Source organism: Arvicola amphibius, chromosome 7, assembly GCF_903992535.2.
Source record: "Arvicola amphibius chromosome 7, mArvAmp1.2, whole genome shotgun sequence".
NCBI classification, from domain to species: domain Eukaryota; kingdom Metazoa; phylum Chordata; class Mammalia; order Rodentia; family Cricetidae; genus Arvicola; species Arvicola amphibius.
Genome location: NC_052053.1, coordinates 15039914 through 15157959, shown reverse-complemented (window position 1 = coordinate 15157959; position 118046 = coordinate 15039914). Strand labels below are relative to the sequence as shown.

At 42.1% G+C, this 118046-nt stretch overlaps 2 protein-coding genes, 1 non-coding gene and 1 pseudogene across 3 annotated transcripts in view; 2 read left to right on the top strand and 2 right to left on the bottom strand.

Moving 5' to 3' along the window:
* Nucleotides 1–2276: 2276 nt before the first annotated feature.
* Abcb11 (ATP binding cassette subfamily B member 11) lies at nt 2277–83141 on the bottom strand. Its single transcript, XM_038335866.1, has 28 exons — nt 82893–83141; nt 72493–72595; nt 71122–71143; nt 68687–68738; nt 67756–67994; nt 60451–60538; nt 59178–59311; nt 56666–56837; nt 53404–53528; nt 50280–50454; nt 45590–45703; nt 43444–43554; nt 42037–42162; nt 41252–41455; nt 38638–38808; nt 38030–38231; nt 37091–37160; nt 33669–33768; nt 28648–28800; nt 23058–23162; nt 22793–22954; nt 18939–19142; nt 17005–17246; nt 15085–15241; nt 9126–9323; nt 5876–6082; nt 4559–4705; nt 2277–3334 (listed from the first exon to the last, which is right to left on the bottom strand). The coding sequence occupies exons 2-28, from the start codon at nt 72566–72568 to the stop codon at nt 3134–3136; spliced, it is 3957 nt and encodes a 1318-aa protein (XP_038191794.1). The 5' UTR covers nt 72569–72595; nt 82893–83141; the 3' UTR covers nt 2277–3133.
* LOC121677246 lies at nt 73044–74918 on the top strand (annotated as a pseudogene).
* Nucleotides 77532–77636, bottom strand: LOC119820068. Its single transcript, XR_005286344.1, has one exon. It is a non-coding gene; the product is annotated as a U6 spliceosomal RNA (small nuclear RNA).
* A 28619-nt stretch (nt 83142–111760) lies between the features above and the next one.
* Nucleotides 111761–118046, top strand: part of Dhrs9 (dehydrogenase/reductase 9) — a 21608-nt gene continuing 15322 nt past the window's right edge. The window contains exon 1 of the mRNA XM_038337467.1: nt 111761–111883. The gene's annotated coding sequence lies outside the window, so the exon portion shown is untranslated. The remainder of the gene's footprint in view (nt 111884–118046) is intronic.

Genomic DNA, 118046 nt, shown 5'->3' with positions numbered 1-118046 from the left:
TGACATCTTTCTGTAGCCTGATTACAGGGAGATTTGCATGTATAAGAAATATATAATCAACCAAGCCCTTAGGAAAACAGATGAGATTAGATCCAAAGCCAGCCAGTCCTGTGAGAATGTTCTGATCACGTCTTTTTTAAAAAGGCAGATAGCTTTAAAAATTATGTTTTTCTTTTTTAGTTTGGTGTGTGTGTGTGTGTGTGTGTGTGTGTGTTTCTTTCCCTCTGGGTGTGTGTGCGTGCACATGCACATACATGTGTGTCCTTTGTGTGTCAAAGGACAACTTGTAGGAATTGATTATTGTTCTCCTCTTCCACTATGTGGGACCTGAAGATCAAATTCAGGTCATCAGTTTGGCAGCAAGTGTCTTCACCCGCTGAGCCATCTCACAAATCCACCGATATTTCTTAAGATAGGAAACTTAAATTTAACGCTTGACTAATACATGCAAAATACTCTTAATTGGGATCCCATACATTTTTCTTCCCCAGGACACAATATCAGATATTCAGGCTCCCCACTTCTGAATGAGCACCCCATTGCTGAAAGTTGCGTGTTTGCATACAGCTCTGAACTCATGGTCCTCTTTTGCTGGGATGCTTTAGCCCATGTGCACGCAGAGCAGACGCAGAGCCATAGGAGTTGAAAGAGCTTTGGATGAAAGAATTAGGAGGCCAGTCACCAATTAGGCTTCTATTGCTGCGATAAACAACACAGCCAGAAGCAACTTGTCTGGTCAGTCCTTTCCCTCCCGTCTATTACTTAGAATTGCTTTATTTAAAAGGATAACATTTACTCATTCCTCTTGCACACATTCCACAGATGTCTTCCTAGGAAACAGGCGACCTCGCAGAACACAGCCCCTCCTCACCCTCTGCAAACCTAACCAAGTGACTTGTAGTCTTCCTGATTCAAGAGTTGAGGACGAGCAAGTTTTACGGCAGGCCTTAGCTCCTTTTTAGCAGCCATTTGTTCTGAAACTTACTCGCCCCTGTTCTTTTCCATAATTAGAGGCATTCCTCTGCCCTCTGCCTCCCCAGCTTGGCACTTTCAGCAAGTCTGACCTTTCAGGTTAACCTGCTAGCCCACCTTGGCAGTTATTTACCAGGCAACACCAGATGACACATAACAATGGCAGCAATAACTGTCCATTTTGAAATATCACAGCTCGGTCTTCCTCTGTAAGTGCTAGTCATTTGATGGGCATGGGAAGAGGCTGTAGGCAGACAGTCATTTGATGGGCATGGGATGATGAAGTTATAAGCAGGATGCACTCAGGAGGAAGATGGAAGAGGGGGAGGTGCTGCAATCACAGTATGGCCCATGAGCTGTTCTGTTATTTAATTTTTCATTGCTTTAATCACGAGCTATTTTCTGTATATTTAGTGTGTGTATGCATAATGTGTGTGTGTGAGAGAGAGAGGGGGGGAGAGAGAGAGGGGAGAGAAAGAGAGAGAGAGAGAGGAGTGTGCCAGCGTGCACATGTTTCTGTGTGGTCATTTTCATAGAACCCTATTTTTATTAGAATGGCCGGAATTATTTTGTCTCTCTCAGTGTTTCCCTAATCTCTGCTTTGTCTGTTAGCTGTCATTTCCTATCTCCTGTTGTGGTTGCTTTACTTGTTAAAGTGTGTTCTACTAATCTCAGCCTGTCTGTCTCCTCCTGAGAGAGACACCAAACAGCCAGAGAACAGCACACTCAGTGGATGCATGATGCTGGACTTCATGGTAGGACTGTATGTGGACGGGAAACTTTCCTTGGGAATTTTCCTAGCATCAGACCATAGATCTTCTGCTTTTATACTGACCAATTGCTCCAGCCAGAGAGTAATTCTTTGATTCCCCTGCCAGGCAGGGCAGCCGCAAGATTTTCTGTTCATCTGTAATCTTATACCCAGGCCCTCAGCTCTTGTATAGGACTCATCCCTTCAGTCAAACCTTCTGTCCCTACTCTCAAGCCTGCCTGTGGGCAAGGGAAGCAGTAGCTAGTGTCCTTCAGGACCTGAACCAGGGCTACCAGCCTGCTGCAAGAGTGGGCTGTGCACCCACAAAACTTACACAGGTTTTCAGCCCATTCTTCTAACTTTGGGCTCATTTGTCCCTCTGACTCCTCCTTCCAAAAGGACCCCAAGACTTTTGTATCTTAGCCTTTCCAGGGGTCTGTGGGAGGAAATGTGTCTACAAGCTCTTCCTGGTGAACAGACCGCATGCCAGTTTCCTCTTGTCTTTGAAATCCATTGTCACAAATTTAGCTCACACTTTTTTTTTTTCCTGTCATCATTTTGAAATTTTCTTTATTCCTAAGGCTTCATGCCTCCTTTGATACGGTAAGAAATGGTATTTAGTGGTATTCTGAAGAAAGTGATAACCATGGTGTTTTTCTACGACGTTTAACTAGATTGTTATGGAACAGCTTTGGAAGCTGCTGCATTTCCATTCTGTTACCAGGATTTCACAGGAATAACGGACATCAGGCAACACCGGGCAGGGAAGGGCTAGCAGAAGTCCTGGGAGAGAGAGAGTCCCCGCTCCACACTGGCAGATCCGACTGTAGGGCACGGCCGAGTCTTCAGTCTAAGTCAGTACACCTGACTGGTAACCTCTGCTACCCCGTAGCTCACTTTCGCCCTTCCCAAGCCTGAGAGACTCCCGATGTGAAAGGGCTCCTTTCGCGGGATTAGAAGTAAATGGATCTGCTTCCGTACAGAAAACAAACAAAACTTTATCAAGAAATACCAGTAGCTTTGTGTCCTTTGGCCTTGACCTTGATCTGACTCCAACAACAGCTGAGCGCTGATTCCACAGCAGGCTCGGAGCCTTCACAAGTGCAAGAGGAAGACTCCAGGCCCTCCCAGCGATCCTGCCTGGGCGATCCCGCCTCGGCGATCAGCTCCCACCCAGGGCAGCCCTGGGCGGTAAGCAAGCAGCTGCCCGACCTGGGCTTTTCACTCATTCTTACACTGGGTTCTCTCTTTTCTACACAGACATTTCAAACTGAATTATTACACTGAAGGTCACTCAAAATTAGCTTGGGTCCCAGCGAATGACGATATCTGTAAAACGTTAGCGATGCTCTGTATCGGTACAACAACCTGCAGCCTTCCTGGTCTTGCCGGTGAAGGTCTTGAGAAAGGTCAACTGAGGGGGGCTCCTGTGCTGACCAGCTTGTAGTATGCTCCCTTCTGGGCCATCAGTTCTTCATGGGTCCCCTTTTCAATCACCACCCCCTGGGACATGACAGCAATGATATCTGAGTTCTGGATGGTAGACAAGCGGTGGGCAATGACGATACAGGTCCGACCCTCTCTGGCTTTGTCCAGGGCGATCTGCACAGTCTACAGAAAGATGGAGGATCAATGGAAAGACACAGGATTGTTCCCAGCCTCACTCCTGTGAGGGTCCATTTCAAGCACCGCCTGAGCAACGGCTCTGTGCTCAGGGGTCACCCCAAAGCCTGAGCACTAAAGGAGATTAAGCAAATGGCTGCACATACAACGCCTCTATGCTTTATTTAAATTGCAGCCCACGCGCTAGAGAAAGTTCAGGGAAGCAAAAATGAGGTAAATACTGTCACCACGCAATTTCACAGTACCGGATTGTCCAATTTACAAGGATAAAACCAAAGAGGAGAGCAGGGGAGTAGTTAATGGTTTCTGATACTCCCTTCACTGCTCCAAAGTGGAATCTCGATTTTAAAGACGGCGATCATAAACTCTGAACTTCACAGTTGATCTTCTCTCGGCTACACGCTCTGCTATGGAAACCGGCTATGGCTGCCACCTCCTTTTAGGTGCTGTGTGTTGGCTACTTGATCTGCCACGTAATTTAAAAACTATAAAACATGTTAAGTTTCACAAATGACCGAAGTTGTTTTAATATATGTAAGAAAACTCTTGGCCTTTGAAAAATGTCATTTAACCTAAAGTGCCTACTATAAGAACAATTATTCCAAAGTGAACTTCTTTTTAGTGGCAGTAGCCCTGTTAGATTGCTGTTTGTAGATTACTATCTTTTGCGTCCAAAGAAAAATATTGTCAGTTTCTACTACAAACGAATAAGGCAACTGAAAATGTTATTTTATATGCACAAATCTTACAGCAAAGACACCTCTAGCAACCTAAGAGCTTAGAAACTTAACACAAGGAGGGATTATATGAACAAGGGAGGTCAAGCTCATGACAGGGAAACCCACAGAGACAGCTGACCTGAGCTCCCAGGAGCTCACAAACTCCAGAGCGACAGCTGAGGAGCCTGCATGGGCCCAACTAGGCTCTCTGCACCCGGGCTACAGTTGTGTAGCTTGGTCTGTGTGAGGGGCTCCTGGCAGTGGGACCAGGATCCATCCTGATGTATGAGCTGACTTTTTGGACCCCATTCCCTGTGGTGAGATGCCTTGCTCAGCCTTGATGCAGGGAGGCGGGGCTTATTGACTCCCCATGGGAGATGGATTGGGGAGAGGGGAAGTAGGAGAAGGGGAAGGATGGGGAACTGTGGTTGGTATGTAAAATGAATAAAAAATTTAAAATAAAAATATTTTTTAAAAGAAAACTAACACATACCTTCTCACTTTCTGTGTCTAGGGCAGATGTGGCTTCATCTAGTAGCAAGATTTTAGGATCTCGTACAATGGCCCGAGCAATAGCAATGCGTTGTTTCTCCCCTCGAGAGAGTTGAGAGCCCTGGCTTCCAACATTAGTTTCATATTTCTAGGGGAAAAAACATAGCAGGTTTGAAAACTAGAGAAAACATTCATTGCTCCTGTGCTGTTTGGAGCCCACAGCAATGGCTCTTCTGTGAGTTTAAATTTTTTTTTCCTTCTTGAACTTAGAAATAGTAATTAAAAGCAATAAAATATATCAAATCTAGTTAGAAATATTAATTATATGAAGCTTGGGCTGGAAAATGAGGGCTGTAATTCCAGTTTTCTGCATTTCTTTATTCTACTTTTGTTCTCTCCCTATGTCCAGCTAAGATTCCACATAAGAGATCATCCTTGGTTTGAGATTCTCTGGTTTTTAGACTTTCGTCCAAAGAGCTTTGCAAGATAGGCTAATCCCAAGGGTAGAGATGCCTTTAAAGGCTTTCGGTTTGACTCCTTCCCTGGAGAGAACATGCAGGGACACAAGCCCTGGTTTGAAGTTATACTCTGTTGCTTACTAGCCTCAGGAACATCAACAACTTCTTTAAATGTCTTTGAGCCTGCAAAACTCACCTGCAAAATACAGTGTTAGTATCTAGCACGCATATTTGCTGTGCCTTTTTTTTATGAAATTAGGAAAGAAAATGTCTAGCTAGATGCCCAGAGGGCTAAGATAAAAATAGTTAACACTCATACAGGTATTCAGTTTGCATTGGGGATTGTTGGTACTATAGCTTCTCCTCCTCCTCCTCCTCCTCTTCCTCCTCTTCTACATGTTGGCAAGGTCTCACTGTGTAATCCTGGCTATGAGCTTCACCAGTAAGTTATCTCCCTACCCTTTGACCTCTATGCCCTCATTTTCATATTCTGGGCCTTCTTTGCATTTTGCAGCTGAGATTGGATAGGTGGGCATCCCAAATTCACGCGTTCAGATAGTAAATGAGAAGGCTTGCCTTCAAACCTGGGTTAAACCTTTGTATTTCTTTCTACAAGGCCACATTGTTTTACATGCAACAGACTGTACAGCATGCATTTTGTTTGACAGTGTAATACTTCCTAACATGTGGTTAGGAGGTGGAGGCTATTTGCTTTGCTTAAAAGACGAAGACAATATAAGACACTGGGAAATAAGCTGTGTTGCCTTTGAACCTCGACTCGATCCACAATCCTGCTACTTCCTGGGTGTCCTGCCTCCCCATAGCACTGCGTTCCTGTGTGGAGCGGACTCGGTGCCTACCTCCGGGAGTGACATGACAAAGTCATGCAGCTGAGCCTGCTTCGCCGCAGCTATGACTTTTTCCATGGAGATATCTTTGGTGTTGTCCCCATACTTGATGTTTTCCAGGATGCTACAGTCGAACAACACTGGCTCCTGGGAAACAATTCCAATGTTGGAACGAAGGAATTGGATGTTCACTTTTTTGCTGTCGTGACCATCTATCATCTGCCAAAAGAAATGACAATGAAGGACAGGAAGTTTTAGCGTGCAGGCAGCGAGGGACATTCCTATGGTGGAGTTAGGTCCTGGGCAGTGCATTTGTTCCGCTTCAGTGTGAGCATCCCTAGTGACCTGGGGGAATAAATCTCATTGCCTGTGGCCTCTGGAACCTGTTTCTGATGGAAAGGCCTTCAAAGTTGACACTGACTAATCTGTTGTTTTGATGTTGTTTTTTTACTAAATTCTACCTCCACAGGTAGTATATAAATGAGAAAGGATCTTAGGAAAGCATTTAGTTAAGAAAAAAATTCTCCTTACAGTTTGGCATAGCCTAGTCTGTTCAGATATGCCTATTTCTTTCTATTCTGAGGCTCTGTGAGTCTCCTGTAGGGGAGATGGGTCAGGAAGAGGGATAGACAGATGTTATTAGATGACGTGAAGACCAAGCCCGTGTCCTTGGCTTTATTGACATTTTTCCCTGGACAGATGAGATACTAAGCCTGGGGGAAAATGTAATTGCTCACTGAGTCACAATCACATAAGGAATCATCCCCCAGGAGGTGCCACATGAACAGCCTCTGGGTGCTGTGTGAGGACACAGCGTCTGTCTCCTAGGCACCCACAGCCCAGAAGTCAGGGAAGTTCAGCCACAAAACACATGCTGTTCAAGTTGGTTCATGTTAGATTCCAAAGATTGCATCACAAAGGTGTAGGAAATCTAACATGAATTGTAAAGCATTTGACTGTATGATTTCAGGCAATAAAGAGATTATTTCAAATAATGTGAGCAGGATATAATTTAGATCATTTCTAAGCGATGGAAAAGGCAAACACTATTTAAAAAGAAAAAGCTGAGTGCAGCAGCCCTCAGTATGAGTTAGTCTTTACTCAGCCTGAGGAATTTTCCATTGTACCAATTTCTGAAAAGCACAACTTGATATTTAGTCAGAAATGAGCTTTTTGCTAGCTGCTGTATATGTGCTATGAAGCACAAGATACAGTCCATGTTCCTGAAGAATCTCCCATAAACAGTACGGGACATAGCGTAGATGCCTAATTAAATATTGAACATATGGTACCTGTGTTTGGTGGCTTGTCTAAAAGATTTTTTTAAAAATTGATTAAAGCAGTATTTTCCTGTCTACAGTGTTCATAGATGCATTTTACAATGAACTTACAAAATGTACTATGCCTCTTAAATGCAAGAAATCATAAAAGGATTGCTTCCTTCCAGTGAGCAGAAAATTCAATGTATGCAAAAGAGAAACATTGATGTGGGATTCCCCCCTGTATGCTGTGAATATAATTGGTTAATAAAGGAACTGCTTTGGGCCTATAGCAGAGCTATAGGGGAACAGAGCTAGGTGGGGTGGGGGGGACTAAACAGAATGCTGGGAGGAAGGAGGCAGAGTCAGAGAGAAGCCATGGAGCTGCCACCAGAGACAGATGCACTGAAACTTTGCTGGTAGGCCACGACCTTGTGGTGATGCACAGATTAATGGAGATGGGTTAAATTAAGATGTAAGAGTTAGCCAATAAGAAACTAGAGCTAATGAGCTAAGCAGTGATTTAATTAATACAGTTTCTGTGTGATTATTTCAGGGCTAACTGGCCGGGAACAAACAAGAAGCCTCTCATTCAACAAATTCTCCTCCTGCAACAAAACATACTTAGTATACATGCTAAGTTGGAAAGATCAAACATGGCGAAGTCAAGCTACAACAGTTCACATCTACCTGGACAACAGACATGGCAGAACTGACATTTTGGAGCCCTTTCCCTTGCAGAGATCAGATCTCTAGAGCAATGCGCTTCCCGAGTTCATTAGCCACCAAATACTTGCAAATAAATTAAAATCTTTCATCTAAAATCAATAACAGCAAGGGTCCTGAGCCACAAGGAATCAATTCCTACTCCTTATTTTCATCCCTTCCTGGATTCTGCTAATGTCTACTGGTTTCTTTGCTCTATGTGAGAGAACTTCACCTTTCTCTCGGTATTTCTCTTCGAAATGTTACCTGCTCCCGTTGCAATGAAGATTACACTATCTAGGAAGATCAGAAGGAGCATTTTTTGAAATACTGGGGTATGTTTGAGAAGATTAAAAAAAAAATCAGCAGAAAGTCTAAGTTAGTTAAGTCATGAAAACAGAAATCGGAGCATTTAGAGACACAGGAGCAATAATTACTAGGAGAACTCAAAACATGAAACCATGAAGAAAGTTGTCTCTGAGCAAACAAAGAGGAATGTGGGGCTGGAGAGATGGCTCAGAGGTTAAGAGCACTGCTTGCTCTTCCAAAGGTCCTGAGTTCAATTCCCAGCAACCACATGGTGGCTCACAACCATCTGTAATGGGGTCTGGTGCCCTCTTCTGGCCTGAAGGCATACATACAGACAGAATATTGTATACATAATAAATAAATAAATATTTAAAAAAAAAACAAAGAGGAATGTGACTTTTTGTGAAAAATCTTTTTATTTGGTTGTAAAGTCTGGTGAATATATTACCTGAGAAGAAAGGGAGAGGAAAAGAGAGAAAGAAATACTCAGAATACGGAATAAAGCTGCTCGCCGATGTTTCAACTGTCTCTGCCAGGGCTTTGTCAATGTGAGTTTATCTGTAAGTTAGGCTTAAGCTTTTTGGGCCAGGATTGTATCAAGTTTTTCATGCTTGCTCCCTTGTCTTGCTTACTGATCACTGTGTTCCTTGTTACCCCATTTTTTTTCCATCCCCAGCCATTAGTTTCCTGATTAGCCTGCTCTTCCTGCTCCATTTACAGGTAAATAGAGGCCTCTCAAATATGCTCATCTCTAGTTTTGCAGTGTGTCCCGTTTTCTTTCCTAACTGGTCGGCAGACCATCTGGAACTGGGAAGAATATGCCGTTAGACGCTGTGGAACAGAATCAGGTCAACCAGCCAAGGAAGGAAATGAAAACATCCACAGGGCTAAGGGGAAAGACAAACTAATCTGGCAAGGCACAGCCTTGGAGACCACCTGGGGGCAGATCTTACTGAGAAAGCAAAATTGTTCAGAGCATTTGCACTTACCACCTTCCCCTGATCAGGGTCATAGAACCGTTCCAATAGCTGAATGCTGGTGCTTTTGCCACAACCACTGCTTCCAACAAAAGCCAGTGTCTGTCCTGGATCCACAGACACCGAGAGACCATTCAGAACTTGGGTATCTGGTCGAGAAGGATATGTAAATTTGCAGTCAATAAAATCAATCTTCCCTTGGAAGTTGTCCTGTGAACGAGAGGACCGGAATTACATGTGCTCCTGCTGGAGCCGAGAACACAGAGGATGTATCTAAATGTGCACAATGGTATGAAATTCTGCATATGAGACAGCAACTCAGTGGGTGACATGCTAGTCCGGATCGTAGGGCACAGCAGTAATCCCAAAACTCAGGAAGTTGAGGCAGGAAGATAGTGAGTTCGCTGGAGGCCAGCCTGGGTTACATAGGGAGGTTCTGCTTCAAAACAAGCAAGCAGGTGAATTCCACTACAAAATGGCATTTTCTTCCCAATGCTGGCAGGTGTAGCATAAAGAGAGACAGGGAAATTAAAGACATTTGACCTCTTAACCTCATTCTGAAGTAAGAGCAGTTCCTTACCACCTATTCCTTTATAGGAAAAAGTGGAAAAGTGGAAGAGAATAGCAAAGTTAATCCATTAAGGAAGCCAGCAAGTCTTTGAATTATTATTATTTTTTTTTTTTTTTGGTTTTTCGAGACAGGGTTTCTCTGCAGCTTTTTTAGAGCCTGTCCTGGAACTAGCTCTTGTAGACCAGGCTGGCCTCGAACTCACAGAGATCCGCCTGCCTCTGCCTCCCGAGTGCTGGGATTAAAGGCATGCGCCACCACTGCCCAGCAAGTCTTTGAATTGTTATGACCCTGTTCTTTCAAATAATGAATTAAAAACAAAGTTGTTTGGAATCTGGATGACAAAGATGAATATTTCAGTGTATTTCAAAATTATCTGGTGGACAGTTAAGATGGTCCCATTTCCTGGCTGTTGTGACTAGTCTCACAATTAACATGGATGTGAAAGTGTCACTCTAGTATGTTGACTTCAAATACAGACCCTGGAACGGTATAGCTGAGTCATATGGTAGGTCTATTGTGGGGGAATAGTCCTTTACACTGTGTGAAGATGTGTCACTGTGATTGGTTTTAAACAGAGCTGAATGACCAATAGCTAGGTAGGAAGAGGTTAGGCAGGACTTCTGGGGACAGAGAGGTCTCAGAGAAGGAGAAAGGTGGAGTCTCCAGCCTGACACAGAGAAAGCAGGACATGCAGAAGGAGATGTAAAAACCACACGTCACATGGCAGCACGAAGATGAATAGAAATGTGTTAACTTAAGTTATAAGAGCTAGTTATGAATAAGGCTAAGCTATAGGCTGAGCTTTCATAATTAGTAATGAGTCTCTGTGTCTTGACTTAGGGCTGGTGGTCCAAAAAAGTCTGCTACAGTCTATTTTCATTTTTTAAAAAAAGGAAACTTGCCGGGCCGTGGTGGCACACGCCTTTAATCCCAGCACTTGGGAGGCAGAGGCAGATGGATCTCCGTGAGTTCGAAGGCCAGCCTGGTCTACAAGAGCTAGTTCCAGGATAGGCTCCAAAGCTACAGAGAAACACTGTCTTAAAAAACTGAAAACAACAACAACAACAAAGGAAACTCCAGGCTGATTTCCACAGTGGATGCACAAATACACATTCTTATCAGCAGTGAACTAGAGTTGCTCTTGCCCTAGAGCCTCAGCGGCGTTTGTTGTCCTGGTGACGGCCATTCTGACTGGGGTTATATAGTCTCTCAACGCAACTTTGGCTTGCATTTCTCTGATGGCTAGAGATGCCAAATATTTTTTCAACTTTGTTTTGCCATTTGTATTTCTTCTTTTGGGGACTGTTCATTCAATTCCTTAGCCCGTTTATTGCTTGGATAATTTGGTATGGGCAGTTTAAGTTTTACAGTTCTTTTCGGATCCTAAACATTAATCCTTTATCTGATGCATATTTGGGGATTTTTCTTTTCTGACCACTCTATAGTTCCTTCATTCTGGAATTGTTTCCTTTCATGCAAAAGGTTTTTAATTTCATGAAATTTTATTTTTCAGTTCTTGGATTAATTTGCCAGCCTAGATATCCATCAACAAATAACTTCATAAAGAATATAGACATTAAAATATATATACATTAAGATAAACAATATATATTTTAGATAGCCCTAAAAATGAAATCATGACATACTCAGGAAATTGGAGGGAACTATAAGTCATTACATTGAACAAAATAAGTCTGATTCAGAGAGGTAAACACTAAGTTTTTTTCTTATATGCAAAACCTATATGGGGGCTGGAGAGATGGCTCAGAGTATAAGAGCATGAACTACTCTTCCAGAAGACCTGAATTCAATTTCAGCACTCGTTGGGTACCTCACTGATTGTAATTCCTGCTCCAGGAGTTCCAATGCCCTCTTCTGGCCTCTGTAGGTACTGCACTCACATACACAAACCCACATACAATACTCACATATATACATAATTGTAAAATAAAATAAAATCATAACTGGGTAGTGGTGGCACACGTCTTTAATCCCAGCACTTGGAAGGCAGAGGCAGGTGGAGCTCTGTGAGTTTGAGGTCAGCCTGGTCTACAGAGCAAGTTCCAGGACAGTCAGGGCTATTAGCCAGAGAAACATTGTCTCAAAAAAACCAAAAATAAAATAAAATAAAATCATATAAGTATGTATACATAGGTATGAACTTGTATGCATCTGTGTGTAGCTCATGAAACTACTAAGGAGAAGTGAGGAAGAGATCTGAAGGCAGAGTATGGGGAGAGAGCAAGATCATTCATGTACTCAGAAAGCAGAAAGGGGCAGTTAGGTAGAGGAAGGGACTCAACTAGAGGGGGGTTCTGGAAGCAGGGAGGGGTGAAAGAGGGTAACAAATGATCATAAAGAATAATGATGTACATGTATGTAACTACCATGACAAACCCTATTACATACGATAATAATGTTTTATGCCATAAAATATTAATTTAAAACACTGAATTATGAACTCTAAAATGGGTAAACATTTACAGAGAACAATCCTACCAGGCTGAAGGAGAAACAGGTCACTTGACCAAAAATTTCATAATTTACTTTAATTTTACTGGTGTTTTGCTTTCTTGAACATATAGAGATTTTTTTTAATGGACAGAGAAGATTAAAAGTCCCCTGATATTAAAAAAATTAAAAGCGAAGGATATTTTGCTGAATATCAACTGATTTTCTGTAATTCACATGAACTAAAATTTGAATCGAGATACACATGAATCAAATCAATTTTATTGGACAGAAAGACCTAGCCTTTCTCTTTCATACCAAAATATCAATGGAAAGCATGACCAGACAGGTCTGAGAAGACACGTGTCTTCATTCATTCTGTCACTGTGTGTTTCATATTATAAAAAAATTCATCATCCACCAAGGCTATGGTTTATGTGTGGTATGTGTGGACCCTGGTGTGGTGATGTTTAGAATACAATGACTTGGGATAGTTGGATAGTTCCTGAAAGGAGGTGAGATGCTGGAGAAACCAACCACAGAAGCCAGAATAGAAGAGAAAGACCATTGAGGGTGTGGGAAGGAGCTCTAGAGAAGAGAATACCGGGACCAAGAGAGGATAATAGCAGGACATAGTTCTATAGATAGAAAGGGGAAAATTGGAAGTGGGTATTAAATTGGAGATGGAAGAGAGAGGGTGATAGAGAGCGGGGTAGGAGATAAATAACACCAAGGAAATTTGGAAAGCTGTAGAGAAGCCTATTATTTTATAAGCTTACTTTAAAATACATATAGTATACGTTTATATTTATAGTATTAATGTAGTTACCTCATACAGTAGGATAATGCTTCCTCTAGAAGCCACAGACTGTCTATCTATCTATCTATCTATCTATCTATCTATCTATCTATCTATCTATCTATCTAACACAAACTTCTAGAACTAGGCAGAGGATACCTCCCTATGAATTGCTGGGCAGGGGGTTGGAAGAGACTCCCTAGACAATACAGGCTATTGCCCCTGCTGTTCATTACCTGCCAGAACATGAAGACAAAACTCTATTGCTGAAGATACCACATACTTCAGTTGCAAGACTAGAGGAAATCAAGCCAGTACTGACCTGGAAGCCTCCTCTCTGAGGGCTAACTCTCATGTTGTTGGAAGAAACTATTCAAGTTACCAAGGAAGAAGTTATCAATAGCCCTGCCCAGCTGTAAAGCCTGAGAACCACAACAGTGTCAGAACCAGCAAGATTCCCCACTAGGTGCAATAGGAGCACTTGTGTCTTGGGGGAAATCCACAGCGATCTAACTGTACCTAAAGCCTGCTCAACTGGAAGGAAATCATACCTGGTATTGTAAACGTAGCAAAAAAAAAAATCTCATGCTCAAGAGCCCATGGACCCTCAGGGAGGGCCTGCTGGCCATATTGCTAAAGTATTGTAGCTTTCCTCCTGCCTTCTACCTACTCATCTTATATCCTCACACTTCATCAAAACCATAAAAAAACCATTTATCCTTTTGCAGCAGATAGAGACTAATAGAAAGGTCCACAATTGGTCAAAATGCAGAAATTAAGTGACCATGAGGTGTCCAGTCCCAACTGTGACATCTATAACATGACTCCTACACCTAAGACTCAGGAAACATCTTGGAAGAGGGGCTGGAACGATAATAAGAGTCTGAGGACCAGGATGACTGCTTTGTGACAGCTTGTTATGGACAGTGTGGCATCTTCAGCCACACTGCTGCCTGCACAAAACCAGCAAAGACCACGCCAGATGACGAACCAGCTCACATGAAGGAAATCCCACACGGCCTCACTCATCAATGAAGACTTACAGGGAGTCCATGGTTACTAAGGAAGGGAGAACCAACGTGCCTCGCTTTCCTAAACACTGCAAGTAAGGACAATACTACTTGAACTTTGTAGGTGGGGTGTGTGTGTGTGTGTGTGTGTGTGTGTGTGTGTGTATAATACAGAAGAAGAGATCATGAGTTTAAGTGTGTGTGTGTGTGTGTGTGTGTGTGACTAAAACAGAAGCGATCATGAGTTCCAGTGTATGTGTGTGTGTGACTAATACAGAAGAGATCATGAGTTTTAGCGTGTGTGTGTGTGTGTGTGTGTGTGTGTGTGAGAGAGAGAGAGAGAGAGAGAGAGAGAGACTAATAGAAAGAAGAGACCATGAGTTCAAGAGGGAATGGTTAGGGAACATGGGGGAGTTGGAGAGGACGTAGAAAAGATGCAAATACAATGTGATTTGAGAATAGAATTCTCAAATCAAAACAAGAGGGTGGTCATAGAAATGAGACTGTCCTCCCCACCCCTTGCAACTCTCTGGCTTTCTGCCTCACCGAGCGATCTTTTCCTCCTAAAGCCTTTCTATCAGGATACCACTCACCAGGATACATTGTAGTCTGGGGTTCTGAAAAGACTGAATGATGAAACCACCAGATCGTGTACTCTCAGCCTCCGAGGTGTGCACTAAATAAACCTCTTTTCTGCTCGGAAGGCCAGGTTGGCCTCAAACTTGCAATCCTCGCACCTCAGCCTCCTGAGCTCAGGAGTATACCAGCACGCCCAGCGAACTCTGTACAAATCACACACCCTTGTGTTGTGGCGATGGAAAACGACTGGCATAATTGCACACTGTTGTCTTATTCAAACGCCAGGGTAACACTTGATTTTCCATGCCAATTATTTCCTCTTTTCACATTCATAAATCCCTTGTTTGCCCATTCTGGGTGCGTATGGATGAACACAGGCTGCTAAAATTTAGAATCTAAAATGTCCTCATCTGACCATCTTCAGAGGCTTTTTCTGTATACAAACACATGCACACTCATGAACATGCATGTACATACATGTGCACGCGCGCCACACACACACACACACACACACACACACACACACACACACACACGTACCTCTCCCAGTCCAGTACTTACCCACTTTTCACCTGCTCCGCTGTAGACATTAATTGGAGGTTTTCGGTCTAGCAGCTGAAAAAAGCGTGCGGCCGATATTTTAGCTTTGGCAAAACTTGGGGTGTAAGAGAAGGTTCTTCCAACAGCTGTTGCACTCATCATCACTGAAGAGGCCGTCCTGCAACCAAACACCCAGGAACTGAGAAGTGGGGTGCGGGTAGTATGAAGGCCTAAGAGGCAAAAGTTTTGGGTGCTAGCCCCAAACGGCTTAAGCAAGTCACTTTAGACATGTCTGATCTTGTGGGAGTTAGAAAGATTCATAGTTTTCAAACCGTGCTCTCTGAAAAAGGGTCCAGGGTCAGACTGAATGGGGTAGGGTTCAGAACTCCAAATCCTAGATCCACCACATTAAAACATTTTTGGTGGTGGGGGTAGTGGAGGAGACATTTGAAAAATATTGTTTTAGAGAGAAATTTGATGACCAGATTAAGTTGGCTTTTCTTCCCACTGTAACATTCCAGGAAGGTAAAAGATAGAGGCAGTGCGGGCAATGGGAGGAGCTGTTCCATGCTGAGCACCCATAGAAGGCATGCTTCACACGGGATAAGGAAAATGCAGTTGTCGGTATCCTTCTGTTTATCCCAGCTGCTGCTAACTATATCAACACAGACTTCAGGAATGAATGAGCAGATGACTAAATTAGTTTTGAGAGACAACCATGCTGCTGCCTGGCCCTTGATGTGCATAGCAACCCATATGGTTGCCCATCAGTGCCATCTTCCAGAGGGTGGAAATGGGGTGGAATGAGAGGTAGAGCGTGTGCAAGCGTGTATCTTACTGCTCGGCTTGTAACCAGTGATTGTTTTCAACTGGGTTAGAAACCCACATTCTCCAGGAGCCCAGGAGAAGGCTGAAGAGGATGAAAGCTTTGGGGATACGATAGGAAATGCTTAAGGATGTCTGTCTAGTTCTTAAAGCAAAACCAGCAGCTGGAAGTTTTCTCTAGGCTCTTGATTCTCACATACTGGCCAAGAATTTGTTCCATACCTCGTATGCACTGGCAGAAAGAACTCAAGGATTGCTGTTTCCTGGTCTGGGTTAACATCTTTAAATATGCAAGGGCTTAGAGAAGAGACATTCCTAGTTGATGTGGGTATAGTGGGCTAGCAGGAAAGTTGTGGAAGGAAGGGATCAGGTGAGAGGATCATGTCCTCCAAACCTAAGATTGCCTCTGCCCTCACTACCTCCTACTACCACCCTCATGTAAGGATGAGGCCTCATTCTTAGGCCCTCCCCTCTGGAAGCAAGCAGACTCTGCCTTGAAGAATGGAAGTCCCCTTCTCTGTCCTACCCTGTCTCTTTTCAGAGGAAGTGCCTAGAAACCAGTTGTCTTTGCAAGCGAGGAACAGAGTTCAACTACACAACTTTCCTTGGGCCCATCTTGTTCCAGGTTTTGAGGACCTCAGTTTTAATAAGCGTAAATTTAATTACAATGATTCATCTGTCTGTGATCATCTCTTTTTCACTCCTCAGTCCAAACATGGACTTCATGTCTCCCAAATCCTTAAACCTAGGCTTCATTGTGTGAGTTTCCTTTGCCAAAGAGCCCTCGGTAAATGAAATATGAAGAGGCTTGACCATGCTTACAACGTAGGACATGCTGCTTCTGTTGAATATGAGCCCCTAAAATAATTCATGAAGGAAGCAAGCTCAGCTGCTACCAAGGCCTTCTGGAGACAAACACACACAGAGAGAAGTCTGTGAGGCAGCCAAGTCCAGAGGAAGTGTCTCACACCCCGTAGAACTTTGAAAAAAAAAAAAAAACAAACCCAGCTGCCTTTAGAGGAAAATGGTTTGCTGGGCAGCAAGGAAGTTAAGGGACAGACCCAGGCGTTCCCCCTGGAGTGTCCGTCTCGTGTGGTCATTTTGGATGCGGCTCACCTGAAAACATAGCTGAAGTGCAGCCCTTCCTCGGCAATCAGGTAACCTCCGTATCTGTAGGCAGAAGAGCTGGCGAAATACGACACAGCCTGGGAAAAGGCGAAGCAGAGCCCGTAGACATTCGCCTTCTTCACGGCCGTCCTGTATGACGTCTCCAGCTCAGCTTCAAATGCTTTAATAAATCTCCTCTCCACGCCAATCCCCGCAACGGTACGGATGTTGCCAAGGGCTTCGCTGGTGATCTGAAAAGGGAAGGGTCCGAGGAATCAAAAAGAAGGACCGTCTCTTTCCATGACATTTCAGCCATTGCACAGATTAGATTGCTCACAAATGGCAGAAAGTAACACAGAGAAGTTGCTGGGGTCAACTCACCTGGACCATGGGGCCATCTGCCACTTACACTCGGTCTCTGCCTGGTTCTAGCGGGGCTTCACTGCCTCTACTTACGGAGAGCGGGGGGTGGGGAGGGAGATGGCATGAGCCAAGGTCTCCCATGCTTGTCCTGGACATGCTTTAATATTTCTCTGCTAATTCATTTGAAATGTCTAAAACACTGTCTTTGAATGTCTTCTGGAACAAAACAGGCACTTGATAAAATTTAACTTACTAGAGACTATTTTCTAAAAAGTTGCTGTCCGGCAAACCGTTCTCTCTAAAACCAGCTAACTGAATATTGTTAAAGTTAAATATAAGTTAATCTTCAGTCTACATGGTGAGCATGTGTGTAAATACACAGTTTAAGGCCCCACTCTGCATGAACTGGGGTACACCTTATTAGAGATGCTATTTTCTACACTGGCATCTAAAATGTCTTGTTGACTTGGACAGCATCATATTCTCTTGTCTCAACTAGAACGTAGTAATGAGTGAGTTTATGAAGCATGAGTGTGTGACTCAGGCCTGGTAGTAAAAGCCCAGAATGCTAATGATTGGGGGGGGGCTAAGGTAGGAAGATCCTATGTTCAAGATCTACTTGGTCTCCAATGTGAATTCAAGGCCATCTGGGCAACCTGGTTAGATAGATAGATAGATAGATAGATAGATAGATAGATAGATAGATAGACAGACAATAGAAATAAAACAAAAAATAAAAAGACAGTAAATAAAAGGAAGAATTGGGGTATGCCTCAGTTCTAATGTGCTTACTTTGCATAGTAAGTTCTAGTCCCTATGTTCAGGCTCTAAAATCAAGAAGAAGAAAAACAAAAGAAATGTGTGTTATATGTGATCGATTGGTCTCTTGGTCCCTATCTCCTTCCCTTCCTCTCTCCAGTGTGTTATTGTTGTTTGAGACAGCATCTCTAGTACCCAGGTTGGACCCTAACTTACTATGTAGCTGAGGATAGCCTTGAATGGAATTCCGATCCTTTGATCTCCACCCCCAAGTTCTGGGATCACTGCTTGCTGTGTCACTATGGCCAGCAGGTGTGTTTCATTTTTCAATTGACGAATGCCTATGCCATCATCCTCTCACTTATTCTTATGTTCAGATATTAATTAGAATATAAAAATTAGAATACCTAAAACCTGAAGGTACTTGAATTCTACTCTGTAGTTCTTGATTGTATTTGAGAAAGACATTTGCCACTAGTCTATCAAATGCTAACGTGTGAAAGTTGAAAGCATGTGTTCTGTGTGGACAACAAAACCTTGGGTAATCCGTCAATATAAGAGAACAGCAGCAGCAACTTTAATAGAACTTCTCACCTCTGCAAGTGAGAACATAGAAATGTAGGATGGATAACGGAGGAAGCCAAACATAGAAGCTTCTATGTTTACCACACTTTCTCCTTGCCTGATCAAGTGTATGCACCGAAGCCTTATTGTCATAGCCTTCAGGCAGAGGCATGTGTGTTTCTCGGTACTTATCATTTTAAATGGTTTACTTGACAACTACTTAGCCACAAGTAGGCAAATTAAGTCTATAAGATTACCTGGCCAGCCTTCTCCAGAGCCTGCTTGTCTTGAGATGCGAATCCTGTCAGCATTTTTGTTTGGAGGGCTCCCGAAAAAGCCAAGAAGGGGAAGAAGCATAGCACAAGCAGACTGAGCTTCCAGCTGAAGATGAAGGCGATGATTATGGCCGTTGCGATGTTAGTGAAGGAGTTGACCATCATCCCAACTTGAGAGCCAGCAGCCTGCAAATCAAAGGCAATCAGGCCGTCTCAGACATTTTCTCTTTCACTAGACACTATTATGTGAAAGGCTATTTTGTATCAAAAGGTAAATTCTTTTTATTGTGATAAAATATATGTGAAGATATTTAGTTTTTGAGACATTCAAAGTACATAACACAGGGACATGAAGATAAAACGAACAAATAACTCTCCAACAAAAACGAACGAAGAACACTGAGAGTGGTGTGTGGCCATCACATCCACACTCAACCTTTCCATCCTCTCCATCTTTACCTGTCAAATGATCGCTTCACCTTCCTCCCCTGAGCCACTGGTAATTGTTATTCTACTCTCTGTATGAATTGTCTATTTTTAGGTACCTCATATAATGGGGTTATATAATATTTAGCCAAAACTCATCTACATTGTGGTACATCTTACAATTTCATTCTCATTGAAAATACAAACATTTGGTTGCATGTATAGACAACATTTTGTTTATCTATTCATCCACTAAATAATAATTTTGAAAAATGATCACCAAAAATTCTGAAAATGAGGAGCCAACAAGTGGTATTAGAATGTAATTGGAAATTTACTAACAGACTACACCAAAGAGAAGAAAGAATATCAAAGATTGAGCAAAGGTTCTCTTAAAATATCATTGTTCAAACTAAAAGAAGAAAAAGAAAGAAAATAGAGAGAGAATACAAGAGCTTTGGGATGCCATTCAAAGATCAAATGTCAAGCTGGGCAGTGGTGGTGCATGCCTTTAATTCCAGCACTCGAGAGGCAGAGGCAGGTGGATCTCTGTGAGTTTGAGGCCAGTATGGTCTACAGAGTAAGTTCAAGGACAGGCTCCAAAGCTACACAGAGTATACAGAGAAACCCTGTCTTGGAATAAATAAATAAATAAATGTCTGCATCATTGATTGATATAAAAATGTATTCAATAAAACAAAAACAGAGAACTTCCTTAACCTTGGGGAAGGCATGGACATCCCACAGTAGAATGCCTATAGAGGTCCAGAGAAATACAACCAGAAAAGATTCTCACCCCAACATAGACTGGCAGAAAAACATCAGGACAAAGATAGAATTTTAAACTCTCCAAAAGAAAATCACCAGATTCTAATTAAAGACAATGATATTAGACTCACAGCAGAGGCTGCAAGGGCATGGGATGGTGTATTCTCAGTCCTGTAAGAAAATTACTGCCAATAGGAATTACCACACCCAAGAAGGCAATAATAATAAGCAAAATAAAGACCTTCTACCTTAGTCAAGAACTAAGGGTTTTCTGGGATGGCAAGATGGCTCAGCTGGTAAAAGTCCTTGCTGCCATACATGTCAACTTGAGTTCAATCCCCAGTACTAACATGGTGGAAGGAGAGAAACCAATTCCTGAAAGTTGTCCATTGACTCCCACATATGCATACACAGATGCATAAACACATGAATAAATAAAGAAAAATATTTGTGAATAAAAGGAAAAAACCAACAACAAAGGGACTTTATGGCTACCAGACCAGTTTAATTAAAGATGTTTAATGGAGTTTTATATCCAGAAGTGGAGGAAAGAAAATTAACAAGATGGCATGTAAAAGTATAAGTCCTGTTTGAAGAGAGGTATCTCTTTAATCCCAGCATTTGGGAGGCAGAGACAGGCAGATTTCTATGTGTTCAAGACCAGCCTGGTGAGTTCCAGGACAGCCAGAACTATATATTGTAAACACACACACACACACGAAAGAATGAAAAGATCTATTATGGAAACAACTATTAGGGAAATAATTATGGAAAACAGCTGGAAGTTCCTTTAAAGAAAAACTAAAAATGGCAGCCTCATAGGATCCAGTCATCTCACGCTTGGATATCTATCTAAATCTGCATGTCTATGTCTATTGTAGAGTTATTCACAAGAGTTAAAATGTGGGATTAGATTAGTTACTCATCAGTAGACTTCCAGATAAATAAAATATGGTATATAATTGAAATGGAATATCATTCACACACAAAGAAGGACATAATCCTGTCATCTGCAGCAACACGGATGGAGCTAGAGCATGAGTGAAGTAAGTCACATGTACTTGCATGTTCTTTCTCATACGTGGAAGCTAAGGGCTGTGTGTGTGTGTGTGTGTGTGTGTGTGTGTGTATGCATGCAAAGGAGTTGGGAAATCGTTGAGGGCTGTGGGTTATGGGAGATGAAAGGTGGAGGGACACAATCAATGCAGGACACATGCCTAAGAATCCCACCAATTTGTACAATTAATTGGTGTTCACAAATAATAAAAGTGGTAATTCATTAAAATTATGTACTGCATTGCTTTAAAACTCCCTTGTTGAAGAATATGTAACAATGAAAATATGCTCCTATTAGAAATTTTTTGGGAGAATAAAGGCAGAAATGATCTATCTAGAGTGCTTCTAAGTCTATGGAAAACATGTTTGTATATTAAAGATAAGAGAATCAAAGTGATTTGTTTCTAGGGACCTTCCTTTAACATAATCCCAGGGTTGATGAAACATGTAATATTTTGTATTTTGGTTGAACTGGCTAGAAGTTGAGGCATACCACACACAACACTCCTAATACGAGGAGGGTTGTTTCCTTTCCTTTCCTTTCCTTTCCTTTCCTTTCCTTTCCTTTCCTTTCCTTTCCTATTTTCTCCCAAGCTTCACCAATCATGCTCGCTTTCTTCTCACTTAGAAAGTTGGTAGATATTTGGAAGGTAAATTTGCCTCTCATCACCTTAGTCCCAACACCTGGCTTTGCGAAGGACCAGGCTGATCACCCTCAGGTGTGTTATATCTCTTAACAAGGTTGTGGGATCTAGAAACTACAGCTTTGTCTCCGTGGGTCCCTGGGCCAGAAATATCGTCCTTTGAAGTCTTTGAGAGAGTCTCGACAGCAACCGCCTCTTCTTTTCCCCACTTCCCAAGGGGGATTGTTCACAGACTGTTCCAGACATCACTCTGGATAGCAGGTGAAGACATTGCTATGTACCGTTTCCTTCCTCTTCCACCTCTAGGGGGCGCACTTGACTCTGGTAACATTCAAGCCTCTGGGTCTTAGAACCGTCTGAGAAAACAGCTGTTGCTAGACTCAGAAGACGAAATCCCAAATCCCAGCGTATTGATGTGTGTCACAACACTGGGTCTAGGCGCTGCCTATGGGATACTCTACAGTAGCTGTTGTCGCAAGGCTCCGGCTTATCTCAGCCCTACCAGGTTCATCCCAGAGGAAACATGGGGAATTCTCAGAACATTCTATGGTGAGAACATCTGTGTAATACATACAATCTTACTGTTCTACATCTGAATGGGTTTCTCCAAAATTCATGTCGGAATCTAATTCCCACTGGAGGGTGTTACTGTCGGAACCTGTGGGCACGATTGGATTGAAAAATCTGTGTTTTTTCAAGAATAAAGGAAAGTAATGACAGAATTCCAGCCTCTTTAACCTTCTACCACAGGAAGATGGAGCGAGAAGATGCTATCTTCAAATGAGAGAGAATATACCTTTACCAGATGTAACCTGCCCTGCCTTGATCTTAAACTTCCCAACCTACAGAACTATGAGGAAAACGTGTCTATAATTTGCAAATTGCCTCATCTAAGATATTCTGTTATAACATCCAAAATGGACAGACACTCCCAAGACTTACCCCTTGAACTTGGGAGGCATCCGTAGCAAGCCTAGTTGTTAGCACTCCAGGGTTATTTCTGAGGTCATCAAACCAGCCAATGTCTTGTCCTAGCATTGCTTTGAAACCAAATTTACGCAGCCTCTTTGTAAGGAGTTCCCCAGATTTGGCAAAAGTGTAACCCTAAAACATAAAGGAGTCTTTGATGAGATTTTTCACATGAGCAAAAAAAAAAAAAAAAGGGGGGGGGGGAATAGGGAAGCCCCTTGATGAAAAATAAAATTACCTGCAGAAACTGCGTGAAAATGGATACACAGCCCAGGATGACAAAAAACAGGCACATGTTGTAAATCTCTGACCTTTGTTCTTCTTTATCGGTGAGTGAGAAAATCTTTGGAAGATAATAAGTGGGGAAGAAAGTTTGTTATTATAAACAATAACAAAATAAATACATCTTGTATGTTCGATTGAGTTTTCACGGTTGTCCAATCCCATAGAACGTCCAGCAAGAGTGAGCTTCACTCTCAACCTGTACTAGAGATGAGAGGCTATTGACGGTGCACAGCACGGCGGTGCTGAATGACCACTGTGGCCTAGGAGGTGGGTGATGGAGGAAGGCAAGGGGTGTAGAATCTCTGGAACATCCTCTTAATTTTGCTGTGAAACTTTTTTTTAAAAAAAATGGCTTCACTTTAAACACACTAGTTTTTAAACCAAAGTCAGTAATGAACATTATGGGTGTATTATTTTTAATTCCCTAAAGGACAGGGTTCCTGAAACATTTAAAACAATGGCAGCAGTTACAGAAGTCCTCCCCAGCTTCCGGCTGTGTTGATTTAAGCAGTGGTGTTAGCTTTTTTTTCCCTGATGTTGATGAAAAAAAGGAAAGGAAAGAGAGCCAGATAAGAGTATCCTTTAAGAAATAAGGGAGAAAAAGAGGGAAGAAGGGGAAGAGGACAAGGGGAAAAAAAAGAAAAGGGAAGCAGAAGGACATTGTGCAGAATTTGAGAATGTCAGTCTGTGGGGGAAAATGGTTTTATTTCACCTATTATTTTGCTTGAATAATGAACATAAGATGATTTTTAGACACAGGTATCCTTTATTTTACTGCTCTTACACATATAAACTAGTTTATAAGTATAAAAATATATATTATACATAAGTATAAAATTATACTGCACTATTATATAATTATACATGATATACTTATATAATTATATACCTATATATAATTATTTGTATAAGTATAGAATATATATATATATATGTTAATTTCTACAGCAGCCAGCTGTTGCACAACTGGCTGTTAGCCTAGGAAAGGAAAGACGGTGAAATCTGAGCCTGATAGTGTTGTCCTACAGGAGACTGGAACTATTCTCTCCTCAAAGGCCATGGAAATTGTGACTAGAGTCTTTTTTTGTTTTTTGTTTTTCAAGACAAGGTTTCTCTGTGTAACCCTACCTGTCCTGGAACTAGCTCTTGTAGACCATGCTGACCTTGAATTCACAGAGATTTGCCTGCCTCTGCCCGGAGTGATAGGGTCTTTAAGGTCTATTTTGATCAGTAAATGATACTCTTAAATCTGTGATGAATTTGCTGATAGTTACTTAAGCACCAGGCTAAAAAGCAAGCTGTTGCCATAAGTAAACAGTGTCTTGTGGTAGGAAAGCTCTCTGGGAAAAGTGTTTTAGTCACAACAAATCTTTGCGATTCAGACTAAAAGAAGTAACTGGGAGAAGCCAGGAAAAGTGTGGACTGGAGAATATATAAGTCCCTCTCTCTCTCTCTCTCTCTCTCTCTCTCTCTCTCTCTCTCACTCTCTCTCTCTCTCTCTCTCTCTCTCTCTCTCTCCCCCTCTCCTCTCCCCTTTCTCTCTCCAGGCTCTCTGGAACTAGTCAGTTCAGCCAGTGAGTCCCAGAAAGGATCCTCTGGTCTCCCCACTGCTGGGATTACGCGTGTGTCACCAGGTCTAGCTTTCTGTGTGGATTCTGGGAATTGAACTCAGGTCCTCGGGATTGCATGGCAAGCTGTTTATTGGCTCCAGTCCAACAGTTCTGAACTACTTTGAGTAGCTAGAACAATGCCAGTTCTCTCAAAGGAAACAATTTATCCAACACACATTTGCTGAGTACCTACAGCGTAGCAGATAAATCTCCTTAAAAAGGATGTGTCCAAGATCTTTCCTGTGAAGCAAAAATAATCTGTTTCCCTTTTGTGTTTGTCTGTCTGGCCTCTGATTCAAGTGATACAGAGAAACAGAAAATACAGGTTTCAGGACAATACTGCATTCAAGGATTAATACCAGGACCAGATGTGCTGAAAACAGGAAGCAACCCATCTCCCTTTGTCCATCATCAAAGCAAGGTTCCCAAGTCGGATACATTCTCCCTTTATTTTGCGTCAGCACGCGCCTTATTTAAAACCTATAGTGCTTTGGCAATAATGGTTCAGTAGAGGCCATTATTTCGACCTGATGTTTGTGTGCTCAAAGAGTTGGATTTCTATTTGCTTGCTTTGTTTTAATTCCAGGTTTTACAGAGCAGCTAAGGGAACTATAATGACATTTTGAAAAATATATTTTAAATGAGAAAAGGTTAAAAAAAGGAATGCTGTTCCAGGATTGAACACAAACTGCAAAGGAGAGAGAGAGAGAGAGAGAGAGAGAGAGAGAGAGAGAGAGAGAGAGAGAGAGAGAGAGAGAGAGAGAGAGAGAGAGAGAACTAGACCTAGGACAGTTGATAGGTTCTGCAACTTCTAGAAAACAGGCTCTAAGACACCACATTAGTTCCTGCCAGACTTGTGTAACTAACCAGTTCAAGGAATTTACAATTTGAGTTTGAGTTTTTTTTTTTTTAAATAGCTATACAGATATTCTTGGAACCTCAAACTGCTATGTGCCAATGACTTCTCCCCACAAAAATCACATACTGTCCATGTGGATTACAGATGAATCTACTTAACTCATAGACAGCTAGGGCCACAAAGACCAAGGCATCGGCCTGAGTCCATTCATCTGGGAGTTGTTCATAAATAAGGAAACTCCCAGTTGCCAGCTTCAGGAACAGTGACTTTCTCCTGGGTGTGCCTCGGTTTATGGTGTTGTCTGTGTTCTCAGAGTCCAGATTGAGCAGCTGTGTTAAAATCCACATGACTGTTTAGCTCGGTAGTAAGCCTCCCATCTTGCCCATAATCATTCTGCCACCAAATCCTGTTCCGTGGGTTCTTTGTACATTCTTAGTTTTGAATATGCACCACTAGAACTCTCTGTCTTTAGACTGGCTGTGGTTCAGAAACACATCTTTCTGTTTTTGTCATGGCGACATGTCTAAGGCGAAAAGGAGTCATTAACTTCTTGCTCTGTGTGCATGGCTTAACCAATGTTAAATTAGTATTTCTTTAGATCCTAATTTAATTTAGGTTTCTCACAGCAACCCAGGAGGTAGGCTTCTTGTTTCATATTAATGAAGTACACAAAATAACACAGAGACAGAAAACCGTTCAGGATTGACTGATTCTGTGTCTATGTGTTACCAGCGTACTGCACCCAGCTTGCAGTGGCTTCAACACTTGGCAGCAGGGAAAGTGAAACATATATTATAGTTTAGCTGTATATAGAGGCTTAGATACGGTAGCAGCCAGGTTTCTATTTGTGCACAATCATTTAATGGAAACATGTCTCTCAGGGTGGCCTAATAAACAATGAATATGATATTCTTGAAGTATGTCAAGATAAAAACAGGCTGACTAGAAACAGACTCAAGACCTCTGCGTGTAATGAGTGTAACAGTGAGTGTGTGGTAATTGTGCTAAGACGAGTTAGAAATCATCTACAGCAGAGAGGAGAGGGGGATGGGGAGGACATGACCAAAGTATACTATATGTGTGTATGAAACTGTCAACAAAATATTTAGACAACAACAAATTGTCTAAATATTTTTAGAAAGAGAAAAATCAGTAAAGAAATTAATATTCTGGCTTTTCTTTATACAAGCCAACATCAAAGTGTCGGCTTCTGGATTTCAGACTGATCCACACTTTCTACTAACATATGTTCCTCTTGCTCAGAGGTCCACCCAGATCCACCCAGGGCCACTCCCTTCTGGAATGGTAGCTGGAGAAGCTAGGCAAGGCTTCCTCTTGCCATCTAGCCCAGGCCAACACCAGCAACAGTGGCCAGTAAACAAGCCAGGGGTAAATATTGGTTGGATGGTGGGTGCTCTTTATTTTCCTTTCTGTTTAGTGATTGCCTTCCTCATTGCCTGGAAATTCCACTCGTAAATTTCTCAAGTCGCTAGCATGATGCCTAAGGGAGACTATCCACAAATGCTTCTTGGGTGAATAAAAGAACGTGTGTTTATATTTGGATACTTTACCTACCAGGAAATTAAGAAATATACATCAATTATTTTAAAAAATTTTCAGCCTGAAAGATTGTGGCACCATGTAGCCAGAAACTCAATTAACTCTAGCTGTGTTACCAACTGCCTGACTTCCTGAAAGTAATGTGATCAAAAATGGCCAGGGACATTTCTGCCCAGATGATTCTATTAGTGGATTATTGAGGTCTTTTTATACAAGTCACACCCATTTATTTTTTGTGGTCCTAATTTCTGTCAGAGAGGGATGTAGAAAGGGGAACAAAAATGGGAGTTTTTCAAAGTATTACTCTGACAACATGGTGTGCTGGCAAGTCCTTGAGAAAGCTGACAATGTTCTTAAGGGTATAGTTTTCCTTTTTTGAACTCTCTGTCTCTGTCTCTGTGTGTGTGTGTGTGTGTGTGTGTGTGTGTGTGTGTGTGAGAGAGAGAGAGAGAGAGAGAGAGAGAGAGAGAGAGAGAGAGAGAGAGAGAACCATGAAAATACGTCAGCCTTTTAATGACTAATTTTGTGGTACCAAGGAGTAAACAGACCCTGGCTCTATATCACCCTGTCTGGATGTGAACCCCAACTCCACCATGGGCTCCATCCCCTAAATTCTCTGAGCTTTAGTTTGCTCCTCCTCTATAAATAGCAATAAGAAGCATCAGGGCATCCAGTGGTTATTAGGAAACATAATGAACACAAAGCGTTTGGATGATGCCTAGTAAGTGTTCGTCACTGTTGCTATAGCAATAGTCAAATGGAGAATAGCAAAACTCCAAGGAAGTGAAGAATTAAAATAAGTTTATTCTTTCTCCCTGCTGTAGCTTTACTTCTTTATTGACCTCCCTTCCCCACTTCCTCCTACGTCCCCATTTTAATGCACTCAGTAGCAGAGCAGAGACTCGCACAGGACAAACTGTGACTTGCTCTTTAGGTCAAACTTTGAACCTCCGTGGACAGCAAGATCAAAAACTGCCTGAGAATCCCTTTGTGTTCTTATTCAACAAACACGCTTTCCATACAGGAAAGCTGCCCGCTTTCAAGCCTCAATCTGTAGCTATATTTATGTATTTTCTCATAGGTTTAATGGCTGAGAGCCCTTGCTGGCCCAAACTAAATGAGAATGTCACCTTCAGATCTTCTGTATGGTGGAGACTATAAATATTTATTTATTTATTTTTGTTTGTTTGTTTTTTCAAGATAGTGTTTCTTTGTGTCGCCTTGGCTGTCCTAGAACTAGCTCTGTAGACCAGGCTGGCCTCAAACTCACAGAGATCTGCCTGCCTCTGCCTCCTGAGTGCTGGGATTAAAAGTATGTGCTACCACCACCCAGCGAGACTATGAATTTTTCATCCTTTAGAGCTGGGGATGGGAAGGAGAGCTAGCAAAAAATAAAAAAAAAAAAAGAGCTAAGTGTGTTAAAGCAAAGAGGTATTGGGTCAGATACGGCATTAGCCAGTGATTTGAAAACAGAAGATGTGAAGAGAATCAACTGAGCCCAGGGGCTTGCTTACCCCAAGGATCTGGCTGAATATGAAGCAGTAGATGGGTGTGACCGCCCCGTTCACAGATGCGCTCACGGCTCCCACCAGCATGTAATGCCATTCTGGAGCATTGAATTTCAGAATCCTTCTCACTGGGGCAGGTTCAACCTCTTCGTCCTTGTCCTTAGGGAAAGAGAGGGTTACATCAGTTACCCAAACACATTCATACCCTTTGGCGCACACAGGGTTAAGAGTAGCAGGCTGACTCATTATGAGTGACTCTAGAGACCCTTGAGATGTGGTGACTTGTCCCTGGTATTGGTTGGGACTGTGGCCTGGCTGGGATGGGGCTGTACACTAAGTAGTGAGTTGATAGCACTCACAATTGCACGCCGGCTAACTCTCAAGCGGGAAGGAGTGTGTTGTATCTCTGAAAACAACTTTGCTAAGTGTGCTTACACATTAAGAACTTTGGGAAGCTTCGAGTTTAGTTCCCATGCATATCAAACACGGTTCTTTAAGCTAGTTGCTGGCCGAAGCTCTGGGACAGAACAGCGTATCTGAGTTGAGATGCGTTTGGTCCACAGCAACCGTGCACTCACGTTCATGACGTTTTCCTTAAGGAGCGCTCACAAGACAGCAGGCCTGAATCTGGATGCGCATTTTCCCCCACAGAGAGTGAAAATTAATCAGGATTTCCCCCGACTCTGGTCCTTTCCAGTTGGTATTAAAATATCACAGCTCGTAACTTTCATCCCCTTGTAGGCAAGAACTATGTATAGAACCTTGTTTTACTTTTCATCTTTTTGCTTGTTTATTCAATGAATTGTTGATCCACTCCAAGAAAGGATTCTAGGTGACTTACACAGCTTTATATTGATTTTTAAACTTTTTATGTTAAAATACCTATACAAAATTGGCTACAAAAATAATTCCACAAAATAATTAGTGGATGTCCTTCTTCACTAGTACAAGTTAATATAGCTAAATATCAGGAACAGAAAGTGGTACAAAGCTTCGGAAAACTTTCCCTTTTCTACAAAGTCCAAGGCCACAGGACCAGTTCAGCTCAAATGAAGGGCTGAAGCGATGGCTGTTTCATTACCGCTGTAGCTGGAGCTGGTAATGAATTTGTCATCGCCTCCCTGTTGAATTCTCCCTTGGTCGCCTTCAACACTTGCTCATTGTCGCTGCTGCTCGCTCGTGCAGCAGATCCTCCTGCTCGGTTGTTTCATCATCTCAGCCTACTAACTCAGCCATCAATGCCGCAGAGGAGGGTGCCTGAGAAAGGACCCGTGCAGCAGCCAGAGGAAGAATGGAGTTCTTGGGAGAACCCTGTCTGGTCACCCACAGAATGTACAGCCAAGCACTCCACTCTCTGGCCTTGGGTATCTCATTAAAATGGGGAGGTTGGATATATCCTATTTCTGCACACAGACAATAACTGCCTTTATCCAGACAGTTTTTTTTTTTAAGGATATTTGACTGGCCAACTATCTTGGAAGGCAGAGCTATTCCCTTTACCCCAAGCATTCATTGCAGTTGCTCACTAGAGAGAAGACAAGCCCGTTAGTTCTCTCCTCTAACAATTTACTTCAAGGTGCTATTGCCTGGCCCCCTTTGCGTCTCTTTTTGGGAACTGGGAGTTGGCCTTGGGAGCCAGCCAGTGCAGAAAGGCCAAGCTGCAGAGACTTTATTGCCCCGAGTAGTTCAGTATTCACTTTGACTGTAGTGGATTCTGCCCGCACCCTTGGGATCGTGTCGGACTAACTGGATGACTTTCAATATGGCAAAAGTGACCTTTGCAGGTTTTGATAGTCCAGATCTGAATGCTCGCAGACTCATAAATGTCATGTTAACATTCTCTGAATTCCACCTGTTCCCTAATGGCAGGATGGTTACGTCATTTCCAGTCTAAGAAAATGGAACTGTTCCTGGTTTTCTTGCAGCAAAGTGTCCCTAGCCTTAAGCAATGAGATAGTTAAGGGCAAAATGGAATATTTTTTGCTCTGTAGTTTTCATTTCAACATAAACTAATAAATTAAACTAGTTAACTTGAATAATTTTTGTTACTGGCTACAAAAAAAAATTGATCTTAAAGAGAGTTATATCTGCAGGGCGTCATTGCAAACACCTTTAAGCCCAGTACTGGGGAGGCAGAGGGAGGTGGATCTCTGTGAGTTCAAGGCCAGCCTGGTCTATGAGAGAGAGAGAGAGAGAGAGAGAGAGAGAGAGAGAGAGAGAGAGAGAGAGAGAGAGAGATCCAGGAAAGCCAGGGATACAACCCTGTCTCAAAAAAGCAAAACAAAATAAAAATAACTCCTCCAAAAAAAAAAGAAAGAAAAGAAAAGAAAAAGAAAGTTTTACCCTACTATACTAAAGCAACTTGAGCAGTAGAGAAACTAGAAAGCCAGTCCCCAGACAATGGCTTCTTTTATTGAATTTTATTTGTTACATCTAAATGAACAACAGAAGAATAAAAAGTAATATAAAATCTTTTATACTTTATAAATAATAACTGAAGTCTTTCCAGAAGATACAGTGGTCTCCTACCTGCTGTATAGATAGTTCCATGCTCAACGGGATTTTCCTAGTTTTCTTTCTTAACTCTCTTGTGTGGGCCACGGTAAAATAAAACTTCCTACTGGAATATAATGTCATTCTTTCTATGCTTATTTATACTGGTTTCCGTATTCTAACAATAGGAGTCTTCTATCTGGATAATGACTGTTAGACTTAATGATGAAATGGTACATGTAACAAAGAGGCCAAGATTTTCTAGATGAACAAGCATGGACAGCCTTTTTTTTTGAGACAAGGTTTCTCTGAAGCTTTGGTGCCTGTCCTGGAACTAGCTCTTGTAGACCAGGCTGGCCTTGAACTCACATCACAGAGATCCACCTGCCTCTGCCTCCCAAGTGCTGGTATTAAAGGCATGCGCCACCACCACCCAGTTGCACAGACAGCCATTTTTATGAGTCCTGTCTCTGTCCTATGTCTTAAACTAGGACTAAACCCAGGAAGTCAGCAATGATGAAGCTACAAGCATCTAATAAACTCATCTTGACTTCATTCATTTATATTCCACTTTTCTCATGTATGTATGTATGTATGTATGTATGTATGCATGCATGCATGTCAATTTTACTGAAAAAGTTCATAAATATTAGAGACTGAAAAAAATCTCTGATCTGTAGATGTTCCCTAATCCTAAACTTAACCTGATCAGGGTATCTACCATCTGATACCATTTATGGGAGCTAAAGATACTGCTTGGAGAAAGGGAACTGGCTTAGCTGTCACTAGCTGACTCTTTGGGTTTATTTCAGCTTAAACCTTAGCCCTTCTCTGTGTTCTGTAAATACCCTGAGAGACCACAAGGTGGAGGTAATTGCTTTGTGGAAGTGGAATCTTTAGCAACACAGCAGATGGTTTCCCACTCCACAGAAGGTGAAACCCGCCTTCTCCAGCAGAATGAGAAAGAACGAGAATCCTGCTCGGCCTTGTAGACTTTAGTTAAGTGTTAGAATACTTTGAAATACTAAAACAAAGTCATACCTTCTCACACAGTGACTCCTTAGGACTAAAAATTGATTAGTTAAAAAAATAAATGGAAATCCCATTTATGTTAAATTATGTTATAGTCTTTGCTTTAAATTTCCTTCAAGTCAAAGGACTCTGATACAGTTACTGTGTACACAAGAAGTATCAGGGAGACAAGAGATCATTTCCTTTTGGAGTTTGAACGTCATAATATCAGCTTCTCAACATCTTTTTCGCTGTTTTTGTTTTCATCTCCTTTGCAAGAGAAAACATCAAATGTCGTCTTTTCAAAGTTGTACTAGCACCATCCAAATGATTTCAGTTGTTTTACTCCTAACACCATGAACATAAATGAAATAATTAATTCCAGCACCAAAAGAAGAGCTTCACCTTTATGGTCAGAAATTACCATTATACATGTGGGCTCCCTCACCATGACTCATCCTGCCAACTCCTGAGAAAGAAGGTTCTATGGAATTTATTCAACATCGAGATCGCCATTCAGTGTTAGTAGAGCAAGACAGGAGAGAGCCTTAATAACCCATTCTCATAAGATCTTAAAGGGTATCATTCAAAAAATTGTCCCACATTTCTCCTCTGTGAGCCAGTGTTTGTAATAATGTCTTAATAGGTTCACAAGTTGGGATTTTATTGAGGGCATCTTGAGATTACATCATGAATAATGGATGTACTTATAATTAAAATATTCCCTGGCTTATTTGATTCAATACATAGAAGAGTTTGGGCTTCATTTTCATCACAGAAACTCAATTTTTCATTCTAGTTAAAAACAAAAACAAAAAAATAAGCAAAAGCCTTGCTACAAGGTGCTGGGCAAAGTGCCTGTAAAGATTCAACATGGATGCAATGGGTCAGGAGGTCTAAGGTCTAAAATTTAGTAAGAGAAAAGAGAAGTCCTAAGGAAGGGCATATAGGGGACCAAGAGTGAGTACGTCCAAAGTGGGAAAGACTTGGGGCTTGACACATGGTCCCTTATCAGAAGGACAATGTCTGCAACAGCACAATACTTACATTCTCATGAGCGTGCCTTTATACTTAAAACCTGTGACAATTTGTATTAGGTCTAGTTTTATCAAATACCTTCACCAATTAGAGGAAATTTTAAATTTTAAGAAATAAAATGATTCAAGGTATTATTTTAAAACTTTAAAAAGTTACCTCCATAAAAACAAATAATTTGCTATAAATGGTTAAGAAATATTTTCTGTGTTTTTTTATAATTATTCGTCTAAAAATTGGCAGCAATCCCTTAACTATTCAGTTTAACTTAATATAAGTTCTTCAAAGAAATTAGTGAATCTCTGTTCTTTGTGTGGGGTGTGTGTAAAATACTGAGTTTTGACTAAGTCCTGATAACCTCCCATTTGATCTGACTTAGTGAGTCATTACTATACACCCAGGAAGCACAGTTACTTAAAGATCGATTGGGCACCTGGGAAAGACTCCTCCCACGCCCCAACCCCCTCCCCAGACAATGGGTGTCTGACCTTGCTGTCTTCATAAGTAGATTTGTGATCAGTAACAGCCAAGGGAGGGTCGTGGGTCAGATGAGAAAGTTGAGACTTGGAACGTTGCCGGATGGAAGCTCTGGAAAACAAAACAAAACAAAACAAAAAACCCGGTAACACAAGATAGGCTATAGATGGCAAGCAGGTTGTAACTGGACTCAGCGGGTGTCCCAGTTCACATCACACATCGCATCAATAGGGCAAGGAGCGTCCAAGTAAGGTTTGATGAAGTTTATCTTCGATCAGAGTAAAGTGGGTAGATTCCTCTCAACCCAAGCTCTGTCACTACTCGATCCAGATTCAGGGTATACCAGGGAGGGAAAGGGTGAAGGGAGAAAAGCTTCCCATCGACCTACTGAAAACTGCCCAAGACTCAAATGTATTCGGAGTCCAGATGATTCTTTTGGCTGTTACCATGGCAACGGTGATGGTTTAGCACTTGTATTTCTTTCTGGTTTGGGGTTTCATTTCTATTGTCCTTCTACAGTCTCTGCCTGTCTCTGTCTCTATGTCTCCCTGTGTCTCTATTTCTCTTCCTATTCTCCCTCTCCCACCTCTTCCTCATTCTCACCCTCTTCCTGTCCTTCTCCCCTTCAGGATGAGGCCACCTGGATACATGTGAGATAAATACAGGGCCCTCAGTGAGACTATCTCTAGGTTTTCTAGGTCACACAGCAACCAGGCCAAAGAGCTTCCAAGTTAGGTTTGAAGTGTATTTCGATTGCCCATAGAAAGGAATCAACAAAAACTTATTGAAATATAATTTAGCTTAGTGCATTTGTTCATTCGTTTGTTCGTTCATCTGCAATCTATTGGGTCCCTACAGTCTGTAAAAAATCCAAGGGAACACAAAGACTAGCCAGACCACAGACATCTTTCTCAAGGAGTTCAAATCCCAGAGAATAACACATGTAATCAATGCTAGTGTAAGCAAAAAGCGGGTGGGCGCTGTGCAGAAATTTTGAATAGTTACATTTGTGTTTTTGAAGACTTAATTTGAAGTAACACAGTGTAAGGAGAGAGATGATCGAGGTGAGGGGACCGTGTCTCTTGTTCCGACTCTAGATGGAATAATTTATATGTCCTCTATTATTTGTATTCATGGGAAACTAGACTAAAATAAAATGCCAAGGTGGTGCCTGCCACTATCTGCTTATCCAGGCTTCCCAAGAAATCAGTAACATGCCAGCTTCATTACGCTAATCTCTTCCCACCCTGTGTGAATGGCCTCCCTCTTAGTCACTCAGGTTCAACGCTACCCATTTCCCAGACGTCTCCTCTTCTTTAATCCTGCACGTTCAAACTCTGGCCAGGGCTCATTATGATCAAGAAGAAAATCACTCCCGAAACCTGACTCACTGTCCCCACTCTAATCTCTGGGATGTTGAACTTTTACTCTGACTCGGAGTGATATGGAGAGGATGCATACAGAGTTATTTCTCTGGATTCAGTAACTCATGCTGGGACATCTCCAGACTATGAAGAAGGCTGTGTCACCTGGAGATCACAGGGTGAGCGTAGGGGCATCATGGGACGTACGATACGAGTGAAACTCATAGCCATGGATCTAATCAAACTCACAGCAGTTGACAATGTCAATATTTAATTGAGTGTTTAGTACCCAGTTCCAGTACAAGTCTGCCTGTGAGTTCTTCAACCTCCCTCTCTCCTATTCCTCAGACCGTTCCATCTCTCTAGCATAGACTGTGATGAGACCACGAGCAGAAAAAGTGCAGGGCAAGGGCTCTGCCAGCCAGCTGGTGCTCCATGTGCTTCATCAGAAACAAGGCGGTTAAGACTCCACCAAGCCCCTTTTCAGAAATGGTGCAACGCTCCTCCTTAAGAAACTCCCACTTTGTCACAAGTTGCATGCCACTTTTCACTGCAAATAAAAACAGCTAATTTGGGGAGATAAATGCTCTTTCTCTCTTTCTCAACATTGTTATTTAGGAAATTATTTTCTGTTGCCAATTAACTTGTTTTTGAACCTAAAATATATTGCTGAAGAAAGGCTCAGCTCTCAGACAGACCGCAGCCCAAGAAACAAGATACAAATTAACATTTCATCTAGTCATCTTCTAGAAGAAAATCTTGTCACCCCTTACAATGAGATATTTTTAATAGAACTCCTTATTCAAAGTTATAAATCTTTCTCTGCAGGAGGTTAATAGCTACTTTTTGTATGTAGTTTGTCTTTCTGGATTTTTTAGTCCTAGTCATTAAAATGTAGAATTTGTGGGCGATGTAGCGAAATAAGAGACACTTATGTGAAATGGTTATCTGTTTTTCATCATAAACTTCTTTGAATGGACAGAATTTTGTTCTTAAAAATAAACAATACATCATCTTTCCTGTTGGCAGGACCAGAAGATACATGCCATTTTAACCCAATGGTTGAGAGAGGTGCCCGGTCATTGTTTGTGTTCAAGAAAGTAGTTGCTCTCTTCAAGTTGTGATTCTCGTATTTTACTTACAATTGAACATACTGGCATGATCAAACATAGTGCCACATGTCTATAATATGTACCTAACAATTCTGGTAATATCTACATCTTCTGCTATATAGAATTCAAAGATAGTGCTTTGTTTTCCAGCTCAATAAAGCTAGCACTTCTTTAAAATTTCTTTCTTTTTCTTCAGTAGATTTCTAAAGAAGAAGAAAAAACAAGTCAAGAATTTAGATCTATAAAGGAAAGATACATTAGTATTAAAAAAAATCTATCCATATTTGAAAGAGGTACAAATACTTTTTAGTAAATTATTCCTTTAAAACTAACAATAAATAAAAATCATTTTTGACTATATGAAGCTCTTCTCAGAATGCTCCATTTGAAGCAAATTTCAGTAAACAAGGAGCCATCTTGAATGAGCAAGTCCTATCCTGAGTCTGAGCACAGTCTTTCATTTAATATCTTGGAAATGTCGAGTTTTAAAAATCCCTATTCTAGGGGTCAGAGAGAGGTAGCTCAATGAGTAAGAGCACTCACTGCTCTCCAGCTTTAGATTCCCAGCATCCACATGATTGGTGGCTTACAATCATCTCTAACTCCAGACCCAGGGAGTCCAATTCCCTCTCCTGACCTCTGTAGGCATCAGGCGCATACATGATGGACAAAAATACATACAGGCAAAAGACTCATACACATAAAACTAAAATTAAAACAAATAATAAAGTACCTATTCTAAGCGCAATAAACATTTTAACCAGACAGTCCTCTATCACGGCGCTCCTCTCAACAGATGGAATGACAGAGTTAAATAAACTGACACACTCTTACATCACAAGACCTGGAGTCTGCAAAGGGTTTCCTTCTTAAACCTGAGATATTGCCTAAGGACCACAGCTGTAAAAAGCTCCTAAAAATATCAGAAAATTTCAAAATCCCATGGCTTGGGCTTACCTTAAGCTCTCCCGGTAGCTCCCTCTGATGAACGTCCTCTCGAGTGTACCACCTTCAGTTGCATCTTTTTCTGTTTAACACAACACGAGCCGTTCCTTAGCGCACACGATAAGCAGGGCTGTATTTTACATAGATTACTCTACTCTTAGCAGGGCTGTATGTACATAGATTACTCTACTGTTTGCCTAGAAGGCAACTACTGCATGGAATATCCAAACATCCTATTAACCTATTGCAATAAATAAATCTTGAAAGATCCAACACACACATGCAAAAAAATTCAAAGTACTCAGTAAGATTGACTTGTGTGAAATATGTGCTGGCTGGTTGTTCTCTCTATGGACATGAGTATCTTCTAGAATGAATTTTTAAAAAATTAGTGAAAACTCACTAAAGTTGGCAAAACAAACAAAAAAACATTGATACAACCAGCAAACATTCAAAGCTTACAGATTTCATGGATGTTAAACATGTGCAATGGTTATGCCTAATGCTATTCATGAGCCCACATGGGAGACGGTAGAGAAGGTCAAGAGTGGCTGATTAATTAGCTCAGGGTAACCACTAGGTCTGAAAGTTCCAGACTGAGGAAGAGAAGGCATGGTAGGGCCTGGAGTGTCGATCTCCATTTGGAAACAAGTGTAAAATATTTAGTCATTATTTAAGTCACACAGTAATAACGAGAATATGCCTGACACCTCCAGAAAGCCTGTCCTACTGGAAAAATGGAAAATGATAGAGTTGAAAAGTGAGGACTGTGGGTTCAGCCCTGTGACTTGATAACTTAACCTTCCGTGTTTTATTTACCTCCCCTAGCAACTGTGTAATGACTGCTGGGCTTCGGGAGAATACGCAGTACATATTCACAAGTGTATGAATTCATCCAGTACCATAGATGTTAATTATTTAGTAGAAGGCCAAAGGGAAAAGGTACTTTACCCTTTACATCCTTTTCTTTGTGGGGTTCATCTCCTTGGCTTTGCAGGGTCACGAGCATGAAGTAGACACCTTTCCTTTCTAACAGCTCTTCATGGGTGCCTCTTTCCACAGCTGCTCCATGTTCCATGCCAATGATCACGTCTGCAGCTCTGACCGTTGATAGGCGATGGGCGACGGAGACGATTGTGTGCTCATGTTGAATCTGTAAGAAGACATGGCGTACCCTTAAACAGGACAGAACCGACACCAAGCTTCACACCACCCCTGAGTCCACAGGGAAGTCAGCTGTGAATCCTAGGAACATCCTGTGTGTATGTCAGATGTAGCCAACTGTTTCTTATAACCATAAGTCTCATCACAGACTGACCTGATAGCAATTAATCGATAGCTTAGTAGCTTGGGGGGGGGGGTGGTTAAATCATGTTACACTTCATTTGCGTTTTAATTTTATATTGCATCTTTGGGGAATAAATGACAAGTATGTTCTGTTCAACTCGAAATAGATGGAACCTGACCAATGTTTTATACAATTTCAGACTGGATGTGCCGACCTGTTGGTATCATCCCCTCCTTGAAGGGCTTGAGAAATGAACCTGCTCTCCACAAACCTCATTCAGTGCTCCTTGTACTCTGGCTTCGCTCTCATTGTCCAGCGCTGAGGTGGCCATGTCCAAAAGCAGGATCTTGGGATTCCGTATGAGAGCCCGAGCGATGGCCACCCTTTGTTTCTGGCCGCCACTCATATGGCCTCCTCCTTCTCCAACAAGGGTGTCAAATTGCTAGGAATCATGAGGGAGAAGAACTGATGGCTCCTGACAGCAATCCAGTACCCCTCCTAACTTTTTCCTCAAGTGTGAAGTTTTACGGATTCAACTTTTACTGAAGGAAACATCCTTTCCAAAACTGAATTAATCAAGCAGTATTTGCATGTGAGACAGTTAATGCATTGAACTATGTGAATGTTCCTTTTTAGTTCATGTTCAAATAAAAATTTTCAACCAAAATGAAAATTAATCAGCCTTGAAAATCCATCATAGGGAACTAAGTCACATTTTCACAATCCTGGCACCTTTTTTTACTGCTGAACGATACAGCAAAACACAATGCTTAAGCCGTTGTTATATTGTGAATGTAAGATCAAACTAGTTTCATACTTCTTGCTGGGACAGCAAGTCCTGACTGAGTATCCTACAGGACTAAGTCCACACTGAAACTTAGCAGTGGAGCGTTAGACGTCGGATTCTTGACTTTCTTGGTATCAGTCAATAAGAGGTTGAGTTCCCTACCACAGACAAAACATGGTGCTGAAATTGTACAGATACTGTCTCATGGCTCCTCATAAAACCTCGGGAGGCAAGTACTGCTATTTGTCTTAATGGTTGAACAAAGAAATTCTGAGCACAAAGGGTTAAACTAACTTGGCAGAAGCTCATAAAGCTAGAAGGTGGAGAATTTGAGGCAGTGTAATTCTAAAGCTTTAGTCCCATTAGCTATTAGACCATAGATAGCATTCTCATAGCAACAATGCTACTGAAAAAGGCGATTTAGAAGGTGTGGTAGTTTGAATGAAAATGGCCCCATAGGCTCATAGGGAGTGGCATTATTTGAAAGGTTTGAGATGTGTGGTCTTAATGGAGTACATGCAGCCTTTCTGAAGGAAGTGTTTTACTGGGGGGTGGGTTTTTGAGGTTTCAGAAGCTCAAGTCAGGTCCAGAGGCTCTCTCTCTTCCTTCTACCTGTGGATCCCTATGTTGAACTCTCACCTACCAGTATCATGTCTGCCAGTATGTCACCATGCTTTCTATAATGGACTAAACCTCTGAACTGTAAGCCAGCCCCAATTAAATGTTTTTCTTCATACGGGTTGCGGTAGCCACGATGTCTCTCCACAGTGATAATACCCTAGCTAACTCAGAGGGTGACGGTGGTACATCCGAGGTCAGTGACTCTGGAGCTGGACCGCCTGCTGCGACCTCACAGAACATCGCTATTCGTCTGCAGATAGACATAATAGTACTTGCTACATGGCAAGGTGTAAGAACTAGTAGATGTGACGTGTTAGAGCAAAGCTTGCGTATGCTATCAGTAATTGTCCTGTGACTTTAGCAGACCGTCCAGGCAAATATAGCAGATATAATATAGAGCCAGTTCTTGTAGACATGGTGATTGCACAGAATGGAGATGTAACAGTGAACTCTTGAATGTGTGAGATTCAGGTTTAAGAGCACAATAGTTCAGCTGTGTAAGTACAAGAAAACGGAAGCATAAGGACAGTGGTGGTGATGATTTATATCATCATTGTTTCAGCAGGTGGTCCTTGGCAACTCAGTGGGATTTGAAACCACCTAGGAGACACACCTCTGTGTAGATTTTGAGGGCATTTCCAAAAATGGTAGTCAGCAAAGAGGAGACCCAGCCTGAATATAGATGACCACTCTCCCACGGACTGGGATCAAAAAGGGAAATAGAAAGCTGGCTCAGCGCCAGCATCCATCTCTCTCAGCTCCCTGCCCACAAACACGTGTGACCAGCTGGGACATGCTCATGCTGCCACACCATCCCTGCCATGTTAGACTGTGTCCTCAAACTGTTAGAAAAATTCTTCCTTTCTGAAGCTTCTTCTTATCAAGTAGTTGGTACCACCTTGTGGCATTATTGGGAGACAGTAGAACCTTTTAGGGGTGAGGAAGTTGTTCTACTGAGCTGGAGGGTCTGTCTCCTTCTCCTCCCTTGGCTTCCTGGCTTCTGAGAGGTGAGCTGTTTGCGCTGCGTTACACACTCCCCACAGTTACGTTCTATCTTGCCACAAGCAAAGGAAACCGCTGACCTTTGACTGAAACCATATGCCCAAATAGATCTTCTTCCTTATAACTGGCTTATCTTGGGTATTTTGTCACAGTAACTGGAAGGTGACTAACAAGTAAGAAAACATTTCTCGAGCATTGCTTCATGACAAATATTGCAATATTTCCAATCCTTGCTTAGTAGGTAGACCAAGAAATTCTATCTACATCAAAGGGGTGTTTTTGAAAGAGAGATCTCCAGTTTGGAAGATGGCAGCTATATAAGTGACATATTTTTACATGAAACGGAAAACATGGTACATTTCCAGATGTCAATCTAGAGCATGCCATTAAGAATTTAAGGACTGAGGATTCAAATGAAAAAGACGTAGTCTTCCTTTGATGACGTCTGCGTTCCCCTGGACTATAAAGAGGGTACCTGTGGCAGGGCCATAATGAAGTTGTAGGCATTGGCCTCCTTGGCAGCTTGGACTATGTCGTCCATTGTTGCTTCCTCTCTGCCATAACGGATATTTTCTGCGATAGTGGTAGAGAACAGAACCGGCTCCTGTTCTACCACCCCAATCTGGTCCCTCAGCCACCGGGTGTTCAGAGAGCGAATGTCGTGGCCATCCAGAGTCACCTAGAGAGCAGAAGAGTGTAACACAGCTTGGAGTCCCTCAAGCTTCTGAATCATAATGTTAGGTGATACTTAGCCACTGGGGAGAATAATCAGAGAATACCAAGACGGTAATAGAAACAATTCCCATGGAAACGTGGCTATTTATATAAGGATATAATTGAACTAAAAAATTCATTGTCAAAACATGGGTGATGTGAAACCCACTTAATTTCTCATTGGTAGCCTCAGAAATGGCACATTTTAAATTCCTCTGAAGAGTAGCCAGTTGCTCACCATACTCTGAGTACGTTTATTGTCTTTTGGCTCGTGACCAAAAAGGGACTTCAAAAGATACAATAAAAGTAAGCAATAGCTCCTATCTTGTAGGTGTGTGCTTTATAGAAAACCTTGCTGCCTAATCTGATTCATTAAAAAAAAAAAACACTTTGCTGCTCAAAGAAGTTGAAACTGTAAATGTGAAAGACAAAAGAAGCACTATAGGTAAATGCAAAATGATGTTAAATCCAAAGAATCCATTTGACAATGTCACTATTTGCATTCGCTTGCTCCGACATGTTGAGAAGTTTCTGGAAGATACGCACCATGCCTTCGCAGGGGTCGTAGAACCTCTGAATGAGCTGTAGGGCTGTGCTCTTCCCAGACCCACTGGATCCCACCAGAGCTGTCATCTCCCCCGGTTTAATGACCATGCTGAGGTTATTTAAAATCTAGAGAAGAAAGAACATTCTGAAGTTCATAATGTCACTGGGCACTTAACTAAGCAGTTAGACCATACATAGGATGCTTTGTGAGGATTTGTATATTGTATCCATACCCACTGCATGTGTGTCAATGTGTGTGGGTCTGTCTGTGCTTACTTATGTCCCATGGTACTATCCACGTCTACCCATCAATCAACAACGAAAGAAGACCGTCTGGAAAAAAGGTTTATCATTAGCACACTGCTTAATAACTGTGGCCAACAATAAAATGATACTGTATTAACACTGGTAAATAAGCAAGGGTCACCTTTAAAATTAGGCCTCGAAATCTAATCTAAAATACATCTGACAGACCAGGATACCTCAAGGAGTCAATCTCAATTAGTTAAACAAGAAGCTCCTGTAATTCACAAGCGTAATGATAATTCATAGACCAAGAATCAGAAACAAACCAATTTGCAGATGATATGCTTGAATGGCATGAGTATATTACTTGAATAATTTTGCCTTATAGATGTGCGTGCTGTGTTTCTAGGTCTAAACCTCTCTGAAGGACAAGGACGAAAGGTGGGAATTAGGATTCGGTTCTGCGAGTATAACAGATATGTTATTAATAAGAGGAAACAAGAGATGCCATGTTCGGAATGAAAACAAAGCATCATTTCAAAGCCAGTTCATTCAAGAGGGCGGATGGTTGCTTCCTGTAGGGTGGGGTTCCCTCTAACAATCGTGATCTGGAGGTTCTGGAAAACAATCTAATTCCCTCACTATGTGCCCAGGTCAGTCCTAAGCACAAGGTTTGTGAGAGCAACAGCACCAGGTGACCTTCCTCTAAGGACTAATGCAGCCAGAGGCCTGGAGAACCTACTTCCAGCTGCTCGTTCCTCCAGCCACACTTCCTTCATCAGGCTCCACCTCCCGTGATCTCCAAGGAGGTGGTGACTAGAAAAAGCACTACTCGAATGACCGGCTCTGCCACTCCTTTCAGCAGAGGATCACGGCTGACTTAGTCTGAGTCTTGTGCTAGACCGTGTTCCAACCAGAAGGATTTGCACAATGCGGTCATCACTTAGAAATGCAGTGTGCCCCTAAGCTGGCACAATACACGGGGACACTTCCAGAGAAACACGTCTCTGTCATCTGATCCTGGAAACTGAGTCAGCCCTAAGAAAGCAGTGTGTGGCTCTGGGAATGGATTATATAATGGTAATAATAATGATGATGATGATAATAATAATAATAATAATAATAATAATAATAATAAAAAGGCAAAATGTGAACACTCACCTTCACATCTGGTCTAGAAGGATACCGGAAGGTCACATTATGGAATTCAATTTCCCCCTTGATTCGGTCCAGCTTGTATCCATCTTCTGACATGCAGTCAATGACGGGTTGCTGCAGTACAATACAAAGATGCAGTCATAATGCACACCGCATCTATTTTGTGTCTGTCTTAGTAAATTCGTGAACCCACAAAGTAACACTGGGACTGGAGACAGTGCTTAAGAGCTCTTGTTGGCAAAGGGCCCTGATTCAGTTGCCGGCACTCTCACCGTAAGTAGCTCACAACGACCTAGAACTCCTTTTCCAGAGGATCTGATGTTCTCTTTGGATTTCCACAGGCACCAAGCGTGCATGTGCTGTGCATACAGACATGCAGGCAAAATAAACAGACAAATAAGATGAATAAATCTAATAATTTTTTTTTAAAAAAAGCAGAATTTTATTTGGGCAAAATATTGCAGAGATATGTTAAAGATAAGTTACTTCCATATTTTATATTTACAAAAGTGATGATTCTCATCACTGTTGAGATTGCTGGCTTATTATATTACTATATATTATTGTTGAATGTGACATTGATAGAACGGTAGAGTTTTATTTATTTATTATTACTTGATGAATTAGTACTGTAAGATTATATATTATTAATATTATATAATATGGTAAGAAATTGTTTGTTGATAGATCATATAGTTAGCATTTAATGTAATGTATTATATCACACACGTATATATTACTGAGATGATAGAAGGCAAGGCACACGGTGTTTTAATATAGCTTTTGCATTTACATTGTTATGTCCTTGTTAGACAGGGAGGAACCTCTGAAAGTATTTCTTGCTCAGGGAAATATAACTAGTCAGCTAGGCTGGGGCTAGTGGTACTCTGCATTTGGTAGCCAAGGCAGAAAATGAGTAAAATTAAGTGCCCACAGAATGTTCTCAAATATCACCAACTTCCAACTGTACCCTGAATTCACTCTTCTGCTACCAGTGAGACCAATTTGAAACAAGCATTCTGGCTAACCAGAAAAGGAAGTGGGCCCTCTCTTCCTCTTGGAACACTCCAGGTTCAATTATTTCCATCCCCCACACTAGTAATAAGAATTCATGACCAAAGCCATACTCTATTTTCTTTTAAAGAGTCTAATAAGGATAATAAAATAAATTTTAAATGCCTTAATTTTCAGCTGTTTTCATAGGGACCCTCGACAGTCATCACTCCATGTGAAACTATGGCAGCCCTAAGAAGTTAGCCTTAGAAAAGGTCAAAGGTCTGGAGAGGCAGGCGGCTCGATGGTTACAAGGCACGCTGCTCATCGGAGTACATAGGTTCAGGACCCCACTCCTGCAGAGGGAGGCTCACAGCCACTTTTAATTCCGTCCAAGGAGTCTGACACCTCTGACCTTCACAGGCAGCTGCCTTCACTCTCAGAAGCAGGCAGATAGATACACAGACGCAGACACTACCAAAAAATAACAAAATAAATCTTTCCTCCTGTTCTTGGTCAGTAGCTACCTGACATGATTTTCAATCTGCTTCCATAAATTAATCACCAAAATCCACCCAGGGCTACCAAAGTCCTTTAAAAACCTGAAGAGATTCCCTGCCAGCAGAAAATCCAGGCTCACAAACCTGATCTTCAGGCCTTTCCCACCCATCCCTCCAGCCTTTGCCCTGGATTGCTTTGCTCGTTCACACGCTTGACTTTCTTAACTCCTTCAGTTTACCAATCTCTTCCTAACCTGGAAGTTTCTCAACCAGGGATTCTTTCCTTTCTCTTACTTCCCAAGAACCTCATTTAAAGATCCCTCCCACTAGCCAGCCAAAACACTTAGTCCTAATTTATCTCTTTTTATTAGGTCTAGCACTCTCTGATGTTATCTTTAAATGTTTATTTCTTGCCCTTGCGTGCAGTGGCTCACACCTTTAATCCCAGCACACACAAGCCTGAGGCAAGTGGATATTAGGGCCCGGTGTACCTTAGCGAGCACCAGACCACAGACAGGACTACGTGGGAAGACCCTGACTCAGACAGACGTGATTTCTTTGCAGGTATCTTCCAGTATGAGTGTGAGAGCAGGAACGCAATTTGTTCTACCTTGCAGCTCATACCCCACTCCCCATTTCCTTTGGCTTTTACGCACCCTGTCTATTGTTTGGAAAATACTGGAAGCTGCTGACCGCCCAGTGGCAAAGACTTCCAAGGAAGAAGACGCATGGCCAAAGTTCATAGCCGCTACTATGACACAGAGGAAAATCTGAAATGGAAAGAAAAACGTAGTTTTCATACATCTTTGCCAGTTTGTGAACAATGCCGTTTATCATTTGGAGCATCCTCGTGAATTCTTGAGATTTCTCAGAAATATTTAAAGTAGTTTACAGGCCTTTTAGAAATATGTAGACTATGTTTTACTTTGTAAAGCGTTTCTCCATAGTTATACTTTAAAAACATTCTTTTAAAACTGAGCATCCCTTTCCTGCAGAGTAGAAAAGCTGAAGGAATAGTACAAACAGTTTGATAAGAATAGTTTTTATCTAAACTGTTTTAAGACCACCCTCTCCAGAAACCACCCACCTCAGCAAAGGAAGCCTTCTTGCATCCTAGATCCAGAGCCAGCAAACACATTCTGTAAAAGTCCCCTAGTAAATAGCTCAGGTTCTTCAGGCTATATGGGTTTAGAACCATGTACACACATACCATATAGTACAAAAGCAAGCTTAGCAATGCATAAATAAATGGCCATGGACACATCCCAATAGAGTGTATTTATAAAAAATGGATAGGGTCTGTATTTGGCACAATGGCTATTTTACTGAGTCATTGGAGTCTTCAATTGAAGACTAGAGGGCAAACCCTTACTTAGCCTGACATTATAAGCTGTTGCCTCAAACAATTTTCTTCAAGGAGGTTCCCAGAGAAGCCTATGAGTAAGAGAAGACAGATGCATGCCCAATAAGACTGGAGAGAGCACACATCCCAGGCAGAAGTTTTCATTAGAAACATCGTAGCTTTAGCCGTGTGTATAGGAAAGAAGAGAGATTATAGGGAGCAGGCAATGCATGGGGCACCCTTCCAGGGAACTGGGCTCCGTGTCCCTTTCAACATAGATATGGAGGAAGGAAAAGTGGCTTTGGGGACAGGCCCGTAGTCACTGAGACCAGAGCTCAAGTTATATTCTTTGTCACTTGGCACATATTCTTAACCTCACGGTCACCTTTCATTTCTGTAGTGGTAGAATCATGATGCCAATCACAGAATAAAGTTGTGCGCATGATTTATGATAATTACATCAAACACCTCATTCAGTGCCTGTTGCCTTTTATACACTGAGTGAATATTGTTTTCTATTACTACTATTTTCCTTTATTATTGAACCCTGAAACCTAAAAAACAAACCCTCATTCGGTTCTTCATCTTTCCCTAATAGACCAGAGAGCATGTTTTTGTCTGTACACACGTAATATTAATTACAGTAATCTATGAGAACTGCTTTTCATTTACAGCCAAGGAAGCCATAATAGTTTTATGCACCACAAAATGTGCTAAATTAATCTGATTGCTAATTAGTTTAGTGGGTTAAAACATTTAACTCAACTTAGGAGTACTCAACTTTTATTTTGCTGTGGAAAAGTATAGCCAAGAATTAACTCTGTCTTTTTCTCTCTCTCTCACACACACACACACACACACACAGAGAGAGAGAGAGAGAGAGAGAGAGAGAGAGAGAGAGAGAGAGAGAGATTAAAGGAAGTCTTTTTGGTTTTGTTTTTTGTTTTTTACAAAGAAGCACTTATTAAGGCAAGGTAAGCAGAGGAAGAAGTTGAGACTAGGAAGATAATAACTGATGGTGGAAATGTTAGCGATACACACTATCCTATGTCTATACAAAGTAAGTTTTTAAAAACTATCTGCTAAAGTGGTTGAATTGCTGGGAAACTTAAAGATGAGAATCATAAAACTAGAAATTAGCTGCTGTGGTAGTTGAATGAGAATGGCCTCAGGGGCTTTTTTTGGTATCTTTGCTCCCCAGCAGGTGGAACTGTTTGGGAAGGATTAGGAGGTTGGGAGGTGTGGCCTTGTTGGAGGAGACATATCACTGGGAGTGGGCTTTGAGGTTTCAAAAGCCCATGCTATTTCCCAGTTATCTCCCCTGCCCCATGCTTGCAGAACAAGATGTAAGCTCTCATCCAGGTGGTGGTGGCATATGCCTTGAATCCCAGCACTTGGGAAGCAGGCAGAGGTAGGTAGATCTCTGTGAGTTCGAGGCCAGCCTGGCCTACAGAGTGAGTTCCCGGACAGCCAGAGCTACACACAGAGAAACCCTCTCTCTCAGCCACCACTCTACACTCTAGTGCCACCCCTACCTGCCTGCTGCCGTGTTCCCCATCATGACAGTCATGAACTCTATTTCTGAAACTGAAATCCCCCAGCAAACTTTTTCTTCTACAAGTTGCCTTAGTCACGGTGCCTCTTCACAGAATCTGAAAAGTCACTAAGACAGTTACCATGGTGCTTCTGTTTGTTTTCCTGTGGTATAAGCACCATAGTCAAAAGCAATGTGGGCAGGAAAGGGTTTACTTGACTTTCAAGTCAGCATCTATTATTGAGGGGAGCTAAGGCAGGAATCTGAAGACAGTAATGGGAACAGAGACCACAGAGGAACTGCTCCCTGACTCGCTCCCTGCGACTTACTTAGTTTGCTTTCTTCTACAGCCCAGGACCACCTGCCTGGGGACGGCACCACCCACAGTAGGGACCCTCAGACACCAATCAACAATCAAAGACCTGAGACAAACCATGCCCTACACACATGCCCACAGGCCAACTTGATGAATACCATCTCTCCACTGAGGCAGTTTTCCAGGTTTGAAAAGTTGACGATTGAAGCTACGGCAGGAGGAATGTTTTACTCAGAGCTTTCAGCTGAACTTGTGGATATTTAATTTTCAATTTACTAATTCATTTCTCCTTTGAACGTTCATTCACGAATGCCTCTCTCCTTTCACAGATGTAGAAACAAAGAGCAGCTTTGCTCAAGGAGTGTGTTTCTGCAAAGTGAACAGCCAGCGTTGAATTTGGCTGTTGGTACCTTTGATTTGTAAATGTATAGTATACAGCTTTGAAATGATTTTAATTACATTTATTTATTTGTTCATTGGGGTCTGCATGTGTGCCACAGTGCAGGGGTGGAGGTCAGAGGATGCCTTGCCTGAGTCAAGTTTACGATCCCTTGGGGATCAAGCTCACATCTCCATGCTTAGCAGAAAGAGCCTTCACCCACTGAGCCATCCCACCAGCTCAAATGCTAAAGCTTTCAGAAGCAGGTGGATCAATAAGGGGAAGGAACTTTAGAGTCAAATTTCAGACCTACGATACTTTAAACTTTTCACTGTGCAAAAGTAGATCTAAGTTACAGGGAGAATGGGAAAATATGATAATACCACTTTTCATACCATCATTCAAAATTGATGTAACACGTGTTATCAGATTCAATATTTTTAAACAAAGTTCAAAGCTACGCCTGCTGTCCGTTCTCCAAACACAAAAACAATTTTAAAATATTCTACTGCTTAATTTATTGTTCAGAATGCCTGGCATTGGACGTTCATCCCCATGGCCGATGCAAACCGTTCCTCAGTTTCCCCTAGGGTTATTTGTAATAAACAGTATGTTTTGAATGATAAACTTTCATGTAGTTAGTGAATTCCTGGTACTTTCCATTGTTCAACTGGGGCCTGTTCCATCCAGAATCTGCAGCCAAAACACTCTAAAAATCTTCCGTGAGGCTATTTCCATCACCCCAGCAATGCAAGCCCAGCCCCTCACCATGGACCTCATAGACCTTACTCTCTGAGGACAGAAAGGGGTAAGGATAAATGCAAACAGATGCAAAAGTTTCCCAAGACACAAGTGCCGTGAAGGAGAAGAACAGAGGTTGTAAAGAGAACTCAAGAATAAACGAGTGTGCAAGCCTAGATGAGTGTGCAAGCCTAGACGAGTGTGCAAGTCTAGATGAGTGTGCAAGGCCTGGCTGGGAAAGTGCAGGCTGCCACCTTCAGAGGTGTTAAAATAAGGAAGAAAGGCATTTTGGGGAGCAACCAGAACGTTTTTTTCTGTCCTGGACATATTAGCTGACCCTCTATTTACTGTAAATGTTCCCCGTCCTCTCTGTTATAGTCTATGCCCCTGTTAGCCATCACACGCTTACACGATTGGTTAATCATCCCTTATCTTTCCCAATGAGACAAAAAGAACCGTATTCTTTTGCTGTCCACTGGGCCGTGGATGGATTGGCACACAGCAGATGCCCGGCCAATGCTTGTGGAGTTGACTAACTGAGAGGACACTATGAATGAACTCAGCTAGAGCATTCATGACGGCATGACATCCCATAAACGAGTTATGAAATATGCCTGTATAACTTACTTGGTTGAAGATGTTCCTGACGTGATGTGTTAATTACAAACATAATATTTAGGCACGTATCTTGTACTATTACTAACTTTAGTTTTATGACCTGTCCATTTTTAGCTGAGAGGTCAATGATTTTCCATTTCCATGGTACATGGTCTTTGGGGATCAGCTGGAGGGCCACTGCTGCACACCTGCAAAATCTCTACTTACGGAAACCATGACATTGTTCTTCATCACCCCACATGTTCAGCTTCTCTTCACTAAAGTGTCTTAATACTGTTAGTCCCACAGATGGCCTTTAGCAACCCCCTGAGGCTTTCCTGCCTTGGACATTAAAGCAATAATCTTTATGGCTACTATAGTGACTTTTCCAATAAACTAGCAGGAAATAACACATATAGGAAACAAGACCAAAGTACCTGGACCAGGGTCCCTGGTGTATACTCTTCTTCATCCAGGACTAGCGAGGAGCCATACCAGAAGGCCAGCGCGTAACAAAGGAAAATGAGGCACCACATGTACCCTGTAAAGAACCCCATCACCATTCCTTTCCTAATTCCCCAGCGCTGGGCGTACACGAGATTTTTCTCATACCTGTAAACAGAAAAGGTTTGAGTTAATGCCTACTGGAGCAGCTCAGGGTATAACATTTAAGGTAGGTCATGACGCAGAATTTTATGAGGTGATTATAGTCACCCCCAAACAAAGCTACTTAAGTCGGTCACAACTTGGATGAGGCACAGTGGGATAGACTTGACCCCAATGTTTTAACAAATATCTCTGCTTGGGATCTATTACTGTTTACATTTAAAGTATTTCTTTGGAATATATGTGTGTGTGTGTGTGTGTGTGTGTGTGTGTGTGTGTGTGTATATATATATATATATATATATATCTCAGATTTCTATCAGAAAATAGGCAATTATCTCCAAATCAACAGCTTAGGCTAGTCATATGGTGAGTTCCAGACCAACCAGGACTACATAGGGAGACTGTGTCTCAAAAAAACAAACAAACAAATTAAAAAGCTCAAAATATATTAACTAAATTATGAATAAATAAAATCTTTTTTCTTTTTCTTTTCTTTTTCCAAGACAGGGTTTCACGGTATAGCCCTGGCTGCCCTGGAACTTGCTGTGTAGACCATGCTGGCCTCGAACTCAGAGACATGTGTGCCTCTGTCTACTGAGAGCTGGGAATAAAGGTGTGTGCCACCACCACCCAGCTATACAATCATATTTTTGACAACTACATCTATTTTTGCAAATTAAGTTTTTTACTCTCATTAAAAATTAGTCTCTGGAATGACTTGTCATAATTCATCAGGGCTAATTTTTGTTTGGTTGAATACAAAATTATAGAAGCTATTAAATGTATTTAACAGCACAGTAGCTTCACAAAACATGTTCAATTAAAAAGAAAGGTTATGAGTCTGTCCAGATGACTCCAGCCCAAGGAACCACAATTGATCCCAGGATCCACACCGTGGATGGGGAAGTCTGACTCCTGCCCTTCGCCCACCTGACCTGAGACCACACAGCACCTTCTTCCCCATCAAATAAATAAAATATCACCTTAAGAAAATGAAAAACGTGGAACTTCAGTTTGGATCATGCTGTCATTTCCTTCTCCCTCTCCTTTCTTTCTTTCTCCCCTCCCCCAAGAGATGAACCAACTGATTTTAATAAAGGTAAACATCTTCCAGCCTGAGCTTTCTTCGTGCTGGGATAGAAGGCATGAGTCACTGCGCCAGGCTCCCGTGGTCTTTGAAAATGTCAATTAAGTTATATTCCTGACTAATACATAAAAACTCATGGATAGTGATGGGATAAAATGTGATGCTTTGATGTGTGTACACATAATGTAATGTTTAAATTGAGTGCATATGCAATAGTCTCAATCACTGAGCAACTGGGAATGGGGGCAAACTAGTTTTTCTAGGACAAAAGAGTCAGAGGTGGGAAGAGTCCAAGTTTAGGGACAGCCTTGGCTACAGAGCAAGTCAAAGTTGGCCTGGACTACATGTTGAAAAGCCAAACACAAACCCCAAAGACAAACTTTCAGGATCCTTCTTTGCTTTTGAACTGCGCAGCACCTTGCCATCCGTAGCTGTGGAACTGTGGATTAACATGTCAGAACTTCCTCCCAGCTTCAAGTCCTTCCCTCCTGCTTTCTCCACGCATCTCTCCCTGTTGCTCTGTCCAGCGTCTGGCAGCCCTCGCTCTACTCTTAACTTCTATGTTATCGAGGCTTTTAGACTTTACAGATACAAGTGCAATTGAGTAAATCTTCCTCTTGACTTTGTCCATTGTTAGAAATAACAAAATTTTGTGGTTTTTTTTAATGACCAAATTGTCTCACCATATATATATATATATATATATATATATATATATATTGCTCTTTCTTTATCTATCGATCAATAAATAGTCACCAAGGTTGTTTCTATTGTTTAGCTCTTATGAACATCACTACACTAAATATGCTTCGCAGACTTGTTACACATACTGATTTCATTTCCTTTGGGTATGTGCCAAGCAGCGGGATTGCTGAATCACACAGTTCTCAGTTGAAGGGACTGAGGAACTTCCTCTCTGTTTTACATAAGAGATCTACTAGTTTATATTTTTACCAACAGTGTGCAAGGGTTCCTTTTGCTCCATATCCTTATTGGCCTTGCTACATTTAGCCGTTTTGCCAACCGTTATTCTTAGTAGGGTGAGATAGTATTGTGGGCTGGTTATGAGTTGTGTTTCCCTGATGGCTCCTCAGGGCGATGACACTGTCTTCACAGAATTGACTGCCTGTGTGTCTTCTTGCAAACTGACCACTTTAACTCTGTTGCTCGTTTTCAAGTTGGATTAATCATTATCTTACTAGTGAGTTTTTTATAGTTCCTTACATGCCAGTCTCTCTATCCCAATCTCTCTATACCACGTTCTCTATGTCAATCCCTTGTCAGACGCAAAGTTTGTTTTACATACAGCTTCTCCCTTTCTGATGGCTGTCTTTTCTGTGAGTGGTTTCCATTGTGCCTGGGAGCTTTTCAGTGTGTCGGGTTTTGTTTTGTTTTCTCAGTTTTCCTCATCCTTTGCATTTCTGCATCATGTAGGCTTTTCTTTAAAGACAGTAAATGCTGCTGAAGGCTGAGATGAAGTATAATGCATACGCTTCTATATCACCAGAGGTGGAAACAAGTGGCCTGCCTATCTCAGCTCTCTAGAAACCATCCCCCAAAGTATACTGTACTGGGTGTGGTAGCACACACCTTTCATTCTGGTACTTAGGTGACCAAAGCAGGAGACCACGAGCTCAAGACCACCCTGGTCTATATAGCAAGATCCACAGGGGAAAATAAAAACATTGTTTTAGACTTTTTAATGCACTCTGGTTGAACTACCTTGAACAAATAGCCCCTCCTGTTGCTCCCCGTGTTGCTCTAAATGCCAGTGGGTCTGTCACTTTGTACAAGACGAAGAAAAATCAGGGAACTGTATCGATTTATGAAATTTAGGAAACCAGCAGACGTTCAAAATAACCTACCTTTCAATCTCTTTATTCTCCCCACCGAAAGCAGCCACTGTTCGCATCGATGAAATGACTTCTTCAGCAATAGATCCCGCTTTGGCGTAAGCCTTCAACTCAAACTCTGTGAATTTGGCCACGCTCTAAAATTCACCAGGGGGAAAACAGGAAGTTCACCTGTCAGTCAGTGGTTCAGTTAACAAAACGAGCAGGTGGTATGGTTTAACAAAACACTAGATTTTTGCTGTAACAAATGAAAAAAGCTAATCCAAGATTAGCTTGTGTTAAACATCATCCCTGGGTGTTCCTCGCTGTTTTACATAAGAGATCTACTAGTTTGTATTTTTTACCAACAGTGTGCAAGGGTTCCTTTTGCTCCATATCCTTATTGGCCTTGCTACATTTAGCCGTTTTGCCAACCGTTATTCTTATATCAAAATGATATTAAAAGTCTGTCTCAATGAAAATGTTCTCAGAGTTAAAGTGCCCTCAAGTCTGGGAAGACTGGTGTTTCGGTTGCTCTGGTAATGAGGTTCCTATGTCAAACTATGACATATTCGGTTGCTATTGGAGTCATTGCAGAATCTATAAACATCAGCGGCAAAGCCCGGAGGCCTACGTAGGCACATGTCCAGAGTAGAGGAGGACAGAACCACACTACACAGGGACACAGCATTGCTGCAGCAACTCCAAAGGAGAAAGTGCCAGGTAAATATTTTGACTCAAATATAAAAGGTTTACTAAATTTTTCATTTTTACAAATGGAAAAGACATCTGTGTTTAGTAGTTTTTAAAAAGCCACTTTCTAAAATTGAATTTGGACCAGGTCCTAGGGAAAAGCAGCTGGGCATGGTGGCACACGTCTGTAATTGCAGAATGTGCAAGGAGGAAGTCAGAGAATTAGGGATTCAAGGTCAACCCCCACCCACATAGTGAGTGAAGTCAGTCTGAGATACATGAGACCCTGTCAGAAGCAAAACCAAGCAGACAACAGTAAGAAACAAGGGGGAAATTAATGTTGTGGGAACTCACCTAACTCAGAAATCTAAAATATATATAGAATGTAGATGACCGAAGTGTATATTCTAACAGGGTTTTCCCCTTAGACTTTCAGGAGAGCTGTTACTAGCAAAATATTAGGCGGGGTTCTAAAATACAAGATAAATAAAAATAACTTTAACATATCGTTAGTATTTCCTCCGTCCACATTTTATAAAATCTGCAGTTGGAAACTGTTTCCCTACACTGATGCTCATACTCAAGCACGGTGGACGATGGCATTACGGCTTTAGCCCCACCTTTATCTAATGTATTCCTGAAACACACACATTTTTACACAGTAGTTAAAACATTAAAAAGTATGAGCGATATCAGCTTTTTTATGAAGCCACATTACTTAAGAATAGGACATATTGGGAGTTTAAAAAAACATATATTTTATAATATCTGACAATTGCTTGTGTTTCTCATCCTAAAGAGAAAGGTGTGATGAAGACATACAAAACCCACAGACAGCATTAGTGTGTCATACGTTGCCCATCGTGTGTGTGTGTGTGTGTGTGTGTGTGTCCTATCTTTGACTTACATGCCACCAAATTGCTGTTGTCACTTTACAGGAACAACCAGGCATAGACATGAATGCAAGGGGAGGTAGGCACAGAGCTGGAACATTCCAGAACAAGAAGCTAGAATTTTGTTGTTGTTGTTGTTTTGGTTTTTTGTTTTTCAAGACAGGGGTTCTCTGTGTAATGGCCCTAGCTGTTCTTGTAGACCAGGCTGGCCTCAAACTCACAGAGATCCACCTACCTCTGCCTCCCGAGTGCTGGGATTAAAGGTGTGCGCCACCACCGCCTGGCTGAGAAGCTAGAATTTTAGGCACTTAGGTGACACCAGAAACTGTACTGTGAAGTCTGGTTCAAAGCAAGTTCATTGATCAATCATTCCGTCTCTGGGATGCGAAAACACAGTGTGTGGCCCATGGGAATACAGATATTAATTTATCATATGCTTGGAGAAAATATTAAACAAGTACAGAAAGAAAAATAAAAGCCGATCGAAAAATTTTAAGAGCCCAGCAGGGTCTTCAGTGGAATTTGAGGTTCTCTGGAGCAAGGCAAGAAAGAGGTTTGCAGGAAAGCCCATTGTAAAGCTTATGAGGTCTTGTGGGTTTTTAAAAATAATAAAATATCCCTTTAACATTAGGTTTTTATGCCAGACACTGCTTAATGTATCACATGGATGGTATCCCGAGTTATCACACAATTTAGGCTGTATTGAAGACAATGGAACTGAGGCTTCAAAGGGTTAATGTGTTCCTCCAGTCATAAACACTAGTGAGTGGCCAGGTCACATGGCTTTATAAAGCAAGCTCTTTGCTGCTGTCACTTTCAGCCCTTTCCTGTATTGCCTGGGAAGTGTCATCGGTGACGAGTGAACACTCTACTAGACACTATCACCGTGGTGATTGGCAGCTGCTGCTCAATGATGTTTAAGTATTGCTCCTGCATTCCCTTTGAATTCTACTGATAGCGAAACCTCAGCCCATGTCTCATATCATGACCCGTGATCTAAACATTTTTAAATGTGTTCTATAGATAAAAAAAATAATAATTCCTGAAACAAGGGAAGACCTTTAACTGCAGTGACCCCAAACTCCTATTCCTACACTTGGGTCTGGATCACAGAAGTGAGGGACAGACCCTATACCAGAGATGACACAGAGCCTGGCCTTAAACGGCTCAGATGGCCTGAAGGCACAGCTGAGAAGTCAGACATCTCATTGGAACACTTATTGCTGTTCTGTATGTACCTGTGCCCTTTTTGAGCATCTGAGCATGGGGAGCAACAGGACGGCTGGAGACCGGGTGGGATTTGATATCAGGCTCTCTTGAACATGTAGCTGTGAAGTCCTAAATAATTCCCTTCTGAGCTCCATCTATTGACCCCTAAATGGTATTAACAGTTTCCTTCTGAGTAAGCATTAGAGACAGTAGGTGTGAAATCCCTTAGAAAGTACCCGACAAATCAGAAGATGCTTCATGAGCACAGAAGACCGCTGTTAGCCAAATAATAACCTTACTAAAACATCGTTAATTCATATTATGTGGAGCATCATTTAATTCTGAGGAATAATCAAACATCAGATATCAGTATAATGATAATCACATCGACCACACATGGAGAAGGAACCCAAACGTTATGTTTTGGCCTTTTGTAACTGCAAATGTCTATCTTCCTCTGAAGCAAAAAAATAAATAAGTAAATAAACAAACATTCTTACCAGCCCTATGACGGCTGCTCCGATCCCAATAAGAGGACTGACAGAAATAATAACCAAGGTCAGTTTCCAGCCTCTGTAGAACCCTATCACAAACCCAGAGACGGCTGTCGTCATGCGCTGAATGAAAAGGGCCATCTGGTCGGCAATGGCTTCATTGATTTTATTGATATCACTAGAAACAAGAGAGGGGCAGATCAATATGACTGGATTCTGTCGGCTCAAGTGTTTGTTGAAACAGTTCACTCTCTTTCTCTTACGTCTCTGCCTAATGTGGCTCTATAATGAGAAACGAGGACTACTTCTCAAACCTTTGAAGAGTTCTCCCACCTTGGAACATTGCTACTGCTCTCCTTGTGGTCCAGCTGTGTGTGTGTGTGTGTGTGTGTGTGTGTGTGTGTGTGTGTGTGTGTCTTAATTCAGCTTTCAAGCTGATGCAGATTCAGAAACTCTGGATCACCCCCAGGAAAAGCTCACATTGTCTCCCCATGTTTCCATAGCAAAATAATTAATCTCTATATGTCTGGTTGTCTATACATCTGTCTTTCTCTGTGTCTGTCTGATTATATATGTGTATGTGTATCTGTCTCTATCTGTCTATAACTGTGTCTATGTTTATTACATTCTATCTGTAGGCAGTAGAGACTAGTGGCTAAGAACACAAATTCTGGAACCACAGTCTGAAGTTGAATACAAGCACTTCCTGGGAAAATTATTCAATTTTTTGGTGCATCGGTTTCCTCATCTATAAAAAGATGATTTTAGCAGAACCCACCTTAGTGTCCAGTTATGAAAGTCAAACGAATTAATATGTGCAAGTATATAGAGCAATACTCAGTATAATGAACACCCAATATGTACTGTTTTGGATTACTTCTTTGCTTGCTCATCTTATGCCTCCTATCAGGATTCTAGTTATTCCAAGAGCTTTGGAGCAGGGCTGTAAAGTATCCCAGAATATTGGTTGACTATAACTGCATTAAACTCACAAGCCTGAGTGTGTCCGCTTAATCTCTTGTCTAGATGGAGCAAATAGGAATTGCTATTTAATAGAGGAACCCAAGACATTGCCCAGAGGTTAACCATTGTATTTTAGTGATGGTTAAGCATCTGTTGATGGTCACAGAGAGTGAAAAGTAAGTTCTGGACTCTAGACACTGGAAATTACATTCTCTCTCATCTTTGTTACTGGCAGACGGCTCTGCACCAGCTGTTTCCAGGTTCTTAGCCTCTTATCCAGAGAACTGAAGACATGGGTTCACATAGATTTGCAAAAGACACCAGATAGCTTTATTCAGACTTAAGTGACAGTAGAAAGTATAGAGAATACACTGTCAAAGTCGCCCACAGGTCACACAGTTGAGAGTACTCAGTGGCTCCATGCCACGTGACCTGGGATCTGTTTTTATGGGATCTAAAGAAAAGAGAGACTGGTTGCTAAGGGACATAGTTTGGATGGTTCTCTATTTTTATTGATAGATAAGAGCATTATTATTTTTCCTGCTATGCATATCTCTTCCTATAATGTGTCTGACTTTAATCATATGTGTGCCCAATTATACATAAGCATACGATGGGAAATAAGGATCTTCCCTAAAGTTTATCCAAGGACAGTTTGGCTTTGCTGAGTGGGTTCTCAAAAGCACTCGGGTCCTTCTGGTCTTCATACCCAGAAATACTTTCAGTGGAAACTGCCCGAGTTTGATGGTTGTTAGGGGAGAAGAAATTTACCCTGTTGTTTAGAGAGATGTGTACATGTAGTCGATACAGGTGGGGGTCCAGGGTTGCTAGGTGCATTGTTCACGTACACACACACAGGAGCTGGGCTTACATTATTGTAAGCAGGAGGGTATGTCTAACCCAAACAGAGTCCCAAGTTACCAGCATCCCTCAGGCTTGCCTGCCTCATCTGCACAGTACACTTAACTTGACCTTTGCAAGGCTTCAGAGTTCAGTTCCTCAGTGTCCCACTGCTGTAAGCTGTTTGGGGGTCTGCTTTGTTTACTTTTAGTGTTTTGCCTTGTTACTGTTATTGTTTTTAACTTTCTTCAGCTACTTTTAGAATTTATTTCTGGGTTTGTTTCTGTGCCTTTGTAGACATAGCAAAACAATTACTTCCAAGTGTATGTTTTCCATGTGTGTGTAGGGTGTCATGGCTGTCTCTCAGTTTCACCTTATGTCAAACAATGTCACGTATCTAAACTCACTCCTGTAATAATTCATGTCTAATATTTTGACCAATGATCTACAAACAAATTTGTAATAACCTGTCTTTTTTACTAACTATATCATAAGCTATTGTCTATAAAAATGTCTAATTTATTTTTATTTATTTATTTGATATTTTTTTAAACCAAGGTGTCATATAGCCCAGGCTGGCCTTGAATACCCTTGAACTTCTGATCATTCTGTCTCCAGCTTTCACCTGCTAGACTAACAAGGACTTAACTTATAACCGTGGTTGTTTGTTTAAATTAGAACAATACATCATAGCATAGGTGTACCAGCTACTTACTCAGAGAATCTTGAATTCAGCTCTCCCACTGAAGTGCAGTCAAACCATCCCATTTCCATTCTCATTATTCTCTGAAAGTAAATTTTCCTCATTTTCCTTGTTTGACGAGCCCCAGCGATGACCCAGAATTTTATCTGGAAGTGGACAGAGGTGTGTTTAACACCGCAGGGCTGAGCACATTCGTTTATTCTCTTCTATTCCTGACAGCTCACACTTCCCATGGTTATGGTTGGGAGTAGCGGAAAAGAAGAGGGAAGTCACTCACAAAGTGCCTCTCCTTAGATGCTAAGGTACGGGCTCTGACACCCCCTGTTGATGGGGAGGTGAGCTCAACATTTGTAGGAGTGCCCAGAGATCTGGCTTTGACTCCGGTTCTGGCAGGCGGACAGGTTACTGTCTTTGAATTTTGCCTGTTGGGTTCCAGTGTCTACACCAAGGGACACAGGCTACAACATCCACACTGAGACACGGATGCTCCAGACTTGCTCTTTCTGTACACCACTTCCCCTTTCTCCTTGGTATAAACCTCTAGGCATTCATGTAATCCAAGTACAGTGTTCAAAAAATGATTTGGGGACAATATAAGACAAAAGTCACACTCAAAGCAGGGAATCTCATTTGTTATAGATTCCCCTCCCCCCAAAAAAAGAGAAAGGAAAAAGAAAAAAGTGTCATGTGAAGACTCAGTAAGAAATGGATCAGTTTCTCTTTACAATTAATGTTACCTGGAATCCCTCAATAAGTGAAGTGGAGAATTCATTACTTTTGTTTCTACAGAAGGTGGCAAAACATGAAATATCTTTCTTCTTTAATAAAGCTAAGTAACCTTAAACCCTTAGATTACTTAAGACTAGAAAATCTGATTCAGAATTACAGAATTGGGCCTGGACTGCCACTTGGTTAGACCTCAGCAAAAAAGGAGAAAAAAACCAGAATATACTCTTTGCTCTCTTAATCTCTCAGTGCCCGGCTTTCTCCATGCTGCTAAGCTTCCGCCTACAGATATACCACAGCTTTCATGCCTGGCTGAGAAGAGCAGAACAGACAGGGATAGTCGGGGTAGGGAGGTCTACTCTGTTTCCCTGCGCAACGGCTTGCACCGACTGGTTCAACTGTCGGCTGGACTGTCCAGGTCTCTCACATCTTTCTTAAGTAGAAATGCGGTTCTTAGGGTTTCTGAACAGCTTAAAAGCTAAAAGCAGCATTTCCAGTTTCGTCATGGTGTCTATGAGGCCAGGTGTCGGTCTGTAAAGAAAATGGAGGTTCAACTAACTTGAATGTATCCTAGGATAAGGACAATCGCACCGATTCCTGCGTAGATGCCCGAGTACGTCATTATTTCACCTTCCATATCCAACAACCTTAAAAAGAGAAAAAAGCGCTGAGATTTACAAGTAGCATCCAGTTATCAGGGCTTACACTGGTAGGTTAAGAGGGCTTTAATATAAACTTACTACGTATTTCTCTTAAACAGGGGAAGGCGTTGTGTTTCTTTTTTTTTTTAAATATTTATTTATTTATTTATTATGTATACAATATTCTGTCTGTGTGTATGCCTGCAGGCCAGAAGAGGGCACCAGACCTCATTACAGATGGTTGTGAGCCACCATGTGGTTGTTGGGAATTGAACTCAGGACCATTTGGAAGAGCAGGCAATGCTCTTAACCACTGAGCCATCTCTCCAGCCCCCGGCATTGTGTTTCTTTAGTGTAGTGTTATAACCGATCCAGTCAAATCCCTAAGTAGAGTTTACAGCAGCAATAACACCACAAATATTTCTTACACAAAGATTGTGCGACAACACATGGCAGTTTCTAGAAAAGAGTGGACCCAGAGGGATCCAGCTTGGCCCCTTTTGCTCATTCACACACAGAGAAAGATTTTAACCAGTCAGTTGGACTGTCTGCAAAGACAATTCTAGAAAGACATGAGCTGTCAATCAAGAGCTTACTGTTTCACCTCTCTAGGGAATCAGGCAGCTTTTCACCTTCTCCACCTCAGAGGAACATTTTAAAATGTGTTTGTTGTATTCCTACAGGGAGAGACAGACCCTCCCATCAGCCCTAGCTTCCCACTGACTATAGCCCACAAGCGCCTCTCACTAGGGTTAGTTCATGAGTTGAAGAAGTAACAGAGCACATAATCCTAAGCAGCTCTCTCCACTCCCGCAGAGACGTCGGGCTGTGACATAGGACTTAGGTGGACAGAGCCTGGCAAGGGAGGAACCAACACTCTGAAGCTGTTTCCAGGAAAGAAGGGACTTGTGCAATGTGAGAATTAGCATATTTGTTGATAACAACGCTGGTCTTTAAGATCTAGTCTAATGGCGCGGATCCCGTTTATTTAGGAAAGGAAAAGATAGAAGAGGTTCTTCAGTGCCCATGTCCCCAGCCTGCAGGTTTCAGCTGTCACCGTTCCCTGGTAATCTGAGTTTGGCTCTAATAGAAAAAAAACATTTTCTCTTTTATGTGCTCTGCTTCGGATTTCAGATCTAAAAATCTCATTGCCTGGCCTAAAACATGAAAGTAATCTCAAATACAGCTATAAAAAACAATAGTTTAAAAAATATTTAAGTCCATGGGTCTCCTGAGTCCACCTTCTTATAGTTTTTACTTCAATTCCCCATGAACCCCTAGTTTCTCTGATATCATATAAGAAGTTATCTTCCCTCCATTGAATTTATTTCCATCCTTATTTAAAAAATAATAGGCATGCTTATTTTTGTGAACAGATTTCTGAATACTGTCTGTCCACCAATACCACCACTGTCTCTATTGCTGTAACTAAAATTAATATTGAAATTTGGTAGGTCCATTTTATTTTTAATGAATTTAGTTCTCGTTCTTTCACTTTTCAATACATATTTTAAGGCAGTCTTGCCTATATTGTAATGAAAGTAAGTGCCCAACAATTTCTCAGTGAAGAACATGTAGCATATACACAATAGAATACTATTTGGCCTTCAAAAAGAAGGGATGCCCTTTCAGCTGGAAGCCTTTCCATGAAGTGAAATAAGCCAAATACAGGAAGTGATGTCATGCAATCTCACTTATACAGAGAGTCTGAAAATTGGAACCCACGGGAAATAATTAAATGGTATTCAGGAACTGGGAGTGAGAAAACCACTTGCAAATGTCCAATAAGCACCCAGAAGGACGCCCAATGTCAGCAGCTGTCAGATGATGACATTGAGTGTTGTGACAACAATGAGATCTTACTTCCCACTCCCTAGAAGGGTATTGTATGAGCTGCTACTTCCCATTCCCTAGAAAGGTAATGTATGAGATCCTACTTCCCACTCATTAGAAGGGTAATGTATGAGTTCCTACTTCCCATTCCCTAGAAGGGTATTATATGAGCTCCTACTTCCCATTCCCTGGAAGGGTATTGTCTGAGTTGCTACTTCCCATTCCCTAGAAGGGTATTGTATGAGCTCCTACTTCCCACTCATTAGAAGGGTATTTATTGTATGAGTTTCCTATCACTGCCATAACGGAGTCCCACAGACCTGAAGACTCAACTCCTTCTAAAGACCAGAACTCTGAAAGCTCCTCTGGACCTACATCACCATGTAAAGAGAGCTGGACCACAAACTCTATCCAATGGCTCTAGGGCAGAATCTCACTTGCTTCTTCTGGCTTCTGGAACATGTTGACATTCATTGGACCTGGACAACCTGGTCCTAACTTCTTCCTGTCACCTTTTCTTTCTTTCCAATAGTTGGGTCTTGCTGTTTCCTTCTATTAAAAACAATGATGGTATACATCTGTGTACTGTTTCTTGCCCACCCCCGATTCTGACTCTGTGTGTGTGTGTGTGTGTGTGTGTGTGTGTGTGTGTGTGTGTGTGTATGGTAGGGGGATGTTGAGATGGAATTTTGGTTGGCCTGGTACTCCTGTGAAGATCGAATGGCTTTGAACTCACAGCAATCCTCCAACCTCAGCCTCCCAAGTGCTGGGATTGCAGGCATATGTCACCAGGCCTAACCTAGACCCTTAATTTAGTCACATCTGCTTAGACCCGTTTTCCATATAAAGTATATAAAGTAACATTTGTAGGTTACAGGGATTAGGACCAGACATCACAGGGAGTCATTAGACCTAGTATAACCACTTTCAAAATAAAGACAATAATTAGCAATTGTTAGTGAAGGTGTAGAAAAATTCTAACCTCATACACCATTAGGGAGAATGCAAATAGTACAGACACTCGGAGAATAGTCTGATAGTTCCTCAAAGCATCACACATGAGTGACCTAGCAACTCTGTTCTGAGCCACATAACTGCAAGAAATGAAGTCATACATCCACACAAAAGACTGTACACCAATGCCAAAAGCAGCATTATTTACAATAGCAAAAAAGCACAAAAAAATTACCACCAACAGATCAACAAAATGAAATAAAACATTATAACCATATAGCAAAATATTCACAAATAAAAAGAAATAAATTATGGCTACATGCTACAACATAGAAAACCCTCAAAAACATTATGCTAGGTGCTTTAAAAGCCAGTCTTTAAAAGGTCACATGATGCACGAGTCCATTTCTATGCCATCTCAAGAATAAGCTAATATACAGACACAGGAAATCAATGACTGTTGCGGAGATGGGAATAACATATGGGAAGCTGAGGAGAAATAGGTAGGATACAGGTTTTCTGTTTTTCCCTCTTGCTGTAAATGAAAATGTTCTGATGTCCAGACACTGGTTGAAGTGGTGGATAAAGAACTCTGAGAATATACATTAAACAAACAAACAAACAAAACCTGCCTACATGGTACATTTTAAATGGATGGATTTGTGGTATAGTAACTGTCTTAAGATAGAGCTGTTTTGAAGAAATTTATAGCCTCAAATATCAACCCTGAAAAAAGTTGTTCTTGTATGCATACATTAAGTGAACATTATCAAGAAAACAGGCTGGAATCGGACTGAAAATACAGCCTGAGACTGTTGGGGAATTTTATTTTAAGGTGTGTTGCTTTTGTTTATGCTGCATTTGTTTAACTCTGTGAAGCTGTGATTCTTTGCCTACCTAAAACACCTGATGGTCTAATAAAGAGCTGAGTGGCCAATAGCGAGGCAGGAGCAAGGATAGGTGTGGTTGGCAGGCAGAGAGTAAAAAGAAGGAGAACCAAGGGAGAAAAGGAACAAGAGAACAAGGAGAGGGGTCGGCCACCCTGCTACACAGCAAGCCATGAAGCAAGAAGTAAAGAAAGGTAAACAGAAATAGAGAAAAATAAAAGCTCAGAGGCAAAAGGTAGTCAGGATAACTTAAGAGCTGGCAAGAAGTTAGCCAAACTAAGGCTGGGCATTCATAACTAAGAATAAGCCTCCATGTGTGATTTATTTGGGAGCTGGGTGGTGCCCCACCCCTCCAAGCCAAAAGAGTTAAGCATCACACAGCATGAGACTTCTACTCTAGTGTGTCTGCATGTGTGCTCGGTGAGAGAACAGGTTTCCGGTAGTGATATCGTCAGCCTTCACAGGGCTGCAAAGGCTTCTATTACCCAGTATCTCATATCACTATATGCTTCCCAAACTGTACCGGGGTCTATGTGGCCAAAGGAATGCCAAAAGTTACAGAAGATCTCTGCTATGACTAAGTTAAAAAGATTTATGTGACTTCTATCGTTTTTAGACTCTAATGTGAAGAAAGAAAAAGAAAGAAAATGACACTATGATATTTTCTCATTCAGATTTCTTTCTTTTACCATTTGGTTTTACAATTCTGAGCAGAAATTCTGGTCACTGGGTGAATTCTGGTCTCTAATCCTTATCAGTGTTGCTGACTAAGAACTATTTGTAAGAGTTTAGCTTTAATATCCCACCCAATAAAGAGGAATGTACAATCCCTTTCAGGATAGCAAAAGTACAAAACCAGCTCCTGCCGCGGCCTGCACATGAACCCCGCTGAAGTTATTGCCTTGCCTTACAGATCCCTGACCAGCACATCTATTGTGCCACAATTACACAATCGTGTATCCTTAACAATGAGCTTTTCTAAGAAAGGCTTTTGAAAGAATTAGGTAACTTGAGAGGCATTTTAACCCTGACACATGAGAAAATATTCTCTCCCTTATCCTGGGATACACCCAACTCCATTTTCAAAACATTCTCACCCCACAACAGTAAAAAAAAAAAAAAAAAAAAATGGTACTCATAATGGTGGCGGCAATAACTACAGTAGAAGATTTAACTTGTCCAAGAGGTCCCGGTAAATGAATAATCTAAGAAAAGTAAGCCTGAAGCTATTCTAGCTTACCTTTATGATTATTTTAAAAGAGAAAGACAAAGGACCATTTTTTAATGCTTCATCTTTTTTTATACTTTATCAAATGATCAATTAAACACATGTATCATGGGAATTTGGCTGAGGCCAATGTTCTTCTCAAAGTTCCAGTCTGCAACATTTACTCAATTCCAGGTATAAGGCCTAGTAAGATGAACCAATGAGTGCTGGTAGCTACAGGAAATCCCTTGTTTATCAATGCCTGTGGTGTAAACATCAAAGCTAGATTCGTTCTTCAGTTCACATGTGTCCATACGCAGCTAATGCGCTGGAAATGTCTCCCATTTTGACCTAACATTTGTTTCTATGATTTAATGGCCCAGTGGTTATCAACGGCTGTGGTGATATCACTCTCAAAAAAAAAAAAAAAAAAAAAAAAAAAAAAAAAAGTAGCTCATTTCTGCCCTCCAAAGGAAATGCAGAGCTTTAGAGGACTCATTGAAATCAGTCTCTTTGTAGAAACTGCTGAGTCTTTCAGAAGAAAATATCCTTACAAGTTTAGGGAAACACACAAATTCAGATGCCAGCAAATTTATTTCCAATGAGTTGACTTGCTAATTTTTAAACTTGCCTTTTCAAATGTGTATTGCAGCATATGCAAGTATATGTGTGCATATGTGCATGTATGTGAAGGACACATACACACACACACACACACACATTTTCACCTTATTTTTGAGACAGAGCCTCCCACCGCTCCTGGAACTCACTGATTGCTAGGCTGACTGGCCAGCAAACTCTGGGGACCTTTTGTCTCTTCCTGCCCTTTTCCCTCAGCTCTGGACTTACAGATACAGACATTGCTTTTTAAAATATTATTATTATTATTATTATTATTATTATTATTATTAATTAAATCTGTTCATTTATTTGACATCCCAACTGCAGTTTCCCCTCCTTCCCTATCCTCCCATCCACTCCCCATACCTCACTCCACACAACACAATACCACATCCCACACCCCGTTACCCAAACCCACTTCTCTGTTTCTGTTCAGAAAGGGCCAGGTCTCCCTCTACCTACTGGAAGAAGCAGAGCCTGTCCCTAAAGCTCTGGCTGGCTTCCAGGAACCCATTCCTCATACTGGGTTGCCTTGCCCAGCCTTAACACAAGAGCAGAAGCGTAATCCTACCTCAACTTGATGTTATTCCTGGTTTTTATGTGGGTGCCGGGGATCTGAACACAGGTCTTCTTGTTTCCATCGAGATCACTATACCCATTAAGCGATCTCCCCAGTCTCTGCTTATTAATTTTGAAAGGATGATTCTCTGCATTGCATAGAATTTTCTGCTTTGCCTCATCTAGCACCATTAGTTTATAACTAATGTTTTGTGAATGATCATCGGATGAATGGCCATCTGGCTGACTAGACCAAAGCTCTGCAAATATAAAGATGTGACTCATAGGGTAGTGGGTCCCTGAGGCTTCTGCAAGTTCATGTTACTTAATTGACATCTCAAAGTATTTTTGATTGATGGAGTGGAAGACCCTCAGAGTAGATGACATGATGGGAGAATTTGAATGATTTAGAAAGACTCATAATTTAAATCAAGCCTGTCAACATTTTCAAAATTCAATACGAGAAACAAAAATGTATTTGAGGCAGCCATCCTAAGCATCTTTCTAGGAAGGATACGCCCTTCCTTGGACCCATGAGCCTGAGCATATGGATTCGTACATGCCAGTGAACTTGTTCTGCACCAGAGGCCGCACAAGGCAGGTGTAAGGTCCATGCCACCGCCACGTGAGTCAGCACACGCGTACTGCAGACTCACTGATTACAAAGTGGTCTGTCTGTTGGGTGTATCTCAGGCTAAGGTAGTCTGAGTTCTGGCTATTTCTTCAGGGCTATAGGACCACAGTAACTTAGTTACTGGCTGTAACTATTGATTCTTATTCCTCTAATGCAGCATGCACATGAAACACACGGAGAGGGGACAAAGCCAAGGGGCAAAAAGGGGCTAGCGGGGAAGGAGCTTTTGTCTAGGAGACCCAAGTGAAATTCAGTAATCTCCTTAGTGGCAATATGTATTGACAGTGTCCTGCTCGGGCTTATAGTAAACCAAGTCGTTAATTGTCGCTGTGGTGCTGGGTCAGCAATGTCTGTTGATGTTTTGAGACCTGAAAGGGCAGAAATAACTGCAAGGTTAACAAATTTCTATCAACATGGGTAAATTTGTTTTTCTGTTCATTTGTATTAGGTGCCATTCCAACTCAGTCAACATTGCCTTTGGATGTTTTGAATTCTAATTTAAGATACAACAAAAAGAAAAATAGCCTACCCACATGGTGTTCCATTTGTCACGTTCTGGTTGAAGGAGTTGTTGATCCATACGATGGTGTTATTTATACACGCTTTTCCTGGAATCGCGAGTTCTTGTCTTTCAATGTCATACTCAATAAAAACATCTATCATTATACCAAAAATAATAAGGATGCCTGGCTGGGCCATTCCATGGAGCACTGCACACAGACTTCCCACAAACATCAGCCAATTGTCAGTTGATGAAGAAAATCGAAACTTGAAAAACAAAGGGTTCAGAGATTATAAATGAAACACAGGGCAGATTGAAGGCCTATTTGATTCCACTTAGATTCTGATAAACAGCCTTCAACACCAGGTGCTTGTGGGAGTCATGTCTGAGCAGTGGTCTTCACACTAATTACCCATCAAGAATCTAGTCTCCTCAGGCCACAGTAGCTGACTTCACTACCTTGTAAGCCATCATCATGGGAGCCATTACCAGGTAGACATACTGTGTGAGCATTCAACAATGCAATAGGTTGGCTCTCAGCTTGGAGAACCCATGTAGAAAGTGAGCAGATTTTTCCTTTGAAATGCCTCCATCCTACACAAATCTGGGATAAATCCCTAAACTATGGAATTTCCAAAGACTTCTCATAAGAATGGCTATATACAATCTATTGTTTTGGGAGTTATTGTGATAGGGATTTTCCTTATTAAAATTATAATTGTGAGTCCACTGATTCTATTCCAAATAGTTTAGATGATATTGAAGATGATTTGTGAGTTTACTGAGCACTGAATTTCTAATCACTATTCAGCATGTTACCACACAGGTAAAGCGCATGACTGCATGGTTGATCATGGGTTAAATTCTGCCAATATGACTAAAGAATTGGCACTTTCTCCAGTATGTGAGTCATTCACAGTTGCAAAATCAACCAAATAAGTCAGCATGGTTTTATTACCAGTTCAAAGAAGCCAACTCGAAACTCTTCACCTTTCTTTTTCTCTTGTGACCTGAGGAGAAAAACGGGCATTTAAAGGTCTTTTTTTTTTTCCCAAAAAACTGATAAGAATTTCTTCCTACTCATTACTTCCTGAATCATTCTTTAGTAAGAAAAAATGTTCCCTCTGGCTAGGAAATTCTGGGCAAGCCCAGTATTTTAATGTATTTTGCACACATGAACTCTCAACATCTGTGGGTGCCTGGACAAGACCTGCACAGGGCCACACTAGTCAACATTACAGCACAGATGGGAAAAAGGCTCACAGGGCCCCATGCTGTGGGATAATCGTTTTTACCCTGTTAACATTTGTTTCTTGTACTTGTTTAATAAAATGCTGATTGACCAGTAGCCAGGCAGGAAGTAGAGACAGGGCGACCAGGCAGGATGTAGAGGCAGAGCAATGAGAACAGAAGAATTCTGGGAAGAGGATTCTACAGTCTGCAGTCATGATCCAGACACAGAGCAAGCAAGATGAGAATGCCTCGCTGAAAAAGGTACCGAGCCATGTGGTTAACATAGACAAGAATAATGGACGAATATAAGTTATAAGAGTTAATAAGAAGCCTGAGCTACTGGGACAATCAGTTTATAATTAATGTAGACCTCTGTGTGATTTCTTTGGGACTTAACGACTGTGTGAACCAGGCTGAACGACGGCTGGGTAGGACAGAAGCCTCAGTCAACAGCCCCACACTTAGCTGAGGAGTCACAGGCAGTCAATGGCATATGAAGGTGTAAGTCCATTTTCTTCAGGAATGAGACCCTCAGTGGATTGCCCATACTCCAGAGGTCAGCCATAGACTCATGTATATATAGGTAGTAGTAAGTGGAAGCAGCAGGAGATATAAAATATACATGGTCTAGTTCTTCTGAAGCCAGGCATTTGGCCTTTGCCAAATGTGCTCCCTCCCAAAATGTCCTTTCTTAGACACCCACAAAGTTAGACAGTTACTCTAACTTTGGACTTTCAGTCCGAGTCTCCTCCATCTCCTCAGCAAGGCGTTCCCTAGCCAAGATGGTTAAGATTTCAATAGCATCTGCCCTGCCACACACATCTTAAACCTTCACTTCCAATTCTTGCTTTTTATCAGAAAAAAAAGTTACACATTCTCAGTAGCTACCATGCAAAGTTTTCTAAATTTATATTGTGTATTCTCTCTCTTCGGAGCACTCGGTCCGAAATGGGATGTCTTCATCAAGGCTCAGAGATCTATGCAGAAATGAAGGGACAAAGACTCTAAGAGCCAGAGGTGATGGGGGACGCCAAGTCCTGTTGAAATAGGACTGATACACATGTGAACTCACAGAGACCATGGCCACACACACACAAGACCTACACAGCTTCAAGCCAGACAGGGTCCCACTGAGAGGAAGAAGAGGACATGGGATCTCACCCTGAACAGAGAAGCTTTTGCAATCGATACCTGTTAGCAAAGGGAAAATTGATTTTCTCCAGATGTGTGTCGCTGGGTATACATCGTGTCAATAGGTGTATAGTTCACGGCAGGCCCCATGCCCAGGAGTAGCTGACTGACAAAAAAATAAATTCCCTAATAGCTTGTCTGTTGTGGACTTTTAAAATTCCATTTTTTATTTATTTATTTATTTATTTATTTATTTATTTATTTATTTATTTATTTTAGACATTCTTTGCCTTATTGGGATTTTTTGTTTGTTTTTATTTTCATTTTTGTGAGGTTTTTTTTTGAGAGAGAGAGAGAGAGAGAGAGAGAGAGAGAGAGAGAGAACATAAAATTCTGTGGGTAGGGAGATGGGGAGGATATGTGTAGTGTGAAGCGGCGGGGCTGCGTCCCGCCGCCCAGTTCCCAGCAACCGGCTAACTTTATCCGAAATAATTACACGGAAACTGTATTCTTTTAAACACTGTCTGGCCCATTATCTGTAGCCTCTTATTAGTTAATTCTCACATCTTCCTTTAACCCATATTTAGTAATTTGGGTAGCACCACGAGTTGTGGCTTACCAGGAGAGATCTTAACCTGCATCCATCTCGGAGAGCAGCAGCATGGAGACTCACCACGCGACTGCCTGAAGCGTCTTCCTAACTCTACTTTCTTGTTTCCACAATTCTGTTCTGTCTACTCCACCTACCTAATTTTTTTTTAAAGGGCCAAGGCAGTTTTCTTTATTAATAATGAAAGTAACACATAAACACTCCTCCATCATTTTCCCTTTTTCTATTTAAACAAAAAAGAAAGGCTTTAACTTTAACATAGTAAAATTACATGTAACAAAACAGTTATCAAGCAAGTATTACAGTTACAATATTTAAATCTATTTTATCTTTTATCATAACTAAGGAAAGCTATAACTATCTATTTATTTTTTAACTCCTTCTAGAGAAGATGATGTTCTGTTGAAATGGCCACTCACCTTGGTTTCTTATCATTGTTATCTGTCAGAATGAAAACAATGTATAGAGAGGTTAATAAAAATCATGTCCAAATGCAACACAAACGTAGTCATTAGCCAATCAAAAGCATTTCTGTGCAGTACTCACAAAATATTATAAAATAATTGTTTCCTCTCTCCATCTTTTTCTCTCTCTCCCCCTCCCCCTTCCTCTTTCTCTCTCACCCTCTATCCCTCCCTCCTGCTGCTTTGACTATATATTTGGATTTTTTCTCCAGATCACAAAATGTTTATATTTTCTAAATATCAAAATGAAGTTGGTTTGTTTATTTTTACTCTTTGAGACAGGTTCTCTCATTCTGTCATGCAAGCTGGGCTGGGAGCTCTGTAGCCCAGAGTGTCCACAAACCTAGACTCCTGGCAATTCTCCAAGCACTGGGATTACAGATATGAGCCACTGTGCCTGATGGAAGTTCCCAGTTCTAAATTGGCTGAAGTGAATATGGTTATTTAAAATTATCTATGGAAATGGGATTTATTGTATTGTTTGGTTCCTTAGAAACATCAAAATCTTTGTATTTAGCAGATCACAATTTGGCTGTAAGATGTCTTTTATACTGGTGTTGAATATGGATTATTTTTATGTATTATTTTTGTCAGCACGCGTAGAGCAAATGTTGGTACGAAATGGAACTGGGTCTACAGGGACATAAAAAAGCCACAGAGAAAAGAGCCCTAAGGAGTACTGGTTATCATGGCCATCATTTGTTGGTTCCACTAGCATTCTTAACACAATTGCAGTAAGACTAAAGAGCCATTACAGTGTAGACGCAAGGCTTGAGAATCGGAAACGTGGACTAGAATCACGATTCCATGAGTCATAACTCTTGTGATTTTTACCAACTTTTAAGAAGCTAGCAAAGCCTTGATTTCTCTGTCTGGAAAATATAGAAGCATACGACTTAATCAACAAATGACAGCTTAGAGTCGGTGCTCACAACATGCCAGGGACTAATGCTGCAGGGCGCCTCCCACACAGTCTCTTCCTACCAGGAGCAGAAGAAGCCCTTAACAATGACTGTTGCTATGGTGATCAGTAATGATACCGGGATAAAGTTACCACAATGGCCAGTGCTGAACAACCCTACTCTACCTAGGAAGGACTTCTCATGGGAGATGCTTTCACTCGGTCACACGCTGTGCATACCAACACGGAGCTTCCAGATGTGGCATGATATGGATTCTAGATGCTGTATGTCAGGCGCATGCCCAACAATAGCTCCACATGTCATAGCTGACTTCTCTCTGCATCTTAAAACCTCCATGGGTTAGTCTCATTTTTGTCTTTATTTTTCTTTGCATAAGACTCAAGGAAATTCAAAGGCAACTTACACGATCCGTCTGATTCAAAAGCATGATTCTCCTCTCCAAATTTCTTCACACTACGAAGAATTACCGATTCAGACATGGTGTTTGCAATCTGCACTCACCAGCCCTGTAAAATAAAACAATTGCTGCAATTATTGTATATTTTCTCTTTAATAAAAGTAGTCAAGCCGGGCGGTGGTGGTGCACGCCTTTAATCCCAGCACTCGGGAGGCAGAGGCAGGCGGATCTCTGTGAGTTCGAGGCCAGCCTGGTCTACAAGAGCTAGTTCCAGGACAGGCTCTAGAAACTACAGGGAAACCCTGTCTCGAAAAACAAAAAAAAAAAAAAAACAAAAAACAAAAAAAAAAAAGTAGTCAAATCAGCAAGCTTCTGTAGACAATCTGAAACAAAAGCAGATCTTTTAATCCAATAACATCTCAGTGAAATAGACTAAATATTAGGAAAGATGAACTAAAAGCTGGATTAAAGTCATGATTTCATTGTTACTCAAATGACCTTTCCCAGCTTTTCAAAAAGTTAGCCCAATTGAAAATGGCTTTCTTGCTTTTCAACTTTTGGCTCAGAGGAGGCTATGGTATAACTTTCTTCAGTCATCCCGAATCCGGATCCATGGATCACCAACCTCCTCCACCATGCCTCCCAAGTTCAAACCCCAGGAGATCAAGGTTGTGTACTTGAGGTTTGCCAGAGGTGAGGGGGGGCACCACATCTGCCTTGGCCTCAGAGATCAGTTGCCTGGGTCTGTCCCCCAAAAAAAGGTTGGTGAGGACATTACCAAAGCACCCGGTAACTGTTAAGGTCTAAGGATTACAGTGAAGCTGACCATCCAGGACGGACAGGTCCAGATGAGCTGGTGCCCTCCACCTGGTCATCAGAGCCCTCAAAGAGCCACCAAGAGACAGAAACAGATAAAGATCAAACACGGTGGAAATACCATTTCTGATGAGACTGTCAACATTGCCCAGAAGATGGCAGCACTTGTCCTTTAGCCAGAGAACTTTCTGGAAATATTAAGGAGATCCTGGACCCTCATGACATCAGCATTGGAATGCTCAGCTTGTTAAAAAGCCATAAAAGAAAACTATATATGTATGTATATATATGCATATTATACAGATAAAAGAGCTGCAGGTGGATTTGTGGAAAGCTCCCAGCTTCATCATCTAGTTGGAATCACAGAGAATGGGAATGACAGACAGGAGAATTAAAGAAATAAGAGCTAGCGGTTTTCTAAGAGCAGAGAAATGATTCACAGTAGTCTTGATGTCTTGGGTGCCTTGAAGTCCTGGTCCCCAGTGCAAGCACTGTTCAGAGATGGGGCTGTGAGGAATCATTAGATAATGAAGATTCTATCTTCATAAATGCGTCAGTCCATTTCCAGACCCAGAGTTTGAATACAGCACTGGAAGCTGGCGGAACTGTGAAGGTGAACGACGGGGAGCACGACCTAGCTCCATCCTGTCTCTTTCTTTGTTTCTTGGTCATGACAAGGTGGGAGCTCATCCTTTATCACTTCTACCACCATGATTTCAACCTCGCCTCCGGCCTCAAGTAATAGAGTTTAGCCAAATCCACAAGCCAAAATTAGTCTTTCTTCTTTTTCAGTTGTTTGTGGGAGGTGTTTTGTTACAGCAGCGACAGCTGGAAACACTCCCAAGAGCTGATCAGCACAAACAAAACTCAGTCAAGAGACGATTTATTTCAAGAGAGTAGAGCATGAAGAATAGACAACCTGTCCTCAAATCTATTACTCAGTGGAAAAAGACTGAGACACTTTCTTATCCATAACCAATACTGGAAAACATCTTCAAAGTGCAAGGAAAAATAACTTTTAACCTAACGATTTATCCTGAACAAAAACAAACAAACAAAAAACCATTTTGTCTGTATTCTGACTTTGAAAACCAAGGGATTTTCCATTCACAGACCCAAGCAACTAGTACAGGGTGTACCTTATCAAAGAAGAGTTTCCAGAAAGTACCATGAAAATGAACCAGGCATGAATATAAGAACTAACAAAATACCTTGGTGCGGTCTGTCAAGTCATGGTATGGAGTTAACCTGTTATATTTCAAAGGGACAAAAAGTAAAACTGTGTAAGATGTTCAAAGAGTAGATGAAGTGTGTTAAGCTCATTCTCAGAAATATCTATGGCTGCTGTTTTAAAAACATTATTAAAATTCAGTCCAGGGTCCCCAGCCCCGCCCGACACAGTTCCGTGCCATGCCATGTGGCTGGCAGAGGGTGAGGTGGAGGGTGGGGAACAGGACTCAACCAGGAGCCATCTGATAATTCTAACCTCTGGATGCAATGGAGCAAGAGCAACAGCACCACGTCATGCCTTGAAGCTGGCCCCGGCAGGTCTCAACCAAGTATCGCCTGGCGCCCATGGCACCAGACTGTCAGACACCATTGTGGTATGCAGGTAAAAGGGTGGGGAGATGGAAGAGATAAAGAGGTGGAGAGGTTCATGGACTGGGGAAAGAGCCAGATCTGAGGAGAAAAGGGTGGCGAGGAATAGGCTAATGTGAACCACCTGAGTCCAGGGCTATTTCCAGGCCTGCCAAGGGCCAGTCTTGGTCCAAAGCCCTGGAGCAGCTGAGAGGGAATTAGATAGTGCCTGTGGCTTCTGTTGCCACTGAGGGACCACTGAGGCCCTGCGGAGGCCCGTGGTTCTGGCTGCTACCTAGGGCCAGGTTGACAACTGAGGGCTGTGCTACTGAGGGGGCCGAGAGGATCTGAGCGGCATATACAGCCACCTGGGGCCATGGTGACTTCCGGGTCCAGGCTGCTGCCGAAGACCATGTTTGGGTCCATGGTCCTACCATAGCTGGGGTCTGTGTTGATGTCTGGTGGCCCATGGTGCCACCAGAAGCCATGTGGAGGCTCAGGTCTAGGCTGCAACCTGCGATCATGTTAGTGTCTGAGGGCTGTGCCACAGCCAAGGCCATGAAACAGCGCCACCCACATTTAGTATGGGTTTTCCCATTTTGACTAACCTAGTCAAAAAAATCTTTCACAGGCAGAGGCAGAGGATATTAAATCTAGATGATTCCTTCCTCACAGATAGACTCCTAGGTGTTTCTGTATCTTGTCAAGTTAATAAGCTATCACACTAGACACAATGTGTGGTTTAGTGTGACACTGGCATGGCTATTATGGGGACAGCCAACGTCTCTCCTAGTGAACGGAAGGTCCCCTTCACAGGAGAGAGTTTGTGCTTCCTAGTCAAGAGCCCATGGCTGAGGAGGTCGTGGAAAACTATTATTATTGTTTTGCTAAATTGTCATGTTGTCAAACTCTTCTAAATACTTCAGGTTTATACCCACAGATAAGGGCAATGCCCAGCCTTAATCAGAGAAGCTTCTAGACAGTAGTTAACACAGAAGTCCATAACTGGAAAAAGGTCTAAGAATATTTGGACGGTGAAGTGTTTAGCACTGAATGGGAAAGCTCTATCATCCCCTCCAAGGCCCAAGGAACATCATGGAAGAAAGAGCAGAAAGAACGCAAGAACCAAAGGATGGGGGAATGTGTGGCCAAAAAAAGGTGTCTTCTGTGCATGACACAGCCATTGCATGTATGAACTCATTGAAGCTGTGAGTTCTCTGCAACAGACCTGCACAAGGCTGGACTTCCCAATGTCTTGTCATGGATAGAGCAGGACCCATGAGGCCCCACCCTTCCCTGAGACACTATAAGCAATTAACGGTTGTCCAGAGAAGGGGTGCCATTTTCTTCTATCAATTGCTCAAGCAGCCTTCTACCTATGCTCTGGCAAGCAAATCTAGTCAAGCAGGATGAGCCACACAGAAAAGGAAGATATACAAGTAAGACAGGGAAAGTGAGAAAAATTCCAGCAAGAGAGGGAAATAGGTGGGATGAAAGATGACTGAAATTTATTATATATGTGTAGGGGATTGTCAAATAATTAAAAAGGCAAATAAAAAATTAATTTAACTACTAGTAAAAAAAACAAAATTTTCCTATATAGCTATATTTTACATTTTATTTAAAATTTTGTATATGAAATATATTTTGATCATAGTCTTCCCTCCCCCGTAATAAACATTTTTATATATAACTTTTAGCATACATTCTGATATCAATGTAACTGAGTAAGAAATAAAAGATTAAACGCTGTTGATCTATACACATTTGTATTCAGTAAAATTGGGTGTGTTATGACGTTAGAACGTATGTATGCTAAAGACAAACTCACAATGAAAATTAGGAAATACTTGGAACCTGATACTACAGACAGAAAAGCCATGGATCCTGGTAAAAAAGGACACTGAAAGTTTGGTTGTAAACACAAATACACTTAATTCTTTAAAAGATTAATGAATGAATGCCATTCTCCTTAAGAACCTTTCAAAAACAAGACTAAGGGCCTGGGGAAGACATCCTGTGGCAGGGCACTTGCCTAATGCTTGAGGCCCTGGGTTCAAGTCCCAGCCTAACAAAGGGATAAAGGGGGATTTCAAAATTAATAAGATTTACTTAAAAAAAAAAAAGAAAAGGAAAAAATAGAGAGGCCGGGGCAATTTAAAAGCTGTTCTCTTCAGACTGCCAAAGACCAGACAGAACTCAACAAAACATACCAAGAAGACATATATAAGTCACAAATAAACAACAGAAAACAAATAGGCAGGAGATTAGGCAGAAAAAAGTTAAAATCATAATCAAATACTTTGAGAAGCTTTATGTAATAAAGTAATAAATTTGAAAACCAGGATAAGACTGATTTTCTAGAAAAGGTATGAATTACCACATTTTGCTTAGAAGGAAATTTTAAAATGTAAAAACTAATAATTATTAAGGACATTTTTTCAATATTCACAGAAACCCCCAAACCCTCCCTAAAAAATAGATTTAGATTAATGACATAGACAAGTGTATTGAAACTTCAAAGACTGAGTGATTCTAATACTGCACATAAATTAGATTTTAATTTGTAGGTTTTTGAAAGAACCTTTCTGTCTTAGTTAACTTGTGCATTACATGAAACAAAAATACAAGAAGCAAAGAACAAAGTCATCAAAAAGATGGAATGCTACACAAATTTGCATGCCATTCTTGCTCAGGGCCATTCTAACTTCTCTGTAGGGTTCCCACTTTAGTACAGGTGCTGTTGAAGGGAGCACTATTGATCCTTCTCTTAAATAGCGGAGTAGGATAGCTACTCAACTCATTTCATAAAGCAACTTTAATCATACATCGGATAGAGAACGCTATAAGGGGAAAAAAACAGACTTACCAGAAAATTGACTTTCAAAAGTTAAGCAAGATATACTATATGTTATTCAGTAGCTTACAAAATACAACGAAACAGGGTTGATTTAGAGCATATAGTGGTTAGTTAATAAGACAAATGATCATTTTAATAGACTCAAAAAATATTTGATATCATTAATATCCATTTCTTGTTTTAGAAGACCTATAAGGTTGGAAAAAAATAAAGTTTTGCAAGAGTAGCAAAGAAATGGGTCACGGTTAGGAATAGGTACTAAAGTCATTGGACAAAATCCAGGCATGGGCTGAGCTCCAATAGTGTAAAGTGCTGTAGGGACAGAGGGAGAGGTCTCTTTCATCCAGGCAATAAAAACATAAGATGATCAAATAACTTTTGAAGAGCAAATTGGAAATACAAATAAGACTAAATATATTGATAGGTTGTAGAATATCCTAGTTCATTATTTTCCCTGATAATTGTTTTTTTGAAAAAAAAACAATTAAAACTGAAAGGGCATTTAGAATGTGCCAGGAATGTTCTTTACATATGTCTTGACTTTAAATCATTTAGTAGGGGCTGGTGAAATGGCTCAGCAGCTAAAGGTGCTTGTCACCAAAACTGCCTGCCCTAGTTTAATTCCCAGAACCTAAATGCCCAAATCTTAGAACGGTAGAATGAATCCCACAAATTGTACTGTGACTTCTATATACAAATGCGCGCGCGCACACACGAGGGGGGGGGGGATGCGCAGGGTAAAATTAAACAAAAAACTGATCATTAAATCCTTGTCTCCTGAGATGGCAACTTGCTCTTTCCACATTTTCCAGACACTGGCTCTAAGACATGAAGGGATTAAGTAGGCTACGTGCTCATGAGCACATTAGTAACTGGTTAGTAACTGGTGGAGCCTAGATTCAAATTCACATTATATGAGATCCAAACTGAGACATGTATTAGCGTGTTTACTACAGCATGTCTTAGGAACCCAAAGCTTAAGGAAATATAACAAGAAAATGAGTTCACAGTGTACTGAACTTTTGTAATTCAGACTAAATGACGTAATGAGGAGAATCCAGGAAAACTATGGTTTGGAGAGATAAATAATAAGTCCTTATCCTCTCTCTCTCTCTCTCTCTCTCTCTCTCTCTCTCTCTCTCTCCCCTCTCCTATTTCCTTCCCATTCTTATTAACCTCTACTTTTCCTTTTCCAGATTCATAACTTTGTGTTGCACTGTATGACCAATTAATTCACCCAGAGCCACTCATGTGACCCCTGTACTGGAACTATCCATTGGAGCCTGGTGGGGGAGGGTCACAGTAGACATCAAAGGCAAAGATTCCCCCTCTCCCTGAAGCATCACAATAGAAAATAGTGATGGGCGGAGTCCCTGGATCCCAAGAAGAAGTATTCTTTTTTATTCAATCATCAATTATTTTTCCTAACTTACTCCTTCATTTGAGAAGTTTCTACCCGCTGCTGTGCAGCAGAATAAGAGGCCAAAGTACAGGGCCTTCCCTCAGATTCTGGATTTTCACAGGCCCTGTTGTTGTTTTTGCTGCTGTATCGTGTTTTTGGACTGAGGGCACAATGGGAGTTGACACAAGATCTTAACTACATAGCTCTCTGGCCAGGAACTCACTATGTACACCGAGGTTGGTCTTTAACTTGCCTCTCTGATTATAAGTAAGCGCCACCAAGCCAATCGTGGTTTTTTAAAACATATCTCTGAGGCCTGACTAATCCATCTTCAGCTCCATTAGCTGATCCTGGTATAACCCACAAAGGAAGAGAACGCAAGTTCCTTTTGCCCTTTACGCTTCTACACCTAACCCCCTTGCTCCTTCCCTAACTCTGCCTTCCAGGGTCCTTTGCAGTCAACCCGCTGAACTGGCTTCATCCTCTTACCCTAGCCCCTTGGCAATCCTACACATGAGGTTTCCTACAGTTTGGGTCTTTCTGGACATCCTTATAATTCATTTCTGTGGTCTTTATTTTGTTGTGAAAATGAAACATTCTCAAAGACAAAGCTTTATTCCAAGTGTGGATTTTGAAGCTCATAAAATCATCAATGTCCTTCAGCAAAGACCAGCATGAATGCATTCTGACTCAATCAACAGGTTGAGTGACAGAGGAAGGCACATTGGTGGCCATGAAGTGTCTTAGTAGAGAGTGTCAGAAAGGCCCAACTATGGGACTTGGGATTCAATTAGGTCCATTGAGGAAGGGCATGAGGAAGGGAGTGTTGGCTCTAAACGGACGCTGTCAAAAGGTTGGGAAGCTTTAAGGTGGAAAAAGAAATAGCCCTCACCCGTGCTTTGCATTTTTGACAGAACTGTGACCTGTTCTTGTGTTATTTCATCTTATTATGTGTGTTCTCAGAGCAATGTCTGAGGTTAGTGCTGTGTGTGCAATTGATCTCTGGGTACCTCAGTCAGGGCAGGGATGGTATGAAAGCCATCATGCAGAAATTTTAATGAGTTCAGGTCACAATGACACTGAAGATTTTTTTTAACACTAAGTGCGGGGAAAGTGCCCAGAAAATTAGGAAGACTGAAGAAGTTGTTGTTTGTGATCTTTCCGCAGAACGGATTGTCTCATACCGTTACAATGTAGAATAGATTGTCTCATACCGTTACAATGTAGAGACGATTGTCTCATACCGTTACAATGTAGAGAGGATTGTCTCATACAGTTACAATGTAGAATGGATTGTCTCATACCGTTACAATGCAGAATGCAACCCATCTGTTACATCCCCATGCTTTCACCCACTGGCTGATTTAGGAAAGATCTCAGGAAAGGCTTGCAGCAATCCTGGAGAACATCTCTCCTAGACTGAAACCCTAGCAATGCAGAAATACAGTTTGCAATGAAAACATACTTGTTTGGCAGGATCTTGAGGATGGGCCTCCTCCTTTGGAAGTTTATTTTGTTTTTTGTTTTGTTTTTTCCCTTACCAACAGAAGCAGTCACAACGCCACCGAATCTTACTTTCTCAGTTAATACCTTATAATGCTTAATTAGCACCTAAACCACACTATCCATTGCTGAAAGTTACAATCAGAATTTCTTAACAATTTGCAATAATAATTTTTTGACAAGCATAAGATAATTCAGAGCTGAAAACAAGATTTTGTGCTATTTGTTTTTTATTTGAATTTTAAGATATTATTTTATCTCCTCCAAATCTTTCAGGAAAAGATTGAAAATTTTCAAGGTCTTTCAAAAAAATCAGTTTTCAGAAACATCAGAGAACCTAGCAGTTTAAGGCAGAAATTAAGATTTCTATGCAGTGGTTGGCTGACACGGTTACCTACGTAGGAACCCTTCAAGAAGACTTGACTGACCACACCCCACTGTCCTTCTCTGTTCAAGGACATGCGATATTTAACCTTTGTCTACTGTGTAACCTTCTGTTCAACTTCTGCTGATAAAAGATGGACTCTTATCAACTCAGAAACAAACACTCAAGGTCAGTCCCCTGATCATATCTTAGAGCGTGGGCAGCAACCTGTGGAAGACCACGGCTGAGTAGAAGGACAGAGGCCAGAAACTGAGTGGTTGCCTGGGAGACACTGGCCTGGCAGACACTCCAGAGGAAGGAGACAGACACAGGGTCCTCAGAGCTATGCAGGGGCAGGGGCGAAGATCCTGGGAACACAAAATTTCAATGTCCACCGGTTTTTTGTGTTGTCTCATGGTGGCCAAGATGCACCAGATTATTCCAATTCAAATTCCAGATTATTATTCAAATTCCAGATTAGAGCAGCTGATGGAAGGGTTGATCTTCTCAAAGGGCCTGGTCCACACTAACAACTGATTCTTGGTGTTACAGAAGGGAAGAAAGGAGGGAGGGAATGGGGGAGGGAGGGAGGGAAAGAAGGAAGGAAGAAAGAAGGAAGGAAAGAAAGAAGGAAGGAAGGAAGAAAGAAGGAAGGAAGGAACTTTAACTGATCTTTTAAAGGAAAGAAGGAAGGAAGGAGAAACTGGTTTCAGAGTAAAGAATTTTATACTCCTATTGCAATAAGGGCAACCAGATGACTGCCTGCTCATCTTCTCTCTCTCTCTCTCTCTCTCTCTCTCTCTCTCTCTCTCTCTCTCTCTCTCTCTCTCTCTCTCTCTCGTGGTTTTATTGGAATATAGTTACTACATTCACCCTTTTTTTAGTCTTTGGTCGCATTATTATCTCCGACATAAACTGGAAGTCCTTCGCTGTATTTACTTCCTGGCTCTTTGCAGAAAACCCTCCCACTCCAGCACCACGAAGTCAGTTCAGAAGAGTGAGAAAATTCTCAAAAATGTGATTTTTTTAAAAAACTAAGCTATTGTCTAGAGCATCAACCTTCTAATTAGCTTCACTTTTATGGAGCTTCTGGAGTGAACAACAGGTGGGTGATAGACTCCTGGAAAAATTGCAGATGTGATGACCATAGATGAAGGAGATGCAAGAGCACTAGCTTGGGAATCTCTGGAATGAACACATTCGCCATGAATTTGCCCTGGAGAGAAACTCAAAGTAGACAGAGGAAGAAAGAAAGAAAGGGAAGAGCATGTGGAAGGCCCAGAACCCAGAGACAGAACAGGAGCAAGGACTGAAGAATAACAATGAGTCTTGGGGGCAGGGGAGGGGTGAGCTACCTCTGGGGCTGCTGTTGATCCTTGATTCTTTAACGCTGGGGTCTTGGGGCTTTATCCCACCAACAATGGGAGTTCATGAAAGGTTTTAGGCAAGAAGAGAATAACTGATCTTTTTAAGTCTCGGATAAGCCTTGAGATTTTGTGATTATTAGTTCAAACAGGGTCTTGTTTGTATAAATGCCAAGCTTAAAAAGCATCGCTCTGGCATTTTTACTTTGGGTGATCTTTTTTCTTCTTCTATCTATTCACCTATTTTTTTTTAACATGCACACATTTTCAAGACAACTGATGTACAAATAGCACTGCTTTACGACAGCCACCAGGTCTCCCTCATTGATTATACTAAGAACGCAGCCCCGTGTCTTCATACATCTACCCAAGGGCTACACCCCTGGCATATGACAACACTGGGCTTTCGGTAAATCTGAAACACAACCCCATAAACTGAGATTTAAAAAAAAGAAAAAGATAAGAACAGACTTGGAAAGCAGAGACTTAAAATGCTACTGGCAAATGCAAGTCACTTACCTATGGATGTGAATTTGAAGAAGCCAGAAGAAGCCAGAGATTCCACTGAGGAAAGTCAGGATTGTACACCCATTCCCAAGATCAGTTTTCATCGTAATAAAACATTGAACAGAAATCGGGCCTTTTCCAGAACACTGACTATTTGCTTATAGGTCAGTGCCCTAACGTCCAGATCCGCCACAGGTCAGTGACAGGAGAGGAAAGGTCAACCGTACTCAACGCAGTAACCCCAACCCAGAGTGCACTGGGAACCTTGGGAGGGTATCAACAAGCTTTAGAAACAACTGATTTGCCTTAGAATGCGGCCCAACAGTAGAGGGCCTGGTGAGAAGCTTGGCTCTTTCTTCCTAAGCCCTTTATTTTAAAAAGCTACTTAAAAAAAAAAAATCTAACAAGACAAAAATACTTCTAGTCTTCTCCCGTCAATTTGAGGTGGCCCTTGTGACATCCCGGGGTTGCAGGCTCTCCATGATCTGGAACCAGCCCCAAAGTTTAGTGGAGAATTGATAACATGCAATTGCCTTCTGCTCAGAGCTCTGAGCACACAGATGACCCTTGACCCTCGTCTGATAAGTCAGTAACCTCAGGCTCTGCCCACCAACAGCAGTAGAAATGCGTGACTTTTAAAACACATTCCTGTTAACAAAGAATCAAGGCAAATGAATGCTTAGAGCTACCAGGCCTCTTCTTCTGCCTCCTCACTGTTATTAAGGTGATTCTTCTTACTACTTTTCTTCTTTATTAATTTGAATTACATTGCTTTTGAAAGTAATATAGTCATATGACTCAAAATGCTACTTATTTTTTTATTTTTCTCCTTGAAAAGGAGTGGTTGTAAGATTATTACTGAACGTGGGGTCATGACTTCTGCCCCAAGTCAGGATTGGCCACCTGTCATTCATAAGCCAATAAAAATAGGCAAATGAATAATAGAAAGCAGAGAAGGGAGATTTATTCAGTGGTCCACAGAGACAGAGATCCAGTGAGCACCCAGTCTCTGGGCTCCTGAAATGAGATCAAAGTTTATTAAACAGAATGTTGGGGACCAGCTTTGACAAAATTCGTACGTTCCAGGTTAGGAGCATGAGGATTAGAATTATTAAGCAAAAGAAACAGAGATAGAAAAGAGATAAGAGACAGAAACACAGGACAGCATCAGGAGGGGCATACAGTGAATACTGAACCCCACATTTTTTCCCCAAAAGGGGAGGGAAAAAGCAACAGACTTCATTAACATGATGTAAAGGATAGACTCGAATTCTCCAACCTTTGGTCCAGATGGAGCCAATCACCTCTATACCCAAAATACTAATTAACCACACTCTATAAATCAGGATCGCTTGTTTGTAGCCATGCCTGTTGTCAACAACTTTGAAAGAGCAAAAATAAGCTCAAACTCTCTGACCTTCAGTCAAGGTGCAACAGGCTCACATCTGTGTGTGCCCTCACAATAGAACACCAGAGAAATGCACCTCTAAGAGGTTCCTGCCAAGGTGTCGTTCTGCCCACCACTGACCTTGCTTCAGCCTTGCGGTCTAAGAAGTTGTTAGAACTGTGTGAAATCTCAAGAGACAAGCCCCACACCCTCCCCCCATCATGGATATCTATCTCTCCCTTCTCCCAGTGTGAGATTCTCAAGGAAATTGCCATTTCTTTTGGGGTGCACTCTTTCAGTAGTCTGATGGTCAGATTGAGAGGTGCACTTTAGAATGTCTTTATTTCTTCCAGGTCAGCCAGAGGACCCTACAGAATATTGATGGTGCTTGGCAAGTCCTTCTTAAAGCATGCCTATCGTGCCCACAGAGGGCTTTTGAGCAAAAAGGCTGGATGTTGCAACACAGTGGTATGATGTTTACCTAAGGTGGTGAAGACAGGCCAAGAAAGACTTTCAGAGGCAAGGAGAAGGGTTGCAGTCTGAGACTGTTAACCCAGTGGGACAGAATAACAGGGACTGGCCAGCTATGCTTTTATTATTAAATAAATAACTTTTGCTTCATTATTATCATTCTATGGCTCAATATGAATTGTAGAAACCCAACACTAATCATCTAACCCAATACATAGAATTGGCTGTACTTGGGTAGTATAGGGAGCAACAGAAAGAAAAACAGCTAACGTCCTTTCCTTGGGTACCTCAAGCAAGTCGTGTGGACGGATGTAGTCCCTGTAGGTTCACTCATTACAGAGAGAGGCAAAACCAAATGGCCTCATATTTAGGTTCCACTGTTTACTGGAAACTTGATTTAGCTAAGGTCATGACTTGGCTAGCTTCGTCTCCCCCATATGGTCTTTTGCGATAGTGGAGGAATGTTCTTATTCGTCCAAGGACCCAGGATGACAAAGCTTCTCTCATCCTTCAGATGCAGCTCTCAGGGTTTCCTTGGATATTGGTATCTATCGCACAAGGAAGGATGAGACATAGGATATTTTACATGAACAGTTTCTATGGGCCAAACCTGGCCATGGCATTCATTATTTCTGGTCACATTCCATTCACAAGGACTCTGTCATATGGCCACCCCTTATTGAAAGAGAAACTCGGAGATTAGGTCTAACTATGTACCTAAAATTCTGTTTAAAACCTAGACAACCTCAAGAGATGGGGTTTGAAATCACAAAGACTGTGGTTTAGGTAGTACTACTTATATGATCAAAGTCAGTGACTCTGTCCATTTCTCCATCTACGAAAAGGGAGTGGGAATACCAGACTCCTGCTGGGACCTCCTTGTGCTGTGCATTCTGGGTAGAGATTTTGCAGGTGTGAAGTTTGGGTGTGGGGCAGAGCAGATTCTCACCTGACTGGCAGCCTCCTTGGGAGGTCTCCCAGGGAGCATGCTCCAAGGTTAGCAAATGGGTTTGAGTCAGAAATTCACCAAGAAACAGAAGGGCAACTCAGTACAAAGAAACCCCATTCAGCTCCCTGGGAGGGGAAGGACAGCAGAAATCTCACCCAAAAGCTAAGCCAGGTGGCCAGGTCCAAAAGAGACCGGCAAACCCACTCACAGTGCTACAAAGCTCCAAGTCCTGTTGCGGATTCTGATGAATCAGTGACTCTTGCAGCCAGACAGGCCACTGAATGGAGAGGAAGCTCCTTTTGCCACTCTCTGTGACTCACAAGTCTATATGGCTAGGTGCTGTTGGAGAGAGAACTTACTGCTTAAAACAGGGATCCTTTGAGAGCCTCATAATGAGGGATAATCAAATCAGGGAGAGCAGCTACTACAACTCCAAGGTAAGAGATAGATCAGGGAGACAGTGGATGCGAGCACTGAAGGCTGGAGCTCTATGTGCCTAAAAGTGAAGGCAGCAGGAGGCACAGAGCAGGCCCTGGAGTGTGCAGAGAAAAAGAACCCCACCCTTTGCGGCTAAGAGGAAAATAATAGAGAGTAAATCTGGAGTTTGAGAGCCCTGAGCCTGAGGAGAGGAGGTAGACGGCCCGCTGGAGCCAGCTGTGTGCTGTGGGGGTCACTGCTGTACCGACAGAGAACTCTGAAGCTCTAGCAGACTACTCAACCTCCACAGCCTCGGCTCTCCAGCGGGAGAATTCAAGCTTAGTGGGTGTGGAAAGCACAGAGATAAAATTTGCTTACACAGATCTCGGGGCTGTGTTTGCTTGTTACTTGCGTTTCTTTACATGTGGGAAGTGCACCAGCTAGAATATCAGCCACTCCAGGGTGTTTGAATTGAGCATTCTTAGGAAAGTGGGAGCATCTGCCTGAATGACAGGCAGAAGGTAAAGGTTAGGACACTAGAATAAGCCAAACCAAACCGTTAAAAGACCTCCATAGTGAAAGTTGAAATACTGAAGAAAGGCTGGGCACTGTGGTACACGTCTTTGATCCCAGCTCTCAGGAGGCAGACACAGGCAGATCTATGAGTTTGAGGTTAGCCTGTTCTACATAGTAAGTTCCAGGACAACTAGGGTTCCATAGTGAGACCCTGTCTTGAGAACCCAAAATAAAAATATTGAAGAAAGAAATGGAAGAGGACATTGGAAGACAGGACGCCTCCGAACTCATTGGCCTACAGGATTAGTACTATGAAAATGGCTACACTGTCGAAAGCAACCTACAGATTCAGTGCAATGCAGTCTACAGATTCAGTGCAATGCAATTGCCATTCAAGTTCTTACCACAACCCATATGGAAATACAGTAAATAAATAATTGAATAAATAAATTTCCTATGGAAGCCATAGGTGGCCAAATAAAAAGGCCAGTGCTAGGTGTGGGATTCCTCCCTTCAAATTATTGTTCAGGGATGTCTCTCAAACAGCCAGAAAAATACAAATTGTTGCCATTATTCTTGGTTGCCCACAAGAACTCAATAGTGATATCCTGTTGCTGAGGTACCTACCACACATAGTAGTCACAGGATATAGAGAAATCATGTTAGAGCAGACCAGGAAGCTGGGGAACTCACAGACCCAAGAGTTAAACCAGCTACTACTACTCCGCTACACCTGCTTCGCATCTAACTGCCTTCTAAATTCGCATCTCTTTCCCCATAGATTCGCAAAGCTCTCAGGCCTCAACAGAGAAGTTTCTTTGTGCAGCGCATGGTGGCCAGCACAGAAACTCACAGCTGGTCAGCGAGCAGAGAATAAATGACTGTGGAGTGCTCGGCCACACATGGGAGTGCTCCCCACACATGGGAGTGCTCCCCGCAGGCCTAGGGACCATCAGGAGAGGAGGGATGGAAGAGCTGTTAAGAACCAGAGGTTACGAAAGACCAGTGAGAAGCAGTGTCTTCCAGTAATGCAAGACTCAGGTAGCTGTGGTTGCCTGCTTAGGTCTTGTACAAGGTCAACCTGTCAATGCTCTCACCTGAAGGAAGATGGACTGCAGAACTATAACTATAACTATAACAACTATAACTATAACTATATCTATATCTATAACTATAACTATATCTATAACTATAACTATAACTATAGCATCTGAGGAGCTATAATCAGCCGATGGCTTCTAGGAAAGTCAGTGTTTTTTCTTAAGGGATGACCCTGGTAGATCAACCTTGCTTCTCTGGCTGCCCACCCCCCCCCCCACATACCCATGAGCATTTAAGCAATACAAATTGGACGTGAAGGTTTATTAAAAACAACAACAACAACAACAAAAGAAAAATGAGAACATGAATTTGGGCGTGGAGTGGGAAGACAGGTTAGGTCTTGAAGGAGTTCGAGAGGAAGAGTGGCCAATGAATGTGATCAAAACACACATTCTCAGAAAGTCTCAAAGAATTAATGAAAATATTATTGCCTTTAACTAAAAAAATTAACATGGAAACATAATAACCCCAAATAGCCAAATTCATGCTAAGGACAAAGAACCATTAGAGATATCACAGTGTTTGATTTCAAACTATACTACAAGCTAGAGTAACGAGGCCACATGATACTGGCACAAAAACAGACAATACAGACTACGAGAGAGGACCCACACAGCTGTGACCACTTACCTTCTGACAAAAATGAGGGAAACACGGGTCAGAGAAAAGACAGTCTCTTCAACAAGTGTGCGGGAAAAGAAGATATTCGCCTGTGTCAGAGTGAAGCCAGAACTATATGTCTTGTCCTGAATGAAGGTCCACTGAAAACTGCATCAGCCACCTTAACGTGAGACTGGAATTCCTGAAACGGTTAGAGGAAAGCAGGGGAAATACTTCAACAGGGAATACAGTTAGCACTTTCTGAAACACAGCCCGGTAGCACAAGAAAACTGATGGATGGGATTGCCTGAAGTTAAAGGGCGGCTCAGTGAAGGAAACAATCCCCAGGGTGAAGAGACAGCTACAGAATGGGAGAAAATCTTGGAGAGCATCTACAAAGAACTTCAAAATTTAGACAGCCAAAGATCAATCCTCCAGCCAATAAATCTGCAAATACATGAAACAAACAGTTCACAAAGAAGAAATACAAACGGCCAAAGTGTATTTGAAAAGTTATTCAGCATCCTTAGCCATTAGGGAAATGGAAGATAAAACTGTATTGGGATTCTGTCTTACCCTAGTCCTAGTCAGAATGTCTCCTGAACCTCCCCTCTCCCAAAAAGGAACAAATAACTGTCAAGAATGTGGAGAAAAGAGGCCCTTTAGACACTGCTGGTGGGAATTTCTACAACCACTATAGAAATCAGTATGGAGGTTTTACATAAAACTAAACACAGCACAACTATAACATTTAGTTATACACTCAGAGGTATACTTAGACTAATTAACACATCACAGACTTATCTACCTGTGTATTCCTGTTTATTGACAAACTGTTCACATTGCTCGTGCTGTGGAAGGAGTCCAGATGCCCTCCAACAGATGAATAGGTGAATACAATGTGATAGATACAGGTATGGGGAGATATAGACGAAAAAGCACTAGAATATAGACTTGATTCTATCAGGGGATATTCGATTGCACTGCGAACACCAAGACTGTGTTTGTGTTAATTAAATAAAATTAGCCTTGGGTCAGGAGGCTGAGTTAGCAATTAGTCAACAGAAAGTAGTCATAGAGCATCAGGGGGCATCCGGAAGAGTTAAATAGATGGACAGGGAGTCACTGAGAGGGATTTGGAATGCCAGGACTTTTTATGCTTTAGGGGAGCAGAAGGACACTCTCTTTCAGAGATACCAGCAACAAGAGAAGGTTAGCTAGTTGTGACCCAGCTTCTCTGAGCTCACACATTTTCTCCCCAGCCTTTAAATCTTGAGTCTTGTTTATAAATAGAACAGTAGAGTTTTAGTTAAGCTATCTTTAGCAGTCAGGCGGTGGTAGCACACGCCTTTAATCCCAGCAAACGGGTGGCAGAGGCAGGTGGATCTCTGTGAGTTCAAGGCCATCCTGGTCCACGTGAGCAAGTTCCAGAACAGAAAAAAAAGCTACTTTTAATGGCAGTGAAAACAGAATTCCCTGCAGGCTGCAGCCTGAGTGACCAGACCCCTACCAGAGAAGCAGGCTGGTAACTGCAGAGTCCCAATCGCTGACTGAAATAGCAGTAGACTAAGGTGCAGCCACAGTGCCGAAGTCAAAAAGACATGATTAATTAGCTAATCTTTTCTCCTGGACAGATATGGTGGCAGACACCCATGATCCCAGGACTTAGAAGGTCTAGGCAGTAATTAATATATTATATGTTGAGGCTAGCCTAAACTACATAGTGAGACCCTGTCAAACAAGCAACATACATCTATACTATATCTATATTTGTATCTTTATCTATAGATACACACACACACACACACACACACACACACACACACATATATATATATATATATATATATATATATATACATACATACATACTTTTCGTTCTTGTTTTTTCTTTCTCTTTCCCTGAAGCACCATTATAGATGATGTCAGGTAACATCAGAAATTTTACAACAGAGAAGAATAAGTAAAATAAATAAGAAAATCAGGGAGAAATCTGCTGTAGACTAAAAGAAGTCACTGGTAAGTACTGCACCCACGGTGTTCAGTCATTACTATTGTTACGTGGATTCTTTTGTCCCTGGAGGGGAACCAGCCTGCCTAAGGCCTTGGCTGATGGGTTTCATGTCTGAGTTGTATCCAGAACACCTCCCTCCTGGTGATGCATCCGTCTTGGAAATGATCCTTCACGGGTGCCTGTTTACAGGCAAGCCCGGGTCACGGAGGTGCGTGCCAAGTGATTACAGATTTGGCGTGGGTGGTGTCTACTACTCCCTAGCTCAGAGCAAGGTGGTTCATGCTTCACACAAGGTAGACTGGGAACTGGGAACAGGTTTGCCAAACTAGTCCTACGCGTCTTGAAAAACAACCAAATAAACTCCTGAACTCTGCATATATCTTTCGTTAAACTTTCCACCACAGGTATAGTGAAAATGAGACAGGCACGTTGTTTTTATTATTGAGTTTCAAATGGCTGCATAGAGTCTCTCAACCCTTATTTATTAATGCTGGATGACACCTTAAGAGCCAGGGACCTTGGCCTGTGAAATGCCACCACAACAGTACCAACCAGGGTTCTCTTATGGACCCAAACTGATAGAATGAATATATAATAATACAAGGGGATTTACTAGGGCTGGCTTAAGTATATGGTCCAGGTAGTCTAACAAGCTCTGGTTCCTAATGGAAAGGCCAAGAATCTGGTAGTTGTTCAGTTCCTGAGGCCGGATGTCTCTGCAGTTCTAATGCTGGAGCGTGGAAAGGTGCTGGCCCTCTATGTTCCTAGTCTACGCATCCTCCAAAAAAAAAAAAAAAATAAGATGCCTTCACAAATTAGTGTCACACTGAGGACTTGAAAGATGGGGCTCAGCCACATAGTGGTGGCACACACCTTTAACCCCAGCATTCGGAAGGCAGAGGCAGGCGGATCTCTATGAGTTCGAGGCCTGCCTGCTCTACAGAGCTAATTCCAGGACAACCAGGGCTACACAAAGAAACCCTGTCTCAAAAAAAAAAAATGGGTTCCCCCTGCACATCCCTTTAACACTCCTAACTGACCTATGCAGAAGACAAATGGACCACTGAGAATGACAGTTGGTTATCACAAACTTAATCAAAGAATTGCTATACCAGATGTGTCCTTTCTGGCACAGATTAGCACACCTGCTGGTCCATAGAATGCAGGTACTGATCTAGCAAATGTCTGTGTTCTCAGCACTTGTCCGTAGGGACCACTGAGGTCATTTGTTTCCAGCTGGCACAGCCAGCAGTGCGTGTTTACAGTTTTACCTCCAGGTTACAGTAACTCCCCTGCTCAATTGATGTCTTAGTTTGAAGGGATCCTGATCCTTTGTCTCTTCCACACAATGCCACACTGGTGCGCTGTATTGGCAACATCACGCTGCTTGGACTGAGTGGGCAAGAGGTAGCAAACACTTTGGACTTGTTGGCAACACATATGCACGTCAGAGGATGGGAACTATAGCTGACCAAAATTCAGAGACCTTCTACCTCAGTGAAATTTCTAGGAGTCCAGCGGTATGGGGCATGCAAAAGTGTTCCTTCTAAGACGAAGGATGCACCTGGGCACTCCCACCACTAAGAAACATTTAGAAGGCTTCTTTGGATTCTGGAAGCAGTACATTTCTCACTTGAGTGTGTGTTATTTTGGCCAATATATCAAGTAATTTAGGAAAGTGCTGGCTTTGAGTAGGAACGGAAACAGGAGGCTTTCCAACAAGTCCAGGCTGCTGTGCATCTGGACCATAGGATCCAGCAGACCTGATGGTACTTATGGTGGCAGTGATAGATCAGGGTGCTAGCTGGAGCCTTTGCCGGGCCTCTTAGTTTTGCTTCCTATTGTTCTGTTAAAGACCATGGCCATAGGGAGCTTGAGAAAAGAAAGGGTCTATTTCATCATGTTACTCCCAGGTCACAGTTCATCACTGAGGGAAGTCAGAGCAGGAACTCAAACAAGGCAGGAACCTGGAGGCAGAAGCTGATGCAGAGGCCATGGAGGGGTGCTGCTTACTGACGTGCTCAGCCTGGTTTCCACCGGTCCAGAGGCGGCATTGCTCACGGTGAGCCATGTCCCCCCACATCAGTCGTTAATCAAGAAAATGCCCTACAGGCTTGCCTGCAATCCATTAGGATGGAGGCAATTCCTCGTCGAGAGTCCAGATAAATCTTAGAAAAAAAAAATGTCAAGTTAAAAAAAAAAAGTCAGACAAGCAGTGAGTTATCTAGACCCAATTCACTAATTCACTGCTAACCCTCACCCTTTGGAGCCACATAATTGAAGAGTCACAGTTGAAATAATCACTGAAAGTCCTTAACCAACAGGTGTGGTGTGCGCTTCTGTAATCCCAGCACTCCGGAAGGAGAAGCAAGACCCTGTCCTGAAACCAAACCAAACTGAAAAGGAGCTGGCTATGCAGACCCTGTCTTAAGCACCAACCTTCAGACTAAGACAGGAAAAAACAATTAAGAGATCGGAAGCCAAATCCAACTTGCATCCACTCTGGGAGAGCTGGCGGGGTGACGGTTATAACAGCAGAACCTCTCTGGATTCCTGCAGACCCTACACCAGAGTTCACATAGCTTCAAATGATGCGGTGTTGAATACGGAAGGTCCACTTCTTGCAGTCTCGGGAGTTCATTTCAGCATCATCCACGCTTTCTTAAGGATTTATGCTAGAGGCAGTTTACTATACCACTTCTCCCTGTGCCAGCCCCCTCCCGCTCTCCCTCTTCCTCCCACCCTGCCCGTTCTTCATAACTGTTGTATGTATAGAAACAAACACATGTGTCAAGCAGAAACAAAACCCAAAACACATTATGTTCTATGAAATTTCACACCCTGTCCTCGAAGTCAAGTTGCTCCTTAGAGAGCTTTACCGTTACTTTACTGGACCTTGCCTGAAGGTCACTGTTTTACGTTACGAGTTTCCACTAAAAGTCTTCCAAGTTTATAGAAGTTTAAGGCAAACATGCACTCAAGGGAAGTTGGCCCCAGGACAAGACCCAGGTCCAGCCAAACTAGACACGGTTATTATATCCCTCGCCTGCTTTCAGTGGGAGAGTCAGATCTGTGGCCCAGTTTTGTTCAGTGCAGAAGATCTTTACTGAGCGCCTTTAGGAGTTTTAACAGGAGAAATTATTTCGTTCTTACTTTTTTTTCTGTTTTCAACATCTATCAAGGGCTACAGTAACCACCTGGTGATCATGACACGATACACAAATGATGAAGATTCACGTGCGGAGGATGCTGGGGAGGGTGATGGGAATAGAAACACCTGGGACTTGATGGTAGCATTAACCCATTAAAGCAACCCTGAGCCCAAATATGGTGAGGTTTCATGGCATATAAAAAAATCACCTTTATGACTTAAGCCATTATCATTGGAATATCCCTTCTGCATATACACTAACTTCTAATGCCTATATACCCAGAAAGCTTCAGACAGTACATTTTATACTTTGTAGAAAGAGGTACAGAGAGACCCCTCACACATTGATTTTCTCAGAGATAAAATATTCTACCTTGAAGGGAAGCTTGCAGAGCTCAGGAAGTAAACAACTTGAAAGCTTCAGAAAGTCCCTGAAACTGACCAGATTCACTAAACTCCTCCCTCCCCAAGCTTACATAAGCAGCAAAAACTGCTGAGAGACACTCTCAGACAAGTAGAGCTGCCTGAGAGAGGCAGAGACCAGCTAAGCTCCCTGCAAATGACCATCCCCGACCTGTTGAGCTGCCTGCAAGTTCTGCACTGAGCTCCAGGTCTCCAGCATTTGGGTTTCCCGCTTTTCCACACTAGGGTAGGCTTTTGATGATGTAGCCATCTTTGATTTGTTCCTGCTCCTGAAAGTAGCCGCTCACTCATACTCCTGTAAGGAATCCCAATAAAACTCGTTATTCCGCTAAGTCAAACTTCAGCTGTATCCTTTCTTTGTTCTGTAGCTAGCTCCATATCTGGGATGAGTAGACAGTTTTTTTTTATCTCTCTTCAAGAATAGTGTCATACAGCACACACATATATACACACACACACACACACGTATGCAATTATATATTCTGGAGATTTTAACATAGGGAATTCAGAAGGTGAAACAAGAAAGCAAGAAAAGTAAGAACAAAGCAGTTCACATCTCAAATCCCTAAGCCAACGACTCATGACTTCAATGACCTTTGACTTCCTTCATCTCCCTTATGTGAGTTCCTGAAGTGTCACTCTCGTGATGACTATTAAAGCAGTCAGCAGCTCGGCCTCCTCACTCCATTTCCTGGATCTCTTTCTTATTGCTTGGCTCAATCATACTGGCTCAAACAGCCATTCGGGTTGTCAGCATGCTGAAGTCATGGCATGGTCTACCCCCAGCTTCACTGAAAAGACTATGATGATTATTATGAGCTTAAGTTTGGGCTAAAAGTAGGAGCTAAATCTTTGGCAATGCCTCCAAGGTAAAGTTATCTTGTCTAGCCCCTCGGGGATCGCTACACCTACCTCAAGCCCGGAAAGAAAAAATTCTGGTCCACCTGGTGGCTCCAAATAGTTGACAGAGAAAGAAGCTGTGTTGAATGCAGGGGTGCAGATATGGCTTTTTATCTGCGGGTGCATAAGCGAAAGTTTGCCACTTTGAAGACTAGTCTCTCACACTGACTATTTTAGCTTAGTATTTGCATGTTGTTGAACCATGTGTGGTCAGATTGAGGTCTATATCATATATATTATGTATGTATATATGGTAAGTTTGTACAACTACCTTATTTCCAGTGCTCTTTCTGAGTTCTTACCTTTAGGTATTTAAGCCCCTAAATTCCTTATAACTTCCACCTCTGAGGAAGCGTATCCCCTTTTGTTCACACTCTCACTGAATTTACTTAAAACGTGTCCCCCTTTCAAACAAATACAGAGACCCACAACCAGACATGCAGAAAGAGCGAAAGAAAGACCTTGGAACACTCAGCTGTAAGTGGGATGTCTCCATCACATCCCTCCCCAGAGCTCAGGCAATCCCGTAGAAGAGGAGGCATGGAGGACACAAGGAGAACAGGGCCCTCTAAACAAACCGAGCAAAGCTCATATTACCTCACAGAGACTGAAGCAGCAAATACAGGGCCTGCATGAGTCTGCACCAGGTCCTCTGTGTATATATCATGGCTTCCAGCTCAGTGTTTTTATGTGATTCCTGAGTGTGAGAATGGGTGGGTGTCTTATTCTTGTGCCTTCTCTTGGGGCTCTTTTCATTGTTAGTTTGCCTTGTCCAAATTTGATGCGATTGTTTATGGGGTTTTTTGTTTTGTTTTGGTTGTTTTTTCATATTCTATCTTATTATATTTTATTTTGTTTTATCTTATATTTTATTTTGTTGTGTTTGGTTGTTATCTTATAGAAGCCTAGTATTTTCTTTTTTGTTTTTGTCATAATATTTATTTTGAAATTCCAAATACTACTAAAAGGGTATGAACTTTAATATATATATATGTATGTATACATACATATACATATTAAAAAGAGTATAAGTAAAAACTAGAGAAACACTGTCCCAGCTCTGGCAGAACATGACCCCGACTTTTGTCACTGCACTGCTGTGACTCAGGATCAGATGTGGATGGCACAGCTTTAACACTTTGATTATAAATTGCTTTCAAAAGTAATTGATTTGGACTTTCCATATTCTTTACTGAACTGTAAGTATATTACAGAAAAGACTTTCCCCCCAAAGACTATACAATTTCTTGAAATAAGTCAGGAAAAGCACAAAAGAGTCACAAATGTACATTGTTTCAATGCAAACAGAACACACACACACACACCTGCATCTCCCAAAGAAAATGGGAGGCCCGTTATCTGTTTCAGCGAAGACCTATACCACACTCTGGCTAATCAGAGACTTTTAAACTGTTTTTTTTTTTTTTCAAAGAGAGTGTTTTAACAGACTAAACACTGGTCACCACTGGGTTTTTGTTTAAGGTACAACAGCAGCATGGTTCAAATGTTACTTGCAGTTCTTGGATAAAATAAAAAACTTTAAGTAACGAAATACAGAAAGAGTTAAGAGACCACCTTTCATCGTTTTGAGTACCACCCGTTCTCCTGAAAACAATCTTCTAACCTTCTAAAATCCTGGTATGATAACCACTTCCACAGGAAAAGGAAATCCAATGCTCTAATATACTGTGGGCGAGAGTGTGCACTTATAGGTGTGTACATATGTGTAGGTGTGGAGAAACGACAGCGAAGTACTTAGTATTCTTAATTCCCTTCAACGCACTGTCTGAAATTTGAAACAAACATCTGGCTTACCAAAGTGTGTTTCTGGTGCTTTGATCCCCATTCTTTGAAAAGAAAAGAAGAGAAAAGAAAAGAAGAAAAATAAAATAAAACAACCCAGAAAAAGACACGGTGGCTGGCTCGAGAGACAGTCGCAGACACTTCGGCCAGTTCCCGTGGTTTCTCACACCTGATTTTAACAGTTCAGGGTCAATGCCACCCAGAAGCCTAGTATTTTCTAATGAGAGACAAAAAGAGAGTATACAGATAGGAATGGATATAAGAAGGAAGTGGGAGAGGTTGGGGGGGGATGTATCAGGATATATTGTATGAGAAAAAAATCTATTTTTAATAAAAAAGGAAAAAATGCAAAAATAAAATTTTTAGAAATAAAAATTTTCCCCCTTTCAAGCGCCTGCAGCTGAGCCTTTGTCCAAACTGTCAGAGTGCATCTTATTCCTGTGTCCTTTGTTCTCAGTTTGTAGCCCAACATTTCTGATGAATTTCTCTTATTAATCTACGCCTTAAAAGGTCGCTAAGCAACCCAATGTGTTCAGTTTCTCTTCTCCATTACTGGAAATTCCTGATTCATCTTAAGCCTAAGAAAGACCTCTCCTTATCCTTGACTGACCTCAGTTTTCAATTCCTCCATCTCAGAGCCTAGATGCTGGAAGGGCACCCACATTCACGACATGCATGAAGGATGAAATATCTGCTGGGATGCATGGCCGTGACTTGGAAATAGTCACGGCTCATTGCTCCCTAAGAAGACCATTCTAGGATAGCTATTCCTTCTAACCTAGCTTCCTTTCATTTATTCATTCAGAGAATACCTTTTTAACCCAAGACTATCGGCCAACAAAGAGAAGCCTGACGTTTGGGTAGGCACTGCAGACAGGGATAATACGCAAAGCAGGTATAGTCTTATGAAGCTTACCGTCCAAGGGAAAACCAATAATAAATAATAAGCAATCTTGGAAACTACCATTTGAGTGACTAAAAATCTGAGAACAACTATTCACAAACATCCCAGAGGCAGGGCTGAACAAAGAGACATGACTGCTTGAGGCCTTAGACTACACTAGTCTGAGGGAGGTGTGTCAAAGGCCTTGGCCAAGAGAAAGAAAGAAGGAAAAGGAGAAAACAACCTGTATGGCCTGCCCAAGGTGGGGAAAGCTGTGGAACAAATCAGCTAGAAGAAGAAGGCCGCCGCCGTGGCTGGAAATAGTGAGAAAGGCAAATGATGCTGTGGTCCATGGGTAGAGAGGTGGGCAATGTTAGACCCAAAAGAAACCCCAGGACGAATGTCTGTGATGCCTATTAGCATATCAAAGCATGTGCGGGCCTCTTGGATCCCCCAGAAAGTACCTGTTACAGAGTCCCAGGCTGGCATCCTGGCTTCTCTGAGCTCTTCTCATCCTACCCCCTTCTAAACTTCTCCAACCCATGAGCTTTGCTTCCCTCCCCCAGCTTCTGATTTCCTACATAACCTCGCCATTTTGGCCCTGCACTTTCTTGGCGCCATTTGCTCTCTCCTCTCTTGGTCTACTTCTCTTCCTCCCTTCCTCTCCCCCCTTCTCCCCCATCTCATGACCTGGTTCAGTCTACCAACCATGTTTAGTCTACTGCTTTCTCTCCCTGCTCTGGACGCTTCCAGATGCCTCTGGCTGTACTCTCTTCTCTCTCTCTCTCTCTCTCTCATATCTGCAATAAGAGTCTTTTCCTCAACCATACCTTAGAGAGGCTATGCCCTCATTTTCGTTCCAGCAGAAAGCTGATCATGCAGACCTCGTGAGTCATGGTATGGTTTCGATGCATGTGAAGAGCGTGCTGTCTAGCTTGCATTCACCCTGAGTGCAGGGAGTTTGGGTTGGGCAATCTTGGAAGCAGAGAAGTACGTGGATTACTTGAGTGATCCAAGAAAATGTGGCCTGCCAGCTTTGTCTTGTTTTCCCTATAGTGGACTTGGCAAGAAATGGACACTTTACAGGAGCATGTATCAGGTTGTCGTTTATTAATTATTGAAGGCAATGGGAATTATACTTTTTTCTGCCAATCCCATCCAACATTCCAAATCATGTAACTACACGAAAGTTCCCCTTCTCCAAAACACACACACACACACACACACACACACACACACAGTCTCTTGCTCTAGAAGACTTTCTCTGCTTCTGCTAAGTCTAACCCTACTGATGACTCCCTTCCTCCTGGCTTCATCCCAAGGCCACCTCAGCCTTTTCCTTCTGTTCTCTTCTGGCTCCTCTTTCCAGTCAGGATGACCTTCCTCTCATAGCTGTGGTAGAAAGAGCTCCCCACCCCCCAAACCCCGGCCCCCGCTCACTCCCTCTTCCTGGTCTCAGTGCCCAGGGGCCTTGAAGATGAACCAGTTAGATGAAGAACCAGGGCAACTTTTTTTTCCTGCATGAGATGACAGGAAGGCCACCTGCCCGCCGGGTGTAATGTTCTTTCCTGGACAGATTTCCAGCTATGACCAGACATCAGTTCCCGCTTCTGAATGGCTTTGCTCAGGCTCTTTCTCCATCCCCTCTGACCCAGCTCTGATGCATTGGTCCAGGCCATGACTCCTTGCTCCATTACAAGCTAGGAAGTTCTCTTCAGCGACTTCCTTTTGAGAGCTTTGCTGTAAAATACCCCTGTTTCTCTCTTCTCCTATTCCATTCCCCCAAGTCTGGTGCTGACGCCAGTCATGCCCCTATCTTCTTCTGCAAGTGCTCCCTATGGTTAAGAAGAAAAGAAAACATCAGTGAACTTCAGTTGCTTTCCCCAAAGATCCACGCCACTAGTCACTGTTTCCTCCAGCAGAGAAATGCCATTATGTCTCCTCCTTCAATCTCCCTTGCTAGACAGACTTCTTTCTTAATATACATCTTGAGATTATAACACTATTATACCTCTTCCCCCTTTCCTTCTCTCCCTCCAGCCCTTCCCAAGTACACCCATCTTGCTTTCACCCAAATTTGTGATCTCTTTTTCTTTAATTGTTGTTTTATACCTATGTGTTATGTGTTGTATTATAAATATATAAATATACCCTGCTCACTGTGTATATTTGTAAGTATACATATACAGCTGGTTCAGTCCATATACTGTTTGCACTATGTTTTCAGGACTTATTTGGTATTGGAAAATGAATTGTGTTCTTCCCCAGGGAAGATAACTGCTCCTGCTCTCAGCATTCCTTAGCTGCCTGTCGTTCTTTGTCTAAGGCTGAGGCCTTGTAAGCCTGTCCCCTTAGTGTGTCTATTGGGGGTGTCCCTGTTCAGCTCATGTTTAGGCAACCATTTTGGTGAGGCTTCATGGTCTCTGGTGTTTCTAGGACACACTATCTCACAACAAGTGTCCTGCTCCTCTGGCTTTTACCCTTCCTCCTCCACAATCAGCCCTGACCCTTAGGGGCAGGAGTTGTGTTGTAGATGAATCAGTTGGGACTGGATTCCACAATTCTGCCTTTTGATGAGTTGCAGTTTTCTGTAATGGCCTCCATCTTACTGCATGAGGAGTGAGAACTATACTTATCTATTGGAATAAGGATACATGTTTAAAATGTAATTAGGAATTTTTGCTGATTTACTAATGTGTTGGCTATATGCTCACCTCCAAGATCTATGACTTTACTAACCCCAGGTAATTGACTAGGTTTCCAGTACCAGATAGGATTTCTTTCTTGTTGAATAGGTCTTTTAAAAAATATTTACTTATTTTATGTATGAGTGCTCTATCTGCATATTTCCCTTTATGCCAGAAGAAGGTATCAAATCCCTCTGAGATGGTTGTGAGTCACCATATTGTTGCTTGGAATTGAACTCAGGACCTCTGGAAGAGTAGCCAGTGCTCTCAACCACTGAGCCATCTTTCCATCCCCTTGACCAGGTCTTCAGTCCAATTGGGAAGATATTGTTTACTGCCCAGGTATGTACGCCACTATAGCATCCTTATGGTTATCTTGCCATTCTGGTCATAGTGGTTCATAAGCTTCATAGATTGGTAGAATGATTGGCTGTTTCCCTCCTCTGGAAGCCCACATGTTACCTCTGACCCTGTAAAAGCTAGTCCTCAGAAAGGAAGCTTTCAAGCCAGATCTAACTCAAGTCTTCTAGGTCCTGTGTCTAACATGCAGTGTCTTCAGCAATAGGGACTTACCTTCCACCCATGGAGTAGAAGGGGTGGTGTCAACCAAGGGCAATAGCATTTCGTCTACAACTTTGGGAGTGTCTTGGACAACCCTGAACAACAGTTCAAAAGAGGGCATCTCATGTCTGGTGTTGGGAGCTTTTGTAAGATTTTCTATAGTATAGCTCTTGGGGTAGCATTGCCAGCCCAGATGTGGGCCCCTTTTGTTTCTCTGCTTTCTGGGGTTAGTCCAGATTGTATACTCACATCAAAGACTTGGGTCTGTCAATGTCAGGTGAGAGACAGGCTTCATCATTTGCCTTTCTGGACCTGGGTCATCTCACTTGGTCTGATCTTTCCTAGTTTCATCTGTTTAGATGATAGATCAATTTCAATCCCATGTGTTCTAACTTCTTGAGAGGTTTTCTTTCTTTCTTCCTTCCTTCCTTCCTTCCTTCCTTCCTTCTTTTCCTTTATTTATTTATTCATTTATTTAATTTTCTTAAGATTTATTTATTACGTATAGTGTTCTGCCTGCATGTGTGCCTTCATGACAGAAGAGGGCACCAGATCTCATTACAGATGGTTGTGGGATCCACCATGTGGTTGTTGGGAATTGAACTCAGGACATCTGGAAGAACAGCCATATACTAATCCTAGCTCCCTCTTCCTCCTCTCCTCAGATTCCTCCGCCTTACTATCACCCCATCCCCCTTCCCTTCTTCAGAGAGGTTAAGGCCTTCCCTGGGAAGTCAACTAATTCTGTCCCACTACTTCATAGAGGCAGGACCAAGGCCTGAAGAGAGTTCTAGCTTCTCTGGGGCTGTGGACTATAGGCTAATTATCCTTTGCTTTATGTCTGGTATCCACTTTTGAGTGAGTCTTTCTAGGTCTGGGATGCCTCACTCAGGATGGTTTTTACTAGTTCTGTCCATTTGCCTGCAAATTTAAAGATGTCATTACTTTTTACCATTGAGCAGTAATCCATTGTGTATCACATTTTGCTTATCCTTTCTTTGGTTGAGGGACATTTATGTTGTCCCCAGGTTCTGGCTATAATGAATAATGCTGCTATGAACATAGTTGAGCATGTGGTGTGATTTGCTTCTTTTGGGTTTATGCCCAAAAGTGGTATTGCTGGTTTGTGAGGTAGATTGATTCCTAATTTTCTGAGAAATTGCCATACTGATTTCCACAGTGGCTGTGCAAGTTTGCACTCCCACCAGCAATGGAGATGTGTTCCCCTTTCTCCACATCCTTTCCAGCATAAGCTGTCATCAGTGTTTTTGATTTTAGCTATTCTGATCAGTGTATGATGGCATCTCAGAGATGTTTTGAGTTTCATTTCCCTGATGGCTAAGGATGTTGAACATTTCCTTAAGTGTCTTTCAGCCATTTGAGATTTCTCTGTTGAGAATTCTGTTTATATCTATACTCCATTTTTAATTGAATTATTTGGTAGTTTGATGTCTAGTTTCTTGAGTTCTTTGTACTTTGGAGATCAGCCCTCTGTCTGATGTAGGGGTTAGTTAATTTCTTTTCCCATTCTGTAGGGGGCATTTTGTCTTGTTGACAATGTCCTTTGCTTTACAGAAGCATCTCAGTTTCAGGAGGTCCCATTTATTAATTGATGCTCTCAGTGTCTATGCTACTGATATTATACTTAGGACATGGTCTCCTGTGCCAATGCATTCAAGGGTACTTCTCATTTTCTCTTCTATGAGGTTCAGTATGGATGATTTTATGTTGAAGTCTTTGATCCATTTGGACTTGAGTTTTGTGCATGGCAATAGATATGGATCTATTTTCATTCTTCTACATGTTGATATCCAGTTATGCCAGCACCATTTGTTAATATACCTTTTTTTTCATTTTATATTTTTAGGATCCTGGAAACAACCTAAATGCCCCTCCACCAAAGAATGGATAAGGAAAATGTGGGACATTTACACAATGGAGTACTTCACAGCAGAAAAAAATAACAACATCTTGAATTTTGCAGGAAAATGGATGGAGCTAGAAAACATTATTTTGAGTGAGGTAACCCTGCCACAGAAAGACAATTATCACATGTACTCACTCATAGGTAGTTTTTAAACATAATGCAAAAAAAAAACCAGCTTACAAACCACAATCCCAGAGAACTTAGACAACAATGAGGACACTAAGAGAGACTTACATAGATCTAATCTACATGGGAAGCAGAAAAAGACAAGATCTCCTGAGTAAATTGGGAGCATGGGAACCTTGGGGGAGGATTGAAGGTGAGAGAGAGCAGAGAAAAATGTAGAGCTCAATAAAAATCAATTAAAAAAAGAAAAGAAAAAGAAAGAAAGAAAGAAAGAAAGAAAGAAAGAAAGAAAGAAAGAAAGAAAGTCTGTATTGAGCCACCAGAGACTGCCTGGACAGAAACACTTCTCACAGAACAGCTACAAATGCACATTGCAGGGAGTTTTTAAGGACAGAGAACTCAGAAAAACTGCATCCTTCCTGGTTGGCAGTTACAGGGGGAAGCAAGCAAGCAGTTCAACAAGAGCCAAGAATATGCAATTGGCTGGGGCATTTTGACCCGAATTTCTAGAACAGGGTTGGGTGCTTTCCCACGGGACTTCTCAGGGCAGGGGATAGAAACCAAAGAAGGCTTCGGCGGAGACAAGATATAGAACCTTTACCCTGTTATATCTGTAGTCCCAGTGCATGGTCAGTGGTATCTGGCCACAAATGAACTGGCTCTTATCCCTTTGGAGGAGGGAGTTGCCTTTCCACGTTGACAGTTCGGATTGCCAGCACCCAGGTAAAAAGCCAGGACTGAGTGTAAGCCTGTAACCCCGCACCAGGGAGGCAGACACGGGAGGCTCCTGGGTCAGCCAGTGCGGTTGAGTTTATAAGCTCCAGGTTCAGTGAGAGACCCAGTCTCAAGAATTAGGAGGATGGTGATTAAAGAGGGCAACTTCACCTTCTGGCTTCCATATGTCTATGTACCTGCAAACACATACACATACATATATACACAGACATGTATACATATATACACACAGACATATACATACACACAGACATGTATACCTATACACATGTGGACATGTATACATGCACACAGACATGTACATACACACATGCACACACGCGCGCACACACACACTTGGACATATACATACACACTCAGCACCAAGGGAAAAACAAATGATTGCCTGCAAGATTAACAGCTGGCTTCTCAGAAGATGTCATGGAAGTCAGAATGAACCCACATGGCACATAAAGTGCTAATGGATTTTTAAAAGAAGTAAGAAAATCAAAAGAAAAAGGTTAAGAAACAATATGTAATCAATAAAAGATGTTTAAAGGGGGAAGAACGCAGGAACAGAATGGAAACGTGTGTCTGAAAGGTATCTGGAGTCTCTGGGCATGAAATCATCAACTCAATCACTTCCGGGTTATTCTTGCAGCCTGAGGTCACCAGGAAGTTCACATTCCAGATAGCAGCTCCATCCTGCGGGTTCTGCAAGGACCTTCTGAGTCCATTTTGAAATTTTTCACAACGGCTTTGCCTTTATTTTCACAACCACGTAAAACAAAACTGAAAATGAAAGGGGAAAACAGACCCAGCGAACAGAAAGGGCTCCTAGAACAATCCTGCAAGCCTTATCTAATCCATACCTTTCGAAACTTCCCTCTTCGGATGACTAAACAGCATCTGTTCCCCTCCCCAACTCCACCCAGCGCTACCCACAAGGCTCAGTGTTGAGAAGGAAAACTGTGAGTCGGGTTTGCTGTGCTTAGCTCATCCCCCTTCCCTCAAATTCATACGCTGAAGCCTTTGGTCTCACAATGGGGTTGCAAAGGACCCGGGGTTTTTAAAGAAGTAATTGAGTTAAAATGAGGCTCTTGGGAGTAGAGGGTTCTAGTCTTTCATAGGAAGAAACCTGGGACAGGTGCTCGCACGCACGGAGGAAAGAGTACTGAGACCCGGTGAGAAAGAGATCCTGTCAGCTGGGAAGAGAGGCCTCAGAAGAGGCAGCTGCGGCTTGGGCGCCCTACCCTAACCCCCACAGCTTGAGCACCCCTACCCTAACCCCCACAGCTTGAGCACCCCTACCCTAACCCCCACAGCTTGGGCACCCCTACCCTAACCCCCACAGCTTGGGCACCCCTACCCTAACCCCCACAGCTTGGGCACCCCTACCCTAACCCCCACAGCTTGAGCACCCCTACCCTAACCCCACAGAAACATAAAATAGACTCTTGCCCTTTAAGTCACTGTGTCTGCGGTATTCTGTAATGGAAGGTGAGGAAACTTAAATATTTTCGTACACCTGAAAGTAATCTATTCAATTACACACACAGACCACCACCAACAACAACAACCAACAACAACAACAGCAGCAGCAGAAGCAACAACAACAACAACAAAAACCCAAAAAGCTGTTCTAGAAAACTGTTGGGGAGCTGCAGAGACGGCTTAGCAGGAGGAACACCAGCACTAGCTGCTTTTCCAGAGACCCAGGTTTGGGGGTCTGCACACATGTGGTGGACTTACCTATGGACACTCAGGCACATACACTCAGCACAGTCACATACACTTAAACATAAAATAAAAAAAATAAATCTTAAAAAAAAACCCTGTTCATCATACTGAACAGATAACAGAAGCACAGATGAAGTGAAGCAAACGTTAAAGATTTACAGAGAGGAAACAGCCGGTGTCTCTCTGGGCACTGCACACACGGTGCACAGACATCCACGCAGGCAAAATGCCCTTACACATAAAATAAAAATAAATAAAACCTAAAGAACATCAACAGCAACACAGTGGGAAGGGCCTATCAGTTATGGAGAGATTTGTAAAGAAGTGCGGTTTTGACCAGACACAGAAGCCAGGTCCTGGAAGATCACAGTCAAAGGGAACCCTGTGCATGTCCCACTGAAGGAACTTTGGGTCCCACTATGACACTGGCTGCACTATTAGCTCGGGGTGGTGGAGACCACACAAAGGTGGCCCTTAAGTGTCATGAGGGAAGTCAGAGAATGTTTGGATACTCTAGACAAGCCGGTTCATTTTTGCTTCCCAGAGGACACCTTCAATACAGACGAAACTCCATATTCTGGGCACACATGCCTGGAAGGACTTTCAGCCACAAAGTGTCCTGGTTGATGTCCGTTTTCAAAGCCATGGTAACCACCTTGCTGGGGACAAAGTGTGACACTGAGACCTGACAGGGAGAATCCAGGGCCTTCGGGTGCCCCAGAAAGCTCACTCTGCCACTGCACTGCAGAAACAATAAGAGGCCATGACTGGTCCTCTCCCAGACGCTTCCTGAACAGCAATGAAGAGCAATGTGGACGGAAGCGCAGGAGCACTGCGATGTCCCCTAAGGACACGCTTCTCCCAGTGTACGCCCACTGCCAGCCAGTGCATGGCTGTGTAAACACGGGAATCATTCCAATGGGAGAGGAAGATGACCAAAACCAGTGTGACTATGATGGAGACTGGCAGTGTACGTGACAGAAGGCAGGGACTCAAAGGGAAGGTGGGATTGAATAAAAGACAAAAACAATAAAACTGAGGAAATAGTTATAAAAAAAACCTAAGTCAGGAGATTTCTAACTGTGGGGGGTGTGGGGGTGTCAAAAAGCAGACTATACCTGGTTAACTCCTGGCAACAATTTCAAATCACAAGGATATTAGCTAACTACTGCCTTTTGGAATATAACCAGTTGCTTGCTACAGAAGAAACTGGGAATTTCCGAATCAAGGAATTAAGAACTCTGTATCTTTAAAGTGCATATTAAGTGACCTGGAAGAGAGGAAGAAGGCATAGCAAGCCCCCTGTGGCAGACATCACCTTGCCAAGCTGGTGTCACGTTCCATCTGGAATTACAAATGACTCTGTGGCAACCATGTCAGAACCTGAACATCTGCTCTCCCTGCTTGTATCACCTGGCTCCCTCTTCAACCACTGCTCCCAAAATTGGTACCCTAACAGCATCATTGAATGTGCTGATCTGCGAGAGAAGAGGTAATGCCTTTTCCTCACCTATCACAAGGTGCCCGACTAAAATCCTTATAGCAAGAGAAAGCTAAGCGCAAGAAAAACACATGGCCCAGGAACCTTCAGAAATGAAGACCCAAAGACCGGGTCCTTGGAAACCATGGACTGTTGCACGGACGTGTGGACAGAAAAGAAGATCTGAGCTGGGGAACTGTGTCGCAAGGCTGTTCCTCCAGGTTCTTTTTAGCCTGTGGACTTAAGACAGGATTTCCTCTGAAAGGAAGACCTTAAGATCTTTTCTCAGGAAAGCAGGTCAAAGACTGTCCCTGGGGCTACACAGGTGTTGTGGTTGTACGGTACCCACCTAGGGCCGGATGGTCTGAAATGCTCGATGCTTGTTTGGGGCCGGCAGCTGACGATGCCACAGGTCACCAGCAAGCCAAGCTGGAGTATAGTGATAGCATCCTCAGGGGGAAGACTAAGGTACTCTCTTGTCTAGGGCTGGGCTCGCTAATGACTCACTGTCCAGAGCAAACCACATAGCCAGACCCGAAGTCCATGTGGGAAGGAACTGTATCCAACAGTGTGGACATACTCAGGCTTGTGTAGCTCGCAATAGTGTAACACATACTTCAACTGTGTCAACATGCTTAAGTGGTTCAACCTTTAGAAATTGGTATAAAGAGCCGGGCGGTGGTGGCGCACACCTTTAATCCCAGCACTCGGGAGGCAGAGGCAGGCAGATCTCTGTGAGTTCGAGACCAGCCTGGTCTACAAGAGCTAGTTCCAGGACAGGCTCCAAAGCCACAGAGAAACCCTGTCTCGAAAAAAAAAAAAAAAAAAAAAAGAAAGAAAGAAAGAAAGAAAGAAAGAAATTGGTATAAAGAAACAACCGGATGTGTATAAGAACTTTCATTCCATGGTGTCCTTCAAAGTATTATTCATAATAAAGAAAAGTCAGAAACCATGCAAATGTTCAATTACAGGGTTTGGCCAAGAAAGTCTCTGTGATAAGTACATCGCAACTATTTGTTGTTGGCGTCATTGTTGGGGGGGTGTAGTGTGTCTGTGCATATACATGTGATAGGCCATACGACATAGCCCACACTTGCCTTGAATCAACTTAAACCATACCAGATCTCCTTCACTGCGGGTTCTTCCCCCTTATTAACAACAAACAACAGAATGTCTGTGAACAACGTCATCTGTGCTGGAGAGATGGCTCCACGGTTGAGAGCAATGGCTGCTCTTCCAGAGGTCCTGAGTTCAATTCCCAGCAACCACATCGTGGCTCACAACCATCTGTGATGGGATCTGATTCCTTCTTCTGGTGTGCCTGAAGACAGGTCACTCATATATATAAAATAAATATCTCCTGGTTTTATTGACAACATTATTATTCCAGGATTAATGCTCTTTCTTTGTACATAGAGAGATCATGACTGATGCCACTATTTTTTTTTACAGAAGGTTAATGTAGGTTTTATGTGACATGGAAGCTTTCAGAATGGTAGACCCTCAAGTAAGCAGGGAACCTTGTGTGCTTTTTTTTTATGCTGGGTTAGGTGAGAAGTAGTAGCTGGGCAGTACTATAATTGGACAAAAACATGCTCTAAGGCCAATAAAACTAGGACAGCTCAATAAAGCTGGCATGTCCCCATGTCCCCTAAGATAAACCCCCGGGGATCTTCTTCAGGTCAGTGGATGATATGGATGCTTCCGGGATGCTCTCTTTCTTTTTTTTTTTTTTTCTTTTTTTGGTTTTTCGAGACAGGGTTTCTTTGCAGCTTTTTTAGAGCCTGTCCTGGAACTAGCTCTTGTAGACCAGGCTGGCCTCGAACTCACAGAGATCCACCTGCCTCTGCCTCCCGAGTGCCGGGATTAAAGGCGTGCACCACCACCGCCCGGCTCTGGGATGCTTTCTTATTGCAGTGGTCACACTGGAAGGAGCTCCCTCCCTCTCCCTCTTAAGGGTCACATTTTTCTTATCAAGCCTCTGTCCTTGTTTCTCACAGGTCTCCCTATCACCAGGAAGCCCTGCTCTCTCTGGTCATTTGTCCCCTCCACCATCACCTTTCTTTTCTCTGGACAATGGTCGCCCCATGTAACCATCCTCGCCCCACTTGTTCAAGCCAGACCGCTTGTGTGTAGCTAAATGCATGTGTGCTCTGCAAAAATTTTTAAAAAATCTGTCTTCCAAGAATTTACTGTAAATTCTTGGAAGACAGATTTTTCAGCAGCTGCTATGATGGGGGAGAACTAATCTTCACCAGGAATGAGACCTCTTGGTTATTGAATACCAAGCCGTCAGCCCTAAAAACATATACAGACATGCCACACTAGACAAACGTAGCAGATTTTACACATACACACACAATACACTAATATAAAATTACATGTGTTAACAATATGTACATTTATATAATAGAGAGCATTAACTTGATAAAGAGTGCTTGGGAGGGAGTGGTGACAGAGGTAATGATCTAAAGGTACGCATATACGACACTTTTAACATTAACAACCTAACTGATACAGTAAAATCTTGGTGAAAAGTGAGAGACATTAAACAAAAATATCCAGGACTACCTATATATCAAAATTCTGAAAGTAATAAAAGTGAACTTATCCAATGGAAAAAAAAAAAAAAGAATGTACTGAATGTTGCAATAGTTGCAATGACCCATGCAGGGGAACAAAGAATTAGCCCAGCTTCCTTTTACAAGAGTCAGGGAGAAAACTTTGTAGACGCAACAAGGTTCCTAGTTTGTGTCCAGCCTTGGTACTCAGGTTTCTCATAAGCCAAGGTACTGTTGGTACATAAAGGGGGACCAAAGGACAGGTGCCCTTTGTGGAGAAAATAAGAGAACCATCTGTTGACAAAGGGAGGAGGAAGGAAATGAGTGCTGGAAGCCATAAAGCCATTCAGAGCTAGTGACCAGTCATACGCAGAACTGGGAACATCACAGACTCCTATGGGGGTAGTGGGGAGCCATCACAGCCTTCTGTGGGGGTCGGGGGGAGTGCTTTTTCCTACAGGACAATTCTCTCTGGTCACACCAGAGATTCCCTCTTGCCAGTACAGGTCCGAAAAGTCTGACAGATGTTGGTTGGGAAAGCTGGGGACCCAGGTAGTCTCCTCGTGTTTTGGAACAGGACAGTTGGAGACGCTCTTGGGCAGCTATGTGGAGGACATACAGATCAGAAGAAAAGGGGGAGCTGGGTGTTTAGTGTGCTGTCTACACGGTCATCTGAGCACACTCCTTATAGCTACAACCCTACAACCCAGCCAGCAACATAAAATTTACATTTGAATAAGTTCCACACTCTAACCTTTTAAACCAAGGAAATCGAAGTAAAATCAAATGTCACTTTGGTGGGATACATGTGTGTCATCTTTGATGACCAGAAGTCTGATGTAGGGAGAATTCTGAACAAAGCAGTACTTTCAAAGGTTGCATTCTTTTACTTTGGAAAATAAAAATGTTTATTTCTTTATTTACTTAGTGTGTGCGGTACATGTATGTCCCCAAGTGCACACACACCATAGTTCACATGTGGCCGGAGGACAACATTCAGGACACAATTCCGTCTTCCGTGCGGGTCTTCAGGTTGTCGTGTTGGACGTATCTTTTACCCTCGGAGCCATCTTTCCAGACCTCATGCCTTACAGTCTAAAGGGACGGCATGAAAATGAAGCAGAACTCAGCACGCGGCTTTGAATGTGGCTGTGATTTTAGTCTGGAGACAGTGCAGCTAATAAATGTTTAGTTTCCACTGACAATTCTTTATCCACCAGGCAAGGCTGAGGGCTGTTCTGACCCCACCCCCACCCCAGGGCACTGACAGGGAACTTCTCAATTTAATCCATCAATACTGAGAGCCATTCCAAGCCGAGGGCACGAATTCCCAACCACGGTATGCAAATTGATTTTGACATTTAATTTTTCCTTTTAAGCCTATTTGGGGAATTTTTAAAACCAGAGCTGCACTGAGCAAGATTATTGAGTAAAACTTACCATGGTGTAACCTTTCCTTTGCCCTTTCCCTCCAGTCCTCCAGGACTACCCAGGTGCTCGAGGGCTCTCCACCTTCAGCTGTAATAGCCTGCTTATAAGGAGGACTAATTATCACCGCTTTCTTCATATGGATTTAAGTCGAGGATGTTTTTCTCTGAGGCTGCATGTTTGTGCCTTTACTCTGTCTTGTGCAGTTATTAAAGAGAAAGAAATATACCCTGGCATATGATGGGTACCCCAAATACTTATCTGGATAAATTTTTGTTGTTGTGGATGAAATAGGAACCCCATTTATTTAATGCCAAAGGCAAAGCCATTTCTAGACTCCACTAGAGGGATGGCTCTTTCATTCACTAGTAAACAGTACCTACTTTTCAAGAAGCAACAGAGAGCGGAGGAAGCCGGAGGAATGCAGCATGAAATTAGAAGTAAAACTTCGGGGCGCCTTTGCCTGCCTGTACAAAGGCGTGCAGGGAGGTTTGGCAAGCTGGCCGGAAGGTGGGCGGCACCTCATCCTCCACCCCTTACAACCCCAGCTGGCACCAAGAAGTGCCAGGCCTGCTGGCAGAAGGATTTGAAAAGGCCAGCTAGGGGTGGGAGGGGCAAGTCTTTCCCATTTTCACTTCCAGAAACCCTATCAAGATATCTTGTCATACCTTAAAACACAAATTAGAAACCACAAATTATTCCCAAACCATGCTTCCTTGACATTTGTTATGTTGATCTTCTTGCTGATAAATGTTTAAAAAAGGAGGGGGGATTGATCCATTTGATGCACCTGGCCGTTTATAAGGTGCTTCTTTATTTATGGTTTCAGGTGCCTCTTTTGATCAAGAGAGTGTAAGTCATTTCTCTAGCTAGTTACATCTCGTTTATCAAAGACCCTGATGGTTCCTTTGGAAACCTGTGACCTGCAGTCTCTCCGCCCTCCGTCCACTGAGGAGAGACTTAGTCATCACTTGGTGTTGCAATGGGTGTGACTCACAGAGAAATAGAGAAGACTTCACACATGCAGGTCTCAGAGCTGCGGCAGAAGCCCAGGCACCTTGAGAGGATCAGCTTGCTCAGGGCGGCACTTCCTTCTCCTGGGTACAGCAGGAAGGTGGCAATCAGCTGAGTGAGCCTCCAGCAGCTTCTGCACCCCTCGGCGAGGTAACTGGTGGCTGTTTGGTCTCTTTGCTTAACCATCTCAACCTGAACTGGCTTTGATGTTCCCTGCTTTTACAGGATGAATCAAGTAGTCTTTCAGCTGTAGTCAACTGTTTTGTTTGTTGATTTGTTTGTTTGTTTTAATATAGTATGAGATTGATGGGTACAGAGCCCATTACATAAAGAAATGATCTCAGTGTGACCCAGGAGCCTGACTGAAATTCTTCCAGGACTTGGGACTCTGACTATCTTGTAGCATCCTGAAGTTGCAACTAAATACGCTGTCTCTCTCCCTCTCTCCCTTCCTTCCTATTTGACACCTTCTGTGACACTTGGGAATCCTGAGATATTGGAGAGTTCAGAGATCCAAAAGTTGTATGAGCATCTTAACAGAGTGCCTCAAGGGTGGTACAGTTTATTGCCAACCATGGCCTGCTATGTTTCTCTCCCTGCTTTCCCATGAGCTATCATTGTTATCCGTTTCCATGGGCACACATAGACGAACACTAAACTGGAAGAGAAAAAATATTGGGAATGAAGAAAGGATGTTTCTAAGGTGCATGCAAACCCTAATCCTGGGTAAAATAAACAAAACAAAACTCTGCTCAGACAGTCACTCCACATTTTGTGATAAAATAACTTTGTATTTCAAATGCTCCCTCCCTACCATGCACAATTAATTTTTTGGCAGGTGGGGCCAATAACTCTGTAAAGCCCCATGACACTCTCCACCCAGAGCTGGGGGTTGGCCTTTACTTATCTTAGTGTCACTTGGCACATATTAGATACTCTGGAATGTCCTTGGCCAGATGAGGACGACATGAGAAAGAAAGGCTCCTTTGTGGCCATTGTACTGCATACTTTCACATTGGAAACGGTGCCCAATTTTTTTGAATAAATCTCAGGGTTTAAATACAAGGAAAGTTTGTTGCTTCCTACACATTTCACGAATGTCACTTTCCCAAGGGACAGAATTTTAAGCCACTAACATTTTCACAGTTAGTAGAGCTAACTGTGGCTGAAGGAAGTGCCCTGAGGATTTGGAAAAGCTCGCTGCGTTGATCCACACATCCATTCTCTTCTCAACTCTCTTTGAAGTTTTGTGACCAGAAACTATAATCACATACAGTGTACAATCCCTTCCAGCTAGCAGTTACTATCTTGTGGCCATAACTTTAAAAACTATAGATTAGTCAATGATTCATAATGCTCTATTCCAATAAGGAGGCACACAGACAAAAGAATCAATGTAGGAGGGCCTGGGGTGACCAATATTGATTAGCAAAGATGCATAGAAAATTGCTTTAATTTAAGATGTTTTCCCGAGACCTGAGTGTGTCTGTACACCTGGGGAGGTAGGACAGCCCCTGTGTGAAGCTGCTGAGGACGCATGCATGGCCTGCTCCCACCACACACTGGGCGTGGAGCTGTACCCTCCGCCTTCCCACAGGGATTCTGGTAGAGGAAGCTTTGCTTCCTCCAGTGACGGGATGGAGCTCACCATTCCAGGATGCCGAGCCCCACCTCGGCATCTTGGCTGCGTCATCATCGTGGTCAGTATGGTTTTCACCAGATTCTCAACAAATCAAGTGCGTGGAGGGGTTATTGGCTTTATTTTTTTAATTTCTTTCAAATTTTTCAGGTGCCTGACTTTTATCTTCTTCTACGAGCAAGTATGCTTCCTTAGGTGTGTGAACCGGGCTATATCATCAGGCTCTTGGCTTCCTTTTCCTTGGAGAAAAGCACATTAGATGTACCTGGGGTTAAAGAAGAAGAATTTTTACTTCGCTGAAAATGCAAAAATAGAAATGAGTTCTGGGTGATGAGCCATATATGCAATATCTAAATATAAGAAGCACATGTGTTCCACTATAGTCATTATTAAGCACACTGCATAAGAAAAGTCATGAAATCCTTCAGACAGCCATCTAGATAATGCTTTCTATTTGATGCATTTTGGCAAAGCAGCTCATCTGCTGGTCCAGAGACTGCAACAAATTTAACGTAAATAAAGATTTAATAAACTCCCAGTGTTTTCTGAAAGAAAATCTTCGGTGGAATTATGTGGACATAAAATGAACTGGTCCAGGAGGAACCCTTTAGAAAGAGTTTTACTGTCTAACAAGGACTTGGACCTGTGTCTCTGAACAAGAAGGCTGCTCCCTACTCATTGTCTATTGCAACAGCTCCTTTACCGATTTCCTATCAGCAGAGGAAGGCAACTATTAGAAGTCAAATCAAAGGAGTTTATTTTAAGTCTCTTACTGAGAAACCCAGGAAGAGAAGCCAGAAAGCAGAAGTGGGAACCGCCGTGGAGCAGAGCATTTTCTGACAGCTGCTGCCACATTAACTTAACTCTATTATGTCCTACGTTAACTTAACTCTATTATGTCCAATGAAGACAATAATCAGTCTCCTCCCATGGTTCCTTCTGAATCTCTGCTGTATGACAGAGAATTTCTGACAAACGTTTTCATTCTTCCTAGTGACTGACAATGTGTTCATTCCCCTCCCCCACAGCTCTTCCCTCTCCTCTTATACAGTTTAAGATCCCAAGGAGAAAGGTATCTTTTAGCAAACATTCTAATTTGTGATATTCAGTCTAACTCCAAAATAGCATGACGGTTAAATGAAATACATATGTTGAGATTTATGAGATATGATCCTTAACCTTTTCATTGTATGAATTGGAAGTGGGGACATTGCACGATTGCCCCTGTCATTCTCTTCCTTTGTCCCAGAGGTCAGCAGTCTCAGAAGTCAGTCTAAGTAGCATCAGCCAGGAGGCAGAGTGGATCACTTCCGTCTCTTCCTTCTGTTCTTCCTCTTGCTCCTCTGCCTAAGGTCACACAGCACACACAGCACAGAGGTGGAGAAGAGGGTACACAGTCTAGATGCCAGAGCCCAGTGGGAATGAATGCGGCCCAGGAAGGACCAGAGGGGTCTGTCTCAGCATCACCCCAGAATCGTAGCTTGCACCTTGAACCAATTAGCCTGCATATCTGAATTTACCTCTTTTCTCTAGGATTTTCTTTATTCAGCTTGGGGTTTTCTGAGGCAGGCTCTTATTAATGTTGCTCAGACTGGCCTCTCCCTCCCATCTTTACCCTCCAAGTGCTGAGATTATAGGCATGAGTTACCACATCTAGGACAAAAGGGAGTAATTTTATCATGAAGTTTAAGATAAAATATTTATAGGTATAGGCAACAGCAAAGAACAGGATTTCTTAAGCTTTTACCAGTGTTGGCTCCTTTGTATCCAAGAAATATAGATCTATATAATCTGAGATATATAGATCCGTAAAATGGGCATACAAAGCAAACACATACTGACAGATCATAAAGAAATTTACTTTGAAACAATTCTCTTGGGTACACATAATTTTACCAATTATTGAAGATGAAAACAAATTTACATACTAATATAGGTATGCTTGGTTATTTAAAAATAAAGAACTAAGTCTTATGTAAATATTTGGTACTATAGAACCTAGCATCTTCAATGTTTTTCAGAGTTGACTGATACTTTGATTTTTGATTAAGAATGCAGAGAATGTCATTTGACATAAATATGTAGTGCAAAGTAGAAACTTGTTTAAGGCCATTTCAGAATTTTTGAAAATTTTGTCCTAGCCCCAAGCCCAAATTCATTTAATATTTTTTTAAAATGAAACTCAAGTCAGCAACTTAAACTTTTAAAAGGATTTTCTTTATATATATATATATATATATGTATATATATATATATGTAAAGTGTGTGTGTGTGTGTGTGTGTGTGTGTGTGTGTTCGTTCCTGAGTGTACACATGAATACCTGGTACTTTTGGAAGCCAAAAGAAGGTGCCAGATCATCTGGAAGTTGTGTGCCACTATCTGAGTGCTGAGACCAAAGCTTCATCCTCTACAAGAGCAGCAAATGCTCTTATCCACGGAGCCACGTCTCTGTCCCTCCAAATAGTCTACTACAATACAATCCAAAGACATATCAATGTGATGTTTACATGAGGAAGATTGACTGTAAAAAAATATTGTTTGTGCTTTAAAGAACAAAAAAATCTACATAGACTGAAAATTCTGCACATCTTCACATTCAATCGTCTTGAATCGGAGCCTAGGTGTTTTGGGCAGCGTTGGCTGGCATCACACACACCAGACAAAGTGTACGAGCTGTGTGTTTAGGTCCAGAGCTGCAGTAAAGACATTCGGTGCAGCAGGGACAAGCGCTGCCCGAACAACCTTGGATCCATTATGCTTGGTTTTGAAATACTTTTTAGCCATTGCACATTCAAAACCTTTTTATTGTTGTTGATTTTTTTAATCCCACATTTAGTTACATGGCCTACATCCATGGTTCAAAAAACTGCAGCATTCAGTCACCAATAGCTGTTCCTCACGCTTGTTCCTGACTTTATGAACCAGAAATCTGACGGTGGATTTGCTAGGAGCATTTGTCGAACTCTGTCTAGAGGATCAGTTTGCTACCCAGAGCAAGCTGTCAGGGCCCCAACCGCAAAGGCGCAATCAGAGTCCAGGCCTCCCGAATGTGAGTGCTAGTGTGGTCACTTCTACACCTACAAATGGTATTTTATATAATTTGATCTTTTCGGTGCCTTCTATCCTCATATTAAGAAAAGTAGATATTTTTTAAATTGCAAAGTTAGTGCTTGCCAAAGCAGGAGACGAGCGATTTTGTAAGGAATTAAACCTCTCTGTTGAAGTCACAAAATCATAAATACTCATCACGGAAACCTCACGAAGAAAGCAATGGCCGGATTTCCAGATAAGCTGTCCTGGATCCAGTGACACTCGGAACCTCTGTGTCAGTGGTTCTCAAGTGTGAGCAATTTTGTCCCCTAAGGGACATCTCTTTACCAGAAGTGTTACTGACAGTCAGTGGGTAGAAGCCAGGGATGTTGCTAAACATGCTGAAATATGCTAGCCAGACTTCACATTGTTAATTATGGAGTCCAAAAACTATCAAAAGGACTGCAATTGGACAGTCCCAGCAACAGACAGAGCGGCCCTTACAGGCAGGAAAGATGGCTGGTTCTTCCCATGTAACAGACGTTAAACTACATTAGTTCACCAGGTTCTCTTGGACAAAAATAGCCTATCGCTGCTCTACCCCTGGGAAAGGCCCAGGGAAGATAAGTGAGTTGCTCTAAGTCCTCTGAGGTCTGAACTCCTGAACGCTGCTCTAATGCTAGGGGCCAGGGGATCCGCACTCTTAGTTAACAGTTTATTGTGAGATAAATCGAAAGACATAGCTGGTAAACAACGAAAGCAACTGAGGTCGGTTCCTTCCTGCTAAATTGCTGGCACTGGGGAACAGCAGGGAAATGAGCAGTTGGTGGAGAGGGGCTGAGGCGGTCCTGTCAGCTGTGGTTACTCATTTACTTCTCAGGTGAACTGATTGACTGACTGTCAATCCCTCTCTCTACCCAGGTCATGGTCCTGAAAGCCCTGACCTGGGACTCTTGTTCACAGAGAGTTTCTTGGCTAAAGGGGTCAAAAATATGTGCTGGGTTGTTACTGACCTGGTCCAATGACCTAGAAGAATGCAAAATGCAGAGAGATGAAGAACTAACATTTTTAGACAATAATAAGGACAGACTTCACAAATCAACATTTCTCAAGCAGTGTTAGGTGTCCCAAGGATTCAAGTTACTGACTGGGACACCAGCTTCTGTGATGACCTTCAGCCCAGAGGGCGCACAATGACAGTACATTATTATAGCCTGCGTCCTTAATGACTAAAAAGTTCCCCTCTGCTTCTTGTCACCAAGGAAAACGGTTTGTTTAGGGAGGAGGTTGAGTGGGAAGTGGAGAGGATGAGGCCAAGAAAGAGTTGCTTAGGTTTGAGTTTTTGTTTTCCTCCAGCGACAGTAAAAACAGGCTTTCCAAAGAGGACAGAAGGCAGGTAGCCTAGTATCCCAGGTCTCTCCAAAGTCCTGGCATTTTTTTTTTTTTTTTTTATCTAGAACCCCAAAGCAGTTCAATGAAGTCTTTATGGGGGAGGGGCTTCATGTTTCTTTACCAGACTTTGACTTTTTCGTTTCAAAGTGTTGTCGTTCATGGGTCATTCATAAAGGGGAGCTTGACTCCAGGGCCCCCTCACCCGTGGGCATCCAAATCTGGATTCTCTAATCTCTTGTAGAAAATGTCAC

Coding starts and splice junctions, on each gene's coding strand:
- Abcb11 (XM_038335866.1), bottom strand. CDS start 72,568: ATGTCTGAATCGGTAATTCTTCGTAGTGTGAAGAAATTTGGAGAGGAG. Junction 43,555..45,589: donor TTTTCCAAACAATAGACAGG/GTGCGTAAAAGC, acceptor ATTGTACTGCAG/CAACCCGTCATTGACTGCAT. Junction 28,801..33,668: donor CTACTTATGAAGACAGCAAG/GTCAGACACCCA, acceptor TCTTTCCCTAAG/GACAAGGACGAAGAGGTTGA.